This window comes from Primulina tabacum, chromosome 13 (assembly GCF_025594145.1).
Source record: "Primulina tabacum isolate GXHZ01 chromosome 13, ASM2559414v2, whole genome shotgun sequence".
In the NCBI taxonomy this organism is placed as follows: domain Eukaryota; kingdom Viridiplantae; phylum Streptophyta; class Magnoliopsida; order Lamiales; family Gesneriaceae; genus Primulina; species Primulina tabacum.
In genome coordinates this window covers 33,526,727-33,665,050 of record NC_134562.1, presented here as the reverse complement: position 1 = coordinate 33,665,050, position 138,324 = coordinate 33,526,727, and the positions used below count along the sequence as shown (strand labels likewise).

Sequence of the window (138,324 nt, the reverse complement as noted above, 5' to 3'; positions counted from 1 at the left end):
TTTAAATATATATATACACTTGACAGCATCAGTTACGATTTTGGTCAACTCCTCGGATGTCAAATGGATAATAGGCGGGGGACCATTGGGCGGCTGACCACCCACATCAGAGAGACGAGCGTTGTTCTCTTCCTGGATCCGGGAAGTGTCTTGGTTTGCCCTCCTTGTAGGAGCCATATCAACGCCTTATAACTCAGAATTTCCCACAGACGGCGCCAATGACGTGATCCGGGTGAAATGAGTGAGCCAGATCGGGTGCTTCCACCGAATCTACTATCAAAATGTTATGAAAAATAAGAGCTGAACGTCTGGACCAAAAGCTTGCTTACCGGGATAAATATGAAAATATGCAACCAAGAAGACAACCACGTGAATGGGCGCCGGAGGTGTGTCCGGCGTGACCACTCTGATGCTTAAGTCAGTGAATAACTCAAGCAAAGAACCAATGTAACCAAGTGATAGGTTGTGAAATTGGTGTGAGAGGGGAGTAAATGAGAGCATTCAATGTGTGAATAGAGAGTAAATGCAAAGAGTGAACTTGGTATTTATAGTAGGAGATGCAATGATGACCTCATTCTTTGTGTTTGAGCATTAATTATAGTAGGGCGGCTGATTATACTCTATTGTTCTGACATGTCAAATCTCATACTAGTCACAACCAGCCCACTTGATTTTATCAACCACTTGCATTGGTGTCAGAGATAGGTCGGCTGCATGTACCCTACTTTATCGGCGGTATTAAATGCGGCACTCATATCGAAGTGGCCCGGGTAGAGGGCCTCTCGGGCATTTACGTGAGAGCCCGGGTATCTCATAGCCCGGGTAGTTTAAGTCCGGGTATTCCAATGGCCCGGCCTTCCGACTGACCTCTTCACATATATTTCCTATCAAGTCATTCCCAATGTCCCGGGCAGATTGAGAGTCAGATTTCTACAGACTATCTTATTGACCCGGGAATAATCCACCCTCCTGATCCGGGCACTACCCATGGCCCAGCTTCATGGCCCAGGACATATCGGATAATATCCATGACTCGGGACATCCCAGAGTATCATCAGTTCATTTTACAGTGTCATATTAATATTCTTGATAAAAATATTTGAAAGATGGGAGATTAAAATATAATTTTGACAAGACTGACAACAAAAATCACAAAAATAATTGCTTTTTTTAATAAAAATATTACAGTTCCATGTCAAAATTAAGAACCTTTTACGTTGGTTAGGTTTGTTTGACATTTGTATTCCACAACACATGCAATGGATTTTAGCGTAACTGCCCAGTCAAAGTTCAGTAGAAGTTGTACATTGATTGTGCTTGCTGGTTTTCTAGTAAGTAGTAAACAAGTTGTTTTTATTTCAAACAAAAACAAGATATTTTCTTCTTTTAACACACAAATACATATACAAATACACACACCTGACAATAATTTTGTATATTTTCCGTTCTTGATATAAATTTTTTTCATGACGATAAAACCAACAACTGCTATTTTTCAATATATAATAGATAAACCAACGAACTAACACAATAAATGAACAACCACGATGTCCAAATAAACATCACCGGACAAATCTTGTCTCACACGAAAAAAATGTTAAAATGAAGAATCAAACATAACAAATGACCAAACGTTCATCTGTTCGACCAACTCTAACACTCCAGAAGAGCTTGAACAGTACTTTTATATAATGTTTGTATGCATTTCCATGCATTTACATTTTGTAAATATATTAAATTATGACATATGTAGTATAATATGCAGCCACATCATATTTAAACTCTAAGATATTTTTGTCTCTTTATTGTTTCGATAATTTGATTTCCAGAGTAGTGCGTTATGTTTTCGAACTATATATATTTATATAATATATTATATGAGCAACCATTTTTAAACTTTTCAGTTGTTAATGTGTAACCCTTACTTTTAAGTATCTAAATTTAATTAAAAATTAGATTGAATTTTTTGGAATTTTTTTTTGCATTTTGCTAAATTATTTGGGTTTCTATTGTATTTTTTTTCCAATGTTTATTTCTGATGAAATTGAAGGGCGAACCATATATAGCGATTTATATTACAAATTTTAATTATGCAAAGACATTATTATCAAATTTATAGATTAACTGATTTATCGTTTCATTGAATGATTGTTGAATGATAGAATAATTGGGAAATTAGATAACTACAAATATAATACTCTTAAATGTTTATTAGAATGTCAATGTTTTAAAAAATAAACTTAATCATCAGCATATTTCTTATTTATATTTTCAACATATTTTCTCTATTATCATTTCAATTTTTTCAATTTAAAAAATTGATAACTTACAATTGTCTTTTTTTTAAAAAAAAACCACTCCATTCTCCATTTTTTTTACTAACAATACGAATCACATATACCACAATCTGCTAGTATTATAATAATTTATTTCATCAATACGTTTTGGTAAATTGATTGTACATAAAAAAAATATTGATTATACGTAAACTATATCGATAAAACGAAAATAATAATAATGACAACATATGTGTTGTTTTTCGAAACTTTAGATAGTAATGTTTTTTTTTTGGAGCCACGTACAAATGAAGTATAAAAATATAATATGCACATGAATTAGGACAAAAACCAAAGGTTCATGCTTTAATATTTTATTGTTAGAGTAAGTCTGTTATGAGACGGTCTCACGAATATTTAGCTATGCACGGATCAATCCTTGCCGATATTCACAATAAAAAGTAATATTCTTAGCTTAAAAAGTAATACTTTTTCATGGATGACCCAAATAAGAGATCCGTCTCACAAAATACGACCCGTGAGACCGTCTCACACAAGTTTTTGTCTTATTGTTGATCCCCAATTTATATTGCAAAAATCAACTTCGAAAAAGTGGTATAAAGGGTAATATAGAAAGTTTAATATTTTTTTTTTTGACAAAAGAAAGTTAAATATTTCTTACAAAAAAATGTTAGAAAATATTTACATATTTTTTAAATATATATATATTTGATTACGGTAATCTCCTTTTACACGTGTCTACATAACATTATAAAAGCATACTTTTTGATCGGGCATCTCCGCTATAAAAACCCACTTGTGATCACTCAAATTTCACCACCAATTTTAACCTCATCACCGGAAGAAAAATATGGCACCCAAATCTCTCTCGTTGCTTGTCGTTGTTTGCTCGATTCTTCTCGCTTCCGCTTCAACCGAAGCCTCTATGGACGGTTGGCAGACAATCAGTAACCTGAAAGACCCGAAGGTTGTTGAGATCGCGGAGTTTGCAGTGAAACAACACAACATGAAGGTCAAGATCATGTTACGGCTTGTGTCTGTGATAAAAGGAGAGATTCAGATAGTTACCGGTGTGAATTACAAGCTCGTCATCTCCGCCACGGATGCCCTCGCGAAGATGACGGAGAGCAATTACCAGGTGGTTGTTTGGGACAAGCCTTGGATGAAAGAGAGGAACCTCACTTCGTTTGAAAAGATTGCTTAATTTACGAAAAAGTGTGTGCGATCTTATCAAAACTCGTGAAATAAAAATTTTACCTACCGAGGATTTGTGAAATTTGGTGTTAATGTTGAATGTTCATGATTAAAATAAGGAAACTTTAAGAAGATTATGGATCCACTTGAAGATCTTGAAGTTTTGAATCGTTAAAAATGAAGATGCATAAAGGCGTCGCAACAAACAATGTAAACAAACAAGTGATGACAGATAAAGATAATCGATAAGACTTCAATCACTTCTTTACGATTTTGCTCATTTATGTCGTATTTCAGTTTTAATATGTTATTATATTTTTTTATAGTTTTGTTCATTTTAAAGTATCATATTAACATTCTTGATAAAAAAAAAATTTGAAAAATACGAGATTAAAATATAATTTTGGTATGACTGAACAAAAATCACAAAAGAATTGCCTTTTTTAATAAAAATTATACAGTTCCATTTCAAAATTAAGAACATTTTACCTTGGTTCGGTTTGTTAGACATCTGTATTCCACAACACATGCACTGGATTTTAGCGCAACTGCCCAGTCAAAGTTCAGTAGAAATTGTACATTGATTGTGTTTGCTGGGTTTCTAGTAAGTAGTAAACAATCTGTTTTTACTTCAAACAAAAACCAAAACAAAAACAAGATATTTTCTTCTTTTAACACAAAAATATATATACATAAACACACACCTGACAATAATTTTGTATATTTTTCGTTTCCAATTATCTTTGCAATGAACTAAACAATAATTTGCAAACAACGATATCTAAGTAAACAACACCAGATAAACCTTGTCTCGCACAAAAAAGTATTGGTATGAGAAATCAAACATAACAAATGACCAAGCGTTCATCTACTCCACCAACTCAGGGACGGAGCTACATGCTCTTGTACCCGGACTGACTCAATTTTTTTTAAAAAAAATTGTGTGTAAATTTTGTATAATTTTGAAATAATATGATATTAGCACGGGTAGATCAATTTAAAATAATAAAAGATTCTAGAGTTTAAAATTCTAATCTGAGCAGAGCCATATTTCTAGCTCCGCCACTGCACCAACTCTTATACTCCAAAAGTGCTAGAACAGTACTTTTATATAATGTTTGTGTACATTTGCATGCAGACGAAAAGCGCAGTTTCCCTATCCCCGTCCCTCGGATAAATTGATGCGCACAAACGATATATATATACAGGGACGGAGCCACCCCAAAGGCTGGGGTGGGCTCCAGCCCAAGCTTGATTTTTGGGTTTATTTTAAAATATGGATGGAGTTTTTTTTTTTTAAATTTTAGCCCACATTTTAGCCTACAAATTTGAAAAATAAAATAACATTGAATATATCACAAATTTTAGCCCACATTTTAACCCACATTTTAGCCCACAAATTTTTAGCCCATGATCGAAATTTTTTTTGGCTATGTCCCTATATATATATATGTGTGTGTGTTTATCACGAAAAATATTTAATTTCCAAATAATATAATAGTTCAACAAAATAAATAAACGTTTTAATTGCTTCAACAGAAATTCTTACTACTTTTGTCTTATACATTACAAAAATTCTATTTTCCAACAAAAGAAAAAACACTCCCTGATTAGTCAACATCCATATTCAAACAAAAACATATATGTGTAAAAACTTGTGTGAGACGGTCTCACATGTCGTATTTTGTGAGACAGATCTCTTATTTGGGTCATCCATAAAAAAATATTATTTTTTATGCTTTGATATTACTTTTTATTGTGAATATCGGTAGGGTTGACCTGCCTCACGGATAAAGATTCGTAAGAACGTCTCACAAGAGACATACTCTATATATAATATATATAAAATATTTTGATATGTTGTCCATTATATATATATATATATATATCCAATGGTAATAATAATAATATTATTATTATTAATATTAATTAATTAATTGTGCACCTGTGGGATATGCTATGGGGTCACTCTTTATAAATTGTAATCACAGCCAGCTATCTTATTTTGTCAGGATTATTCGAGAATTTGATTATTGGACCAGAATTAATTGTCCTAACACAATGGAGCCAATAATTAAGATATAATTTTCCGTAGTACATGGATCATACATTGGGACATTATTTTATTTCGTTGTCGTCTTATCCAATTATATATTTAAATTAAATATTCGTCCAAATAAATTCTTGGACTAGAGTTGCCGAGTTACTTGCAAATCATGTATCATTTTATTTAATTTTTTGGGAATTTGGAAATTCGACTTAAAAATCTACGAGGTTCGCAAGTTTGATGTTCGACGACAGCTTTTGTTCGGCAACTTGCTTGCACTTTTGTTTTTGAATTTATTTTCCAATAATTGTTGATTTTAATAGAGGAAAAGCTTTATCATGAGACGCATCCCAAATTTATTTATTGATTAAATTTAGGCTTTGAGTGAGTACCTCGTTTTCATAGTTACTAGATATGTCACGCAGGACATTTGAAATACTATACGATTTAAAATATTTGAGTTGCAACATAATTGATATAATTGATAAGATGATAAACGTTTGATTCTACGAATGTAACTAGAATGCATAAAACTTTCCGTAAACATATCATTTTTTATACCTTCAGACTGTCTATTTCTATTTTAAAAATATTTAAATTTTAAATCGGGGGCAGATTACATATAATTGGTATACATGTCGCATGTTCTAGATGACATTTCAAGTCATTGAAGCTCCTACTCCATGTTTCAAGTAGGGAATACACTTAATTATTTCAAGAATTAATGCTTAAAGCTGAATAATTAGGTCAATCTGTGTTGTTGTCACTTCCCATGCCTTACTATTATTACCATTATGTTAAAAAAAAGAGAGAAATAAATATAATTAAGTAGGTTAACAAATAAGCTTGTCACATTTGACAAAAATAAAAGTATGCATTTATTAGCAAATTTTTGAAGGGTTTTTGTATTTACCTTCGCTGTATTTAGTACATTCGATGTTTACCTCTTTATCAAGTGCAAAAATAATAAAAATATAGGAGAAATAAATGACAAATATAGTAAATTCAACATAAATGAATGAAAAAAAACAACTTAAATATATACATATTAAGTTATTTATAAAGTATAAAGTACACTATATGATCGAGCATTTGTCGATTTACCAGAAATTACAGTTGGTGGTAACGGTACAATTCAAATCTTTTAAACTGTTTAACAGCTCAAGCACGATACTCAACAAAGACAATTATTGCACACAATAATCTTTTTCACAATAATTGCATTATTTGCAATTAATGAGAATCGAACACGTAACATCGGCTCTGATATCGATTGTATGACGAACGATTGTCGTTTTACCAAAACCCAAAACTTTTATATCTTACAACGGTTCAAGCATCACGTTTCGATTATTTTATTCAAGAAAAACAATTATTACACTCAATTGTCATTTCCTTCTTGGTTAGTCCAGCTTGTAATGGATGATTTATCTCAATAAAATTACAAGTTTCTATAAAAAAAAATGACTGAAATGATCATTGGTGATTTGATGGATATAAGATGAGAAAATAAAAATAAGAATAATGTTGAAGAAATTGATATATTTATGGATAATAACAATATTAAAAAAAAAAGATAATTTGAGCTTCTATTGTGATAAACTAAATTAAAAAATATAGTATTATTTTTATCGAAGAAGATTAATATGTAATATATGAATCGAATTAGTTTGTTTCCATAGAGTGTGATGATCCAAATATTTATTTGTAAAAATCCGTGACTGAAGTTGATCCCTGTGTAAAGATTACGTTGATATGGACAACAGTACAACTAATATATTATTGGATAGTACTCACTAGGTACAATTATATTGTTCAGTCACGTTATATGGTAATTTATTATGTATATATGAAATAAATAAATTGTTTCGAAATTTACCTGATTCAATATATTGTTGGGAATTTCATCACCATTGTGAAATGTCTCACATTAACATGTCTCTCTTGATCTCGAAAAACTTGTTATATTATTATTAAATATGACAAAAACTTGTCTGAGATGATTTCACTGGTCGTATTTTGTGAGACGGGTCTCTTATTTGGCTCATTCATGAAAAAATATTATTTTTTATGCTAAGAGTATTACTTTTTATTGCGAATATCGGTTGGGTCGACCCGTCTCACAGATAAAGATTCGTGAGACCGTCTGACAAGAGGCCTACTCATAAAATATTTTCACGGTATTTACATCAATATCTTATAGAATTTTAAAAAAACATTCGCGGACTCCTCTTTAAGTTGCAAGTAATTAGACAATGTGAGAAAATTTGTAAAATAACATCGATCAACTATTTAATTAAGAAAATGAACTTTTCAGGTGTATTTGACATATATACGAAGATGTCATTTTCTTAATTAAATAGTTGATTGAGGTTAAAAAAAATAAAATATCTCTTACAACGTCACACGTAACATTGATTGTTCTGAATAATTATATTTTAATTGATTTATATGACACTAAATATGTTGTGTTAATATGTAGTCATTAACTTTTTGTGCATGCTAAACAATTAATACAATAACTTTTAAAATCATGTTAATCGAGTAAAGCATACTAAATAATCCATGTTGGTTCGAAAAAGTGTTGGTCGAAAAATTTGTTTATAAAAATGGATATGAAAACATAAGCAAAGTCGATAATTTTGTTAAAACATAAAATTAAATTACAATGAGTGGACCGTTTTGACCTGCGAATCAAAATGGTATTCTCCAGCTGTGACTTTTGAGAACCCCAAAATTCTTATGCATTATAAACCAAATCCACTCATTTATATATATAATAATCCAAACAGTTCTTCTCTCTCACTGATTCCACCATGGTTTCTGTACAAGATTCCCACTCTCACTCCAACTCCAACATCTCTGCTCGATACCCCCAAACGCGCCCTTACTACTACTACACTCCGCCGCCGTCCTCCGTCAAGTTGAACCGTTCCATGGGCCGTTCTATGCGGACAATCCGTTCTACTATCTTCTTAGATGATGAGCAGAGATCGAGGAATGTGTCGGAGATTCTTACTGACTCGGTTATCGACCTCCGGCTAGGCGAACTTGCTAAGAAATCTACTAATACTTCCAAGAGCCCCTCCTCATCGGATATCGATGAGATTTTGGATGTCTCGCAAGCATTCAGTGATTTTTCTGCTTGTTCCAGCGACATTTCTGGGGAGCTCCAGCGCCTTGCTATCCTTCCCGACCCAGGTCCGGAACCGGACTTGGACTTCAAGCCTGAATCCGAACCTTGTTCTGGGTTCTTACAGAGAGAGACTTTTTCTACGGAGATTATCGATAGTATCTCACCTGAAGACCTGCAGCCCACCGTGAAATTGTGTGTTGATGGTTTGCAATCTTCATCAATTGCTGTGAAGAGATCTGCTGCTGCTAAACTGCGATTGTTAGCTAAAAATCGGGCCGACAACCGGGTCTTGATCGGTGAATCCGGGGCAGTGCCCGCTTTAATCCCGCTCCTCCGCTGTTACGACCCCATGACCCAAGAACACGCCGTCACGGCTCTTCTGAACCTCTCCCTTCACGAATCCAACAAAACATTGATCACAAAATCGGGCGCGGTCAAATCTTTAATCTATGTCTTAAAAACAGGTACCGAGATTTCCAAGCAAAACGCCGCTTGCGCTCTGTTGAGTCTGTCTTTAATAGATGAGAATAAAGTTTCAATTGGAGCTTGCGGTGCGATACCCCCATTGGTTGCACTGCTGATAAATGGTTCAAATCGAGGCAAAAAGGACGCTCTGACCACTCTTTACAAGCTCTGTTCTGTGAAATTGAATAAAGAAAGAACAGTGAGTGCTGGGGCAGTAACCCCGTTGTTGAGTCTTGTGGATGAACAGGGCACTGGGCTAGCGGAGAAGGCCATGGTGGTGCTGAGTAGCTTGGCGGGGATTGAAATGGGTCGTGAAGTCATTGTCGAAGAAGGTGGGATCCCAGCTTTGGTGGAAGCGATTGAGGACAGCAGTGAAAAGGGGAAGGAATTTGCGGTGTTAACTTTGTTGCAGTTGTGTGGCGAGAGTGTTAGAAACAGGGGATTTCTTGTGCGAGAGGGAGGAATACCGCCTCTGGTTGCCTTGTCTCAGATCGGGACGGCGAAAGCTAAACATAAGGTTAAATTTTTTTGTATTTATCTTTTGTTTATATTTTTACTACAAACTTTTCTTTTCTTGGTGCCAATTTATGTGCTCAAATTAGCAAGCAACATGAAGAGGACAATAATTTTTTTTGATTTTTAGACTATTGATTTGGAATCTTAGATTGATTAGTATTCGCCTTTCTTGGATTTCAAATTTAATGAAAACTGGTTTTTATTCATTTAGCATGTGGCTAAGCTAAGTAATTAATGAACGGTAAATGATTGGCCATCATTGAATCAACATCTATCCTTCCTATTTGACTGGCTTCGAAGCGTGAGCGGATGATTAACCTATGAAGTTGGTCCTGCAAAGTTGTCTTAATTATTTGGTAGACTGTTAAATGAACACATCTCTCTCAAGTGGCATCCGTTTCTTTAATGACGAGGATGGAAACTTAAGTTTACGAAATTAAGCATCACAAGTTCACACCAAGTTTCTGATTATGTCATAATCTCGTGGTCCAGATGTGGGGTCTCGTCCTAATCTATTGTTTAATGCTGTTCTTGCTTTCTTTGTTATTAATAATTAGGTAGATGTTTTTGTTCTTCTTGCATTTAGTTTCTTGTTCTGTAAATGAATGGTGCCGTTTTTTTATGCCCAATGTTTTGATTGAATGGGAGTGTGTTCACTTTTTGGCAGGCTGAAACACTTCTTGGGTACTTGAGAGAATCAAGACACGAAGCTTCTTCCTCGAGTCCATAATCGTGGAGGCATCTTAGATGGTTAAATTTCTTAATGCATTATATTGTATTGTATTATATTATATGATATTGTGTCTGAGAAGTTAATAATGTGTTGTTGGGTGTATATAGTTTAGTGTGTTGATGGAATGGAAAGGGTGGTTGAGTGTTTTTGAAGGTTTGCAAGAAAAAGAAAAATCAATGGTGAAAATTGAGAAGCTGGTGACGAGAAGAAGATGACATAACCTTTAGTTTTTGGGGATTTTTAATCGCCATTGTTCTTTACTATTATTTTTTTACTGACTGCTGCAGTTTGTTTTTAGCTTTGGTTGGGGCTGTCATCCTTGGTTTTGTTGGGTGATTCCTGATTCTTTGGAAGGTTTCTCTAATTTTTTGAACCAGTCCTCTGCTTCAAAGTCAAGTATGGCTGAGTATGGTTTGCCATGATAATCTTATTAATTATATTCCCCTCGAACTTGTCATTTTACCTTTTGTTTGTCGTTAATATTGGTGCTTTTGTCCAGGTTCGAACATTGTATATGGAAACATAAATAAAAGTTGCTTAAAGGATATGATGCAACAGGCATATATCACTTTTTTTTTCTTTGTATTACATGGGGAAGGGGAGCATTTTCGCTAACATATGGATCGAACTCGAGACTCTTTCAGGGGGAGGTTTTTGCCAGGTTTACACAGATTTTATAAATACTTGTAAAATATAGGAAACCTGTCAATTGATCAACTAGCATTTTGCATATAATCCAACTCATGTTGGGGGTCCTTTTCTCATGACTCGGATTCCCTTTCCTTTTTGCTTTTTCATGATTGTTGTGTGGCAAAATACAGGTAAGAGCAGAATGAATTCCATTTCCATGATATGTTAGTGGTGCATTAAATGTTTGATGAAATGAAAACTTGGCATGTGAAATTTTGTAAGAATCACCCATTGGTAATTTTTATTCCCATGTGAACGATGGATATTTTTTTGACTGAAAACAAACGAGTCCTTAGCGGTCATGCAATTTCTTTTCAATTGTGATAGTTTTCACCTGAATCGGTCAGCCCTTGGTGTCTCATCAATTGACCCTAACCATTCTTTTATGTACACAATAAAATCAACTATCGAATCTTGAACTCGAGATCTAATATCAAATTAGAAGTTTCGGATGAACTATAAGTTATCGTTGTTTAAGTTTGTTTTTCAAATACATTTTAAATTAGCATCAATTTTCCGAGTTTCAATTTGAGGCTTCACATATTATTAAAAAGTCTTCCGGTTTTATAAAATCAGCGGGATCAAAAACGAGATTTATATAACAAGTCTTTTAAAAAATAAAATTAGGTTGAGGAACTTTGAATGTGTTGAGTAATGGGCCTACCAACATGCATGAACAACTACTCTTCGTGATAAAGCCGGCCACCCCACCCCGATATGTGTACGTCTTTTGATAAAGAAAAAATTTGTGTGAAACGGTTTCACGGATCGTATTTTATGATCTTATTTGGGTCTTCCATGAAAAAATATTATTTTTATGCTAAGATTATTAATTTTTATTGTGAATATGGGTAGGGTTAACTCGTCTCACAGATAATAATTCGTGAGATCGTCTCGCAAGAAACCTACTCTCTTGATAAATATCATATGTCAATCCTTCCTAGTTTTCTTTCTTTATCCATATTATTATTATTGTATATGAGTTGTCATATATATATATATATATATGTATGTATTATTTTTACCAAGGACTCAATGGTGACTGTGGTGGTGTTCGGAGTTATTTTCAGTAATTTTTTTATATTATATTATATATTAAAAAAATATGATTAATATTTAGTATTGGAAATATCAATCATTGTTAGAGTTGAACATATTAGATATTTTAATATTTTTAATTAGTTTAATTGTATTTAAACATAATATATCGGGTTAAATTATAGATATTTGGGGAAAAAACGGATAATGTAACACAATATAGCTTTATTTTTCGAGGTGGAAAATATTTCCCAAAACAATGTTTTTTGTTTTGTTTGTTTGCCTTCTTGCTCTAAAAAAGAAAGTGTCGGCAAACTTACCCGAGTATCTGTTAGTAAAATTAAAGCCCGAAATGTCCTGTATAATCATTTGACACTAGTTCAAGATTTTAGGTTAGACTGAAGATTGACTCGATGCACGTGAAAGAATGGCGGTGGCGAGCGGATTCTCACAATATCAAAAAGCAAATATGAACAGCATAAACACAAATCTATCTGTATCATTGTAAACGACGATGTAGTACTGTAATGCATAAATTCTTTAAATAAATATTCTAATCGAAAATCCTATTTGACCAGAAAAATCACATTCCAAATGAAAACTTGATAAAAATCATCAATCCCAAAAGCTAAGAAACCTAAAAACTATAATTAATCATCCGTGTCCATCAGCACTAACTCATGTATAATAGAAACAACTGAAAACAAAAGGCTGTTGTAAGCTACGACAAGAAATAAAACATACGGTTTCACTTGGAATCATCGGCTTCCTCGGAACCACCGCACAACTTCGGTTTGAATCCCTTCTCCAGCATCTTTTCAACCTGTTCAAACTGCAATCCCTTTGTTTCCGGTACTAGGAAAAAGATGGCCACGAGTCCAATGAATGAAAATCCAGCAAACAACAGAAATGTGCCTGAAGAACCTACTGCTTTGGTTAGAGTTAAGAATGTCTCGCTGACTATCAGGTTCGAAATCCAGTTCGAAACCGCTGCGATTCCTCCGCCAATGCCTCTATATGCTAGTGGATATATCTCCGAGTTCACGATCCATGGCGCAGTTCCCATGCCAGGCGAATAGGATATTATATATAGTCCAAGAAGTAGAACCGCAAAGATCCCGAATTTGCTTGGACAGCCTTCTGTATACCACGTACGACGTTCTCCACCACACATTGATTCTACAGCATTAGTTGCAGCCAAGCATGCTCCCGGGTGATACTAATTATAAGATTTCAAAACAGTATTAGAATATTAAGATGTTAGAGTGATAGGTGTCTATGGTATGACCGATAATCAATACATGTAAAATAAGAATATAAGGATATCTTACTTTGTTCTCTCCATTGGCGCAAAAGCCGCAATGTGAGTCTGCTTTCAGGCACGACATACAGTTCCAGGAAGATGGTTGTCTGGCTTGCAAGAAACTGGAACACGTCGAGTTTACACCAAAATGGGAAGATTCGAAAGTGCTAACTCGTGGTGCGTGTTCAGAGGCTTCGTAAAACAGGACAGATAACGTGACAAGGCAGATTATGATCCCAAACATAGATATGATCATCAATCTACGTCTCCCGAATCTGTCAACAAAAGCCATGCTAACAATTGAGCCAATGGCGTTCAGGCCAGATGTGATGAGGGACAGTGCTAAAGCTGTCTTGTTAGAAGCAAATCCGGCAAGCTGAACAATTGTGGGACTGTAGTACATGACGGTGTTTATGCCGACAAATTGTTGAGCAACTTGAACTGTTATTCCCGCGTATAGGCCTCTTCTTACAACGTCGTTTCGCCAAACGTTTTTAAGTTTCGAAAGTATGCCGCTTCCGATTACCCCTTCCTCGGCTTTTTCAGCTTCAATGGAAGATTGCAGAGCGTTCATTTCATCTTCAACTTCGTGGGGAGGGTAGATTTTCTCCAAAATTGCCCTAGCTTCTTTGACTTTGTCCTGGTCAAGGTTGTCAAATCAAAGATATCCGTGTGAGAAGTTTCACCAAATCTTTGAGAACAAATTTTCCTCCATAACACTGCATATTAATAAAATAGTGCAAGAAAGGGGCTTAGGATGTTTCTACCTGCCTATATAACCATCTAGGTGACTCGGGAAGCGACATCATCAAGATGATTTGAACAACGGCTGGAACTCCTGCTACCCCGAGCATCCAACGCCACGTTCCATGCGTCTGAAAACACATTCATAGTGTGTGTAAAGATAGATGTAAACAACAATTTCAGCATAAACCTTCTGGAAAGTAAAATACCTTTGTGAATGCCAAGTTGATAAGATAAGCCAAGAATTGTCCTCCTGTGATCAACAAACCGTTTGTGCTAACCAAGGCTCCCCTGATCCGAGCAGGGGATGCCTCAGAAATATAAAGTGGTGCGGTCATGGATGCCATTCCTACTCCTAAACCGACTAGTAGTCTTCCTACTATTATCATCCAAGGGCCTACAGCCGCAGCCATGATAATCGCACCCACGAAAAAAAGGCAATCGGCCAAAAGGATTGATTTCTTTCGGCCATACTTGTCGCTAATCATTCCACCGAAAGCAGCACCGAAGATAGCTCCTGCTACTGCCATGCTCACGATTGTTTCCTTGACATCGATGAACAAAAATATTTATTACCACAAACGAAAATGGCATAAATCTTAAAGATTTTAATGTGCCTTGTTCCAGAGAAGGGGGCGAGCCTAGATAATGGTAGGAGAAATGGGGTGTCTACACAGAGTTTTTGCGGGGGAAAACTTGCCGTTTCAGAAAATTTATACATACAACTTTTAAAAGAGGACATGTTGTGGTCGTGGAGTTACCTGCAGCCATGTCTGTCTCTTGACAGATGGGTACTCATCTCGAATGTAGAGCAGGGCACCAGAAATAACACCTAGTGATCGTGCAACAAAAATTTAATCATACAACAAATCATTGACAACAGAAAATCTTGTGCAAATTGGCAGAGAAATCCAATTCAAAAGTAAATAAAGCAGGGTAGCACTTACGTACCGGTATCGTAACCAAACAAAAGCCCTCCTATGCCAGCTGAGAAGGCGAGGCGCATGATGTAAGGAGTCTTCCAACTCGTGCGCCAGCATTCTGTGAATTCTGTTTTATCCGGTTTAGTAACGCCTCCCTCCATATGATTTCGAACTCGAAGTTAACCTCAACACAGTTTTCCAAGATCAAACAAATATTATGCCTGACAGGAAACGACACAGCTGATGAGTTTTATCTGCCAAAAATACATTCAATTCTGTTAACATATCCACGTTTCTCAAACAAATATAAATCAAAATTGACCTTGGATGAACTAAAAAACTGCGCGTTTTAAATTGTCTCAATCTCGTGAAGTTCTTAAATGTTTTTGCCAATAAATTAATCCCATATCAAGTGAAGAAAAATCCCAGAAATATTAATAAATAAATAAAAACAAAGAACTAAACCCGTCATAGATTCAAGCAGTATAATCAAACGGTACTCCTTATATCTGCTTCGTAGATTACTCAAGGACAGATTGAAGAACAGAAAAACAAAGAAACTAAAAAAAGTGTAATCCCAGAAATTATGCTTTGAATATATGGTAGATTGGACTAAAAAGTTTTAAATTTATGATCGGAATACCAACAACACAAATCAAGAAAACTCTGTACTTCACCTTCCTGTCCTTTTTCCTGCATGCAAAATTTCTGTACGAGTTTGTGTTAAAAACAATTGAATATATGGTGGGATATGTGAGCGAGGCGTGTTTATATAGCCTGAACGGATTGGTAGCATACTCGTGTTAGAATTCTGATTCTAATGAACAAATATATATTGTTTTTTTAATAATTATCCTAAATTATTTGAGATAGTTACAGCAATTTGTTTAACACAAATAATAAAAAAATTTGATACGTGAAATCTTCAAGATAAGGGGAAATTTTTGATTTTGCGCGCACCTTCGTTAATGATTGTGTGATTGTATTTATGCCTATTATCCATTCAAGATTAAGATCTTTCTTGAAAATAATGGCTAATCACATTGTAAATTACGAGGAGATTTTGGAGTATTGAATTGACCATATCTATCTCTGTGTACTATCCATTTTAAAGATTTTTTTTTTCAATTGTTCAAATTATATAGTCCGATTTATATATCTATTAATATGTTTTATTTTATTTTTTTACTAGTATAAATACAAATATTAAACTTGTTATTAAAAAAACACGTAATTATTTTTTAACTAATTAAATAAAGATAACATAAGAAGTTTGTTTGAAAACTTTGTTTTTCAATTATTTTTTTAATATATGTTAAAACTGTTAATATATCTTAGACAGATGAAATATATTCGTATTTTATTAATTTTAGATGTTTAAGAAAACTGTTATTATCGTAATTTTTCTAGCAGATAAAACTATCTCAATGTTATCAAAATCTTTCAAAAATTTAAATGAACGTATCATTGATGATCCAAAAAGTGCATGAGTAGGTCTCTTGTGAAACTGTCTCACGAATCTTTATCTGTGAGACGGTTAAATCCAACCGATATTCACAATAAAAAGTAATAATCTTAGCATAAAAAGTAATATTTTTTCATGGATAACCCAAATTAAAGATCTGCCTCACAAAATACGATCTGTGAGACTGTCTCACACAAGTTTTTGTCAAAGTGCAAAACACCATAAACTTCTATATTTTTTAATAAAAAATAACCTATATAGTTTTAAATTTAATACAATTGATTTAAATAAAATCTTTGAAGTATTTACATAAATTCAAATTGATCGTGAAATTCAAATTCTAAATTTGTAAACAAACAAAATTATCAAAATAATGTCATTATTATTTTATATTTGTTACGTTCTGCTATTCCTATAATCTTTTACCAAAAACTCTTTGAATTATGAGAAATATCTGTATGTATTTACTAACTTCGCTGTCCCCAAAACATATTGATTTGGGTACAGCATACAATCTAATAATTAAATTAAAATTAGATTTTCTTTGTGACGATCTCATATATATGACTGATATTTATTTATCAGAGTAGATTTCTTGTGAGACGGTCTCACAAATCTTTATCTGCGAGACGGGTCAACCTACCGATATTCACAATAAAAATTAATATAAAAAAAATATTTTTTCATTGATGACCCAAATAAGATATATATATCACAAAATACGACATATGAGACCATCTCACACAAGTTTTTGTCTCCTTACGAAGACATACATCAATGTATACTAGGTAAACTATCAGGATTAATACAACAGCTTACAAAGCACGCTAACAAGATAAACAATATTGTGCAAATATATGTGACATGTTCATCTGATAAAATGTTTGCAGGAAGAATTGAACTCATGACTCACGACCACCTACTTCAACAAGTGTGTTTGATGATGCTATGTATTTGAGAGATGAATTCACTCAAGTATATATCAATGTCAACTACTAACTATAGTACTATATTTCAAAAATTCATTGGACTGAATAAAGTGATGCTTGAAAAAATAATCAAGAAAATGGATGAAGAAATGGTTATTCATCTTTCATTTTGTTTACTTTTTTTAAAAAAGAATCATTTTTATTCTTTCAAAAACTTTTGTCACGATCGGACTGAAACATAACAACAAGAAAATTCAATATCTCTTTTTATGTCACTTTTCCTAAAGTAGTTTTGGCCAATCACGATAAATTGATACCTTATCTTGAAGGGTGAAGACGGTCTCGGATCCATTTATTTATTTAAAAAATAAGTTTTTTGTGAGACGGTCTCGTGAATATTTATATGTGAGAAGTGTCAACTCTACCAATATTCACAATTAAAAGTAATATACTCTTAGCATAAAAAGTAATGTTTTTCATGGATAACCTAAATAAGAGATCAATCTCACAAAATACGACTTGTAAGACCGTCTCACACAAATTTTTATCTTACTTAAGATATAAAAATATCTAAAACGTAATTTAATATTAAAAAATAAGAAGATCTAAAATTTTAAACCATTCTTTATTGCAAATTTCCGTGAAAATGGGGATATACGGGGAATAAAAAAAGAAAAAGTGCATGCAGCGACTTGACGCCAAAAGATCCAAAACGACTTTAAAAGTAGATCAGTATCCATGTTTGTTGACGGCGGTGGCAATTATATAATATAAAAGTAAAAATATATCTGACACGATTTTATGATTTATATTCTGTGAGATATATATTTTATTTGGATCATTCATAAAAAAATATTACTTTTTAAGCTAAGAATATTAATTTTGATTGTGAATATCGATAATATTGACCTGTTTCACGGATAAAGATTCGTGATACCGTCTTACAAGAGACCTACTCAAATATAAAAATATTGAGTTATGCATAAAATAACGACCATACTTCATAGTACTAATGATATGATTTTTATTATTTAATAAACACTTGCTCTTTTTATATATATATATATATATATATATATATATAAAAGCCGCTAAAGCATGTGTGCAACATAATACACGAATATTACATATAATATTAACATAATATAGTTATATTTTTGAATATATATATATATATATAAAAGCCGCTAAAGCATGTGTGCAACATAATACGCGAATATTACATATGGAATTAACATAATATAGTTATCTTTTTAAAGTATTTTGATATAAATGTTATTTAAAGTTAAGGAGTAAATGTTCCAAAGCGTTACATTTTTGCCACAGATTGTTACGAATCACAAAATCAAATGTTAATTTCATTAATTGGAAAAAAATATGCATTTATACAATTAACCAAATACATTGTATTTATAAGGTATTTTAGACAAGTCTAAAATCAATCCATGACCACAAACAACTATTTTAAGGTGTTGAACTATTATAATATAGTAAAGATTATCCCCTTCATGTACATACATTGTCTGTTTATTTTGAAGAAAAAAACTCCGCTAATCCACTTTGTGGTTGGCCCATGGACCTTGGCAACAACTAGTCCTCTTTATAAATTATAAAAAAAATTCAATTCTGAGAAAATTGAGCCTAAAATAAACCGATTGGAGTCCAAATTAACTAGAAATTGGCACGTGAAAGAGAGAGGGATGGAGCAAAATGGCCAAAATCATGTATACCTTCGTCCAAATTACCTAATCAAAGCACCATTTTACATCTCAAAATAACTATTAGAAAGCATGATATTGGACTATGAATTGGACAAGAATTATAGGTTTGGTGAAGGCATAATTTACCATATTTTTTTTTTTTTACTTTTAAAGTTATTTCCTAGAAATTCTCAAAATTGACATCACAAAATCTTGTGAAATCATGCATTTTCATCGAGAAACAAAACTGGGTCCGGTGGTCCTGTACGTAATAATCAACCATCCAGTAATAGGATGGCAGTATTAGCGTGCGAATTGTACTTGATTGTCACACTCCAACCTGTGTGATGCCTCCATGCCCACTCACTCACCCACCCCATTCAATTTACCATATCCTTCTATGTACTCACATTACATAAGAGTTCTTAACGTGATTTATAGGTTACTGCGATGAGCCTAAAGTTTGGTTCGTAGACTACTGCGATGAGGCTGGAGTTTACCCAGCCCAGCGTACACCAAAGAGTAACAGCTACGAGTTTTGTCGTCATTAGAAATAATATAAACATATTGTAAGATCAAACATTTGTCGTTTTATTAAGTATTATAGCTCATAACATAACTTCAATATTTTATAGCGCTCAACTCTGAAACGTAAAGTGTCAAATGCTTTCTTTAACACGAACAATTATTGCTCCAAGTACGAAAAAAACTTAAAATTTTATGATTATTCGACGATGGTGATATCATGTATCTATAATGGAGCTAGATTGAGATATTTGAATAGGTACGTATGTAATATAATAAATATAAAATATTATAAACCCTCACCCTCATAGGTACGTATATAATATAATAAATATAAAATAATTAAAATTTTATGATTATTTGGCGATGGTGATATTATAACTAGATCGGTGATCACAGATACAATGTTTTATGGTTTAATGTTCTTTGATCTAAAATTTGTTCTATTTAGAACGGAAATGGGTCACCTAATTAATAATATAAAAATTTAGTCCGTGTATGTTTAATAGGTCGGATGAGGGGTCCAATAAGGAGAAGGCCCATTTCGTTGACCCATCCGAGGGACTGTTGCCTTCTCAACTGTAAATCTGGGTTTTCCTCTTCCTCTCGTCAAATCTCCAAACTTAGCCCTGGTCGTTCTCCTGAGCTGTTATTTGAATTTATTTTTAGTTTCTCCCATTTCTACTCTTTTTCGATTTGATGGTTGTGTATTGAGCTGGAGAAAGCTGAGGGGAAGAAGAGTTGCATTCCTTGTTTCAACTAGTGGGTCGGCATGCTTCCTTCTTTTTCTCTCTTTTTCATTTCTTATCCTTCCATTTCTGATATGGATGTGTCTTTCCTGTTGAATGCCGTTTTCGTGTCGCCTACTTTTGTTTTCGTTTTTTGTATGTATAAAGTTCAAGGTGTCTGCTTTTATTTTCTTTTCATTTTTCTGGGAAATTCGGAATTATTCAGAAAACGATTGGATTTTTTTGGATTTAGAATATATATATTTGTTTTGGTTGATAGATACAAATTTTATGGGAATAATAGAATTTACTGCTTAAGTTTTAGATTGATTTGACGTTTAGATTTTGAGTGCCCGCTTTTCCAAATTATTAATGTACTAAAGACTGTTTGAGAGGTACTGGAAAGAATTTAGACCACTCCAAGTTAACTGTTTTTTGCTTTCGAATTACCGTGCGTCAGGAGTTGTCCAAATATCTCCAAATACTTCGTTATCACTTTACAATTTTACGTGGTGCAATGATGTGGAAGAAATGTCAAGATCTTTGTGCTTCGTGCTAGGTTCTGTTCCTTCCAAGAAGGCTTTAACTCTTCAAATATCAAAATTTTCGCAATAATTTTCTGAGGAGATCTTATCACTGATGTGTTATAAAACATAGGCTTATTGGATTGGAAACGACAAATTATTCGAATGAAATATTTCTAACCCAATTCTGAAGCTTCCGTTTCTTGATCTCAAACATATAAAAACGTGCTTTGATATTATGCAGCTAAAGGTTGTTTTTTAAGGAAACCATCGTGCATTTCAATTGACTTTTATTGGAGTTTTCTTTTAAACTCACACGAACTTCGCACTTCTTTGAAATTGGAGACAGATTCGAAGGTCCTTTTTTACAACTTTTATTTATTACCTCGCTTACCAAATTTCAAGCAGGTTCTTTCAGTTTATAAAAGATTACGATAGCTGCAAAAAAAATAGTCTTTTTCTATGTTAAAGGTTGTTATTCAGTTGTAAAGTTGATAGGTTCATATTATTCTGTGGGACATTTATACCTACCAGATTGAATCTATGAATGCTGGCGAACTTTTTCCTCCGAATCTCAGCTCAGCCAAGAAAATGTTTTAACCTTTTGTTCGTCTGTGGTTTGTATGTCTGTGAGAAGTTTACATATTTTACCCATCTCTCATTTGTTTTTATGGGACCTGTGTTCGTAGATTTTCATACCAAATCACACTGAAGCAAGCAGAACATCTCTTATTGACCGGATTGCTCCATAGTTCCTGAGAGTTATATATATATATATATATTGTAGAACTTCTGTTTCTAAGTTATCACTTGTTTTTATCGAAATCATCTTTATTACCGTCATAAGCATAAGGAGGCTATATTGTAGGAAATTTAAATGAGTTTATGCTATTATGTTTTAATTTCAAGAGATAATTTGTGGGGATAATCATATCCTAAAATGCTTTTGAGGTTGCATACGGCTTTTTTTCTTACTGGAATATCTATAATTAACATTTTCTAGAATATCTATGAATAACATTGATGCATCACGACATTCAGACCATGCACGGTGTTTATGTAATGTTACAGCTTTCAATTTACGTGCATATGAAGGATTAAAACAGACAGGAAAGAGTATTGGTGTGAGCAAGTACTTGGAGATTTTTGCATAACTGGTGCAATAAATTATGTGTATTTGAGAAATGCTTAGGCAAGGAATATATATATTGTTACGAACTACGTCAAACAACAAAATTATTCTTCTGTGTGTAATATTGACTGTCAAATATGCACTTTCTTTTACAGAGATATTCTAGATTTGTATTAAATTCTTTGCTCTTAATGCTTGATTGGTATTGCAGGTGCCTTTATATCTTAGTTTTTTGGGAACCAAATTGGAATCTGGAATCGTGTGAGTTTACTTGAAGGCTGGAGCTGTGGCTGCCAGTAAAGCTGCTATTTTGGGGTGGAGTACTGAGCAATTGACTCATCGTGGTCTTATATATGCAACTATTTTGTTATACATTTTTCTTCTCATTTGCATTTTAGTGCTGGACCGCTGCCTATACATGTACTTTACCTACCTGACGAGCTTTATCTGATGGTCTTTACAGTTGCGCATATTGTTCTCCGGCGACATCCACAATCCTACATCTTGAACTGTGTGAAGTCTGATATTGAACGGTGTTAAAATATCTACAGAAATCCTTCTCTTGTTAGCAAATACTCGATATGGTTTCGTAGCTAAGAATTTTAAAGGGTGAAAAGATGGCCTTTTATAATGAGGTAGAACAGACTGAGGATTACCTTTTCAAGATTGTTTTGATTGGTGATTCAGCTGTTGGGAAATCAAACTTGCTTGCTAGATTTGCCAGGGATGAGTTTTACTCTAATTCAAAATCTACCATTGGAGTGGAATTTCAGACTCAGAAGATGATAATCAATGGGAAGGAAGTTAAAGCACAGATTTGGGACACGGCTGGTCAGGAGAGATTTAGGGCCGTTACATCTGCCTATTATAGAGGGGCAGTCGGAGCGCTTCTGGTCTATGACATTAGCAGACGCCAGACCTTCGAAAGCATTGGCAGATGGCTTAATGAACTTCATAGTAAACAATGCGGCCTTTAGGACTTCATTTTTGTTTTTGTTTTGTGCTTTGGTATTGTTAGAGATATACTTTATTGACATGCATACTTATTGGAGTTATAATGTTATATATCTTTTTTTAACAGCCCATTCGGACATGAACGTGGTGACTATATTAGTGGGCAATAAATCTGATCTCAAAGATGCCCGGGAGGTGAAAACTGCTGAAGGCAAGTCCTTGGCTGAGACGCAGGGTCTGTTCTTCATAGAAACTTCAGCTCTAGATTCCTCCAATGTATCTTCTGCCTTTCAGATGGTTGTAAAAGAGATCTATAACATTTTAAGTAGGAAAGTAATTCAATCTCAAGAACTCAAACATAAAGAAATTGGCCGGATAGGAAATGGGAAAAGATTAGTCATACGGGCAGATGGGGATCGAGAAACAGATGGACAAAATAAAAAGAGTTGGTGTTGTTCATCATGATCCATTCTGCAAGGAACACGAGCCATTGTTGTCAGAAGCGAGCTGTCATTTCTCGAAAGCCCTTTTCTCATTATCTTAAGATGCAACTCTACTTGTTTTAATGTTAAAACTGTCACCTGAGTTTACTTTTGTAACTCAAATATCAGGGCCAGAAATAGAAGGGAAAAAACTAATCTGTTTTTCCCTGGAAATTGTAAATGACTTGAAGTGGTTTGAATTTTATTAGTAATGTGAGTGGGTATTCCTTCGATGTATTCTACACTTCCATTTTGTGGTGTTAAATAATACTCCGTGTTTTGCTCTGAGTTTGGAACTTGGGCCACTTTAGGTTCTGCTGTCTGGTCCAATTGTTTTTGGGTCTTTCGGTTTCTTGCAAAAGCATTTGACTCTCGTATTTTTCACTGATAATTGATAATCGAAAATAAAATAAGATACGATTTGGTTCGTGGTACGAAGCAAATAGTATGTAGATAAGTAATATTTTTTAATAATAAAATATATAAAAATGATAGTTAATATAATATTTGATTTGATTGATTAATTTGATTAAATTTGAAAAAATATGATATTATCGTTTTGTTTTTTTTAAATATTAATAAAATAATAAAATTATTATTTATTAAGAAAAATATTGTAATTTTCAATTCAGCAGATAAAATTGGATAAAAAATTTACCTTCTTTGCTCCACAGTGGGTCCCACCGTCTGATTGTTTTCTTCCGTCCATCCAACCCTAAACCTTAGCGGGCCTTCAATGTTCGAAAACCCTCCTCCTGTAAAACCCCCAAACCCCATTTTTCAAAAAATTTCCATTCAAAACATATGCAGAGCATTTCATTAATTCATATATGCTGAAGATATCAAAAATGAAATCACTTCTTACACTCAGCCCATCACTCTTCAAGCCTCCCGGGGCCACTACCTCGCCTTTTCCCCTTTGTTTCCACTCTCAACGATCTATTTTTCATTGCAAGATTCAACCTTTGGAGAATCCCATTTCTCTTCCCGCGCATTTTGTGGTAAATTCTCTTGCAAATTATTCAAAACCCTCAAATTTTAGTCAAAGTCGAGAGTTTTGTTCCGAAGGAAGGGCTCCTGGAGAGATTCACGTGATCGTGGGACCAATGTTTGCCGGAAAAACTACCACTCTTCTTAAAAGAATGAAGTCCGAAAGCAGTAATGGCAGGTTGACAATTTTTTTTAAAATTTTTAATTAGTTTGTTTTGTAGTTGATCGAACTTAGGTAAGGCACGTTTGTTGGGTGTGTTCCGAAATTTACTAATTTTAGGTTGGGATTGATGTCCCAAGTGCACCTTTTAAGTTTGACTTGTCAATATGTATAGTGAGCTAAGTTAAGTCTGCTCATGTGTGGGGTGCTTAGATGAGATTAATGTACTCCTTATTTTGAGATTTAATATAATATTTAATTTAAGAATGATCTTTAAAGTCTTGTACTTGTGGTGTTTTCGTATGCAAAAGGTGTGCTATCTACAACTTGATACCAAAGTTTCTTACCTCTTTATAGGTCCGTGTACAATGCACGACAGGTTGTTGCTTGATTTATATCCAACAGTTCAAAGCTTTTTATCGTCTTTGATTTAGAATTTTTGTGGACATGTTTATCATATTTGTCTATGGTTCTTGTCGGCATATTTTGGGGTATCCTTCAAGAGGTGGGCAATTGAGTTTACATCCCATGATTGCAGGATATATGCGATTGAGTTTTTGTGCAGGATAAGATAATGCGGTTTGAAGAATCTTGTGAACATGTCTTTGCAGAATCGGCATGTCTTGGAAAGTTGAGCATTTACACCCTTGAAATTGCCCCTCCTGTTGGATATGACCTTTTCGACCATGTTGAAGCTATTTCTAATTTGGCTTAGGATTACCGATTGCTCAATCAAGATTTTGGGTTGCAATTTTCATGAAAGAAATAAGTTTGAGACCTCGGGCGAATAATATCAAACCTCGAGATGTTATCAATAAATCATTAAATCTGCTTCTTGATTGCACCTCACTGTTGTTGTGCTAACCCAGTAACTATGCTTTGTCTCAAGCTGCATTATTCTATTACCTTTTCTATGTGTGTATATTATAGGTGTTGGATTCCTCCATAAGAGTAGTGGCCTTCGTGGTGATGCACGTGCACCCCACAAGAGAAATGCATGCTTAACTATTGGAACTAAACTGACTCTGTGTCATAAATTTTGCCTGATTATTGTTGGTGCTTTTATTTGTACTTGTGATGATTTTGCAGAAACGTAGCAATAATAAAATCAAACACGGATACTAGGTATGAGCTAGATTCTATTGTGACACATGATGGAGAAAAGTTGCCATGCTTGCCATTAGCTGTTTTATCGTCATTAAGAGAAAAGCTAGGCGCTGAAGCCTATGAAAAAGTACTTTCTTATTTCTGATTCTTGTGTTTCATTTAGTTATGTGAACCATTTGCGTTAAGTTGAATATGAGTAGCAGTTGAATCATTTAATATTTACACCAAATTTTAGGTAAGTTTTTCATCATATGCTCTAATAGTTTTTCAATGATACATCAGCTGGAGGTGATTGGCATTGATGAAGCTCAATTTTTTGAAGACCTATACGATTTCTGTAGCAAAGCTGCTGATCATGATGGGAAGACGGTAATAGTTGCTGGATTGGATGGCGACTATTTGAGGTACACTTTATTTTTCACGTCCTCACTCCTCACATGATCTTATCCTTTGTTTAACTTCTGATAGTTGTCGAAATTTGTATTTTTTGGGCTTTGGCAGAAGGAGCTTTGGTCAAGTTCTGGATATAATTCCCATTGCCGACTCCGTGACAAAGCTTACTGCCCGATGTGAGGTATGTGGCAATCGTGCTGTGTTTACTCTGAGGAAGACAGACGAGACTAAAACCAAACTTATTGCTGGGGCTGAAGTGTATATGCCTGTGTGTCGCAATCACTACGTGAGTGGACAAGTCGCGAAAGAAGCTACAAGGGCTGTTCTTGACTCCCAAAACGCGCAGTTCACTTCAGTGATCTAGGACCTGCCCCTGATTTTTGTGGTGGAATCTGGGATCGTACATTTATGTCTGAATCGACTATCAAGGCTGATTTTGCCGTAAAGGTGTAATCATTCGTCAAAATCTTGGCCTCATAATGTATGAACGCTTCAAAGTTATCTAAGTATTGATATATTAAAGATACTTGTAACAATAGAAGCTTTACAAGTGAGAATTCTCTAAACAAGAAAACTAAACTTATTATCTCTAGTGTTTTTTTCCTTCTAAAACGAAAAATAAATCATCTCCAAGCAGATGATGTTGACATAGCTCTGTTCTTCCACCCGAGAAACAGAGCACCGTCCGCTTCTGCAACTCTGTAATTTGGGCTATAATTTTTCAACATCTCCTTAACAGCGCCATTAACTGATGAACTCAATGGAATTGGAGAAAATCCGGCCATCATAAGTCTCTGTCTCCACTTACCAAAAAGCTCGTGCCTTTCGACCCGATCAGCACCCTCACAAGCTAGTATATTGACCACGTCCCTTGCCACACAGTTTTCCTCAGCTCTAATCCGCTGACGATCATCCTTTGCTTGTGCTGCATTAATGGACTCAAACATGGCCATATAATAATCTAGGGTTTCACAAAAACGTTGGAAGAATCTTGAAGTGTTTGTGTTGGATTCTTGTTCGACTATGGTGACAACCTTTGGTGACAAGCTCTTCACAAGTCTAAGTAGGCGGTCTCTATGATTAGCTGTGCTCACACTCTCATCTGGCATGTGATGTAGTATGTAAGGGAAATTCACGGCCAAAGCTTCTCCAGGTCGAACGTCAAGATTTTCAAGATGGACTTCACGTCCCGACATAGCTGCGCCATGGAATTCGAATGGTACTCCGCACGAATCCGCCAGTTTTGCTAGCTTCTGGCCAACAAGCTCAAGTCCTCCACCACGAGCATGAGCAGACTGGGAATCATCAACACCTGTGATGCGGATATACGAAGGCCTGCCTGGACAGCGTGAAAGGGCCTGAATCATGGCCATCCACTGACTACCCTGAGCAATCTGAAAGTCGATTATGTGGATTCGGTCCTCATTTTCCAGAGCTTCCTTGATCGTGACATTGGCAGACGTATAAGCGAATTTCCAGTATGGGCATATTTCATAAAGCACGGACATGTAAGACATTAATTCGGAGCTTGTAGGTTCCTCACACTTCAGCTTCTTGTATATTATGCTTCCAGAGGACAATAATCTTGCCCTGGTCCCTTCTAGCATGTATGCACCTAATCTTTGCAAAGGGTCACCCGATACAGAAACCCTTTTTTCCAGTATGTCCATTAGAGCTTCGGCAGCTGATATTGCAACATTTCGATCAGACAATGAGGCTGTATCAGTTTCTGACACTGTTTCAGCACAGGAAATGAGCAATTGTTTCAGGTCCATTTGGGGGGCCATCTCAAGAATTCTGTCGTACCCAGTGAAAAAAGAAAGTTGTGAGGTAACACCATTGAAGGAGCCACTATCCTCGAAATCTGAGTCGGGCCCCAACAGTTCATTCCTCAAAACCCACAGAGCTTGCATCAACTTGTTTTCGTCATCAACACCAGATGACCCACTAAAGGGTGATCCATAAGTATTCTCAGACGAGTAATGAAGATCAGAAAAGTGAGAGTTCGATAATTGGGGAGAAAAAGTGCTCATATTGGAGGAGACACTAACAGCTGAAGGTGAATTGTAGATGGCAGCATAATTGGTTGCTGGTGTAGATTCGAGAGTGAAAAAATTTTCAGCGTCAGCTTGAAATGAAACAACGGTGCCTTGGCTTTTAATATCCCGGGAGGTTTGCATCTCAAGAGACAGAATCAGTACTGTTACCTCAATTAAGCAGATATAGTGAATCTATACTACGACAAATACAGCTCCCGAAAGTTGCCACCTTTATGTTTGAATACGAGGAGCAACAAATCTGCCATGGAGAAAACATATGACCAGAGGCTTTCAAGTTAAGACACCAAGAGGCAGGTTTTAAAAATGACCGACTATATGAAATCACAATCTTCAAAAAAGAAAAGGCAACCATACAACTCTTGTATTCAGATTTTCACATGTACAGGCATACATAGGGCCGGCTATATTTTCTATCGCACCTCCCTCCGTTTGCAAAATAAAATCTTTGACAAGACTGTGTGCCTGACGTCTCTCGAACGAAAAGTCAACCAATGTTCAGCCAACACCTTTGAACAAACATGATCCTCCCATGGATAAATCGGAGTATATTTTTCATTAAATAAATTTATTAATTGCCTTGTACGGAAGGTAAAATCATTAAAAACAAGAATGACACAAATGGGCAAGTTAGAAGAAAATTTAGGTCTTGGATGCCAATTAAGTGACAGTATCCATCAAGAAAAACAACGTATTTAACCAACAAAATCCCATATGCCAAAGATCATAAATGAAACCAAGACGTAACGTAAAAATTGACAAAACAAAGAGATCTTCGAAGTCAAAAAGCTGATACAAAATGTATAATCAAGCATTAATCACGCACCAATAATGAAACTAATTAAATTCAAGAAATCAGGAGACTGGGTCCGCTAATCTTACCTTCGATGGACAAAATCTGCTGAGATTTCGTGAATTTTCTCACACAGAAACCGACATACGAAGGGGGAGACAGGCGGAAGGAGCTTATAAAATTATCGACGAAAGGCAAGTAATTCAAGTAATGAATTTTCTTAGAATAGAAACTTCCGGTGTATACAAATCAGTTAATTACCCTTCATTTATGAGTTTACTACGTAAATGCCACTGCTAAAACCTGCAGACCCCACCCACCCCTTCGCATTCTTTTCTTCGTGTGTTCATCTTCGACGACTATGCGTCGTTTGATGTGAATGGGTTTTCCGCAATTGAAATCACGGTGTCTTTGTTCGTGCTAGTTAACTATGCACACGCTCACGTGTGTACAAATTATTTTTATCATCCATCGATGGACTAAAGTGTAATTTGACAATTTATGGAGTGACTAAATTGATATTTGAATTGTTAAAATAAAAAAAATTGTGTGTTGAAATTAAAAAAAAACAAAATAAAAAAAACAAAAATGTAATATTAATATCATATAAAGGTAAAATTGGAAGAAAAAGTTGGTGTCCTCCTAAATAGTTCCGCTCAACTTTAATAAAATAGAATAGATAATACTAGGACACTTATTTTTTTATAATTTATTTAATTTATATTTAAATGAGAATCAAAAATTAATTATAAAAAATAATAAGGACTGCACTGCAATTTTGATATATAAATAAATAAAAAAAAGAAACAGAAAAAAGCATATCGTAAATAGGAATTGAACCTTGATAATTAAAAAATAAAAACTATATGTGTTGAGAGTTATATATAACTTACATTAAAGTTTTCAGACTCTATTAATATATATAATTATTAAAACAGACTATGAAATCAAAATTTAGTTACTCTAAGTGTTTCAAATTTAATAAAAAAAAATTGTATTCGACTCAAAAGAATTTTGACAACTTATTCATTACATCTCTTGACATAATCTCGAATCTTCTTCATATGTCATTTTTGCATAAGTTTAGCGAACACAAGGTGTTGATGTACAAATTCTTTCGAAAGAAAAATATAATGAAATGCATACCGAAACTCGACGTAGTTTGTTGAGCTAATTCATGTGCCACGACGTCTAACCATTGGATTCATTCTATCGATGTATTGTCAACCGTTGGATTGTGGGATGTCCGACCTATTTTTGTAAGGTTCATACTAATCCAATGATTTTTTTACGGATAAGTTGTTCCAGTGTAGTATGTAAGTGAAAGGTGAATTAATTTAAAATGCAAAATTTCAATCGTCGAATATATTTTTAATTGAGTAGCTCTCTTGTGAGACGGTCTCACGAATCTTTATCTGTGAGACATGTCAACCCTACCGATATTCATAATAAAAAGTAATACTTTTAGCATAAAAAATAATATTTTTTCATGGATGACCCAAATAAGATATTCGTCTCACAAAATACGACTCGTGGTATTGTCTCGCATAAGTTTTTGTCTTTTCAGTAGTGTCATTTTCACCTTTGATCATCTTTTGTTGCCGTCTAATCTTTAGAGTCCGTCCATTTTTAGCCTGCAGATGGAATAAAGATCCAAAAGCAACAGTAGCATCACTTTGTGGGATGTACTCTTTTCATCCACTGACGCTCTTTTACAATTAATTAATCTAAGCCACTGTTGTTTAATTTATACTCGGTATCTCACTCGTACAATGCATAAAGTGTTATTTTATATAATTAGTGATTAAAATTAGTAAATATCATTGTTTAAATAATTAATTAAAATATTGATATAATGTAATGAATTTATTTAAATTTCAAATATTGTTATAAAGCATTATGTAGGACTCATAGCTTGTCACTTTATAAAAAATTACATCTAGTGATAATGATGCAACTCAGATCTTTTAAATCATACAGCAACTCAGACATCATGTTTCGATTGTTTTACCAATCATGGACAATTATTGCATACCTACAATCTCTATCCAATTATTGGACTATTTGCAATCATTGAGATCAAATTCATGACATTGGTTTTGATTCCAATTGTAAGACTGAGTATTTGCCTATTTATCGAAATCTATATGTGATGTTAACTGTGCAACTCAAATATTTTAAATCGTACAACATCTCAAGCGTCACGTTTCAAGTTATCTACTCAGCAGAGACAATTATTATACACCAACATATTATTATATAAAAAAATTTATACAATTTTAGATAATGTTAATATGAATATAACAATCTTCTGTCATAAAATTGACTTATTTATCATTGCATTCTATATATTGGTTGAATGAAACTGTAATTAATAAAACATATATATTAAGAAAAAATCATATACTATTGTCTATAAAATTTAAAGAATAAATAAATATTTTTCAAAAATTCAAAAATGATTAAATTTTGATAACATGTTAAAAAAATTATTGCTAACGTTCTAGTTAAGATATGTTATGATAATATCATGTTAAAAGATAAAATATGGACTTAAATTCAGACTGATTTTTATGGAAAAAAATGTTTATTGAGCCAATACATTGAGTCATTGAGATAGTCAAGTTGAGTTGTGCGTCAATCGATACGAAAACATTCTCTACACAATCAACCAGTTGTCTGTGAATTATTTTCGGGAGTTTTCTCACATATGACAAAATATTTACATGCTTGTATCTCTCCTCAGAGATTTTAATAGTCGTTAATTTCTATTTTGAGCTAGCCGTCAAAAGAATTTATTGTTCAGGTAATGTGATTAGATAGCTGATAAGGACACGTGATATTCTCTGAATAAATATCGGGATATATAAACAGTTGACATACATATTACATTTATTAACGATTTTAATATAGCACAATTGTGCATACCTATTACATGTATTAATTTTTGAATAATCTCCTATAAAGAGACCAGAGCTTCATAATTTTGGACTACTGAGTATTACAATACGCTTATGTATTCAAAAGCATTTGAAATTCTCTACATATAAGCTTTGTCTTCGAATATCGAATTTCCGTAAACAAATTATTGAATTTTTATTATGTGCATTTACTTTTTATTATAGTTTGAGAATATCATTTCACTTTGAAACACAAAAACGTTTCCATAGTTTTAAATACTTTTAGTGGCTTTTAGTACTTCGTACAATTGTTAATCAACTTCGAGATGTTAATCCAGCTTGACTTCAAAAGTTAAGGAAAAATATTTAAAGTGTTTATTCAACCCTACTAAACATATTTTCAATCATATTATATCGATTTACGGTTAGTTAATATACCAAAAATTCACGATGACACTTGAAGGATCGTTTGCTGAACATTTTTCGGATGCTTCAAATAAAATATTCTCCAAGAGCTGCAATAGTTCGTGTTCTAAGAATGTATACACCGATAAATTAGATTGAGTTTGATATAGAACTAAGCGTAAAACACTCGAAATAATACTTCGTTAAGAAACACTGATATATTTGTATATCATGTGTAACTGAATAACCAAAAGAATATATTAGTTTTTGCATTTATTAGTTCAGTCATGATGAGATCTGAACTAACGTATGCTCTAACTGGTTAAATCAGTTTGAAAACAATAATTAAACAGTTAAATACACAAGATATGTTTATGAATGTTCGGAGACTTCAACTGCTCCTACGTCATCCCTTCTACCTCCTCGGGTAGGACACACCAGAAGACTTTGATTTATACAAACACTTGTATAAACCCACTCTGCTAGGACTTACACTACTGCCTAAACTGAACTCCTAGCTATGACTGAAGACAGCACCTTCCAGCCAACACTTCTTTAACGTCTATGTATCAAAGACTACACACACACGTTTAACGTCTTTGTGCAAGACTGTATTTTGGGTGGTGGTGCGTGCGTGTGTGAGAACTGATATCTGAAAACTACCCGAAAGTGTTCTCACACACTGAGGGAAATATGCTTCTAAACTAAGCTGATAAGAAGATGAAGTGTTCCTTCTGGGCTGATTGCTTCTTGTAAGCTGATATGCAATATTTGTGCCCTTTATTTATTTTATCTTTTCACTCGTCAAGTCTCATCATCGTCTTCACTGAGCTTCGGCTTCTATTTATAGGAGTTTGGTTGAACGTACAGTGAGACTCAGTTAATGAATACGTTGCAGTTTGAATTTGTTCCATCAAATAGATATCTGGCCGGGCTTCTGAAGGTCTTATGCTGAATCACCTATCAACTGGATAGTCAGTTGAACTGCTCTTGATATTTCAGTTGTCTTGGTTCAGTTCGATCGATCAGTTGGGCACTTTCAATTTGTGTCTCGATAGCTTCAGTTTAAGCTTGGTAACTGATCAGTTTGATGCCTAGTCAGTTTCAGTTTCTGCGCACTTAGGTAAACTTATTATAAATAGATAAACAAGTTTTGTTAACATCAAAATAAATATTGCGAACATAAAATGTTCTAACAATACTATTCATTAAAAAGTTGAAAAACACAATATTATGTAAAATTCTATATTTTATTTTATATTGTAGAGAGTAGTTATAAGTTAATAGATAAAAGTAACACAAAAATCAAAATCGTAGCCGAAATTAAATGAAATAAATTAAAACTAATTCACAAGAACTACTCTGAGATCGTCTCATGAGTCAATTTTGTGACACATGCTTCATGCACGACCCAACCTATGAGAAATTATTTTATTTTTTATGTCAAAAGTATATTTTTTCACGCAAAATATGAATTCGATCGATTCGTCTCACGGGTATAAATTCATGAGACTGTTTTACGTCATATTTATTAAAATTAATTTAGAAAATATATTTTATATACCCTGAGTAATTTTTTATAAATACGTCGACAAATATTTTAATTATAATATTGATTTATGACATTTTTTTATATCGTAATACATTATCATAAAAAAATTATTAGTATTTATTTTTCACTTTATAAATATATTGTTTCAAATTTCATGATAGTTTATTTCTTTTCAAATTTTTTTATTTATAATATTTATTTATTCAATGAATTACAAAAAAAATGTGTAAATACTAATTAAATTATTTATTATATATTTCATAATTATTGTGTGTACCATTATAAATTTTTCTTTCAGTGAAATTAATTTTTAATCTTATAGATGAATATATTATATTTGATAATATTTCTTTTTATAGTATATTATTTTTAACAAAAACTTATTATTTTCGGAAACAACTCCATCTATATATATAATATTCCCTCCAGTATTCTATGGTCTGACTTTCCGTCAAATTACTTCTTATATTTTTTTAAACAAATTATGTTTGGAGATATTTAAATACGAGTTGAGGGACGACTTCAACGACGAGTCAAGTCATTACATAGCACACGCGGCACATGATTGATGATTTACGTTCTTGACAGTTGAACAACTTGCACCTACCAATGACAAATTATTCTAACTAGTCGATCTCCACCCGCGCTGCGTGTGTATACAGTATTTTTTATCATTATCGATGGACTAAAATGAAATTTGACAAATTATCGAGGGATTAAATTGATATTTGAATTATTGAAATTAAAAAAAAAGTAAAAAAAATGTTTGTTAAATTTAAAAAAAAAAACAAAAATAAAAGTGTAATATCTATACTATATGAGGGCAAAATTGGGAGAAAAATTTGGTGTCCACTTTTGTCTCGGGCATCCTTAATATATAGGTATAGATAATAATAAAATATTAATTAATAATTTTATATTCAAGCTCAATTTTTTGAATATGCCCTAATTTAAGGTGTACTCGTATTAAATCATTTTGATTTAATCCTCCTAGACCATACATGTCTACGTACTACCGTTATAAGAGATAAAAACTTGTGTGAGACGGTCTCACATGTCGTATTTTGTGAGCCGAATCTCTTATTTGGGTAATTCATGAAAAAATATTAATTTTTATGCTAAGAGTATTACTTTTTATTGTGAACATCGTTAGGGTTGACATATCTCACATATACAGATTCGTCAGACCGTCTCACAAGAGACATACTCATTATAAACTTATATACATAATGCGTTAATGATGACAAATGATTATATAAATTAACTTGGTTGTATTAGATACGACAACGAGTCCAAGTCTGATGGGTAACTGAGTGACTCGAACTCGTTTGGGTCGGATACGAGTATCAGTCGGGTAACAAATCTTATATGGCCCTATCCGTGAGAGTTTTGATAATATAATATACATGTATAATTTGTTCAGATAGTGTATCTGTATGCTTTTATACTTACCTGAAAGCGTATAGATAATCTCTGGTATCTTCTTTTATGTTAATTCCTTGTCGATCTCACTTTTACTTTGCCTCGAACGTTTGTTTCAAAGCTTAACTTGGCCCAGGCCCATTTTGTGATGGTACGGTTGATCCCAAGGTTGGCAGCTAAACTTTGGGTTCGGGTCAGGCCTATTTATTCCATAGTTATATGTTTTTTTTAATTAATGGGTATTATATTCATAATAAAATTTTAAGTTTTGTAATATTTATTATTTTACTTTGTTTTAGTTTTTACTTACAAAAATATTCTGTGCGATGAATCTGAAAAATAAACCAAGCTAATATAACTGCTATCCAGTCCAAGTTGATTTTAATTGATTTTTGGGAATAAATAGTTTATTATTAAAATTACAATAAAATAGCTATAAATTAATAATGTTGGAAAGATAAAATTTTATTTCCAATATTATTAATTTAAAGAAATATTAATTAATTCATAACTTATCATTTTTAAAAGTGAATTATCACATCAGTAAACATAACATATATTTAAGTATACTAAAAATCATTATCTTTTACTAATTAATGTATTTATCGTTTTCTTGGATTAACATAAAAGTAAATCAAATAATATTTATTATATTCACTACTCATATAAAATTTATTTAGTGTATAAAAAGACAGTAATAAAATGTCAAACTAGAATTAAAATTCGACACTTGAATTTCAAGTAAAAATATAATTATATTTCAATAAATTTTCATAATTATGCTTGTAATTTTAAAGAATTAATAATTATTAATTTATGACATTAATGAGATCATTGATTTATAATAATATAATTAAAATGTCTTAAAGTCGTAAATAATAATTTTGTATTAGTCGTGTTTTCGGGATAAAGGAAAGCGCATAAAGAAACATGTCGGAACATTTCCCTCACACTAGCAAAATAATGCAGCTTCTTTCTTGAATCTTTTCAGTTCTTACTGGAATTTAGGGTTCACGAGAGATACCCGAAACTTCTTTGTTGAGCTACGCTACGGTACAAACTTAATTCTTGTGCTTTCCTTTGAAATGATTGGCTCCCATGAAGACTCGATGTATTTTTAGATCAATTACGCACGCTTCACAGTTTCGTTTTACGGTGTAAAATTTGTCTGCTCGATCCTTGAAATGGGTCGTTCTCGTGGAAATTTTCATTCTGAAGAAGATCCAAGTCAAAGGTTAGCTTTTTTTTTTGGGGGTATTATCTTGCTGTTGCCTATGCTAATGGGTGCATAATATCTTTGGTGTTTTTATCATCTGCTAAGATTTATGGCATTAACAGTCAGCTTTGATGTTTTGTTGTTTGTTTGAGTTATACGGGGATATAGTTTATTTGATTGAATGGTCCTTTGTGCAATGCCACAAATGACGAAGTTCATTTCTTTGTATTGGGATATGGTTTTGTGACTGTGTTTTTTGAAGTATAAAGTTTGAAGCATTGTCAGGAATATTTTGTTTTGCACAAAAAATGAATGTGTCGTTCTGCTGTCTAACTAATTAATATCGCTCCTGATTTTCTGCATTATGTGATGCGATGAGGTTTATCCTTTTTCCAATATATCAAGTGGAACTGTGTCTTAGTATTTTTCTATCACTATTCCTTTTTCTTTTTATGTACGGTTTAATCAGTATACTTCTCTTCGATTCTTCAAATACTCAGGTGCTTTTTCGCAGATCAAGGAGAAAAAAGAGCGCATCAAGTGGAGAAAACATAGAATCTCTTGCTGCTGGTAGATTCTCTTCTTTATTATCTTTCTCTTCCACTAGTTCACTATGGCTATATTTGAATGTAATGTGTTAAAAGAGAATGGAGTGAAACGGATCTGGTGGCCATTTATTAGTCTTTTGCCTTCCATGTCTAGCATCTTGTCTTGGGTATATCACTCAGTTAATGATTTTGCAATATTAAGTGACACTTAAATTTTTGCAGTTAATCATCTTATAGGAGTCCACAATCTACGTATTTTGGGTCGATGACTAGAAAGCATATTATTGTAGATGACTTTGGAGTTAGGTTTTGTTTTGTGTGATATTTATACAATTTATGTTATAAGACGTGCATATGACGTGCAATACATTAAACTTGTTTATATCCTGCTTTTAATTCTTGAATGCTCAGGTCCGGGTACAAGTGAAGGAAAAAGGGCTTTATACCATTGTAACTATTGTAACAAAGATATTACTGGGAGAATTCGTATAAAATGTGGTGTATGTTCTGATTTTGACCTATGCATTGAGTGTTTCTCAGTAGGAGCCGAGGTTCATCCACACAAAAGTGGTCATCGGTATCGGGTTATGGTCAGTTTCTCATCTGAATTTTTTTTCTATTTTTAACACAAAGCATTCTATATTTTGAAATTGAGGTTACTTACTTTTGTCATAGATGTTTTTATTAACTCTATTCTGTAAGTACATAGTTTGTATTTCAATGTGCTAATGCTGATAACGCAGTGTATATTTTGGTGCATATTTACTGTGTCGTTTAAAGTTTCTGCTGGACAAACTGCTTACAACATAACACGAGAAGAGTGTAATATATCTTAAATCAGTTCTGTTTCTAAATGTTTTTCACTATGAATATGCTTGTGTTTTTCTCTATCCATTGATTCTCTTCCATATGATTTTATTTGTTACTGCTGAGTGATGTAGCTGCTCACATTGCTGATGGTCTTCAAAGTGTAATTTTAACAGGACATATTATCCTTTCCTCTCATATGTCCAGAATGGAATGCCGATGAAGAAATGCTACTTCTGGAGGTGATTTGTTATTTTTTTACTGTTTATCAGACCCTTGATATGTAAAGTATCACCTTTTCTCTTGAAAATCTTAGCTTTGTTTTTTGCCTCATTAAATGTTCCTTAACCAGGGGATTGAAATGTATGGCATGTGTAACTGGGCAGAAGTCGCAGAGCATGTTGGGACAAAGACAAAGGAAGCATGTATAGAACATTATAGGAATGCTTATCTAAACTCGCCTCACTTTCCTATACCGGTATGATTTCTTACATAATTAAGTTGCTTCCAAGAAGTGTTTTTCCTTCAAGCAGTGCTACAAGATATACGTTTGTTTCCTCAGGACATGACACATGTAGTGGGTAAAAATAGAAATGAACTCCTTGCTATGGCTAAAGGGCATCTTGATGACAAAAGAGGTCGGTGTTATGGGTAGTCCTCTACTTTTCTTCGCATTTTCTCCTTGTTGTTCTTTCTAGCATCGATTAGTCAGGTTTGAGTCCGTCATTTGTATATTTAGCTATTAGGGAATTGTGTAACACTGAAATACTATGTAATTTGCTTATGTTCTAGCATATATGTCACGACTCATGGACAGGAACTGTTTTCTTTATAATCATTCATAGAACTTAAGGGATGACTTTTGACTACTTTATTCAGTAAAAAAACAGGCATGCATGAAATTGGCCTCATATTGCTTTCGAAACCTACTTGGTGGATTTGTTTGGACGCAATTCGGTAAAAGCTTGAAAATTTTGTACGACAGTCGAAGGTTAAGTAGGCAGTTGTGTAAATTGCATTATTTGTTTAACTTTTGTATGGAATTTTTAAATGATGGAAAGTATGGTAATTAGCAGTGTAATGTTTTAAGGATGTGTCAAACTTGTGTTAGGAAGTCTATTCACTACTCGTAGGAGAATTCAACAATTTCTTTCATTGCATGTTAGAACCCCTCTAGGTGGCCGTAAGTTAATATTGTCTCCCATGCATCACATCATTCTCAATTGAGATGCTTTTCTAACAATATAGACCAATAATTTACTTGGATTTCTTTGCCAGGGGAACTTCAGCTAAAGGAGGAATCTCTGTTCTCTCCCTCGAGAGTCAAGTATATTCATCATTTTCTAAAAAATGTTTCAATTATCTTTAAGCACTTCTAATCATCTATACGAATTTTAGAGTTGAAGATTCATACAAAAGCGGTCCTTCAGGTCGTTTACCTTCCACCTCCATGGCAGGTAATTAGAATTATGTTTTAACTGGAAACCAAGGGGCAAATTGTCTTCTTCTCATTGCAGAAGATTTTCTGAAACTATTAATATAGAAAATTTTACCGGAGCGAAAGTTAAGGCATCCAACATGGCCCACATCAAGGATCAGGGTGATCTTTTAAAAATGGAGGGTGAGTGACTTGTTTTAGTTTTATTATTAGTTCCAATTTCTGGGAAATTTTGCGTTTCTTTCTAATATTCCTGCAGATCATATGTCAGGGAGGAGTTTTGGTGGGAACAAACCAAAATCAGCAAAGATCGAGGCCCCATCTTTGCCGGATTCAGGTGGTTATAATGCAAAAAGACAAGAGTTTGATCCTGAATATGATAATGACGCGGAACAAATGTTGGCTGATATGGAATTCAAGGAAACTGATACTGAAGAGGAGCGTGAGTTGAAACTGCGAGTGCTTCGTATATATTCAAAGAGGTATTGTTCGTCAGACTCAAAATATCAGAGGTTTTGGCTATCTATACTCCTTTCAAAGCTTTATGAGTGAAATCCACCAATTTGGCTTACCTCATATGGTTAATGTCTCTCTAGTCACAAGAGATTACTTTTCAGTTTCTTTATGCTGCAATGTTGCATATATTCCATTAGTCCATTAGTAATTCTGTTTAATAAATTCATCGATTGCTTACAATAAGCTTACGTATCTAATATTCTCGAGTTCATTACTGAGATTAATCTTTACAGACTTGATGAGCGTAAACGAAGGAAGGATTTCATTCTGGATAGGAACATACTCCATCCTAGTCCATTTCGTAAGGAATTATCTCAAGAAGAGAAGGATTTATGCTGGCGATATGATGTCTTCATGCGTTTCCATTCGAAGGAGGAGCACGAAGAACTTCTAAAAACTGTTGTGTCAGAGTACAGGATTCTAAAACGAATTCAAGAACTTAAGGTATATCCTATATTTTGAAATGTAAGTTGCTAGCTTTGTTAAATAATGCAAAATACGAGGAATTTTATAAATTATGTTCGAACTCATTGTGGTGTGTTCTAAGAATAAGATTTTTGCATGTGACACCCTAGAGACATTTGCTGGACATTGTTTGATGTGCTTCAGAATAGTGGAAGGATAATGATTGGTAATAAAGTTTTTCAATGGTAGACTATCATTAATCACTTGCATAGGTTATTTAGTTGAAATTTTGTAATCTTAATAGATTTTAGATTTAGTGAATATATTACGTATAATTAACTTTTGGAGATGTGTATTCAGGAAGCACGAGCTGCCGGTTGTCGTTCTTCAGCCGAAGCTGACAGATATCTTGAGCAAAAAAGGCGTGAGGCTGAAGATGATGCTAGCCTGAGAGAAAGTTATCAGGCTGGACCAAGCAGCCAGGAAAGTCTGAGTATACCTGTTTCCTCAGATTCATTTGGTGCATATTCGAACACACCATCGGCCGTCCAAGCTAACTCAACTCAGACTGATATGGACATCGTTTCGTTTTCTGCTGCAAATTGTTTATCTGAGTCTGTAAGTCTTACTCTTTGCTGTGATAGAAAAGCAATTTTTCATTGAACTAGCCTGGAGTGTTACGAGTTTTTATTAGACTTTTTGAGATTAAAAGATCGATGAATATCTTGAAGTTGGAAATATTGTTGGGGAGAAATCCTTGTTATCCTTTGTCTGCATACTGGAATTAAACTACAGCATTTTTGGTGTTATACGATTTAAAAGATCGGGGTTGTATTGTGTCATAATCTTCTACATGTTTTGGTACAATGGCCGTTGTTAGATACAGTAGTCGGCGAAAGAGAGAGTCATGTGTTTGATTTTCATAAATTACAACTTTAATAATTACTGGAAGGGGATTGTTGAGAAATAAAAATGGTCTCTATTTTCCTGTATGTATTTATGGGACAAAATGATCATAACTTGGTGTTTGGACTGACGTTGGATTTTAAAAACTGAGTTGCACCACCAACTATAGCTTATACAGTATGGCGATGTGTAGTAGGTTTTACTGAGTTGTTGATACGAGGCTGCAAGTCACAATTGATTAAGAAGACCGAAAAGTTGCACAACAAGAGTCTTGCGGCCAAAGTTGGGAATTAACCTTTTCCAAGTGTATTTGAGTGTAATCAAATGCACTAGAGAGGTTTTTTTTTTTGTTTTTTTTTAAGTTTGACCAATGTTTTTTTGTTAAATCAGACTTGTGGCTTAACCGTGGGCTTATCCATATAATTTTATCCATTGACAGGAGAAACAACTGTGCCACGAGATCAGGTTAGCGCCACCTGATTTTCTTAAACTTCAGGCGGAAATGACCATACAGTTTATGATTGGCAATTTATCCAACAAATCCGATGCGTACTCTTTCTTTCAAGTTGATCGAACCAAAATTGACAGAGTATATGATCTGCTTTTGAAGAAGGGATTGGTTCTGCAATGATATTTCCAGCGACAAGATCGATATATGCTCCAGCTATTGATGTTTTTGCAACATGTGATGATCTATGTCAGGTATCGCCAACGTATTGGGCTAAAAACTTAGGGTTGTATCTGTATTCTTTTACAGGCTGTAGGAGAAGCAGCTTAGCAGAAATTCATCATTGCCGTTTCCGTTGATTATAAGGGATGGAAAGAAGAATATTTATGAAGCTTAATATCCATGAGCTCCTCGCAGACGATCGTGAAGAAGATTGGCAATGTTTAATGTTTTCAAAGGGTGTAGATTGTTTGTACAAATCTTCTATTCTATGAACGGCTCACTTATTTCTCGCTTGGTATATAGAGGTGAATTTCACATGTTACGTTCACTGTACACGTACATGATGTGTAATTTAGTTACGTACGTGAATACTAGAATAGTATTTGAAACGAGAGATTGAGTGAAATTTCAATGGATTTGTATCTCTTGTTAACGGATATCCTGCATCAAGATTAGGTTGTACACTTCATGTTCAATTTCTCCAAGAATCCAACAACTCAATAAATCTGTATATTTCCAAGATCAACATCGAGACTATTACGCAAAGTGAAGAAAATTTTGAGAACCGGAAGAAAACCCCATTAAATTACTCTAGTCATACACTGGAAGCGTTGTGTCTTCATCAATGATAGTTTGTCTTTTGCGCAGGTTGTACATCTCATATTGATTGGGCCACGATATTGAGGTACTAGAATGCGAAGTCCAAAATCGTAGGCCCATTTGTTGCTAGAAGATAAGGCAAGCAAAAAAAGAAAAAGAAAAGAAGTTTAAATCCTCCGCACCAACACGGCAACACCACCCGTTTATCAATCTGCTTTCTTTCCAAACCTCAACTAACCTTAAAAGAAGCAGACGAAGATGAACACTTCGAGGCTTCAACTCCACTTCATGCACTCAAATCTCCACAATCTGACCATAAATTCCCCAAGAATCATCCACAAAAAAGCCAAGTTCAACCCCATTTCGTCTTTACCATCACTTGTAAATCAAAGAACTGGAAGAAAATCAAACCATGATGACAGAACCCTCGTTAATCTTGTTTCTCTCAAGTCCAAAATTCACCCAAGAAATGAACTTTCTGCAGTTATCTCAAAAGGGCATTCAAGAATCGTGTTCTTTGGAGCAATGTCTTTAGGGCTTGCAGTTTTGTTAATGGGTTTTGACGATCATCAAAAGGCATTTGCTTTGGGTCCAGAAGGACCATTGATGGAAGAATTTTGGGACAATATGAGGAGATATGGACTGTTTGTTTTGACAGTAAGTACTGGTGCTATTTACACTCTTTTGCAGCCTATAGTGGAGCTGCTGAAGAATCCCATCTCTGCTATTCTTATACTGGCAATAATCGGTGGAGGCTTTTTCATTGTTTCTCAGGTGTTGTCAGCTATGGTTGGTTTGAGCGATTTTTCATATGATTATAATTATTAGTTGTGAAATTGCAGAGTACACTTAAATGTTTTTTTATTTAATAATTTCTTCCGATGGAGACAATTTCTATTTTTGAGTTTTTAGCAATCAGGATGGATCTAGGTGGTAATCTACATCTCTATCTTTAGATATTAGCAATGCAGACGTATTCAAGAATTAAAAGAGGACTTGAACATGCAAATAACTAATAAAGTCAAGGAATAAGGAGGAAATCTCCCCCGGTGCAAGTAAAGAAATTACAGTAGGAAGATTATGTATTGAACTTTGAAGACTACTAGAACACTATGCCTTTATACACTGCTCTGCCTTCCCCTGGATTAGCTTCTGGCTATCATCTCTTGCCATTTTCCACCAAAACTATCTCCTGTTTTCGCCTAGAAATGGTTGCGTTCTTTGAATATCTAGTCCTTGGCCACGAAACAGTATCATTTCATTTGATCAACCTAAGGGTCGTGATGTGGTGAAGTAAACATGTCTCTATCTTTTCCGTTCCAAATAAACCAACGGACAAGGATAGGAAACACATCATCTGATGTAGTTCTTTTGAACGAAGGAGGAAGAAAGTGTCAATTGTTAAAACCTATACATATAACAGACAAGGATAGGAAACGCATCACTGACACACTTCAACTCTTATCGGCTGTTGGATCGAATAAGCTCACCATACCAACTATTTCGGGATCATGATCGCTTGGGAACCTTAACATACATTTTTCTTGCGAATGAAACGACTTGATGGAAACTTGCCACAAACATATAACAACTATTTCGGGATCATGATCGCTTGAGAACCTTAACATATATTTTATTTATATTTTTTTTATTTCTCTAATGTACAAATAAATCAGATTTTAAAATTATTGGATTAAGTGTGCATTAATGAGAGGAGAGCTGTGATGAGTGACCTTCTGAAAGTTCTGGCACGTCAAGTTGCTGACGTTGTGTCGCTTGATCAGGTTGGCTAGGTGGCAGTAAAAAAATGACATCAGATTTTATCAGGTAATACTGTCTTTTCTAGGACATGATCGGCAATAGGAAAATAGAAGGTTGGGTGGGTTGACAATTTAGTGGCCCGCCAAAATAGCGAGTTGCAAGAGCACTAACAGATTGATACGCACCTCTCAGCGTTAGCATAACAGTCCCACTCATTAGCACCTTAGAATGTGCGTTCTGCGCTAACAGAAGTATAAAAAAATTAAACTATAATTTTTGGTCTAATGATAAGCGCTTGATCCTAACAATAATTATTCAATTAATAAACTATCACAATTAACTTGATAAATAATATTGCAAATTTTAAAAATGTTCTAGTAAATGTTATGTTAGAATATTTATTTTAAAATAAACGTCAATTTTAATCATATGTTTGCATCTAATTTCTCAATTACAACACAATATTTTTCAATACATCAACATATCATGAAATGAATAGGAAAACATGTATTTATCCTAGTCGTTAATTTTCTAAAATTCACTTGCGATTTTTCTATTAAAAATTTGAATTTTTTTATTTGGATTTTAGGACAAAAATCCAATTTTTTTTAAAAATAATCTATAATTAACCTATTGATCATAAACTGCAAGTTTTTGAAGTAATTCTTTCTTTATTATACACACACACACACACACACACACACACACACTTATACACTCGCGTTTATATAACCAATCTTTTTTGAGATGAACTGAATATTATAATTGAAAATTTAATTCTAACTCTAATTCTAATATGAAAAAGATGTAAATATTTTAATTTCCAATAAATTAATCCTCTTTCCTTGCTTCTGTTCGTTCAGGTACGAATGGATCGTGCCATTACCATAATAGTTCTTCCCATGCACTTCCCATTCCTTTATCGTTAGCTCTCTCCTGTTGTGTTTTAGGGTTCCATTTCATTCATCAATACGATATCTGTGTTTGTGGATCCTGTGGGTTCTTTCAAGGCAGTTGACAGTTTCAGATCTTGAAGCTGCTGATCTTGATAATGACAAAGTAGTGAGATAAAGAAAATAATTACATGATTTCGACCGTGGGTGATCCAAAAGTAACTAAAATGACAACTACATTAAAATTTTCAAAGTTTATGTTTAGTCATGGATTGTCCTTCAACTAGATATTTAGAATCTCAGTATGTATCTTCTTCTTGGACATATCCATCATCAAGACTCGAGCATATCTTATAGACTCTCTTTCTTTTTTCATACAGTGCTGCTGAATTTGTTGTGTATAAGCTCAAAGAGATGGGGAAGATTTGCGAGGAAGATATCGCAGTGGTGATGGCCGGGTTTAGAAGTCTTGATATTGATAATTCAGGAATGCTAACAAAAGCTGATCTGTTGAATCCTGAATAGGTTAAATATTTAGAAGGAGAAATGCCTCAGCCTTTTCTCTTCTGCCATAGATTTGTGCTTTGGACATCACTAAGAAAGAAAATACAATTCAGATTTTGAAATTTTGATAATTCTTTTAGTTCATAAAGCTTTTGGCTTGTACGCTAGCAATATCCCGTAGGAAATTTATGCCTCCACAATCCATTCTAGGATGATTTAAAATTGATAACTAATACTGGTTTCAACAGCTCATATACCTTATATTGCATTCAATAACAATACAAAACTTCCCTCTGGTAGCAGATTCAGAATAAATTTAGGGAAATGAGTTTGAGAAACACTTTGTACCATTGTGATGCCTTGTGTCAAAAGATACCGTTGTGATGCCTGTCTAAAGATCCCCGCTGATTTAATGGCAGTATGGCACCAGCTTAAAAGAATTTCATCTAAGCAGCAGCTACCTCGTGGGAACGCCTGGACTCCAACCATAATGTTGCTGCGATCTTTGTCGTCAAAAACCAGCCAGCCTTGTCAGGCGCCTCATGAAATGGAGCATTAAGTTCCTTCAAGTGCGACTCAAAAACACCCGCTAGGCCTTTTTCGGAAAATTTATGTTTCCCATGCCCTGTGTTAATACCGAGCAAAGATGGTAATTCCTCGCCATTTTCGAGAGCTTTGGACAAGTCATTCATCCATATATGGAGTGCCGTCAAAGCTGCCCCTGGAGAAAGGCTTTTCAGATGCAAAGACCATTGTGTTGGAGTTCTAGACATCATATCAGTGTATATTTCAAGTGTAAGCCCAAGGTCTAACAACTCGCAAGCCCTCTCCAACTGGTTTAGATTGACACAAAGATCAATCAAGCAATTGCAATAAGCTTTTTTGACATCATTGCCAATAGAATTAAAGAGCTCGCCAGCATCTTTCTTGAAGATTTCTCCTTTAATATCCTCTCCATTAACGAGGGGTTTGACAACATCACTGAGCTTGGGATTAGCCTTCTCAATGCAACCGGTCAGCTTGCTGAGTTCTTCTTTCGGGGCTTGATTTATGACATTAAGAAGACACCCACAAAACCTCTCATCAGGAGTTATTTCTGACTCTAACAGCCGATCAAATGTGCGCACAACATCATCTATAAGGCCAGCTTTTCCATAACACTGGATAAGTGAAGTTAATACAAAGATGTTAGGCTCAAATCCACCTTCCAACATTTCAGTCAACGTAGCCTCAGCCTCTTTAACTTGCCCACTGCAAGAATATATGGTGATCATGGAGGCAAATGTCCAACTGTCTGGAGTGCATGTCCCTGAACTTTTCATATCCTCGAAAATCTCCAAAGCTTCATCAGTCAATCCTACATCAGCACAAGTTGACAAAAGAATATTATATAAAATAACAGTCAACTCCAATTGCTTTTCCTTCATCTCTCTATAAACTGCAAGTGCATCTTCACCGTATCGAGCTTTGCCATATGCCCGAATTAGTGCAGCATAAGTACCCCAAGTAGGCTCAATCCCTTTACTCAGCATCTCCCGATAGATACTTTTTGCCTGCCACGGCCTCTTGGCTCTCCCCATTGCATCCAACAAAGTGTTATAAACAGTTGCATTAGGTCTAACCCCCAAAGCCTTCATCTCCTCGTACAAATTCAAGCACCCATCAAAATTCCCTGAAGAACCGTAGATCCGAATCAAAGTAGAGAAAGTTATGGCATCAAGACGCCATTTCTCACTCCTTGCCCGATCATACAAACTTAGAGCGACATCCACGTTCCCTGCTCTCCCATAAGCATCTATCATCACCGAGTAAGTGACATAATCAGGCACACACCCAAAAGATGGCATCTTTTCAAACCACTCAACAGCCTCATCAGGTAAATTACAATGTCTAGCACAACTGATTATGGTGGAAAAAGTAACATTGTCCGGCTTGATACCCCTCTCCAGCATCTGACCAAATAATTTTTCAGCTCCATTCAAATCCTTACACTTCCTAAATATTTTCAAAGCCACGTTATACAAAACAACCCGCCCCTTAATTTTAAATTTTTCTTGAAAATAATTAAGAACCAGGGATGCAATTTCGGTATTCGACATATTATTTAACACAATCACGGCATCCTGTTCGACAATCTTGTCTCCTAGAGTACCTAAAACACTCAATATATCCTCTTCAACTGACCCACAAGAATCCAAGGACTGCGCAACTTTCACTAACGAAGCGTACCTGAAATCAGAAGATTTCTTCCTCAATTTCGAAGCTCTGGGGCTCTTCGGGTTGACCCAGACGTTAGGATTCGATGAAGATATGGCCTTTTCATCTGGGCTGTCAGCATCTCTTGATTTGATGGCGACTGTCTGTTCTTGCAAAGAAACTCTTGTGACGCTAAAGAAAGGCTTCGGGGAGTGAAATTTTAGAGTTCTTGATGGTGGTCTGAGTTGAAGCAGACTTGGAGTGGAGATAAAGGGGAACAAGAGATGGATTTCGTGGTACACTGAAGCAGATGTCGGAGCACTGAGAATGTACGCCATTGTTGCTCTGCTCCTCTTTTTCACAGAGTTGGCGGCTTAGTGTGTGTGAGTGCCGAGGTTTTGGATTTTGCTGTTAGCTTATCAAGTCGTGTCGAGAGACCAAAATAGCCCTTCACAAATATCTATATTTCCTACTTATCCCCCGAGTCTGTTATTGATTATGTTAATGTATTTTTTGTAATATATATATATATTTTGAGCAATAACAAACTTTTCATTACTCAATATAACATAATAACATCGTTCAGTAAACGATCCTCTACAAATGATGGTGGCTCATGCCAAACAGATGGATTTAAATGTAAACAACATTTTCTAGCTAGCAGATGAGCTAACTCATTTGCATGTCTTCGAACCAAAGAAATAGAAAATTGACTCTCCTGGCTTATCAGCTTTCTATATCTTCCAATTATATCTCCAAACTCTGAAAAGTCATCTGCATACATTTTAACTGCATCAGCGACACCTTTACAATCAGTTTCGAAAATGACTCTATGTAAGCTCATTTCTGTAACCCAGTTAATAGCTTCTAAAAGCCCCAGAGCTTCCCCTTCTCGGATACTCGGCAAACCTTCTGTGAAGGAAGTTCTAGCGGCCACAAACTACCCTTTTTCATCGCGAATAACCATGCCAAAGCCTATTACTCTCTGCTCCTTAAAGAAGGCTACATCAACATTGCACTTTACAAACGTTGATGGTGGTAATTTCCAGTGAACTTCGTCGTTCTCATTGAGGACACCAGTTTGAGGATGCTGGTTTTGAGCATTAAATTGGGATCGTGCTTTAGCTTCACTCCACTCACACAGAAATGCATAACCAGATGTAGTAGCATGAGTAGCAGGCATGATAGAATCATTCCACAATTTATTATTCCTCTGTTTCCATACACTCCACAATATCATAGCAATCTTACCAACTATGGTTTCATTTGACACAGAGAGTACTTTGAACACAAGATCCGAGAAACTTTCTGAAGTATTAGAGAATGTATCCATCAAGTTTAGAATACCAGCATGTGCCCAACATTCCCGGACATATTTACAGGCTATAAAAATATGCCAAGTATGTTCTATGTCCTGATCACATATAACACATGACAGAGGAACAGAAATACCTCGTGAGTTTAGTTTACTTCGAGTCGAGAGACACTCTCTGCACGCTTGCCATAAAAACATCTTCACCTTTGGAGGAATCTTCAGCTGCCATAATCTGCTCCAACTTCCTGGGACTTTGAGGTTATCATGCTGTATCAATCTCTCCATCAAGATCCTGTATGCAGATCGCACATAATACTTCCCATCTTTGTTAAACTGCCAAACACGCATATCAGGACTTTTATTGAAAGTTAGAGGAATATTATTTATCTCTGTAACATCTCTACTACTAAACAACTCCTCAATGAGCTCATGATCCCATGTCTTTGTGCCTGGAATCAGAAGATCATTTCCTGTTAAATCTTTTAAATCACTATTCATTGGTGTTTCGATGTGCATATTGTTAGAGTCTCGTAGCCAAGCTTCTGACCACACATTTATATGATGTCCATTCCCAATTTTCCACCTAACCCCTCTCAGTAAAATTGCTCGTGAGCTCCAAATACTACGCCACACAAAACTTGGATTATGTCCCAAATTTGCATTTAAAAAATTCCCTCTTAGATAATATTTAGCTTTGAAAACTCTACTAACCATAGTATCTAGATTAGATAAAAATCTCCACCCCTGCTTCTCAAGCATAGCCATATTAAAACCATGTAGGTCTCGAAACCCTACACCACCAAACTCTTTTCTCATGCACATCTTATCCCATGCAAGCCAATTGATACCTCGTGATCCAGCTTGTTTCGCACCACACCAAAAAGAATTTAGCAGTCCTCTGCAATTCATCTAAACTCGACGCAGGGATTAAGAAAATATTCATACAGTAGGCTGGGATAGCTTGGCCAATTGCTTTCACCATAATGTCCCGACCTGCGGCTTTCGCCGCCATCGCTGGACTTTCCTCCAAACTCTATCTTTCAAAAAATTAAACACAGTCTTCTTACTCTTTCCTATCAATGATGGAAGTCCCAGATATCTTCCTGTATTTAACGGCTTTGAAATACCGATGATTTGGGTTAGGTTGTTTTGGTCTCCTCGGGGACATTGGACTAAAAACTTACTGTGAGACGGTCTCACATATCATATTTTGTGAGACAGATCTCTTATTTGGGTCATCCGTAAAAAAATATTACTTTTTATTGCTAAGAGTATTACTTTTATTGTAAATATTGGTAGGGTTGACCCGTCTCACAGATAAAAATTCGTGAGATCGTCTCACAATAGACCTATTCTCAAAATTTAAACAACTTGACACATATTTCTTGAAATTTGAAAGGCCAATTTAAATACATCATTAGACCAATTGTTGCAACATTTCATATCAATTTTGTAATAGCTCATTCATGACTGATAATGACATTAAAATGAGCTGTAACAGCCTTAAAATCATGACTATTCAGCTGGTCTTAGTCCCCGATAAATACCCCAATAATTGAGAAGAAAAATCACACCAACATATCACTCAAACATTAGTATTTTTGAGCGAGAAGAGCAGCAGATTTCGTGCCCCTTTTCTGATCAATTTCGAAGCACTCCAGTAGCTGAAGTTCTGTCCAAGAATCGAGCAAAGAGCCGTTGTCAAAGGCCAAGTAGATACTGCAGCTTTTGAGCATCGAATTCTACACAAGTCCGATAGTTCAAGATCCTTAGTGCTCGACCATTCCAGCCACGTTTAATTCCACAAATGAGTAAGTGGGCATACAATGTCTTGCATGAGTTTATGCTTCGGTAGAAGCACCGAAAGATTGACCGTCCACTTGATTGATTGATTACTTGGATCCACTAATTTCGGATAACATATTTGGTCACACCATCAATGATAGAATTATTTTTTAGATTGATAAAAATTAAATTTAAAATAATTATTTTACTTTGAAATGCGATAGATACTGTGATTTCTGGGAAAAAATAATAATTAATATTTTAATCTAATTTGTTTAATCAATGTGAAGATGGAAGAATATATAAATTGGGGTCGTATATTAATTTACGTTAGCCTCTTGGGCCCAATTATAGTACGTAACCAAATGAAATCCACCAACACGAATGGAAAATTGTAGGATTTCCAACAGAAATTAATGGGGTGGACTCTTTAAGCCCAAATTTTGAATCCGGATGGCTATAAATTCAACAATGAAAATATATGTTTATCCTATAAACTATCTATTCTAGGCTCTCCATGTAACACATTTGATTGCATTTTTTTACCATTGTTATAATTGAGTTCCGAACTCGAAATCATTCGATGAAATTTTTTTATCACCGGTATTCACGTATTATTTCCAAGGGGTCTCTAATTAAATTTCACAGCGACCAATTGATACTTACATTACAAAAATATTCTAACACACTATATGCTAGCTTTATATCAGTTGTTCCCCGTTTCATCATTAAATTGAAAGATTTGAAACTAAAGGTAATAAATTTTCAAACCTAAGATTTAAATTTATTGTCGATGACTTATAATTAATCTGACATCAATGTTTCAAATTTGTAACAAGTTCTAGTGCTAGAGATCCAATTTGTAACAAACTTTTTCACCATTTTAGAAACAAATTTTTTTAAAAAAACTATCACGTGTTTGAATATTCTTAATATCATACATAAAGATTTAACTTGTTATAAATCCATAGCGATGAGCATTGGCAATGATATGAATCTGACTCTAATATTATATTAAGATCGAAACTACATCCTTAGATTTGTAATCTTGGAATTTCTTGGGTTCTCACCAGAAACGTACGTAATCTAAGTTCAAAATCAAAGATGATGCGTACAATTATTGTTGCATCGATCGTTTTCAAACATCCAATTATGACGTGTACCCCCCACAGTTCCACTTTAGAAATTTTCATACATAAAACATAGCTCAGAAAAAATGTGGGGATGGAGCAAGTAGCCGCCACTCACTGTGCTGTCTTTGCTCCATGCGTTTGTCGCTGCCATCCTGACATATTCGATCACGACTTTCATGCAAGTCTACTCTTAGTGGTGAAGGCAGCCAGGTGGGTCTATTTGCTGCCTGCCAACTATATATTTTTGTTGTAAAACTCACTCACTTTATTATGTGGCGAACATGTTCAATTAATTCACAAACTGATATATAGAGCATAGACTGAACACATGTATCGAATGGATAGAACCAAAACTCGGGAAATTCGAGTCGATTAAATCAAAATTGTAGGAAGCTGCATCCAACTTCCAGAAGGTAGAAGTACAATCAGCTCGGTCAGCGTGCACATGTTAGATAAGAGGTGTGCCATGAGAAGTCTTGTCCCACATTGGGAAATGTGTCAAATAAATTCTTCTTTATTAGCTCAAAGTTTGAGCTAAGGGTTTGGGTCCCAAGGAGCACCAAAAGTTTTTGGAAAGGGGAAGACGCGTTTCTTGATCATATTAATTTTTTTAGACAAAATTCATTAAGAAAATAATTTTTTATTTTCGAAATAGTGTCTCTTAGACCAAACAGTATGTCCTTAGCTTGCGTCCCATGTCTATAACTTGAAAGTTCAAACATACTGTTGTTCGCTGCTATCCAGAATCTGTTGTGCTGCGCTTTTTGGATTAAGTCGTTGAGTCTTAGAGACGTTTGCCGCCAACGTAAAGCACTAGCATATGAGCAAGTCGTCTTACGGACAGATGATACATCCTTGCCCTCGACTTATTGTTATTCGTTGCTGCACGTTATTCAGAGTACCAACAGCACCATCATTAGATAAGTTGATGACTGAATCGAATGCATAGGATCACTCTTTAAATCCCCTTTTTTTATATTTTCTATTTCTATTGATTCGGGTCAACTTGAGCACTGTTGCCTGAACTCGCCAAAACTCGAAGTGGTTTGGATTTCTGTCAACAAAAGCTAGCTTAGTGGTATTTTGATATGAAATTAAAGTAGTTGTATATCATATGTAGTGAAGTAGCGTTGACAATTCTCTCAAGTGTAGGATAATCAGCAGCTTTTTTCTGATTGGTACCCACCAACTGAAAAGTTGGGTACACAATGTTTAGCACAATTGGTGGGGGGTCTATTCTGTTGTCGACTAGTCAGATTCCGGACAGATTCTTATCAGACTTTGATCTACTGGTGCACCTCTGGCTCCTCTTCTTTCTCACCCACATGTTATTGAAGTGTTTCTTTCTTGGTGAATTTTAGTATTTGGAATTTGGATTATCAACTCATGATGTAAATTTTTCTATGTTGTAGATGAAACATTATAGACTAACATTCAATAAATTATCTCTCTATTTGGTGAACTTTGTACTGACTTGAGCGTCGGAGTGACTACGTCGAAAACCCTTCCGATGCCCCACTGACATTATCTTGTTGAGGGTGTGCAGATTGTCTGACTCGGACAGACCAGGCCAGAGCACCTGGGCAGATCAGACCAGAGCACTCGGGCAGACCAGGTTAGACCACCCAAGAGATCATACCAGGTCATATTCATCTCATCATGTCAATTTCTTTACAAGGAAAATAGACTTCTCTGTTCCGATAGATTGTCCACCCAGACTCACTTAATCTACCCGAACATCATCAATAAATTTATTCAAAATCTTCGTCTCAATTTCAAAAAGTCGTATAATCAAGAGCATAGACCAAGATTCTTTTGATAGCCAATGTACGAACGGTCAGCCCATTTTTTCTTCTAAAAAAGGGCACTAAGAACAAACTCTGCTGTTTAAATGAAACACACTTGCGGCACGTACTCGTCGTCAGAACTAACGGTCCCGTCTATGTTGTAATAAGTGAGTGAAAGCCATGGTCCCCCGGTGACGGTGTCAAGGGTCCGTCAGTACCCTGATTGAAACCCGATATACGTGTCGGGTCCTACGTGGGTTGGTACGTGCGACTGCGGTCCAAAAGTGTGTCAGGTCCGGACCAATTGTGGCGCACACACGCCCAAAAGCAGAAGGCCAAAAAACACAAACTTTTTGCATTTTGGTCATCTCCCCTATTACTTAGTCCAACGTATTCCACTTTTCTTCCCATGTAATCATGACTTAATTGGCTAATTGCTGCAAAGGAAAATGATAACCAGAACTTATATTATTGTTAAAAGAAATATTCAATATACAAATTATTAAAATATATATCATTTTTATTGTCTATAAATCTCTCAGTCGGATCTAGTATTTAAAAACTTGCCAAGTGTTGGTTTCTTTATTCACAAGATTTGAATCCCAACACTTGTTTAATAGAAATCGATAGGTAAATAACTTTCCAATTTCACTTCGAGTCACAGATAAGATAATCGTGGTGTTGCTAACTTGAGCTGAAGTTGAATTCACAGGACTCCTCCGTTGTACAATTGAAGAATAATTGATGCTCTAAAAGAAAAGCAAGACGAGTGATATAAGTAAGAGATAACAAAGATAAAGCTCGGGAGAATTTTTTAAAGAACTCGAAAAGACGAATCATTGTTGTTTCACTGTTTTCGTGATGTTTTGGATACATTTGAAGACAACACTCGTACAAAGTGTTGATTGAAAAAATGTTTTGTTATTTCGAATTTCGGTCACACATATTTGCATTATCGTGTTCGGTTTATTTTTGTTATTGATATTTTAGGATGCAATTTAATTCTTTACTTGTTAAGAAAAATAATTTTTTTTTATTCACTAGTATTTGTTTTATAAACTCGATATCTTTTTAGTGATTATTTTACCCTGAAACATCACACTAATATGTTCACTTATGTATAATTATCTATGTGTTACTTTTAATTAAATTTATTTATTTATGTATTATATTATTCCACTGCATGTTGTCACAATGTATTGCATTATCCGAAACAATATTTATATATGATACACACATTTCTTACCATTATGTTGAACAAAGTTTTTACAACTTATAGATTTGAAATCAACTTGAATTTTACCATCCAAGCAATATAAAAAATTTGAAATTCATCGTCTCAAATTCATCAATTCAAACACAACCTTAAAATATAATAATAGAGTATAAGATAAAAAAAAACATAATATTTGTCCGAATTAATCCTTCCCTCTTGAGTTCTGTTGGTGATTAGTACGGATTAAACTAAAGGTAGGTTTAGGGGACCAAACAAATAGGTTATGTTTGGTTTGTTATTAAAAGCAAACTCAAATATTATTATTTTATTTTTCATCGTATTTTCCACAATTATTTCACACTAATTATATATATTTCGAAATTGACTACAAGCTAAAAGAAAAGATTTCACCCTAATCTCCCAACAAATGGCATAGTGAATATAGTCTATATGAAAATAAAGGTAAAAACTCGTGTGAGACTGTCTCACGGGTCGTATTTTGTGAAACAAATATCTTATTTGGGTCATCCATGAAAAACTATTACTTTTTATGCTACGAGTATTGCTTTTTATTGTGAATATCGGTAGGATTGACCCGTCTCACAGATAAAGATTCGTGAGACCGTCTCACAAAAGACCTACTCAAAAATAAAAGGTCCCATATCAATCAAGGTGCTAGCTAATGATATAATTATAGCATAAAACAAGTGTGGGAAATATAATTTCATCATCTCATAAGTAAAATGTTGATTAAAAAAATTATAATTAATAATTTACTCAATAAAACTTAACACTTTGTTTTTTATATCCTAATAAAAAGATATATATAACCTTATTTTAAACTAAATAAAAGGCAAATTAATAAAGTGGAGATTAAAGAAATGAAGATAAAGTGGAGTATTAGTACAATTATAAGTTAATTATATAAAGTTGAATCAATTTTCATTTTTGTTATCAAAATTATACAAATCGAATAAACCAATTTTTTAAAAAAAGAATTTGTTAATTATATTCATTTTGAATGATTGTAGTTGATTTAATATGTTTTGATAGAAAGGAAAAAAAATTGATAAAATTTCCCCAATTGTTATAGAATTTTTATTTTTATTTTTATTTTTATTTTAGGGAAATAAACTACAAAACAAAAAAAGTGGCCAAACAAGCCGCTAGCCATCAATAATGGCACTTGCTAGCTAATAGTTATTCTTCTTCTTCTTCTTCCATACTATGTATATATACGTAAGTCACCCACACGAAGCAACAACAAATGTATTATCGTAGAGCAATATATCATTACTTCCAAGTTTAAGCTCTCACAAACAGTAGCTTAATGGTATCCAACTCCGCCACCACCAAATCCGCCGCCAACGGTGAGGAGGCGGCCGAAGATAGATGCTCCGTGGAGGAGGTGGCGCTGGTGGTGCCGGAAACCGACGACCCGACTCTCCCCGTTATGACATTTCGTGCATGGGTCCTTGGGATAGCCTTGTGCACGATCTTGATTTTCTTCAACACATTCTTCATATACAGGACGCAACCCTTGACTATCTCCGCTATTCTCATGCAAATAATGGCGCTGCCCCTCGGCAAGTTCATGGCGGCGACGCTGCCGAAGAGGAATTTCACGGTGTTCGGGAGGTGGAGCTTCAGTCTTAACCCGGGCCCATTTAACATAAAGGAGCACGTGATTATAACGGTAATGGCCAATTGCGGGGTGTCGTATGGCGGCGGCGATGCGTACTCGATTGGTGCCATAACTGTGATGAAGACTTACTATAAGCAGAACTTGAATTTTCTATGCGCTCTTTTAATTGTCTTGACAACTCAGGTACGTACGCAAGTGTGTTGAAATATTTTGCTCGAGAGATTCTTTAAATGTTTTTCTTTACTACTTATGGCTCCAATCTTGTTCTTGGCGTCTCTTTCTTCTCATTATGTAAAATTTTGGAGAAAAATCGAATACCTGCTATAAGAAAATGGGTCTAAATCTCTGTCATTGTGATTAATTGATAAAGCTTTGGACTTTTTTTCTCATTGTGACTTGAATCCAAGATCTGAAGTCCTAGTAAAGCTTTGCAGTTTAGCCTCTAATTCGTTGATCGCAGATGGTGGGATATGGATGGGCTGGAATGTTGAGGAAATACTTGGTGGATCCAGTTGAGATGTGGTGGCCATCTAATCTTGCTCAAGTTTCTCTCTTTAGGTTTGCTTTTGTCTTTAGATCTTTTTGGATAAGTGTTTCATTGTGATCGATGCATGATTTGATGCTGTTATTTGGTTCGATCCCCAATGCATTCCCATAAAATGATTCAGACTTTATATGCAACTTTTCTTGATAAAATAATAAAATTTTTGTGGATCATGCATATGAAATTTTTGTTTTTAGAAAAAACTAGATATAAATTTTAATTAGAGGCCTGATCAAGACCTCATCAAACTGTAAGACGACGCTGAGTATCATCTTTATATATGTTGAACCAAGTTCAGTGGACGATATTCCCTTTGAAAAGTATGATTAATGACTGGAAAATCAGTTCCAAATTCTCCAACTGTTACATTCCAAAAATAATGCTTATAGTGAAGATTACTCATCAACTAGTTCACTTTTACGTAGCAATCAACAAAGAATCAAATACTAGCTAGTTGTGCTGAAAAATTGTGTTGTCACGTAACCTTTTGCAGGGCACTTCACGAAAAGGAACCCAAGTCAACAGACATGACAAGAATGAAATTTTTCCTCATATTCATGGCCGCCAGTTTTGCCTATTACTTATTTCCTGGATACCTGTTTCAAATTTTAACCTTTTTCTCTTGGGTATGTTGGGTGTGGCCTCATAGTATCACAGCCCAGCAAATCGGTTCGGGATACCATGGTCTTGGTGTCGGTGCCTTCACTCTTGACTGGGCTGGCATTTCTGCTTACCATGGCAGCCCTTTGGTGACACCCTTTTATTCGATTCTGAATGTTATGGTCGGATTTGTCATGTTTATATACATCATCGTCCCTGTATGCTACTGGAAGTTCAATACTTTTGATGCTCGGAAATTTCCCATCTTTTCAAACCAGCTGTTTACTTCTAGTGGACAGAAATATGATACTACCAAGATTTTAACCCCACAGTATGAGCTTAATGTTGCTGCTTATGATAACTATAGCAAACTCTACCTTAGCCCGCTTTTCGCCCTCTCCATTGGATCAGGGTTCGCAAGGTTTACAGCAACTCTCACTCATGTGGCCTTGTTTCATGGCAGGTTAGCTACTTCAGAAATTTACTATCAAGTTCAGATACGAAAGGAACTAACTTAAAAACGTAGAAGTAGTTTTATGTTTAAATATGGCAAGTGAAAAAATATATTCTTTATCTTTTTGAGAAAGAAGGTCAGCAAAAACGTAAAAATCATATTGTCTGGTTTTTTTATTTTTGTTTTTCTCAAGTGCTTTCTGAAAATCCCAAAGCACTTTATATCATTTGAAACTCATTCAAAAGCCATTCTTGATGTATATTGTGTAGTGATATATGGAGGCAGAGTAAATCTGCTGTAAAGAACATTAAACTAGATATACATTCGAGATTGATGAAAAGATACAAGCAAGTTCCTCAATGGTGGTACCTGGTTGTATTAGTCGGAAGCATGGCGTTGTCCCTGATGATGTCCTTTGTGTGGAAAGATGACGTGCAGATTCCATGGTGGGGGTTGATACTTGCATTCTGTTTAGCTTGGGTCGTAACTCTTCCGATTGGAGTCATTCAAGCCACCACCAACCAGGTAATAAACGACTCGTTTTTCCCTATAAATCGTAACCTTGTTTTTGGAGGAAGTCGAATTCATACTTTTAGTGAAAAACCATGCAGCAACCTGGGTATGACATAATCGCGCAGTTCATAATTGGCTTCATACTCCCAGGAAAACCAATAGCGAACCTTCTTTTCAAGATTTACGGGAGGATCAGCACAATACACGCTCTGTCTTTCCTAGCCGATCTCAAACTCGGGCACTACATGAAAATCCCACCTCGATGCATGTATACAGCTCAGGTTTACACACCAGAACTCACTTCATTTCTCGAATGTGACATAACTTATTTCTTTCATAACAAAGTTTCCTCTTTTTCCAGCTGGTGGGAACACTAGTTTCTGGTGTAGTGAACCTTGGAGTCGCGTGGTGGATGATGGAAAGCATCGAGAACATCTGCGATGTTGAGGCTTTACATCCTGAGAGCCCCTGGACGTGTCCCAAATTTCGAGTCACATTTGATGCATCCGTCATCTGGGGTCTCATAGGACCGGAAAGACTATTTGGAGCAGGAGGAATGTACCGAAACTTGGTCTGGTTGTTCCTCATAGGAGCTCTGTTGCCACTTCCTATTTGGATACTGAGCAGAATTTTCCCCGAAAAGAAATGGATTCCCTTGATCAACATACCTGTTATATCTTATGGGTTCGCTGGAATGCCACCAGCAACTCCCACGAATATAGCTAGCTGGATTCTGACCGGAACCATATTCAACTACTTTGTGTTCAAGTACAGGAAAGAATGGTGGCAGAAGTATAATTACGTGTTATCTGCTGCATTGGATGCTGGAACAGCTTTCATGGGTGTTCTGTTGTTCTTTGCCCTGCAGAACGAGGGAAAGATTGTGAAATGGTGGGGATCGAGTCCAGACCATTGCCCTTTGGCTACATGTCCCACTGCACCAGGGATCGTAGTTAAAGGGTGCCCAGTTTTTAGATAAAAAAAAATGGCTTTAGATTATAAGTTTTTTACGAAGATGCAACTAAAGTTGTGTGTCTGCGGCCGGCACACATTTGACGTGAAAGATGAAGGAGATACTAAAACTTCTTGTACAAAAGCTCGACTCGGTTTTGAATAATTGTGGTTCAGCATATCTCAAATCTAAAAACTTTTTTTTTTCCAGCAGCTACTTACAATATTCTAGAACTATGATGAGTTACTGATAAGACAAGAAAAGCAAATGCATTATATTTGTGAACAAATATATGTAGCGTTCTATTTGAGATTCATATGGATACATGCACATCAGTAAGAATAGTACATTATTCGATTATGAGTTCTATCACAAGTTCCTGTAATATGGATCTTGAGTACTAGGATGAAACTGCGTTGCGTTGCTTTGCTGTCTCGGACAATGTATTGTTCATTTTGACACTGATTGGTTTGGTTGATTAGATAGGTATAATACATGGTTCAATCAACTATCAACACATACACCAAACACTACATGAGTTATGACGCAATTACACTATAAAAACCTTTTGTATTTAGCATAATAAAAAAAAGTGTGATAACATAGGGATGAATCCATCAAATGCGGCCCAAACTCTCGGTCCATCTCTAAGGCCCACAGGTGAATGGCTCATGACAAGGCCAGGTATTCTCCTATAAATACCAGGTTTGAGCGTATGATTATGCATTCAATATATTGTTTTCAGCAGCATTCTTAGCTGCTCCCCCATATATCCTCAGTCTCTTACTTGAGCGTCGGAGGGACTACGCCAGGATACCCTCCTGGCCCCTTCTAACGGTCTTATTTGTGATTTTAAGGCCCAGGGTAATTTTGAAAATCGCGTTTGAACTAGTGACACTTGCTGAAATCGGACCCTAAATTTCCCGTTAATATCAAAGTGATTGGTTATCATTGTAATATTTTGCACATTTGGATAGAGGGAGAGATTTAAAGATAATGTTGGTGTAATGATAATTTTGATAAAATTAAAATGCCCGATGATATGCAAGAATAAACATAAATTTATACTTATTTTCGAGCTAATAAAATAAAATATATATTTTGTTCACTCAAGTTCCTATTTTAATTAAACACAGTCGATTTTATTGAACATATCATATTGAGTATATATGTCATTGATATCCATTTATATTTCGATTGAGGTCCTGTTATATGATAGTGTGTTATGTCTTTAATATTTTTGGACACCCTCGATTCGGTCCGACTTAGATAGTTGCACGCATCGAGAGTACAATCATATCCCCAAACAAGGTCCACTAGAGCATAGATTAGCTCGAGCATATTATATACGATTGTTGATTGTTGATCATTTAACCCATGATATCTTGTATGTGTTCATGTATTACATTCATGTATAGCATCATTGCATTTTATATGTTATATTTCGTGATTTCTCTACGTCTCACATTGGGGTTCTGACCTCTTAGAGGAGGCTGTCGTATTTTTGTGTGTGAACCTGACAAGTAGTATTTCAGGTGCTCGAGAAGAAGCATCATTAAGTACCAGATCTCTTTGAGTGGCTCAGTTGTATCTATCAGATAGTATAGTATAATATAAATATGTGTGTGTGTGTATATATATATATATATGTTGTAATTGTGTCTGACCAACATATTTTATGTTAATTGTGTTTATTGATGTTGTATGTTGTTTAGTTTGAATATTTGATTTTTTTTGTATGTTCTATTTAGAGAGACGTCGTGTCGAAATTTTATAGTGACAAACAAAAAAGATTAAGTACCATACCAAAATTTTAGGTACCATCTAAAAATATTATTGTTAAAATCAAATGTGCGGATTCGGTCTATACCCTTTTCAAATAGAGAGCCCGCTAGAGAGAACATTCTATTATCTTTTATTATTAAAAATAAAATAAGTAAAGTTACGAGTGGTGAAGCTTTATATGTCTTGGTTTACTATTAGAAGATTGGTCAAACTGGCTAAAAAGCCTAGTAAAAGTAAGACCTTGTCGAGGAAAGGAATAGCGATAGATTTCTATAGAGCATCCCGGAACAAGCAGATTCAAATTTTAACTCATTTTTCTATTTTTTACTAATTAATCATGATTTTATGTTAATAAATCATGTTTAGATTAACGAATCAACATAAAATATGTAAGGGTGGATTTAAAATCCATTCAACATAAATTAATCAAAACAATCAAATAGATTTGAAATCATGAATTTGAGACCACTAACTTAAAATCCCTTGATCTGAATGCTAGATGATTATTTTCCAAAAACTTAAATTGAAAAGGATCGTTTCTCATGATTTCCCCGTATTTGGACCTCGGAGGAAAAAAATATGAGGTTCGCCTATTCTGACGAGTTTTTTTAGGGAAAAAAACGGCTTGTGATGGGTTTATCTGGGCCGTGGCAAGTGCTCGTTATCCATTTTTATAAGGAGCAGGCCCTTATATTCTACCCTCCCCTCCGAAATCGTTCGCCTCATTTGTATTCACCTTGAGACAATATAACAAACAGGTGATGACTCCTTGCTTATCGCATTTCTTACTGCATTTTTTTTCCTTTACAACTTACTCTGTTTGATTCGTTGTTTTACCAGTTCAATTCAATATCCATAGCTTTATTTATCGGCGTGATCGTGTGTGCATTCTCGAAATTTACGCGCGCGCATTCTCTTCTTCTTTATGTGTGTATTGGTGTAGTATACTTGCTTATGAATTAGTACAAGGCTGCGACCTTGTTAGTTCCTCCAATTTTGAGTGTGGAACGAACATATTTGTGGTGTTTTGTAGCTTCATATCGCATGAAAGGGTGGATTTTATGTTAAGAATTACCGTAAGGATGTATTGGGATTATACCGCGGATATGGTTTTCTGTGCGAGAATTTTCTGGCAGCCTTGCACGAGTAGTATGCTTTAGTTGAACTCCTCGATTGATCTTCATGGAAGCATATACTGATGAACATAGGAATGATTTTATGCTACATGAATGCGATGCTCTGGATTTCTTGTCAAGTGAAAGGCTGGGACATAGTTTTCCTGGTATTGAAATTTGTGTGTGTGGAATGGATATTTTCTGTTAGTTGTCCCACATCGGTTGGATAAAATAACCGGAAGTTGTATATATGGTCTTGGACAATCCTCTTCCCTTGAGCTAGATTTTGGCTTTTGAGTTAGTTCCAAGTTCAAATCTTAACATGGTATCAGAGCTCAGGTTCTACCGTTATGTTGTTGGACTGCCCATAGTTGGGTCACCCGTTCTGCCCATAATTGGGTCATTTGTAAACTTCACGCTCCAGATGTTCATTCCTGGACGTGAGGGGGTGTGTTAGTTGTCTCATATCTGTTGGATAAAATAACTGGGAGTTGTATAAATGGTCTTGGACAATCCTGCTCCCTTGAGCTAGCTTTTGAGGTTGAGTTAAGTCCAAGTTCCAATCTTAACATTTTCTTGCATAAATGTTTCTTTTTTTAACATAAAAAAGGTTCATTGGAAGAAATTTTAAAAATTTCGATCGATCCTGGATTATAATCCATTTCTTACCATTTTATGCCATGTTAGCCATTTTCCTCGGAGCTTTCTTTGTTTTTTTTTCTTTTTTTGCTTAAGCCATCCACAAACCTTATTTGCCGTTGTTTAGCATAAATTTTGTTAGCTTCACTGATCTTTTTACAGGTAAAAAATGCAAAATTTGCGTGGGTTGATCCATCCTGGTTTATTCTAGGAGATCATTAGGAAGAAGAAAGCCATGTGCTCATTAATGTTATACTAGCATTATTATATGAGCTTTACTGTATTTTTTTATCCTTTTGTGCCTAGGCTATTCATGAATTTAATGTGCCGTTCTTTCACACAGATTTGAGTATTTAGTTTCACCAATTTTTTTGACAGAATGCTAAATTTGCGTAATGCTATCTTGAATCGTGTGAGAATTGGGGTCTATTCAAATGGGCGTTCGAATAGAGAAGATCTGTATGGCATGTGTAGGCATGTGCAACTGCTCCGTAACCACAGCACTGCCGCAAGCACTGACCAAGATCAGCTGATCAATCGTGTTATTGGGTTGGTAAAGAAATTTGACAAAATTGATGAAGCTAAGGTAATAAGCAACACATTCTTTCTTGTGCTGCTATTATTTTCCTCTAAGGATTAATAATCCAACCAGAAGCACCCTTTGTGACATGCTGAATCTAAAGTGTGTGAGTGCATGTTTCTAATGATAGGAAAATGAGTAACATACTCTTCATATCACACTTCACAGGTCACAGAAACGGCAGATTTTCAAAAGGATTTGAGCCTCGACAGTCTGGATAGAGTTGAACTTGTTATGGCTGTTGAGGAAGAATTCTCTGTTGAAATACCTGATGCAGAAGCAGATAAGCTTAATTGCTGTGCTGATGTTGCGAAATATATTACTTCTTGTCCCAGTGAGAAAGTTTCGGAGACTTCTTAATTGTACTTATGGGGCAAGTGATATAGTTAATTGTACTAATACCCCATTTATGCAAGAATCTTCCAAGCTACGTGTGTTTCTTTGTGTGCTATATTGTCATTGTTGCCGATTCAATGGTTTTTTTTCCTTTTTATTTTGTGTATTTTATTCACAAAATTAAAATGAATTTAATCTTTCTTGTAGTTATAGTATATTTGCACACTGGATTTTTGTGTTTGTTGAGAAGTTCCATAGTGTATCTTATATTCAACCAAACCGGCCACACTGTACATCAGTTCTCTCTCTCTCTCTCTCTCTCTCCATTTCAAGTACACAGCTTTTCATCCTACTTAAAACAACCCTTTGAAGCTTGTAATTCTGTACAACTAAAGTGTCGTCTGCACGAGCTGTGAATATCTCAATAGGCTCCAACTTTGTATCTTGCTTTCGTTATTTCCTCCCTTTCGATGTTTTGAATATCAAGTGTATGTTATGTGTCGTATAAGTACGGATACCTTCACCTACGGATACAAGTTTTATTCCTTTGTGTTTCCCTGTAAAAGCTTGTCTGCAGGAAGAACTCTTTGGGAGATGAATGGCTTTAACAAAGCATACTTTTTCCAAATTCGGAATTGCATGGAGATGAGATGGAAGATTGATTTTGAATTCTCCATATTTATCTGTGCTACCTTTGGTCATTGTTTTCTTTGTTTTCCTCCCGCTTGTACCACAGAAAACAGCCACTGAAGCACCTGCAACAAATATTAACTCAAGGTTTGTTGTTGTTATATTCCTTTGTGTAATCTCATACTTGAGTTACATATCCTCGATCTTGGGTGACATAGCATAAGGTGATGCATTCGAAGCCTGTCCATGAGTTTTTCTTTTTTTAATTTAAGTTGAGGAAGTGATTTGTTACACTTGAGTCACTGAGACTTAGTTTTAAATTTCGATTATTGTACCAGATGATCTATAAGCTATATTTGTGTCAATTGGGTCTCGAACCCGAGCTGTTTTAAAATAAAGGAAAAGAAACTAAAACTTGAAAAGTCGTCACTTATCACAAGGTTGGGTAGCTTAACGCTCCATATAGAAACCATACTTGCACGTTATTCTTTTGATTAACTTGTTGATACTTAATTTAAAATAGTATCAACTTAGTAATTATGAAATACTGGAACTTTAATCACGCCAAATGGTTAGGAAAAGATTAATAATCATCGCAATTTGGCGGGAAATATGACGCAGTATAGTTTCATGGCAAAAACTTGTGTGAGACGGTCTCATGGGTCGTATTCTGTGAGACGGATCTCTAATTTGGGTCATCCATGAAAATGTATTACTTTTTATGCTAAGAGTATTATTTTTTATTGTGAATATCGGTAGGGTTGATCCGTCTCACAGATAAAGATTCGTGAGACCGTCTCATATCTCGTTTGCTTGAAAAACTAAAAGATCTAACAATAATTAAAACAGAAGATTCGAAATACTTCCGATCAATATCATCAATCCTTTCCCACGATCCCTATTCCCTACTCCTAAAATATTAGTTTTTTTTTTTTTTTTGGAAATATCGTTAGTTAATTTCAAAATATTTGTAAGATTAAATGCAAGTCTTTTTGCTGTATTGATTGAAATGCATTTATTTAGGATAAATGATTTAATATAATTAGTGAGCTTTGATACACTTTGCGTGTTGTACAGTCTTTTTCATAATTAATTTAGTTTATATTTAAATGAGGGTCATATCATAATTATGAAAAAAATACTAAGAGACTAAACTTAAATTTTGAAATAATAAATTTTAAAAAAGGAGAAAACAAATAAAATGGAAGTTGTTCAATAAAATGAATCAACTAAAAGTTGAACCTATTGACTAACTTATTAGGAAATCTCACATTCTCACTCTATCCAATTTAGTTGAGCTACATGCATTTTGCATTAAAAACTTGACACTGTATTAATAATACGTTGGTGTAAGAGTAATTTTAGAATATTAAAAAAAAAAACCCACCGAAACTATTCACCATCTCCCTTTATTAATAATATATGACACACGATGCATTACACTAACTAATTTAACAGAAAGGGTTTTTAGTATTGAGGTATTAGCTTCGTAGGATTTGCTTGTCAACTCGGGTGAGGCGTTTTGGAGAAAAGATCAATACAAAATAACACTATACATGCAGAAATAGTTGATATTGAAGAATAAACTAACTAACCCGAGACTGGATTTGGATGGACAGAAGTTGTTCTGGCATTTGCAGCTGTGCTTTCATGGCAAAGAAGTTTGCCACTGATCACAACAGTAGAGAGCTTCTCTTCTCCATAACCAGCCCAGTTAACCAACACTTCATCGACTTCTGTACGCGTTCTTCCGGCTGATATCACCGGAGTTTCGATCAGAATCATGAATAAAACAAATGTTGAGAAAACGATTGCCCACATCTTCATGAATCCGTGGAGAAAAAGAGTGATCATCTCTGTGTGTGTTTTATTTGTAGGGCTTAAATTTGTGTATAAGCAAAGATGAGAATGAAGCGAAAATGAAGTCGAAGCTACTCCGTTTTGGCTTGTATATGTACGCAAGGGACGTCATTCCAAATTACGATCTTGTCCTCGATATATATGTTTCTTGATTGAAGAAACTTAAATTTAACTATGGCTTCTCAGGTTCTTCCATTAGGACCACAAATCTTTAAAATAAAGTAATGGAGACGTGCAGTTGCGGAATTCGGATAACAAGACGACTCAAGTTGTAGTGAAAAAATATGTGTTTTGATATCTAGAAAATAGGTAAGAGATATAACGAGTGTGTTACGGTAAAATTTGAGACAAACATGAGAAGATGTTGGGATGCTTTGCACTAAACGACGCCTAAGTTGGAAGTTGAGAAATGGAAGGCTAACTGCTTAGGTTGGTGGCCTAATACCCTTATCGAATAAGCCTCGTTTTGTTAACTAAGCTAAATTTAAAGAACGCCATTTCCTTGGGTAAACGAGCAAATATTCAAGTATATATGTAAGTCAAGCCTGTCCCAACTATTCTACATCTAATATATATATATAACATTATTTTAAAAAATTTAAATTATTTAAGATTATTTCATATTATCTTAAGAGTGTAATTTATTTAAAATTAAATTTATTATCAATTTGAAATGAAAAAGTACAACAAAAGTACAACGAAGGAAAAAATTCACAGTTTCATATAATTAAAAACAATATATAAATTAAACATTATGAAATATCTAAAATACTAATTCACGGATTTGAGTTATATTACGTCTTTTTATAAATTTTTATAATTTCATATTTTTATTATTTTGTTCTTGATCTACAATAATTTATTGGATTTTTTTGTTATCACGACCTATGAATGCATGATGTATTCGATAATAGTTTTAAATATCACTATTTGTTCAATATAACATTTTACTCAAATTATATAAAAGATTAGAGTTATAAATTATTATTTTTACTTTTGATGTAATCACCAATATTATAAAGATCAATAAAATTGTTGCTTCTCTGAAGTCGTGTTATTTTTACTTTGTGAACTCCTCTCTATGATGCTTAACTTATTAGCACACGCATGTGTATTACCAATTGTATGATTGTTTTTTTTGTTGGTTAGTTAGATTAGTTAGCTGGTTTTATCTTAGAGTTAATTAGTTAGAGTTGGTTAATTACTTCGTTAGATATAAGTCCTCGATTAGCATATATATACTGATTGTACAGACTCAGGAGTTTTGATGAATGAGAATATAGAATCTCATCTTCACGAGAAGTCTTTCTCCCATGATTCAATATGGTATCAGAGCAAAATCTCGCTCCGCTCAATCAATAATTAATCCTTCGATTCAGAGCTTCATCACCAGCACATTCTGGAAATCGGTGTGCAATTTCTCATTGATTCGATTGGATCTCACGGATTGAGGATAAGCTGGATCTCACTTATTGAAATTGACGGTAATAATCTGATCGATATCTTCATCTCCAGTAATGGCACCAGTGACCAATGCATCTGAAGATTCCATGAGTCCCTATTACATACATCACTCCGATAGCCCAGGGCTTGTTCTTGTTTCTCAACTGCTAACCGGCGACAATTTTACGTCTTGGCACCGAGCTATGATTATAGCCCTATCGGTAAAGAACAAACTAGGCTTTGTTGATTGATCAATTCCGAAACCAGATGATCCAATACTATTAAACTCATGGAAACGCAACAATGGAATTGTGACATCGTGGATTCTCAATTCGGTCTCAAAGGAAATATCAGCAAGCATAATTTTCACAGACTCTGCTTTGGACATTTGGCAAGATCTCAAGGAACGATTTCAACAGAGCAATGGTCCAAGGATTTTCCAGTTGAGACGTGAACTGATCAATCACCGACAAGGACAAATGACGGTAAGCACATATTTTACAAAACTTAAAACTATCTGGGAGGAACTCAATAATTTCAGGCCTCAATGTATATGTGGAAACTGTTGCGAAGGAGTTAAGAAACTTGAATCACATCATCAAATGGATTACGTGCTCACATTCTTGATGGGGCTCAATGAGTCATTCTCTCAAGTTAGAAGTCAGATTTTGTTAATTGATCCTTTGCCTTCAATCAATAAAGTGTTTGCCATGATAATTCAAGAAGAAAGACACCGTCAACTTGGTTTGCAATGTGCGACCACTGAATCAGCTGATGGAATGGCATTTACAGTTAAAGGTGAGGCCACCAAGTTTTCACCCGCACTCAGAGGCGAAGTCACCAAGATTTCATCTGGAGGCATGGGATCTGTACTCAGAAATCAGCCAAGTACATCCTCTGGTAGGCCTCGTTTCAATCCAAGGACTTACCCGAAAGAACGTCCTTTTTGTTCTGCTTGCAACATGAATGGGCACACCGTGGATACATGTTACAAGATACATGGGTATCCACCAGGTTTCAAGTTCAAATCTCGCAACCAATTTTCGACTCAATCCAACTCAATCAATCAAGTTTCAAATAAGTCTGATATATCTGATGGTGCGATTGATGATGTTGGAAACAAGGCTGGACAATTTTTTCAAAGTCTAGATAAGAATCAATATAGTCAACTCATGAACATGTTCGCTAATCATATGTCTTCTACCATCTCCAAAGCACACGAAGAATCTGGATCATCACATGCTTCAGGTACATGTTTTTCCATATCTACACCACATCCCTTACTGTCTTCATTGTGTTGGATAATGGACTCAGGAGCATCACATCATATCTGTTCGAATATTAAAGATTTTATTTCCTTGAGACATGTGCAACACTCAGTGGTCACATTGCCAAATCATACACAAGTAAATGTTAAGTCATGTGGGGATGTCAAGATAAACGACAGATTGATCATTCGAGATGTTTTATTTGTCCCGGAATTCAAATTCAATCTATTCTCTGTGGGATCTTTTCTTGCTGATACTGAGATGCTTGTGAGCTTTTCCCAGGACCAATTTACGATCCACGATCCCAAGCTCAGGAGGACGATTGGCAAGGGTAGACGTGTGGATAATCTATACGTCCTCGAAGCTGTCATTCCATCAGAATTTCCAACAAACACTATTTTTGTGCAAGTGTGGCATGACCGTCTCGGACATCCTTCTAACAAGGTTCTGGAATGTATGCAAGATCAACTTCACTGCCAAAAAGTTAATATGGATAACAATAATCCATGTTGTATATGCCCTCTAGCTAAACAGAAACGATTATCTTTTGTCTCGAATCGTAATATGTCTTTACTTCCCTTTGAGTTGATACATTGTGATATATGGGGACCTTTTGCTACCCCCACCGTACATAATCAAAGATTTTTTCTTACCCTTGTGGATGATTGCACGCGTTTTACTTGGGTGTTTCTTATTCAAAACAAATCTGATGCATCACAACTCTTTTCACGGTTCTATGCTATGGTAGAGACACAATTTAATACCAAAATCAAAGCCATAAGGACTGACAATGCCCGTGAGTTAGCATTCACAGATTTAGTTCATGCTAAAGGAATGATACATCAACACTCTTGTGTTCAAAGACCGGAGCAGAATTCTATGGTTGAAAGAAAGCATCAGCATTTGTTGAATGTTGCAAGATCACTGTATTTTCAATCGAGAGTGCCTATTCATTTTTGGGGAGAATGTGTTTTGACAGCGGCATTTTTTATCAATAGAATTCCTTCTACTTGGCTCAAGAACAAAACGCCATTTGAGTTGCTGTACAAGCATTCTTTTGATTATTCAACACTTAAAGTGTTTGGTTGTTTGGAATTTGCTTCCACACTCCCAGCTTCAAGGGATAAGTTCCAACCGCGAGCAAGGATGTGTGTTTTCATGGGATATCCTCCTGGTATGAAGGGCTATAAGATGTATAATCTCAGTAATTCAGAGGTATTTGTGTCAAGAGATGTGATATTTCATGAAAGTATATTTCCCTTTCATTCGGTCAACACATCAGAATCATTTGTGGATGTTTTTCATGATCTTGTGCTGCCCACACCAGTTAGTGATCCCACACCAGCTCCTGGAACCATTTCTTCTTTGAATGATCATGTTCTTAGTCCTATTGCGGTTGAGGAGGTAGACACTCGAGCCACCCAATCTGTATCTCCATCCACACAAGATGTTGTACTAGTTCGAAGATCATCTTCCAGGATTCCTCATCCTCCATCATATCTTCGAGATTATCACTGTAACTTGTTGACAACACACTCCTCTCCTGAAGTTTCAATCACATATCCATTAAGTGAATACTTATCGTATGACATCCTGTCTCCACAACACAGAGCCTTTGTTCTTAACATATCAACGCAATTTGAACCAACATACTATCATGAGGCTATCAAATACTCACATTGGAAAGAGGCTATGAACGATGAACTCTCGGCTCTGGAAGAAAATTGCACGTGGTCCATTGTACCATTGCCTCCAGGCAAGCATACCATTGGATGTCGTTGGGTATATAAAATCAAATATACCTCAGATGGCTCAGTTGATCGTTATAAGGCTCGGCTAGTGGCTAAGGGATACACTCAACAAGAAGGCGTTGATTTTTTTGAAACGTTTTCCCTGGTTGCAAAACTTGCTACGGTTAAGATTCTCTTGGCCCTTGCTGCTGTCAACAATTGGTGTTTAGTTTAGCTAGACGTTAATAATGCCTTTCTCAATGGAGACTTACTCGAAGAAGTCTACATGGACTTGCCTCTCGGATATTCAACAGCAGTGTCGAAGTCTATGGTTTGTAAGCTTCATAAGTCCTTATATGGACTCAAACAATCATCCCGACAATGGTACTCTAAGTTTTCTCATTCCCTCCTTGAATTTGGCTTTGTCCAATCAAAGTCCGATTACACATTGTTCACTAAAGGATTCGGCTCATCTTTTATTGCATTACTGGTATATGTCGATGACATAATCATTGTAGGCCCGTCTCAGACAACAATTGATTCCATTAAGGTCTTTCTCAAGACTCAATTCAAGCTAAAAGATTTGGGACACTTGAAGTACTTTCTAGGCCTGGAAATTGCTCGGTCTAAGGCCGGAATTTCCCTTTGTCAGCGTCAATATGCGTTGCAGCTCTTAGAAGACACGGGCTTCCTTGCTGGAAAGCCAACCACTACTCCTATGGATCCAACACATAAGTTAGCAGCTGATGATGGAGTTCCTCTTGAGGATGCTTCTGTCTATAGGCGTCTTATTGGTCGTCTATTGTATCTCACCATTTCACGACCCGATATTACTTATGCTGTCCATAAGTTGAGTCAATTCGTTGCTCACCCTCGCTCCTCACACCTGACAGCTGCTCATCATCTCCTTCGATACCTCAAATCATCACCGGGACAAGGAATTTATTTTTCAGCTCAGTCCTCATTACAGATCAAGGCATTCGCAGATGCTGATTGGGCGTCATGCCCTGATACTTGACGCTCTGTCACGGGCTTTTGCATCTTTCTAGGTGATTCCCTTATCTCCTGGAAGGCCAAGAAACAAACCATCACATCTCGCTCCTCTGCTGAAGCAGAGTACAGAGCTCTTGCCGGAACCACCAGTGAGTTGGTTTGGATTTTACAGCTGTTGAAAGACTTGCAAGTCCACATATCTACTCCAGCAATCATATTTTGTGACAATCAAGCAGCCATCCATATTGCCAATAACCCGACATTTCACGAACGAACCAAACATATTGAAATCGATTGTCATTTTGTACGAGAAAAGATCGTTGCTGGCCTCATCAAACTTCTTCCTATACGTTCGCATTTACAGCTTGCTGACATGTTCACAAAACCACTCCCTTCTTCCTCCTTGTCCGTGCTCATGTCCAAGATGGCCATCAAAAACATTTTCTGTCCATCTTGAAGGGGGCGTATTAGCACACGCATGTGTATTACCAATTGTATGGTTGTTTTTTTTGTTGGTTAGTTAGATTAGTTAGCTGGTTTTATCTTAGAGTTAATTAGTTAGAGTTGGTTAATTACTTCGTTAGATATAAGTCCTCGATTAGCATATATATACTGATTGTACAGACTCAGGAGTTTTGATGAATGAGAATATAGAATCTCATCTTCACGGGAAGTCTTTCTCCCATGATTCAATATAACTAACTAAAATATCATAAACGCATGGAGTTGATAAATGTTATCAATGAATAAAAGGCCACAACAGCCTCGCAGAAAAAGTTAATCCGTCGACTCTGTAAGAATTTATAAGAGGTCGAGACAATAAAATTAAGCACACGGATACCTCACCACCCAAGAGGTGGGTTTAAGACTTCCATTTGATAAAAAAAAATCTTGGGAACCTGATCAACTTCCAAGTACCACATATTAAGCATCATGCTATTGCTCATGAACCAGTAATAAACAAAAATCATAATAAGAAGTCCTAGCGTCGATAAAAAAAAATTAGCAAGTCATAGCAAAAAGTCATATCGACTGTAAAAAAAAAAATAAAAAAAAACAAGTAGACCAATTAAGAATATTATTTCTTCAACAAAATAATTGATCGACCTAAAGCAAAGTCTTAACAATTTCCAAACTATCAATTTATTAGCCTACTCAATCGATATCATGACTAATTATTTCCAAGACGTGTATTCTCCATCAATGCTAGTTCACTGGAGTCGCTCGAGAGTAGGGGTCCTGCGATGGGTTGGAAGCCCAATTTTATCAATTATCAAGTTAAGCCCAATTTTATTCTTAGCATTAAAGCCCAAGATATTAGAGCACAACCACGACGCACTCCTATAATAAATTTATAAATAGATTAATATCCTCAATATTCAAGATAGGCTATGTCTCATTTTTTAATTTGTACTCTACAACTTTTAAATGAAATCAATGAACTGTCTATTTACTTGAGCGTCGGGGTGTCTACGTCGGACAACTCTCGACACCCATGACATATCTTCGTGATGTAAGGGATACCCACATATGACTATCTGAATCCGTTTATGAGACATCGTCTACGAATACTTGGATCTGTTTATGAGCCAGACGTCTACGCCTACATAAACATGTTTACAAGCTAGTCGTCTACGACTGTTTGAATCCGTTCACAAGCCAGTCGTCTAAAACAATCTAGATTCGTTCGCGAGCCAATTGGCTACCACTACCTAGACCTATTTACGAGGCCATTTACAAGTCATTCATTTTGGATTATTATATAATCTCTCACAGTCGGATAATTGATTGCTGTTTATTAAATAATGAATTCGACCTTGGACAACTTCGTTTGGTCCGAGATTCTCGTAGCTATGCGAATATTCCCTTTACAGTGAAATTTGATTTTAAGGAAAATAATATATATATTTGCCAAATCGGCAAAGTACCTTACTTTATAGAAACTTGCTTTTTTTATCTTATTTTATTTTATTTAAAAAAAGTCCACCTGTATACAAATGTTGAAAATTTTCAATTTGGACACAGTTATCCTTAGGGTCCTCAAGTAGTTCACAATGATTCTATATCATATATAATCTAAACCAAAAATTAAAACCGACCACTTGTAATCTATCTTGTATCCAGTTTTCACTTTTAAGACGAGATTTTTTTTTAAGACGAGATTTCCGAATTCATAATTTTGAAAAGAAAAGAAGAACAAAGAGACCTTATAGTACTTATCAATGACACCGTGTCAATAAACAACAAAAAAAGAGAGAGACACCTTATCTCTACAAGTACAAATGAAATGTTTCTCATTAATAATAGGGGAATCAATGCTGTCATGACCAAGTTTTTTAATTGATGGAAAAAACTCTCCGAACCACTTTTTTTAGTTGTTCAAACACACTTTCTCAATTTTATGAATTGAGATCCAATTATAACAATAAAAATAGAAGATTGTCTCCAAAAGAATAGTTTGGATGTTAGGAGGATATGATGAACCTCTAACAAGAGGTCAGAGTTTCAATCTCACTCTGCTTCTGTCATCTCAATTTTTATTATGTCACACTAAATAAAATGTGGTTTTACCTAGTCAGCATGGTTTGTAGCTATTTCGTTGATCATTTGAATTTATTTAGGGCACACTAAAGATTACGGCTACGAATTCCAAGATTAAAAAAAAATAAAAAGATACTTTTTTTATTTAGAGACAAGATTACATCACTCATGACGGTGAAAAATGAATTCATGTCTTTTTGCTTAGGATATCTCCAACTCTATTGTGTTTCACGCCATTTTGGAGCAGAGTTTCTTTCTCCAACGAAAATACGTTATTTTGCACAATAGCGCAGCTCCATTTCCTCGCCCAGAGCTCTTTATTTTTTTTAATTTTTTTTATTTATCATGAATATTTATATTAAAGATTATAAATGTTATTTAAATAATAATATAATATTATTATATTATTTTAATAATTAAATATTTAAACATAAAAAATAAAATAAATCAAATAGATGGGTTGAAGAATGTCCACCTTCGATTCAAAAAATAAAATAAATTTAAATAAATCAAATTAAAAAAAATTAGAATAAGATTTGAAGTAAATGAGTTAAGAATAATATTGTATTTAATATAGAAATTGTACTACTTTAAAATAAAATTGTTTTAAAATAAAGTTTTGGCAAGAGATTATAATAAGGTGTAATAGTGGTTCGGAAAAGTCAAGGTGGGGAGGAGAAAATCCAAATCATATTCACCATTTTTCCAGCTTTTCAACGATGTTCTTTCTCCCACTGTTCACAACTTGAAAAAGAACCCCCTCAAAGTACACTCCATCAGATCGACGTAGATTCTGTATATATATATTTTTTTCTGAAAATCATAAAATGAAGTCGAACCTTACGATAGGCGGCAGTGGAAATTCAGGCGTGTCTGATGATGGGTCGAGAGCCCACTACGACGATCGCTTGGAGAATTTCAGCGGAGGTGGAGTTAGCGAGATTGAAGAGGACTTTTCGATTGATATTAGCAGCAACAGACAGATGAATAATCTTGTCACCATTAAGGAAGAAACCGAGGCAAGCTTGTTTTCCTTCGATTTTCATGGGGACGGCGATGATTCTGTGTATGTGGCGGTGTGGAAACAGAACGAAGAAGCCAGCATGGATGCGTTGACTTGGGCGATGAAGAATACTGTCATCACCTCTTCTACTGTTGTTTTCCTCATTCATGTCTTCCCCGAGACCAAGTTCATTCCTTCTCCATGTAAGAATCTACGGAACACGTAAGGTATATATATAAATAAATCCCAATTGTGATTTTCTTTTTTTATTTTAACGATCGTTTGTTGGTAGTGGGGAAGCTTTCAGTGAGTCAAGTGAACCCAGAACAGAAGGAGAATTACATGGCTCAAGAAAGAGGCAAAAGAAGAGAATTCCTTCAAAAGTTTCTTAATGTCTGTCCAACCTCGCAGTCTCAGGTACGGATGAATGAATTTGATTTGGTCAAGGATTTAGTTACGTGGGTATTGAACCAGTTCTTAAAATATACATCGTCTTTTTTTTAAAATTTTTTTGAATCTCTGTTAGAATATCACAAGTTTCTTGAATTGTATGCTTAACAAGTGCGTCAATATTGGAAAATACGTAGGTTAAAGTGGACACCATACTTATTGAAAGTGACATGGAGGCAAAAGCAATACTGGATCTTATTCCCATTCTTTACATTAAAAAGCTTGTGCTAGGCGCCACCAAATCCAATGTAAGGTAAAAAAGGCATGCCACAGGATTCAACCACTAATTAATTTGCATTTATACTAAACAAGTTTTTGTTCTTTGGCTACCATTTTATTATTTTTTTTGGTTTTCGGACGTTTTCTAAAATCTTGTACAACTTGTGGGAATTTTAGGAAGATCAAGTCTGGGAGAGGTAATGGAGTGATTGATCAAATACTGCACAACACACCCGAATTTTGCGATGTCAAGATCATATGTGAGGGGAAGGAAATGGCTGAGTTGATGGAGTCGTCTCCTTTATCTCCATCTCCTTCACCCCGATCGATTGATGCGACTGCCAAACCTGTGCAAGATCAACGGAAAACGGAAAATGATTTGTTTGGTTGTGGATGCTTTAAGGTTCGAGAATAAATCTCAATTACACTTCTGTTGCATTACCTTTTTCGAAGCTTTATACCAAATAACAATGTTCACTCCCTTTTGCCCCACTGTACATGTAGCATTTACATATTGTTTTCATCTTTTCTGAAAAATCATTCTGTTTTTATGCAACATTCTGGCTAAATATATATTTTTTCAATAATTAAAATCCCGATATTAAAATTAAATGATTCACATTTTGATGACATTAAAGTTTTTCATCAAAAAAACATAATTGAGAAGCATACTAATTGTTGCCCCTTTCAATATTAAACTACTACTCAAGAAAACCAAGTTCCGAAAATATAGGACAAAAACCTGAGTTTTGGCGATGATATTTTCCAGTGAGCAACAAAACGAGAAACCACAATGGAATCACACTACCAATGTCTGGCTCACTTGTTTAAATGTCACCAACAAAAAAAAAACATACAGAGACTACAAATAAAATTTGCTCCTACCAAGTCTTCAATTCAACAACTTGCTCAAGAAATAAAGGAAAAATTTATACATAAAGAGTGGCCTTGCCACATGTTCTCCACCCCATGCTTCTCAAGCTACAAATGCCACACAAGTTTTCAACATCGAGCCCATTTCGAAGATCACCTTGCAGCCACAATGTCGAATAGAAGGCCTCAAAGGAGTAAGAACACTCCTCGAATGATACTTTTTTATTGTCTCCGTTGTGCAATCTTTCCGCCGAATTCCCCACTTGATCGCCACTTTCCATGATAATAAAAAATAATGGCTCCCCACAGTTTTAACTTCCGGCGATACAGATGTCAACTAGAAGAAATCAAATTCAAGATACTTGTCACTTTTCTGATTCTTATCGGCAGCAGTATGATCTGCCTTTTCGGTGGTTGATGCTCCTGGAAGACGCAGTCTGTCAAAGTCAACAGGCTTTGGTATTTCAGGAGGGGTGGCACAACGTATCAAAGCCCAGTTAACTCCTTCAAAGAAAGGGTGCTGCTTTATCTCTGTTGCTCCTCGTTTATATGCCAACCGCTGCTGAGGCTCTTTCACGAGTAACCCTCGAATCAGATCCCTAGCAGCGAAACTGACAACAGGAGACTCTGGGAATCGAAGAGGGTGTCCGACGACGTTGAACAATGTTGCTCGATTACCTGATCCTTTAAATGGGGTTTTACCGAACAAAAGCTCATAAATAAAGATCCCAAAAGTCCACCAATCCACAGCACTACCATGGCCTTCGCCTTTGATGATCTCTGGTGCAAGATACTCATGAGTTCCGACAAACGACATTGATCGAGCATTGGTTGGTTCAGCAATCAGCTCGGGTAATGGGCTAACTTGGTTCCCGATTTCATTTCTGGGTTTTCTATCTTTCTTGGATTTGCTTGAAAAGAGTCGAGGACCAAAGCATGTTGTTGGGACGACACATGATGGCTGGATGCAGGATGGTTCGATGCATGCTGGTTGGGCACAGTACACAGGATTTTTCCGCTGGGGATCTGAGTCAGAGGACGTCTTAACCAAAGTAGGGCTAACAGCACATCGAAGAGAGAGATCAAAATCTGAAAGCATTATATGTCCATCGTCCCTGACAAGGACATTTTCGGGCTTAAGGTCACGATAGACAATCCCAAGCATGTGTAGATACTCTAGTGAGAGCAAGATTTCTGCTACATAAAATCTGCCAGAAAGAGAATGACGAAAAAAAATAAATTGTTAGGCACACTCGCTTTTATATAAAATAACCTCAATCAACATCTAAGACTCGAGTTCTGCTCTAGTTTCAAGGGAACAGCTTGTGAAACTAAACAATCCAGAAAAAGATAACTTGTATAACAGAACACAACTGTCTTCACAAACACCACACAGGACATCACTATAGACTGCTAAAAAAGCTTATTAGTCGCAACACTAGAATGTTTGATACTAGCTGCACTGCATAAAAAAGAGCTTCAACTAAAATTAAACATAGTATAATCAATAACATAGCAGTCTTCAAAAGGTGGTGGGGAGGAAAGAGTGGCAGAGGGGGCCAAACTAAAAGCCCAAAATTTGGAGGAACAAAACCCCACTCAAGAAAATTTAAGATAGAGGGGTCCCTATTAGCCCTTCTCTGACTCAACTATTGTCCCTCCCCTGTAATCTATATAGTTGATATAATTTGCATAGAGGTTTAACCCGAAAAGTATTCTGAATTTGTCCAATCCAGTACTCAGATATTTTGCCAACAAATCTTTGCCAAATTTTAACAAAGACATAGGGAAGTTGGAAATAACAACAGATTAGGAAGAGCAATGTGGAGACAAGGAGTTGCTACTCATGCAAGAAGGTGATATAAATGTATAAGGCCCCATGCAAAACGCTTTATATGGTAGACATTCCATAAATAAGTAAAGAATACTCAAAGCATTTGATATTTTTTACTTCATTCTTAAATACTGTCCACAGCTGTCTTACTTCACTGCTTGCTCGGAGAAATATTTTCCGGGTTGTCTCTGTCTGAGAGTGGTGCAGGTCTCCTCCAGGGCAGAATTCCATAACCAAACAAGAAAATTTATCGGTCTCGAAATGATTATATAAAGTCGGAAGGAAGGGATGGTCCAGGCACTGCAGTATCTCTCTTTCCGTCTGAGCTCGAAGAAGTTTCTTACGACCAGCAAGAGATGTTTTATCCATAACTTTCATTGCAAAGTAACTTTTGGTCCCGCTCAACTCTGCCAAGTAAACACTTCCAATATCTCCACAACCTAACCTTTTCAGGAGCCGGAAATGGCTCAAGCCTAACACGCTGTCTCTGGCACGAACTGCTTGGATGGCTTCCCATTGTAAATCATTTGCTTTATGTGGCTTACTGATACTATTACTAAAGCTGCTACATGTGCTCTCATCGCTCACATCACTACCCATGCTTCCTCGGCAAATGCTACTCATTCCACTCTCAACCATATCGGCCTGATCACTTATTTTGCCACTTCCGCTGGTTTTTTTCCCAAACACTGAACTGTTCTTTACACTTCCCCGTTCGGATTTCTTCTCTTGATTAACAGAAGTTTCGAACGAGCTTTGTATCTCATTAGCCTCCAGATCTACAATTGTTGACACTTGCTCCGACAAATGCAAAGATCCATTGAAATCGATAGGCAATGTCTTTGATTTGCCAGTTTGTATTGGGACTGGCTTAATTACGACACCTGAATCTGCTGATTGTTCAGGATTAAAAGGCTTGGAGTTGCTTGATTTATTTGATTCACTTGCATGATGGATAGCAATAATTTTTTTTTGGAGTTCCATGGGAGCTCTAGCATCATGTTTTGAGGCCATGTCACAATCACAATTTTTCTAAAAGTAGATTCAACAAAGATTTTCCACAGTTGCGTCAATAGCTATAATCCCCTTGACTAAACACCGAAAAACTTTGCCTCCACCAACTCCGGAAAACCACAAGCCTGTCAAAGATTGATTCAATAGTTTAAAAAACATCATAAAACAGCTTTATTCATGCTTCTAACATAGACAAATATGTGCGTTCAAGTACTAGTAGAACAATGAGAAAGAATAAAGATTTCCCAAGGCCAAAAAAACAACAAATTTGCAGAGCTCAAATTCTAGATCTTACCGAAAAACAGAATAAAATGCACAATCAAAACTTATAGATCAGATTACTCACGTTCACTGAGTTGCCACAATTTATCAAATTTAAAACATATCAGAAAACAAAAAATCATTAGAGCCAAATTCTAACCTCAGGGACCACATCCTCACATCCATAGGACCACATCCTCACATCCATACTTCCCAGACAAACTCAAAAGCTCCAAAACAAAGCAGTTCACAGCTTTATCACACATCAAATGAAGAGAAAACTAGAAAAACAACAATAATAAAAGCTTGCAAAAAAATAGAGAGTGAAGGCGCAAGTAGACATACTAGTCAATCACACAACTCCACAGTCAATAAAGACACTCTCTTTTTTTCCCAGGAAAGAGGCTTTTGCAAATTTTTAAATCAAGCCCACTTCCAGAAAACCTGAAAAGATGGAACCGGACCACCACAAAAAGTAAAGAGGCACTGAATCAAGGTCAGCTCCTGAAAAATGCAGAATGCAATTAATAACAACAATAACAGTAGCACTTACCATATAAATCAGATCCCGGTCGTAAAATCGGAATTGAAAGGAAAATCCCAACTCACATCCAGAATCACAGAGATATTTTCATAAAAAAATACACAGATTCTTGGAGAAAAAAGGGCCAAACCCCATAAAGTATAGAACTTGGAAAAAGAAAAAGCACCTAAATTTGCAATGATCGGAAGCTGAAGGCTCTAAAGCTTTGGCACTGAAAAGGATGTTGTAGAGGGAAAAGAAACCGCCCCCATTGCACTGTATCTAATTGTTGGTTTTGTACCTGTGACAATTAAGAGTTCAAAAAGGGGAAATTTGATCGATTTAGTTAATTATTAACATGCTCCAGAATAATTAAACTATTTATGAGGCTCTCCAATCTTTACAAATTCAATCCCATTTGACAAAGAATACGCAATTGTCTCTATAAATATTAAGAATAAATGGACGGTCTTACGAATTTTTATCTGTGACACGTATTCACAATAAAAGTAATATTTTTCATGGATGACCCAAATAAGAGATCTGTCTCACAAAATACTACCCGTGAAACCATCTCACGCAAATTTTTATCAAATATTAAACCATCCATTTCAATTTTTTTTCTCAAATATATATTTCAATTTCTACAATATTCTTGTTTTCTACTAATATTATCATATTAACTTAAGTTTTGGAAAATGTGAAACCATTTTAAATGAATTAAGTAAGAACAAAACAAGAAATTTGTTTTTATTTTCTTAATCTTTCTGAAAAAGTAAATAATTTTATATATTTTGTAGGGATGGTAGATTCAATATTTAAAAAAAAATTTATTTGTCGAGTGCAATATCGAATTTTTCGGTTTTTATATTTGCATTTTGTAAAAATAATTTTCAATTGGGATTTTAAAAAAGTTATAAGTTAAAAAAAAAATTAAAAAAATTGGTTGTTTGGAGAATATAGTCCATTTTTTAAAAAAAGGTTTTATAAATCGAACCTTTGTTGTATCGTGTATTTACTTATCTGCCTATTTTTCTTGTTTAAATTAATAATATCATTTTCCTGCGAAAATATTTTTCGGAAATAATTTTTTAGAAGATTTTTAAATTTTAAAAGTGTTTGTAAGACGGTCTCACGAATAAAGACGGATTAACCATTTTTATATTTACAGTAAAAAATAATATTTTAGTATAAAAAGTAATTTTTTTGCATGGTGGTCTAAATAAAATATTTGTCTTGCAAAATTTAATCGTGAGACCGTGTCACAATAATTTTTGTGTTAATATTGATACCTTTTATTTTACTTGAATTAAAATTAAAGTTAAAAGGTAATAACTGTTTGATCAGATCAGCAAACTACTTTCAATTATGAATAAAATAATGGTTTTAACTTTTAAATAAGATTTTAATCATTGTTCATTTAGAATATGACAAGACAAATTTATTTATTTCTATAGTTGTTTTTCTCGGATTAATTATATATATTTCCCATAATATTTGTAATAATAATAAGAATTTCAAAAATATTCATCAAACTTTGAAAAGAATATGTATATTCACTAACGTTTGTATATATTTTAAATTTGCACACGCTAACTTTTAAAATTACAAAAATTAACCATCGATGTGTATCCATCTTACAATTATCCCCTTAATATGAGAAGATATTTATAAAATAAATAAAAAATAATAATTATATATGTACGATACATTTATAAATAATTCTTACAATATAAAAAATTCAATATTATCGTTTGTTTTTATATTTTAAACTTTATAGTATGTATATGTGAATTTTAAAATCAGTTGGAACTTTTGTAATCTTATTATTATTATAATTATAATTATTAAAGTATACCAACCAACTTCTAAATATAACTTTATTGATGGAATTTGTTTCCTAAAACAATATTTAAATATTTCGATCATATTTTCATCTATATTTTTAAATTCAATCATATGTTTATCAATATTTTTAAATTTTTAGATGATGACATTAATCCTAATAAATAATTTGAAACTATAAATCTGAGAAAAAAATTGTTTAGATAATTATTCCAACTGTATAAACATGTAACGCGTGCAAAATGCCACGCGGGCTCGAACTTGACTCGCTTATGTGATACGTGAGCTCGAGCTCAAGATCGACTTGTTTACTATTTGCATCATGTTAATTTAACATTATTTTATATAGTTACATTATTGACTTGAGCTCGATTTAATCTTTAACGAGCTCGAATCAAGTTCAAACTCGAGCTGTATTGTAAGATTAATTAGTTCAAAAACAAGGCCTCTTCACAAACCGAGTTCGAGTCAAACTTGTTTAACATAATAAACGAGTCTAGTTTGAGTTATTCATGAACTTAATAATTTAAAAATGAGCAAAGCTCAAATCTCATGATAAAACTCGAATCGAGCTTAAATTTATATAAATTTTAAATAAACCGATCTCGAACCTCGTATGTTCAACTCTAACTTGATTCGTTTACTAACATACAAAATTCAAAATTGTACTAGTTTTTATATTATTATATTATAAAATAGAAATGGATATACATGATTCTCTCCAGTCAATTTCCCACAGACCGTAGAAGTTGGAACACACGTCACTTCAAGCCCTACATGTCGGGCGAACCCAGAAAACGTTGAATATGAACATTACAATAAATTAGGACATTTCTAGTAAACATAATACAGCAATAGCTTATCTATATACATAAAAAAATTGAATGAAATCCATATTTTTTATGCCTATTATTCTAATTATTATTAAAATACAAATACAGAATAACCCAAATATGCCACAATAATCAACCGCGGCCATGCAAATGAAATAGATGGGCTGCTGTTACTGTGCCCGTGGCCGTTGGATACCGCGCCTCCGGCAACACCACCTCCTACAACTCCCCTTGCTCCACCACCTCCACCCCTTCTCCCGCGAGCGGTCTTGGATGTGAGGAGTAGACAGATGATTGTGAACACAAGCATGGATTTCACTGTTTTCTGCATATTCTTGATTTCAGAACGTACAGTTTCAAGATCGATTCGTTGGGTTTATTGTCTGATGAATTTTTTGGAATGCAAAATCAGAAGTTGGCGAGCTGTATTTATAGAATGGTGGAACGGTCCTAATTCTTACCCAGAAACATCTTCGAATGTGTGTCTATTAAAAAATAAAGACCAAGTGTTGAAAAAAATAATAATAAAAAAAGAAAGAAATAGACGTGTGATTTTTTCAATACGTGTGGTCTGTGATATTTCTCTGTCAATAATTGGACGTCAAAATTGCACAGAATGGGAAAACGACAATAATAAAAATTTGTACGAGACGATCTCACATATCGTATATGTTTTGTGAGACGGATCTCTTATTTGGGTCATCCATGAAAAAATATTACTTTTTATGCTAATATTATTACTTTTTATTGTGAATATCGGTAGGATTGACCCGTCTCACAGATAAAAATTCGTGAGATCATCTCACGAGATACACAATTAAGTGTTTTGTAAAATATAGACGCGATCTTGAAATTATGGAATTATCTGACGTCATGTCACTAACCGGACAAAAATAACCATAAGTTAAACGTTAATTCACCAAGATCAAATTAAGTTTGAGTAGTTAGTTTACTTAAACAAAAAAATGGGGGCAGGTTAAAAAATTTATTTTCTCAAAAATTAAATATATTTTGTTGCTAAGTTTTGTATAATTATAGTTTTGATTATGTACTACAAACCGTAAAATTTGATAAATGTTAAAATTCAACAAACCTCGTAGTTCAATCCGTTATAATTTTCAGAAAACCTCTCGCCCACCTTATGAAGATTTCATCTAGTCAAAACATGTCAAATGATATATATTATCTTCCCTGAAAATGTATTTTAAGACCGTGTGAGTCCATTAAAAATCAACCATTAGAAACAAATCATGCTTTCTATTATTATAAACACTTTAAATAAAGGCAAAACTTGTGTGATACGGTCTCACATGTCATATTTTGTTAGACGGATCTCATATTTGGGTAATCCATGAAAAAATATTACTTTTTATGCTAAAGATATTACATTTTTATTGAGAATATCGGTAAAGTTGATCTATTTCACAAAGAGACCTACTCTTAAATAAAATATGAAAAATTTGATGGCAGAAAAATGTTTTTTAGAGATTTCAGATATAACTGAAAATGTTTTTTTAGAGATTTCAGACTTAACTGACATCTTTCAAATATAATATAATATTAACTCATGTTGGGAGCTTGTTGAAATGTTGATTCTATGGTTTTATATTAATTTGCGAAGCATTTTGAAAAATAAATTATTATTAAAATGTATTTCCACTCATGAATTCTTTTTTTAAAAAATTATTATAAAAAGAACTTTTAAATTAATGTTGATATTGATTTTTTTTTTTGTGCTCTTTTAAAAGCGTTAAACTTCTGCAACTCGTGAATTGCAATTAATCTATAGAACAAGTGTATTTTTTGTATTAAAATTTTTTGTTTTGTATCTAGTATGTTTTTGGTTTTTTGTAATGTCATCGGTCAATTTTCGATTTAATCCACTAGCTTGTATTTTTTTATTATCTAATTTTAATATATTTTTTTACCAAAGTGTAGACATGACATCGAGCATGTAAGAAGATAACTACTTGGGAATAATTATGTAGATTTCTACTAAATCAAACAATTTAGTTTATATATTATTTAACGTTAAAATAACAAATAAATCGAACTTATTCAATATAAAAACTTTACTGAATCAAAAGTCAAAGTCAAAGTCAAGCACACGGATTGAGGTGATAATGTCTAAGTTCATGTTGCAAATAAATTACTTGGGAAATACAACAAAAGCTTGAAATCAAGAAAAAAGAGAAGCCCTAATTCAAATTTCTCCATCTCTATTCTCAAATTCTTGGAGTTGCAATTTCAATACAATCTTTCATCTATGTAAATTTTTTTTGGTGGCTTTTTATTGCACAAAATTAAAATTTATTCTTATGATAATCTTTTGGCTTGTTTAAATATTATATATTTATATATAAAATATGCTCGTTTGTGACTCAAAAGGATAATAATATTTCACAAATCGGATGAAATCAATAATTCTTGAACCCTAATAAATTAGCAAAACGACTAATCTAATTATTAAAATAAAGTGTAACCCAAATATGCCACAATTAAGTATGGCCATGCAAATGAAATAGACGGGCTGCTGTTACCGCCGCCGCCGCCGCCGCCGCCGCCGCCCTCCTCCAGCCACACCACCAGCGCGGCCACCTCTACTACTTGAGCCGCCACTGCTGATACTGCCACTGCCTTTGCTTCCGCTAGATCCCCCGCTTGTGTCACCCTTTGCTGCACCTCCTCCCCCGCCGCTGCCGCCACCTCCACTTCCGCCGCTAGGAGGAGCGACTACGGATGTGAGGAGGAGACAGATGATCGTTAACACATATATAAACTTTACGACGCTACGCATGTTCTTGATCTCAGAACGTCCTCCTCCACCTTCAAGATCGATTTGTTGGCTCTTTGATTCGATGATCTTTGATTACAAAAATAGAATAAGCCGAGCGTATTAATTTATAGAATGAATGATCCCAAATCATACATCTCGAGAAATATGAAAAACGAAGCGTGTCTAATTTAATTCCTGTATTTAAAAATCAAGTCAGCTTGGGCAAAAATAAACGTTTATATAGTCAAAAGAGAAGATCATGCATTTTGATTCAGGGAAAGAGTCACTATCGCACACGTCATAGATATGATTCTGTCCGGACTATAATTTTAAAATCTATAATATTTTAATATTTTAAATTGATTTACTCGATCTAATATCATATTATTCCAAAATTATACAAAATTTATATATAAATTTTTTTAAAAACAATTGGGCTATCCGGTTTAAAGCCCGGGTACATAAGAGTGTAGCTCCACCTTCACACAGTTTCCTAATCAACGCGGATATCTGACTTTGTCAATAGCTGGCGTGACAAAATTAGTGTTTTTTCTCGATCAACAATTCATGATGTGTTTATTCAATTTCCTTTTAATTACGATCTATTAAATTGATAAATTTTTTGAAGACTTCTCAGTTGGAAAATATTTATATGCAAAAGTTCGTCGCAGCTGGAAAGGAAAGTTGCTCAGTCGAAATTAATTATTATTCTAAAAAAATAATAAGTTTTGATAGCGATGTGTCCAAATTACTGTGCTTAATTCGGCAAGTGTTGCGTGTGGTTCTAAAGAAACAAAAAATAATAGGAAAATATTGTTCCCGTGAAAATCATGTTAACAAATTGACAATTTCCGAACACTCGTTTTTAAGTCTCTGTCTTATAATTAAATTTTAATTACCATGGATTATCTACATTTTCGACCATATAAATATTAATATAATATATATGTATGTAATATTGAGGGGAATTTTATAATGTGATATATCTAAACCATTTAATAAAGGAAAAAACTTGTGTGAGGTTTCACGGGTCGTATTTTGTGAGACAGATATCTTATTTGAGTTATCTATTAAAAATAATACTTTTAAAATATTACTTTTTATGTTAAAAGTATTATTTTTTATTGTGAATATCGGTATGATTAGTCCGTCTCACAGATAAAGATTCGTAAAACCGTCTCATAAGATACCTACTTTTTAATAAAACTCTGCCCCTACCATATTATTATTATTATTATTATTATTATTGTTATTATTATTATTATTTTCAGTTTTTCTTTTGGTATCTTATCTTATCTTATCCACCAAAAAGGAAAAACAGCTTGAGAAGCTATCTTATATTGTATAATTACTAAATTTTATAATGTGACAAAATATTATTGTCCGGAAAATTTTATATCATGACAATAACTAAATTAACTAAACTGAAATATGCGTAAAACTTCGGGTAAATGTATTAAATTTAGGATCTAATTTATTAGAAAAATACATTGTCAAATTAAATTTACGTAAACATGATACTTGGGGAATAATTTTGGCTAAATTTTATTTTATAAAAAATTTATATTTGAATGTTTTCAAATATATATAAAAATATTGTTTTTTTTAAAAAAATATTTAATCAAAATTATTTTGATAATGACAAATAAGGTAACAGTCGATTATGCAACCTAGAAATTGCATGGAAATGGCAGATCGTTTACTTAAGTCAATGCTCCAAAGAAAGTACGCCGAGTAGAGGGGCTTCGAAAAGTCCAACGCTCTTTGCTCTACTTTCCCAATTAACCACGAATCTAAACGCCATTTACCATGAAGTTTGAAGATTAAATTCTGTTGTATTCTCTCCTCAAGAATCCAGACTTTGACTTTACCTGTTCTTCAATCGCAAGCGACCCAACTGCTCCACAATACAGCGCAGTTTCTCTCGAGTTCTTACGGTTCTTTTCCGAGTGATCGGCTCTGTTTTCGTTGTCCTAAGATTTCAACGTTGTGGTTTATTTGTAAATTCTGTATGTGATTTATTGTACCCAAATTCTTGATCTTTTGAAGCATATTGAGTTCATCTGTCCCTTTCAAAGTTTATTGCAAACACGACAACGCGTTTCCATTCTTGATCACCACATTTGTACCCAATAGAAATTCAAGTAAGCTCCACTAATTTATCAAGACTGGAATTTGTTTTTCTGGTGATGGAATAAATAAAGGCTCGATCTCGATATGGATTTAGCATAATGTTTTTCCCTCTAAATGGGCATTGTTGATTATGTACTTTCGGATAACTGATGATGAAATTTCGGATTTTGAGTTAAGGATCCTAAAATAGTTGTTCAAGTTAGGTTATGTTTGGTTGATAATTAATAGGTCAATGGAGAGATTGATATGTTGAGTGATAGATTAGTTTACTTTCCAGATTTTATTTATTTATGATGGAGGATGGAGTGCCTGTTCATAAATTAAAATATCCGATGCTTAGCAGAAGTCCCGATTTAGTTCATCAGCTGATAATTGACAAGTGCTCAATTCTTGTAAATAGGTGAAATTCTTCTCACTGTGTGTTTGTCGAATAACAACTCGTTATTGGATGTGCCACAATTCGGTGTTTCTGTAAACTTAAACTCGCCAGGAAAGTCTGTAGATTCTCTAGGCTCGCCAAGGAAGTCTTCTCCTCTTAGACCATCTTCCCCTATGAGGTTAGAAGAATCTGTCTCGTCTAGAGAGGAAAAATTATATCAAACAACATTAGCTGGCCGAATTGCTCAAATGTTTAATAAAAATGTGGACTCAATGCCAGTCGCTACTGCTGATGCAACTGATGCAACAGAGTTAACCCACGGTGTGAATTCTGTGGTGTTGGAGACAAGTCGCTCCAAGAAAAATCCTCATCAGTTGATTTTGAAGAATTGATGAAAGATATGGAGATGAAGGACCGAGGAGGCGAAGTTCCGAGTAGCTTATATGGAGGGATAGTTGTGGACCAACTGTAGGGAATAAGGCCACAAGAGCTGAACTGAATACTCTTTTCACCTGATTCGAACTTTTTGAAGTCTTCGTCGGACGTACAAGGTTCTACAGATTTGGTAATAGGACCCTGGAAATTTGAGAACGAAGGTGAAAGCCTCAAAAAAGTGGTTTCCTATACTAAAGCTCAGAGTAAATTGATTAAAGCTTTGAAAACTATAGAAGAGCAAACATATTTGAAAGCTGACTCAAAGGCATTTGCTGTTTTAGCCTGTGTGAGCACTCCAGATGCTCCATATGGGAAAACTTTTAGGGTAGAAGTGCTTTACTGCTTGCTCCGGGGCCAGAGCAACCATCCGGGTAACAATCATCTCGGCTGGTAATTTCTTGGCTGGTTAACTTTTTGTAAAGCACAGTGATGAAAGGTATGATTGAAGGCGGAGCGAGACAAGGCATAAAGGACAGCTTTGAGCAATATCAGAAGTTGCTTTCCCAGAATGTAAACCCACTTGACATTAAAGCTATCGGGTCCGAGAAAGATCAACTTTTGGCTACTCTTCAGGTTGAGAGCCAGTCCGACTGGAAATTGACGGTTCAGTATTTTGCGAATTTCAGTCTTCTCGACTATTTTCGCAGGGTTATATGTTCTTGTGCATATATGGCTGGACATGTATATGTGCAAGTGGGGCGATTGGTTGCTCACAGTTGCCTTAATTGAAGGAAGCAGTTTTGCAGCTGTTGACGCGAGCCGGTTCTCGGATCCTTATGTGATATTCACTTGCAATGGGAAAATGAGAACCAGCTCTATCAAGTTCCAGAAATCTGACCCTCTTTGGAACGGGAAATTTTGGATCCTTCTGTTTCATTGGTTGCTAATTGTGTGGTATGTTTCTTTCCAAGCTTGAGATGTATTTTGCTCTTATTTTGTGGTGTCTTGCGCATAAATTTTTGAACTTGATGCGATGGATGAGCCTCCATCTGTGTTGGAAGTGGAAGTTTTCGATTCTGATAGTATTTCAGATTTATCTGATGTATGGATTACTCTTCAAGGAGAGTTAGCTCAAGCGCGCCAGTCAAAGCTACATTTAAGAATTTTCTTGAACGATTCAAGAGGTAGCAATGTCGTGAAAGATTATATAACTAAGATGGAAAAGGAGGTCGGAAAAAAGGTAAAATTCTTTCCATCTTATGGATTCACTTCACGGTGAAATTACATATTTATTTTTCTCGTTAATTGGTGCATGAATTATTTGCAGATAAGAGTTCGTTCTCCTCAAACAAAATCAGCATTCCAAAAGCTGTTTAGACTTCCCTCCGAGGAGTTTCTCATCAATGACTTTGCTTGCCATTTGAAACGGAAAATGCCTCTCTAGGTATTTTTTTCCGGCAGCTGTTGGAAATAAAAAAATAAATCGTGGAATTAGATTTAATGTTATTAAATTAGGACACATATTTTGTATATCCTGCATTATTTTGTAAATGTAGGCCTTTATGATTGAAATAAAGGCGAGCTTTGAACTTTTTGCACCACCATTTATTTATGTTTTTGTTTAGATCAGATCGACTTTCTCTGCTACAAGAATTTGATACTCCATGCAGTTCATACTTGCTTCGCTTGTGTGTTTTGAGATGTTAAAAGTTTTCATTTATCACTTCCATACTAGTTTCTTTAGGGAGTTGTTCAGAGGGGGTGAAATTGAATTGCGTCAATTACTCTCACAACCTCTTGGAATCTGAAAATTCTGATGATTATCAGAGAGAACTTGTTAAGATTGGAATTTGGACCCGTTTGAGCGAGGATTGTCCAAGACCATATATACAACTCTCATGTATTTTATCCAACCGATGTAGGACAACTAACACACCCCCTCACGCCCAGGAATGAACATCTGGAACGTGAAGTTTACAAATGACCCAATTATGGGCAGAACAAGTGACCAACTATGGGCAGTCCAATACATAACGGTGGAACTTGAGCTCTGATATCATGTCAAGATTGGAACTTGGACCTAACTCAACTCCAAAAGCTAGCTCAAGGGTGGAGGATTGTCCAAGACCATATATACAACTCTCAGGTATTTTATTCAACCGATGTAGGACAACTAACAGAACTAAATTGCAAACATAATATAATTTACTCGAGCTCGAAAAAATATAAAAAATTACTGTTGATTATTTGTAATTCATCTGATATCAAAATCTCAAATTTAACTTCAATAAACAATATAAATAAATTTATGGCCAAGTCCGCCCGAAACAAAAGGATTTTTTTAATCATATGGGTTTGTATGGCAAGCATTATTTGAGAGAATTTGCTTGGTTCTAAATTTCTAATGATCGATTATGAGCTTAAATTTGAGATATTTTGTAAAATTATCATTATACAATTTTCTCTTAAGTTGTGTTTGGACTGTAGTACTTGGATTTGAAGGAAGTAATTTGTTGTGGGATAAAAGTTTGATATATTAATTTCAAACTACAATTATATTAGATATATTTGAAATCCACGGTGATTAGTATTGAAATTATATAAATGTGGATTTTAGATTCAGTTGAATTTTTTCCATCAAATAAGTTGAAACCCATCAGTCCAAACTGCAACTTTAATTTTTTAAATACAACATTTCAATTTCTAATTTCTTTTTTTTTTTAAAAAAAATTGAGTTGGAATATTTCTGGAACTCAAATATTATTTTGTCCGACTCCCGACCACTAACGGCCCTGAGTATTTTGGATCGATAATTGATTGTACGAGAAAGATTCGGTTTGGTGAGGGCCGACATGGGTATCTCAGGCCCACACCACCAATTTTCTCCATTAAAATTCCTCATTGGACATATGGCGCCAACCAACTACCCAATTTCATTTTTCTAAATAATATTCCCTTTCATTATTTAAAATATTCTTTCTGAATAAAAATCTATAAAATAAAATTTAAATTATTTTAAGACAATGAAATTCATATATAATAAGATGTATGCATAAATTATTTTCTTAAAAAAATTCAGACTTTATGTCTGATGAGAGGGTCCCACGAATCTATATACTTAGACGGAGTCGATCTATCTGATAACATAAAAACGATCGCATTTGGTTGATAAGTGGTGACCCAAAAATTAACAAAATGAAGTTATTACCAAGAATTTACTTGTTAAACTTGACGCACACAATGATAGGCATATCATTGGGTTCATACTCATCAAATTGCTTTGCTCTAACATGCACGTTCTGTAGTCATAATCCATCCACAAGTAACTTTTCTATCTGTAATACGTTTCAAACTGTTACAAAACGATGATTTCTCGGGTCAAAATCTTAAACCACTTCTTGAAATTAAGATGAAACCATATTTTATTTAGAAAAAAGCAAAGGGGGACAAGTGACATCCTAAATTTGAGCACAAGTCGAGACATGACAGACGGAATTAAGCCACGCCCACGCGTGTAAGCGCACTAAGAAGAAGAGTGGGAAAATTGGGTGGGCGATGCTTTGGCCTCCAAAACCACCAACATGTACACACAAGCAAATCACCAGATCTCAACTCAGACCAGTCCTTTCAAGATTCTCTGTATTCAACACAAATCAAACGGTACAGGACAAGACAAGTGGGGAGATCGATTGCACCCAGCACCATGACCATCCATCATCCTTCCTAGTGGAGGAAACTACGATCAGAATAGTGCCACTCCGGGATCTTCCTATTCTAATGGTGGTGGGAGCAGATAAAGTGATCCCATAAACATAAATCTAAAAACTTCCATGTTAATTTTTCAGAAATAAATAAACTGAAATGAGAAAAAAGTTTAATCTTTTGCGTAATTTGTTCACTTTCAGAGTGTATATATGTATGTTAAGTTATGATATTGAAATCTCAATGGCCCACTTCTTGGAACAATACACTTTCCAAGAAATGGTGGGGTTTGCCCACTTGCAATGCATGCTGGTGTGGGTGAATAAGAATCTTAGGAATAAAAAAAGGTTGATAAATATGTATTATTTATGTATACATAGTTAAAAAGTAGGTTTCATAGTTATATTTCAATGGAGAAAGGCAACTGCCCGTCTGGTTCGATCCAATATTCTTGAAAGATACTGATCTTTTCTTCGTCTTTTTCTACATTCAAGTATGTTATCATTATCTTTCACTTTGATGCATTACAATGTTGACTAAGCCCACAATTAATAAGTATCCACTCATTTGTCATTTGTGTCGTATGTTTTCAGTGGTAGGCCTTTTCTTGATCTCAAACAAGATGACCACATAAATAATTAGCCACGCCTTCCTCATTTCCTCCTCCTCCTCCTCCTCCTTTTCGAATCTGTTTACGGTATTGTTACATGCTTGAAGGTTGGATTATTTGCTTTATTGTTTCGATGCTTATAATTCTGATGATCACTCCTCTTCCATAATGAACTGTGAAAGCTGAAGCCACTTTATATGTATTTTTATGTTATGTTTTTTGTTTACTTGAAAGAAAACAATGGTCATGAAGATACTTTGTGAATTTAATAACACGATTCCAAGAGTATGGGCAAAGGGAAATTCTCAACTCTGTATTGGAAATTTGTCGAGTATGCTTACCAATGTCCAAAATATAGTACCAAATTTGGCTAAAATCCCATGTGTACTGAAACATGGTGCTTTACTTTGCTTCACAGTTTTCTGGTCCAAACGTGAGGTTTTCACAGTGCTTAGCTTCTTTGCATAGTTTTTATTTTTTATTCTGTTCCCTTCATATGTGGAAAAGTAATGCATCAAAACTGATGGTGCACTATGAGCCATAATTCTATGGTCTTTATGTAAAGATTCCAAGTACCCACAAACTAAAGGCGAAAAATTTGCATGCAGTCAATAGATTGTGTTATGAATATGTCTAGGCACGTAGTGTGTTTTCAGGATTAAGATCTTCGTAGAAAATTGCTTTTCCTACCCAGTCCACGTGCAAATATGCGCCGAATTATTCTGTGCGAGTTTGATCCTATAGAATTTAGAATTCTTGGAAAAAGTATGCTTTTCCTTTCTGACTTTTTCTTGTGATGCAGATCAGAGGGAGTACCTGTTCTATTTAACTTCTTCCTCGATACCTAATCAGTGGTGAAAATGTGGTTTTATTTTCTTTGTTTTTTTTCGTAATGTACAAAGTCACAAAGAAAAATCATAAAAGGGCTGGCTTCGATATGTTTCTTAGAGTTCACTTTCTGCCTGTGCACCAATTCATTTTACGAGTCATGATTTTCTTGAAGGGATAGGTACAAGTTCTATGAATTTTGGACTGAAACTTTCACCGCAATCGTGTAATAACTGTTGCGAAAATGAAGTTTATGAAACTGGGGAACCGGTCAGACACCTTCATCACAGAGGAGGCGACAAGGTAAGCAAGATTTGTCTGATGCAGTTGTTTACTGATCATGATAACAAGATGGCACTTGACTGGGGATCGCCATTTTCAGGACCGTTATATCTGATGTACCAAGCGACCTCACCATTCAAATAAACAATATCAGCTATCTTCTCCACAAGGTAAATTTTGTTGGTGGTAAAAATGTAGATCATTCAAAACCAACAAAGATCACCTGTATAATACTTGTTTCTGGCGTGCCTAGCTACAGTATCCTCTTCTTCCAAAGTGTGGGCTACTGCAACGACTCATCTCAGATTCTGAAGATTCGAGCAATGCAACGTTGAACCTACACGATATTCCCGGAGGAGAGGAGGCTTTTGAGCTGTGTGCCAAGTATTGCTATGGGATCACAATTAACCTCAGTGCCCGCAATTTTGCATCAGCCTTTTGTGCTGCCAAGTACCTTGGAATGACCCAGAAAGTCGAAACTGGGAACTTTGTCATGAAATTGGAGGCTTTTCTCTCATCTTGCATTCTTGAGGGGTGGAAGGACTCGGTTGTGACTCTTCAGAATACTAGAGGGATATACGAGTGGTCAGAAAGTCTCGGTCTCGTTCGAAAATGCATTGAATCCATTGTTGACAAGATACTAACACCTACGCACAAGGTAAGAATCTATACTTAGTATCTGGTGTGAGTGTGACTACGCATAAAAATTTGATATGGATGAAGCCCTCTTCAGGTTTCATGGTCTTATACATATACCAGACCAGGATACGAAAAAAACCGACGAGAGTCTGTGCCGAAAGATTGGTGGACAGAGGACATATCACTCCTTGATGTAGACATTTTCAGATGCATAGTTACGGCTATAAAATCAACAAATATGCTGCAGCCACAGCTAATTGGTGAGTCTTTACATGTCTATGCGTGTCGGTGGCTGCCAGAAATCACTAATACAGGACTGAACGAAGGGTCCACGTCTCAAGTAGAAGATCAGGATTCTCCGGACAGGAAGCAGAGAATTCTTGAGACCATTGTCAGCCTGATTCCAGCAGATAAAGGGTCTGTCTCGGTTAAGTTCTTGCTAAGACTTGTTAGCATCTCGAATTTTCTTGGAGTGTCTCCAGTGACAAAAACAGAACTTTTGAGGCTTTCAGGTTTGCAACTCGAGGATGCAGCGTTGGATGACTTGCTGCTCCCTAATCGAGTCTCAACTGATCAAACTTCGTATGACGTCGAATTGGTTCAGACCGTGTTAGAGAGTTTTTTGAGGCAATGGAAAAGACGAACGCCTACAGATGAAAGCTTGTCACAAAAATCGATTAATAATGTTGGCAAGCTCATTGATTCGTACCTGCAAGTGGTTTCAAAGGATGCCAACCTGTCAGTTCAGAAAATGACGTCATTAGCTGAAACACTGCCAGGAATTGCGCGTACAGATCACGATAATCTGTACAAGGCGATCAACATTTATCTCAAGGTACTGTTCTAATGGTGTGATGCATAGATTTCAATCAATAATTTTCTCGCAAAAGTGCATATTTATCTAGGCCAAAGGCTATAAGGTCTACAAAGTTAAAACTCAAATATTTTTTTACTATAGAACAAATCAAAATATCACTCTGCGACATTGTATCATCTACAGATGAAGATGATATAGGTAATTGTAGATACCCAATATCCGTCTTAACCATTATTCCAACCTGCAATTCATGATAATCGAGCACATGGTCTCAATAAGCATTTCCTAATCTACTGCATTCTGATTTCAAGTGTTCATTCGATAAATTCTTGCTTATAAACTTGACAACAGGAGCATCCTGATCTGAGCAAAATGGATAAGAAGCACCTCTGCCGGATTCTTGACTGCCAAAACTTGTCACCAGAAGTACGTTCACATGCAGTGAAAAACGAAAGATTGCCTTTGAGAACTGTGGTGCAACTTCTCTTCTTCGAACAAGAGAAAGGCAACACTACATCAAATATTAAACACAGATCATCAGATCAAACCTCAGTTGTCAGAGATGACATGAACAAATTAAAATTAAGTATACATGATCATCAATTGAGTAAAGGAAAGGATCGTAGAAATTATGATGACAAGTTCCAACTAAGACAAGAGCTAAGCTTTAAAATAAGGGAAAGTGTGCTACAAGAAATGAGAACGGGAAGGGAAATCAGAGATGAAGGGATATCTGAAATTCAGCATTCAAATTTGAATCCTCGTGAGAAAGCTCGAGAAAGAAGAGTCTCGGGGAAATCTCACAGCAGCAAAGGCAGAGAACGATAGCACACAAGAATCAGTGTAGAGAAGTCCAGTCAAAAAAGCTCGAGTAAGAAGAATCTCAGCAAACTTAGAGCAAAGGCAGAGAAACATAAACACACCAAGAATCTATATACTTCATGTTGATAATTTTGTTGCTTAACAGGCAGAAGGGATCATTCTGAGTTCTGCGTCTGAAATTGTTAAAAAAAAACACCACATGTTACCCCATTTAAGTACAAAACTATTCATAATTCATGTTAATCGTCCACCGTGATTTTCTTGACTTTTCTAGAGAATTTGAATTTAAGATTGAAGCAAAAGAACGGCAATTATCACACAGCTATGAATAAGAATAACCACATCTTCTTTCACAACCGCCATGACTGCAATACAATTTCTTCAGTCTTACCTAGTATAAAGCAATGATTAGCAATAATAGAGATACAAGCTTAACATGAATCCTTGAATAGTATACCATGATGGTACATAATCTAAAGTAAGTTCTAAATTCAAATTCATCTATCTGTGCAGTATTCTCTTTTCTTTTGCAATGTGTCGGTTTTATAAGAAGGAACCCTCAGAACCCCACTCCCGAAGACTCTGATCACACCAGAAGTATGTAAAATCCCAAAAATATAATAAGCAATAATATCAGCCTTCCATTGCTGAAACTGAAGTCTGCCTCACCATCAGCAACCCCAACAAGAAATTTGCAACCACCAACCGAAGGGTTCAAGAATGTGACCATCCCAAGCCCGTCAAATTCGCAGCTCTGTGCATTCTGTTTTTGAAACTGGTAGTAGCTGTTGAACGCATATGATATGTTTCCCTTCTCACCGATATTATTGCAAGATCCCCCATAGTTGAGTGTTGTGCAATCGGCATAACTACAAGCAAGTTTGAAGTGGTTTGCCACGGTAGAAAGATCCCGGGTAGGATTCGCCACACACCATCTAGAAGGAAGATACTGAACATTTTTTGCATTTTTCAATAATCCATACCCAAGGCTCAAAGCATATTTTGCCTGCCCATCGAAAGAGAATATGCCCCAGTGTCTCTCAAAGTTTCCGGGGAGTATACTTTTTGCCCCTTCATCAAGCAGACTGAAAAGATAAATATCCATAGGAGGCACACCTGGTCTTAAAGGCGTTCCTTTGTTGCTTAGAACATGATTCACAAGACCCTGGTTGAAGGCCCTCGCAGCACTGTAATTAGCACTAACAGCTCCATCTGTTGGCCAACCCACCTCTCCTATAACGATGGGCATTTGGGCATATCCAAGCTTGCTGAGAGCTGCGACTAAAGTGTCAAAATTACCATCAAATGCATTATAGTACACATTTGATCCGTCCATCACAGAATGAGTTGTACCCTCAAAAAATGCATAGTCTTGAGGAAAATCTGAGTTTCCATAGAGACTTAAAAATGGGTAAATATTCACTACAAATGGCGAACCATTTGAATTCAGGAAAGAGACGAGCTGCATCATAATTTGGGTAAGCTCAGGCCTGAAGGTTCCTTGTGATGGTAGATTAGATTCATAGGCATCAGCATTGCACGGTACAACCAGCTTTACCATGCCCACAAGATTTGCTTTTGCCAAAGACTGTTGTACATTCATAAGAGCAGGTAAAACATAAGATTGAAATTGACCAGAATAACTAGTCAGAAAAGGCTCGTTTCCTACCGCGATGTACCTGCAATAACACTGTAAGTATCAGCAGCATGAAGTAAATTTAAACTGTAAACAACAATGTTGATTCAAGCTTTACACTACTTAAAAATAAAAAAATTATTACCAAACCCAGCAGACTGCATTTCACCAAACGCGGGTAAAAAATTTATCTAAATTTATTGAGAAACTACATGTCCATTTGTCCAAGTAAGATGATTCACTTTCAGCCTGTATGCCGAACATCTAGATTTCTGCAAATAAATTTCCCAAGGCAAACCGAGGCAAAGACTTATAGAGTTAATGAAGAATTGGAAGTGCACATTCCTCGACATATTTCCCAAGGATTTTGAAAACTGCAAGAGCTAAAGCTGATCGTGGAAAATGATTTTTCTATCCAGGTAAATTGCGCACTGTCTAGTCTTACTGAATCAACACAATTAGTTTCAACGAATCCATCTAGAGACATCTTCAAATCATGCTCAAATTATTGCAGCATTTATAATTTAGGACATAAGATAATGAGTTTTCAGAAGGAAAAAAAAACCCTCTTGCCTTCGCCAGAATCAGCGACGCCAATTAGGAGAGAAGCAGTCAACAAAAGAACGCACACAAGGAGAAAAATCCAAACTTGAAGACATCAAAGTGGCAAAAATCTAAAATCAACTAAAAATACGGGAATAAAAATATACTTGATATTGACACCCCCTTTAACCATGTAACTGGAAACATTCTGAGAAACCCATAAATCAGAAGCAGAAGTAGAAGCACTCAGTAAAGCAAGCATTTCATTTGGGATCCCAACCATAACTTCAATCCCACTTCCCATTAATGCCCGCATCGAAGTTGGGTCGGCATCAAACAGCTTCACTTTGGATATCTTGTTGTCTTTCAATAGATCCACCACCGTCTCCGGCGACATACGGTGGAGTGCCAATGTTCCCCAGTTCACTCCTATGCCCGATTCCACCACCGCCGCCACTGCAAACATACAAAATAACAGCAGCAAAATTTCTCCGTAGAAATGGGTTGTTGCCATTTTCAAACGCCGGTCTAAGAATCTTAGAGAGTTCACAGTTCATTAAACGTTAAACCATATCGTTTAACGACGGCCGGAAAAGCGATTAGCGTTTAAGGTCGTAAAAGAACATATACTTAAAATTTCAAGATATTAAATATATATTCATTAAAAATCATATGAACGACAGGATTTAATTAAAGAAGGAAGATAGAATAGAACTTGGTTAATCGATTTTTCTGGGGCCATAGTGCCGGGACAATGGAACTGCCAACTGTATCTTACTGTTCGAAAAGGTTGGTTTTTTGATAGATACGATTTGCCATAATGTGCAACGTGATAATGATTTTTAATCAATCCCTTCAATATTAGTCTTTCTTCTTCTTTTTCTGAGACGAGCTTGAATTCGACCGATTCTCCGGATTAAAATATATTGATTAAATTCCATTTTTAGTATTTCAAATTTGTTCGAGCTAACGTTGAACTCAAAATTTACAATCCCATCAACCTAAACTTGAGCACACTTGAGCTCAAATATTCAATTTTACAAGACTGTGATATATTAAAGTAAAAAACTTGTGTGAGACGGTCTCACGGGTCATATTTTGTAAGAAAAATCTTTATTTGGCTCATCCATGAAAAAATATTACTTTTTATGCTAAGAATATTGCTTTTCATTGTGAATCTCGGTAGAGTTGACCCGTCTCACAGATTAAGATCTGTGAGACGGTCTCACATGAAACTCACTCTATATTAAATATATCAAATCCACTGAATTAAGTTATTGAAAGTTTTATAGATGAACTTAACAATGATATCTTTTTGAACTAATTTTTGATGTTAAATTAAATTAAATTTTCAATCTTAACATAATGCTACTAAAAATTTAGTTTGATGATAAGCAATTGTTGACATTTGCATGTAATTATAACATTATATAACTATGTCCACTCTAAATCATAATCAAGATATCAGTAATGTTTTTTACTCCTTCTATCAATATTTTATCGATTAAATTTATCGCATGGTTTAGTGCGATTTAACTAGCTAGAAAAGTTTGATTACTGTTATGTTAGTCATGATGTTTACCTAATAGAAATCGAAAAATTTAGTTCATCCTTATAAAAAACAAATACCATTAATTTTTTTTTTTTTTTTGGGTGAGATAAGATTAGGAGTGGATGCTTATTTTATTTTTTATTTTTGTTAGTTGGGACTTCATTTAGAAGCAGCCATGTTGTTGTGGGTGCTGGAGTGTATCCGAGACTAAAAGTTGAAATTGGACATGTATCCATCATATTAATCTTTTTTTTTTAATGATTTGCTTTGTCCTATTAAAATTTATTTTTTGAAAATTACAAATGCATTTATACATAAAATGGAGTAGATGTGATATAAAATAATATGAATACTGTTATTCGAGAAAAATATTTTATTTTTCCTTAAAAATTGGTCCACGCTGCATAATATCTTAATAATAATAAAAAAAAAAAAAAAAACAATTTGGTTCGATTTTAGTAGGATGAGAGTTTTTCATGTGGGTTCAAGGATATATTTTCGAATATGTGTTTGGGTTCGAGGATTTTCAAATCTCAACTTCAAATTAAGGATGAGTACAAGAATACTATCCCCACCTCCAAACATGCCCCAACAATAATAATAATAATAATTTTTCTAAAGAAAAAACTCATATATCTAACGCTCAAATTTCGCCCACGATTCAAACCATCACCCATTCTGCATTTCTCCTTCCAATTTATCGGGTCGAAAGAGCATCCGACCTCGACCTAATGTAGCCCAGGTTCGATGTGAACATTTAATCTTCCCGAGTCTGTAATAAGGAATTCCCAAGTAAATCGACGGAGATGATGACTTAGTCCTTGTGTGTGGACGAGGAATCCGATTAAGAAAAACGGATATTGAGGTGAGAATGAGAACGAGTTTAGGATTCGAAAGCGCTTTGCCCCACCCATTACCACTCTAGAATTTAGCCATTTTATGATGCAATTTAATTTTATAAAAATTTTGTATTTTTTTTTTTTAAAAAAAAAGAGAGAGAAAAAAAAAAACATACCCAATGTTTGATTGGGCCCTGGGTGCAAATACTTACGGGGGTGATGACATCAAGATTTATTGGATCGGGCTTTAGTTATATGGGCTAGACTGATCATCACTCTTCCTACTTCCAAGTCCATCTAACGAATGCCCATCGGGTGGATAAACAAATATTTTTTAGACATTTTTGTCGTTTTGAGTACCTTCTCATTTGATAAGAAAATAAATAACATTTTGAAATTATAACCTATATTTGGAAATTGGAATTTTATAAATTTTTTGATTTTTTCATCGGTAATCTAGTATCAATTTATTCAACAAAATATGGATGTATGGGTTCGAATAATATTCTTAAATTTTACGAATAAAATCAGTGTCAGCTACTCTGTCTATCTCAAATATTTTGTGTTACAAAAAAATTAGCAGGTATTTTGTGAGACGGTTTCACGAATCTTTATTCGTGAGACGAGTTAAATTTGACCATATTTACAATAATAAGTAATAATTTTTGGCATAAAAATTAATACTTTTTTCCATATGTGACCCAAATAGAAGATCTGTCTCACAAAATTAACTCGTGAGACCGTCTCACAATTTTTTTTGAAATAAAATAAAATAGGGGAGTCATACTTTCCACCAAAGAAAAGCATACGCTAATCCCAAAGAACTAATTGCCCATGTTAATCATGTGTATCATATAAGTTTTTTTACTCGTGACATAGTAATGTAGGAAGAGTATCGACGTCGAAAAGAAATATATGGTGGCTTAGAAGTATCAAAATAAACAAAGTAAAAATATTCGAAGACCGACTTTTGAGTAAATTAATAAAAAAAAAATCAAAATTCAAATTCGTTCAACTTTGTTACCGAACTAAAATTACAATTTCCCCCTATTTGATTTCTTAAACTATACATTTTATCTTTAAAAAAAAAAAATTAAAAGTAGAGGGAAGCATGCACTTACATTGTTCTTGAAATAAACGATGACCCTCATGTAAAGCAATAAAACGTAGAATTGTGACGAAGAATGTCCTGCTTGACTCCCTTGATGCCAAGTAAGAAACCATCAACTGCTGAATCTTGACAACTTTCTCAGTTGGCATTCAGGGAGCCAGGCAGATCATATTTCTTAACCCGTCCTAATTAGAGATGCCGATAGCGCACAAATTTGATCGTCGATCTTCCTCGGCCGGGGAAAAACCACCTGCGATATAATTATATATATAACAAAAGTACATATTGAAATAAACATCTGAATAATTTTTATCTTGCAAAAAGCCAAATGAGTGGAGTCGGGCCGGATTGATTTGAAGGGAAGGATCGATGTAATTCAGGATGGCGCCGCAGGATTCGTGCATAGAGTTCATGAAAGATTATATTGAGGGTTTACAAAGTTGAAGTTTTCTCTGCGTATATTTATAGCTTAACTTTAGGGTGTGTGGAAGAACTAAAAGCTAAGACAAGTGGAGAAGGCGGCATTGCATGGATCCTTGAAATAGTTCCAACGCCTCAGGCCAAAGCTGCCTAATTCACCTCAAACAAATCAGCCAACTCAAGTTAGAATATTCTAAAAACTTCCTTTATATATGGATTTAATTTATAGGATTTTTTTTTTTAAATAATATATATGTTCGAGGTGCGGGTACAGCAGAAGATGAGGGCATGCAGCATCGATGAACATGAAAATTATGATTTTAATTTTCTTTTTTTATATGCAAAATTGGAGTATTCAAATTTATAAGCGAGGCGCCGAGAGCAATCAATTAAATTCCACAGTAGCGTCTGAAACATAGGACAGTCCTTCGATATGACCAAAATACATATATACTGCGGATCGATACGAACAAAAACTTGAGAGCCCATTCGACGGCGATACCAAATGGGTTGATGGATATTAACATACACACAGATATATATAATTCAAAGACGGTCATCGTCTTGAAATTTAGGTGAAGGACGAAACGAGGCAGAGAACTTTCGAAGAAAATTTTAAGGGGTTTTGAAAAAAATTTTCAAGACTCTTATTTTACACAAATTATCTTAATTTCAAATAAATTTTACTTGTTACATTATGATAAAGTGTCTACAGTTACACAAAAACTGTCGTAAGACGGTCTCATGAGTCAATATTATGAGACAGATATTTTATTCTGGTTACCCATAAAAATATTACTTTTTATATCAAAATATTATTTTTTATTGTAAATATGTTAATGGTTGATATGTCTCACAAGAGACATACTCAGTAAAGTTAATGTATACTAGTATTCAGGTGCACACGTTGCATGTTTGTACAATTCGTTTTTGTAAAAAAAAAAAAGGAAAAATAAATGTTAAAATAAAAAATAAAATAAAAAAGTGATGTAGAAAATTACTTCCAAATGACTCAAAATAAATCCATAAAAGGAATATAAATTAATAAATATGTAATTAGAAAATAAATAAACTTTAGGCTCACGAGGTATTCCAACACTATTTATCAAGTCATTGTAGAAAATTACTTCCAAAAATATATGTAAGTTTGGGTTTATTTTCGGTGGTCTGAACGTTTGTTTCAGATTATGTTTTTAAATGCATCCTATCATATCACGTCAATTTTTTTTTACTGATAATTAACTTTTAATATTCTATATAATTACATTTGTATAAGATATTGCATCACATGATAATTATTAATTAATACTAGTGAACGACGATGCCTGTTTAAAATAAATTACTATTATATATCTAAATAATTATTATTATCATTAATAGATAGCATTGATTTATAAAATTTTGTTATGGTTTTTAATTATTATTTTGATAACGATAATACAATTATATTAAATATGTAATTTGTATGAAAAATATTAACTTATCTAAATGAATATGATATTTTCATAAAAACTAATTGGTGTCACAAAATCGGACCACTAAGAGTCTCAACTTTTATAAATAGTATATAGTGAGGGAAATATTTTTTTGGTCTAGTAAATTATCAATTTTTTGGTTTTGGTTCACTATATTTTGAATTTTTGGTTTTGGTATAATAACTTTTTAATTTCGGCTATTTTGATCTATTTATCATCGGAATGTTTAATTTTCGCCAAAAAACGCTGATGGTAAAGCACATTTTGGTGTCACAATCGTTGATCTTTTCTAGTAGAATGCATATAAATTATAAAATTTGTTTGATTTTCCACCCATTTACGTGGGTGGATTGCATAGGGAGACTACTCCGGTCTCTTTCTCCTAACATTTTTTTATGTTAAGCTGCTTCTAAATAAATTGATTTTTCTTCAAAATCAAGAAATCTCCAAATTTTTTGCTACGTCACCTTTAGCCATCATCTAACCAGCGTTTTCTGAGAAAAAATGAATTTTCCAGTGATACATTGGCCAAATTAGCCGAAATCTAAAAAGTTTTTGTTTTTTGGGAGTCATAAAATCATAGGTTTTTAGATTATAAATAAGAGATAAAAGCAAGGGTAATTTGAGAAATATATAATTACCAATCTTATAACTGAATTTGTTAGTAATAAAATTTTAGATACGAGATAAAATAATTATTTATTATGCACAAAAACTCCAGAAGGTCTCGAGTCAATTTTATGAAATGAATATTCTCTATTTGGGTCATCAATGAAAAAATATTACTTTTGTATCAAAAATAAAAATATTATTTTTTTATGGTAAATATAAACATGATTGACTCGTCTCATAAATAAATATCCATGAGATCGTCTCTTAAGAAATCTACTTTTTATTATATGGTTTTTGGACTAGAGTTATTTGTTTCCAAAGAATATGAATATTTTGATAATGTAAAAGTGATAAAAATGTTACTTTATAGAATTTGTAGAGTAAATCTAGATTTTGATTTTTTGCAAATATTTAAAGTCCGTTCAATTTTATTGCAATTTCACGACGCAAGAACCGTACATAATTACATTCTTACTCCCTATGGCCTATCATACTCTTCATTTCGCCAACTTACGAACACCAAGAAAATGGATATATGGTCAATCGACCATGTCGTATATCGACAAATTATTAATTGATTAAAACCCATTTTTTCCCATATTTGAAAAAGCACACAAATTTTACTAGCAGTAATAGACAAATTTTACTAGCAGTAATATTATTTTTGGAAAATTGTAATTTTATACAAGTGTCTCTTTAAAAATTTTGTTATATATATATGGTCAAATTCAATATTAATAATGTATCTTTGAGTTTTTGGGCAATTGTCTTTGATAGTGTTATGTGGTACTTCATAAATCTGCGTCTAGGTAAGTAAATTTTAAATTTTTAATAATAAAAAGAACAAAGACAAATATGCCGAAACAAAATATATATGACTGAAATTACAATTTTTTCCTAAGCTCTTCCAAATCCTAACAAACCGATAATTTAGAAATATTATTCTTATAGTTATTATAACTATATTGCACAAAAATTTTAGAGTAGGTCTATTGTGAGACGATATCATGAATCTTTATCTGTGAGACAGTTTAATCCTACCGATATTCACAATAAAAAGTAATACTCTTAGCATAAAAAATAATGGCAAAAACTTGTGTGAGACGGTCTCACGGGTCGTATTTTGTGAGACTATATCTTATTTGGGTCATCCATGTAACATTATTACTTTTTATGCTAAGAGTATTATTTTTTATTGTGAATATCAGTAGGATTGACCCGTCTCACAGATAAATATTCATGAGACCGTCTCACAAGAGACCTACTCAAAAGTAATTCTTTTTCATGAATGACCCAAATAAAAGATATGTCTCATAAAATACGACCTATGAAACCGTCTCACACAAGTTTTTTTCAAAATTTTATGTCTCCTGAATTTTTTAATGATAAAATAAAAGCAAGTTGCATATTTTTATTTACATTTTTAATAAAAAGTGAATAAGTTTTTTTAAATATTTTAAAAAATAATTTACACAAAATCAATTAAGTTTTCCTTTTTGAAATCAATCAATCAAAAATATAAAATACACAATTTAAACGAACTCTGAAATCTACGCTTTGTACTTCAGTTTGAGATATTTAGAAGACGACGGCAGTTGCGTTAGTAACATGCAAGAATGGCAATATACACACTGTTCCCCCTTTTTTACTTTAATAATTGGCAAAAAGAGAATTAAGGAAACATTTGTGAATAATTATAATGTTCATATAATTTCAAATGAATCAGTTCTCAGTAATAATTCAAGATTCATTCTCTTTTCTTTTTGTGGGTATCTTTGATGCACAAGTACATGAATTTAGTTTAGCTTGTAACCTCCGGAGGGGAATTGTACGTTCATGAATCAACGTTTTACTAAGATCAGAAGCAACTCATTCAAGAAAAGGTTCATGCATTGGCGCAATATGTATCGGTTAAAATTCCCTAATTTTAGGTCGGAGATAACCATGAACCCTAATCCCTACAAATTCTGAGGCCATTTAAAGATGGCCCATTTCAAGAAAATCGGGTAAACATGAGTTTCTGTTGAGCCATTCGCCAAATCTGTTCTGTTTAGATATTATTGCGTTGGATTATCTATCGTTCTATCTATATCTACAAAGATAAAAGATTTTCGTTACTCTTGAAATTCTTGATTTTTGAATATAAAAACAAAGGTGTTTTGGAAGCATTTCAGATTGATTTAATTCGATTATAATGTTGTGTGCTGCGTCTTCTCTTTCCAAAAAATATATTGCAGCTGTGCTTGGTAATTGAACAGACACAATAATATAAAGCAGTATCACTACCACAGGCTTTTTACAGTGACAAAAGCACAATGTTATCTGCCAAGTTTTCGTATTTTCTTGCACTGTTAATTCTTTTTGCTGTGTTTCAAGAACCAGCTTTAGCCATCAAAAAGGTGTGCATTGTCCTGCTCTGTAATTGATTATATTCAGTGTTTTTTTCATAATGTAAAATCATTGTCTTCTTCTCAATAATCGAAACTTGCATGTTTATTTAATCGAATATGTATATAAATATTATATAATATTTTTTGTGTGTGAAGCAGTCTTATATAGTGTACTTGGGTGAACACTCCCATGGTTCGGATGCAACAACGGCTGATCTGCACCGGGTAGTCGGCTCTCACCATGAGCTGCTTGCCTCATTCTTGGGAAGGTATTGATTTTGCCATGGTGAAAACTGCTTAAATTATCACATGATATGTTAAAATTTCGTGTCCTTTCCTTCAGTAAGGACAAGCAGAGGATGCCATATTTTACTCATACAAGCGACACATAAATGGATTTGCCGCAGTTCTTGAAGAGGATGAGGCAGCAGAGATTGCAAGTAAGGAGCATACACGCCTTCATGCATTTGATTTTCTCGCTTTTGTATGCATTTTTTTTATTATTGGCTTCTATATGCTAAAAGGCTCGTTTTTGTGTTCAATACAGAACATCCGGACGTGGTATCTGTTTTCCTGAATCATGGTAGAAAACTTCACACAACACATTCATGGGATTTTCTTATGCTGGAAAGAAATGGTGTGATTCATCCATCTTCATTATGGAGGAAAGCGAGATTCGGTGAAGATACCATCATCGCAAATCTTGATACTGGTAAAGCACAGGTTTAATATTTCTTTCATGTCATCTTTTTTGATTGAAAACCTCTTTTTCAAATCCTGCATTGTGCTTTTGGTTTAAAGTTGAGCACAAAATGAATGATTTTTCATGGCTTTACTAGGTGTTTGGCCCGAATCGATGAGCTTTAGTGACAAAGGGATTCATGGCCCCATTCCATCAAAGTGGAAAGGAATCTGTCAGTTTGATGGCAATGATAAATCCCTTTGCAATAGGTACTCTCTCTCTTTATTCATTTAGTTTCTCTAATGAAGATGACGATAATAGCTAGCTAGTACTGCACCATGTGAACATGCTTCTTTATATCAAATTTCTCAACATATCAATGCATTTTATTGTGCAAAAGTGCTCTTTAATTTCTTTTACTTTCCAATTGCACCAGGATGTGTCAGCAAATGACTTTTGTTCTATGTTTTGTGTCATGTATCTTTCTTCGATCAATATACACCTGACTTTATTATCTTTTTTTTTTGGGTAGATATTATGTGACATTATCGAATTCGAGGTACATGACACAGCCATGAGTCACAGAACATACTCCTCCCTAATAATCATTCATCCCAAGCTTTTCTTGATAGTAATTTTTTTATGAAAAGAACTGTTACTATTTGTCTATGATCCAATCTGACAAGTCAATTTTAATGAATAGCATACTTGGAGAATATTTTTAGATAAAGCGAACTCTAGTGACTATATTATTCTGCTGGTATATTTTCGTAATTAAAAACTTACCAAATACAATTTTAACAATGTGCCCACCATGAGAAGCAGATATATTACTATCATCAAATGTAACCCATTCTTGAATAAGTGGCAAGAAACTATTTTCATTAACAAATAAATCCTCGGTATCACAGGAAACTAATTGGATCGAGATATTTCAACAAAGGGTATGCTGCCTATGTTGGGAAACTCAACTCTACTTACTATTCGGCACGCGATAATGATGGCCATGGCAGCCATACACTGTCCACTGCTGCCGGAAACTTTGTCCCAGGGGCTAGTGTATTCGGTGTAGGCAATGGAACAGCAAAAGGGGGTTCCCCAAGAGCCCGGGTGGCGGCTTACAAAGTGTGTTGGCCTCCAGTCAATGGAAGTGAATGCTTCGATGCTGATATCATGAAAGCCTTTGACATGGCGATACACGATGGTGTAAATGTACTTTCAGTGTCTCTAGGTGGACAGCCTGTCGACTACTTCAATGACGGTCTCGCCATAGCATCTTTCCATGCTGTGAAGAACGGACTTGTAGTTATAGCATCAGCTGGAAACTCGGGACCCGAGCCTGGATCTGTGTCGAACGTGGCACCATGGATGATAACTGTAGGAGCCAGCACTCTTGATAGACAGTTCCAGGCTAATGTTAAACTGCAAAATGGCTTGATTCTTGAGGTTAGTTGTCTTGCACAATTTACCTGATTCTCAAGATTTTTTCTCACTTATACGTGAAATCAGGGAATGAGCCTTTCAACACCATTACCACATGACAAGTTTTATCCACTGATTAGCGCTTCAAAGGCTAAAGCAGCACATGCTTCAGCTGAAGATGCGTAAGAATCTCTTTCTGATGAATTTTGTCCGAGTTAACAAAAGTTAGCCGCTCAAAAACAAACATCGTTTGGTTGTTTTTTTTATCCAGGATCCTATGCAAGCCAGGAACTTTGGATTCTAAGAAGGTGAAAGATAAAATACTCGTGTGTCTAAGGGGAGAAAATGCGAGGGTGGACAAGGGCGAGCAGGCCCTTCTTGCTGGTGCCGCTGGAATGATTCTCTGTAATGACAAGGCGAGTGGCAATGAGATTATATCAGATCCACACGTTCTTCCAGCAACTCATATAAATTACACTGATGGTGTAGCCGTATTTTCCTATGTCAACGCTGGCCAGTACGGACGTCTCCCTCTGGAAATCAACCTATATTCTCACTTAAAAAAAGTTGCTGCTTTCTTCAATGTTTTTCGTGTTCTTATTATATTTTTTGAACTTAACAGCAATCCGATGGGACTTATTACTCCTCCGAAGGCAGAACTAAACAAAAAACCGGCTCCATTTATGGCTGCTTTCTCCTCCAGGGGGCCAAATACTGTGACCCCCGAAATTCTCAAGGTTTGCTTATCAAGTTTTTGCTTGCCTTGGTGTAAACTATTTCCCCATTGTTCAAATTTTTAGTTTGTTTAATTATGAAATATTCCGTTTCCAGCCCGATATTACAGCTCCAGGAGTAAACATCATAGCCGCATTCAGCGAAGGAGTTAGCCCCACGGGCCTTATGTTCGATAAACGCACAACTCCGTATAATACTGAATCGGGCACCTCAATGTCCTGTCCTCATGTTTCTGGGGTCGTTGGCCTGCTCAAGACCCTCCATCCCGAGTGGAGCCCTGCTGCTATTCGATCAGCAATCATGACAACAGGTACTGATTCAAAATCTTGTTCTCCAAACTCCATTTCTTGCAACAATGTCCTCAAATTAACTCCATTTTCTCTGCAAAAAAATAATAATACCGCAACAGCAAGAACCAGAGACAACACCATTAATCCAATGATGGATGCGGATTACAGCAAAGCAACTCCATTTGCATACGGGTCTGGTCATATCCGTCCCAACCGCGCCATGGACCCTGGATTGGTCTACGACTTAACCGTGAACGACTATCTGGATTTCCTTTGCGGAAGTGGCTATAATCAAACCATCATGCGATCTTTCTCGGGTGGAAATTACAACTGTCCACACAGATACAGTCTCACAAACTTCAACTATCCCTCCATTTCAATAACAAATCTAGTGTCGGGATCGATCAAAGTGACACGAAAACTGAAAAACGTGGGCAGGCCAGGGACTTATGCTGCCAGGGTGCGTCAGCCACATGGATTTTCGGTTACAGTTGAACCCAGGATTCTGAAATTTGAGGCGTTTGGAGAAGAGAAGAGTTTTAAGATGCATATACAAGCAAGAAAACCCACAAATGATTACGAGTTCGGAGAGTTGTTGTGGTCAGATGGAAGGCATTATGTGAGGAGTCCAATTGTTGTGACCAGCTCTGGTGATCAGTGAATATAGAATTACCTGAAGTAAATAAATGTTTAGTTCGGTTGTCTTGTTTATTATTCTTCATTGGGAGGTTGGTTATATTGGATTAATTTAGTTTCTAATGAAAAATATATGTTCCTATTCATCTCATTACTTATCCAAAATCACACGTTAACGTAATATCTCTAAAATAATATTTTTTTTCTTGCTCAGATTTGAGTCAATTTGCTAAATTAATAAGATAATGATTCTTATATAAATCCAAACCCATTTCTTTGGACGATTCATGGTACAACAACAAAAAAAACAGTGGATTTCTGGGATCTTATGGCTCAAATAAGTAGTGATCTGTAAAGAGAATGACTTTTTCGAGTTCGAGAAATATTTGCATCCTATTCAAGTCTATATGAAAAATCCCACATGTTTGCGAGCGGAATTCACATGTTACACCAGCTGGCAAGAAGTTTGAGGATGGCAATCTAAGGTCGCCTTTGGGATAATAACTAGAAGGTGCTATGATGCTTGGCTCGAAAATGTTCGAGAATTCTCTTTGTTACCGTCCATATTTTGTTTACAAAAATCGAATGGATATTTTGATTCTGGTGTGAGTAAATTTGTTCGTTCTTAAGTTTTTGTGATTCACCAAATCATTCTTCTCACAGGAAAATCGAGAGAGACATTTCTTGCAAGAAAATATCCTCGGAGATCACAAGCAAAAGCAATGCAAGCACTTCTCCGTATAAGGTGTCTTTTTTTTTTGGGTCATTTTTAATGTTATACTTTTTCTTGATGCATCTATTTCAACTTATGGTTAATTCTTATGTTGCTGGAGAATCTTGATTTTGTCTGTCGTGATTATTGTCTTCTTTGATTTTGTTTTCTTAGTTTTGTGCATCTAATCCCCATGGCCCTTTTCAATTCTTGCGGAACTTTGCTCAATATGCCTTGATCCCACAAGTTACAACTCAGGTAGCGGGTCAGGCCGGGAAATATTTACAGTCCAATGCTCCCATGCCTTCCATTTTCCTTGCATCTCGTCAAATGTTCGCTATGGTAGTGTCACTTGCCCCATCTGCCGATGGAAGCAGCTACTTTGCGACCTCGATACGGTTGGTCCCTCGGGGACAATAAGACTGATCCCATTTAACAGATTCTTGATGAATATATTGACAATTCTGGGGATCATAGGCGGTCCTTTCTTCATTCTGCTCATCATGACCATGTTTATCCAGTCTACCCCTGACCACACAACTGATCAACCCAAACCTGATGTTACCTCTACCCCATCCTAACCTCGATTCTTGCTCGGACCAAACTCTTGAATCGTCTTCATGCCTCTATTACGGGATACCATCTAACTATTTATCTAGCACAACATCAACGACAGAATTTCCAAAACATTCCCCAAGAAACCAAGCTTATCTTTGGGTAAGATAAGCCCATCAACCTGCACAGCTGATTTGGTTTTGGTGACAAGCCCAACTGGAGTGGTTGCATCCTTATTGCGTCCCATCGAACATTTGGCCATTGAGACTTGCGCTAACCCCACATCTCCAGTCTTTTCCCTTCATCATATGTCTTCATATTGGAAGCGGGCTGCATTACATGTCAATGATAGCCTATTCTATATTCCGCAAGTTCATCCAATGGAAGGGCTAAAGAAAGGATGAAGATATTTGAATCCACAAGAACCCACGAGTCAATCGATCATCCATCCTACTACCAGTTTGATATGAAAATACCCGTTCATCTTTTCCACGCGGGCTTTGGATTTGGAGCTTCAAATAGGTCTATTATGCATGAACTTGAAGAATTTCTGGCGACACTATTCGAAGGTGCTATCCAAGTAGTTAGTTGAGGATTAGGGAAAGCTCAAGAATTGTTAGGGTATGAGAACTTGGAGGGTGTGAAGGTGAAGAAGATGAATGTATCAGAACTGGTGAAATTTTATGACTCATGGCGAGTGCCACAGAAGGAAGGATTAGCGGTGTGGAGAGTTGGGATTACCGTGATACTTTCATGGCTAGAAGATCGTCCAAGCATTTGCATGTCTAGAGGCTATAGATTATTTTGCATAACATTTTCTGACTTCATTATTACAGTGTTAATGTCGCTTTTACAATCATGTACCTTGAGTATGATTCTTATAGTTGCATACCTTTGACCAAATATAGCTTACAGACAGCAATTATGGTACGAACTACATGCTGGTACCTGAGTTGCTGGTACCTGAGACTTTTTATATCTGATTCTCTTTACCAGCAGATAATCCTGAAGAATGATCGATCTGCTCGTTAGTCAAGAACAGTGAATGTGGCGGCTGCTGGTAAGAAGAGCTGAAGTTTGACTTTAGTACCGAATGGGAAAGAATGGTTCCTGGCTCAGAAAATGCTAAAGCAGTGCTCATCCGTTGCTTTTTTCCTGATCTTTCACTTGGGCTCTCAACTGGAGAAGTCACAGGACAAGTGGAATCTGGGGTTAGAGGCTCATGATAGGACAAGGATTCATCGACAGAGAGGCTCTTAGCTGGAGAACGTTCTTTGACAGGCTTGTTCAGAAGCGGTGACTCAGATATTGAAGCAGGAGTCGGTGGGTCAGTTAAAATTTTATTATCAGAATCTGGGCAATTGTTGCTAGTTCCAGAAGCAGCAACAAAAGAGTCTGGCAATTCAGTAAAAACTCCACTGAGACGTTGTTCCTCGATTATCTTCTCTAAGTACTTTCCTTGGGCTTCTATCCGTAGCTGTAACTGTCTTTGCACCTGCACAAGTCATTAACACTCTGATATGATGCACTACTTTCACTTGTCAGTGGATGCAAAAAAAAAAACAATTCTGGGAGCTTCACAAATGCCATCATCTTCCCTTAAAAAAATAGGTAGAACTCAAGCATCTGGGAGGATGCAAAGAGGAAAACTAAAAACCAAAAGAATCAACTCTGGATTGTGGAAGAAGATCAGAGAGACAAAAATCTTATATTTCAGTGTGTGGCTAATACGTTGACATTTTAGTCTAAACAAGTGCTTAAAAGTTTAAAGAATTTCAAATATATCTTTGCTCGGAGATAACTATGGCATTACAAATCAAAATGATGAAGCGGAAAAGAAAATTTGGTCCTCTTAAATTATCTCTGAAGAATAATTTCCTCTCAGATAACTAAAGCAAATGAAGGATAGATTTAACCTTACCACGTAGAATTTAAGGATATCCTGTTGATGTATCTGCTAAGACAAAGGAAAACAAAATAGGAAATACCTCCAGCTGCTCGTGCAGTCGCTTTTGTACCTCCATCTGCAGCTTCAGTGCTTCGTTTATTTGTATTCCACTACAAGAAAAACATTATCTATGGATCAAATGGCGACTGTAGATAATAGTATGGGAAACTGGAGTTATCACATCATCAAGGAAAGAGAATGAGAAACAGTGAGTTACAACTGAAAGTCAGAATTAAAAAGGAAATAGCTAGCAATGATTGGTAAATGACCAAGGTAAAGAAACTATAAAACAGTCATCCACAAGATAATCTGAAAAAGAGTAACAAAAATGAGGAGGATCTGCTCACGATGAACCATCCAAGCTGGACAGAGTATCTCCAGGTTCTTTCTTCTCGACTTTTTTCCCTTCTAACATAAATCAATACAAAATACATAAGTAAGAAAACGGACAAGTGAGGGTACAATCACAATACTAAAAAATCAGTATAATTTATATACAGTACAATAAGAATGTGATAACCTACCATCAGATGAAATATCTGGAAGGTATTTGGCAAGCCGGTATTTCTGTTTAAAGAATATATTCAGTGCAAGGTGCCATACAGACAAACTTAAACAGATAACACTAGTGAAATGAATTCTGAGGCACCTGTAAGTGGCTTTTTACGTGGTAAATTGTCAACCCCTGAACTCCCATTACTCTGAGAACACCTTTAGGAGTAGCTCCTGAAATACGGTAATAAAATATCTGAAAATTTCTTTAGTTTATGTAGCGTGGGTGAAGTACGGCACTCTCAAAAAGCCATTCCCCATGAGAATATCTCAGAATATTTTATTAAGGCATTTACATCTGCGCAATTATTCAACCTAAACACTGGTGTCATCTATTTGAATAGTTAGAGGAAGAAATGAGGGCAACAAAGAGAGTTATTTGCTTCACCACTTCAAGCACAATTCATAAGGCGATGAAGATTCCATACTAAAGTGAGAGAATTATAACAAATAATAACAAACCTTTCTTAAAGGAACTTGCACATAAATGCGTGATTATCTAGCATTTCAATGGTCAGCTGTTTGTGTGGATACAACTGACTATCTTCAATTTGTGTTTTCCTAAATTATTGAGAGTGGTAATACCGTTAAACTATAATAAGCTAGAAAAGATCAGTGGAAGGTACTAAAGAGGAAATGCATTCTCCACACAAAACCGTCAAAGCTAACTCGTCAAAGTTTTTATGTTTTTCTTTGTGTTTATTCTCTTTAAATTTATTCCATCCTCAGGGTGTTTGAGTATTTTTTACTTGCCCAATTTTGGGGGAGGGGGAGGGTATAACACTTTTGCTTTCTGAATGGGGAAGAAAGCAACTCACTATCTGGCCCGCCAAGTTGTGCTACAGCATCAACAAATTGCTCGTGAAGTTCATGCGTCCAACGAAGCCGCTGCTTAGCTGCCAGAGTTGAATTGTTGTTCATGTTGTTCTCTCCACTGACATTATCCATTGCACTTGCACCACAATTTGATGGATTACCAAAACCAACTGGATTATTATGAACTAAGCTTGAGCGGACACCATCGGGTAGGTGTATGGTTCATTAATCTACGCAGAAGATAAAATCGCCTAAGTCAAAATTTAAATATTTACGAGACCATGAATAGATATGTTATCAACATATATTGAGGTAAGACATATATTCTACCATTTTCCTTCTCATGGACGTGGTGTAGAGTTGGGGAGAGTGTCACAGAGGGAACTAAATGCCCTCAGATGTTTAAGTTCGAAGTAGTCATCATTCAGAAGTTTATCCTATCGTCATTTTAAGGAAATCAATGTTAAATGATTGTGATGATTTTCTGAAGATTCTTCATCCTAAAATTAATATCTGTGATAATTGCACTTAAAACAACGCATTGATGATGAAAAGGCAGCATAAGATATAATCAACTTGACACTCTTCTCTTGGTCATTTATATTTATGTGGGACTAAGACCGACCTGCAACCTCACTTCCCCAAATCTGAGATTCCTTTATTAAAAGGAATGGAAGCCTCGTCTATTTATCAACAGAAAACAGGCTTGGTATTCTCTCCTTTCGGGGAAGTAAGCAAGCAACTGGATTCTAGTTATCTTACAAAAAACGATATCAGCGTAAACTATAAGCTTTAACAAAATGTAGGCGATGGAAAAACGCATGCAAAATTTTTATTGGGTTATACACAAGATGAGCTGGATAATTCGAGAACCAAGACTTCACGGCCGTGCAAGGAGGCGTCGTCCACTTAGTACACAATGCTTCGTATAACATGCAGAAGTGGACAAAAACTTGGCAAAATGCAACGCTGTCATCATCAAAGAAGAATCAAAATGGTGAGAAATCGCTCTTAAATTACTAACTGGAGTATAAATCCATTCCAGCAACATAAAACACCACGTATAACCATCATCAGAAATCAATTACTGCACAATATCAGTTACGAACAAAAGTCAAAACTTTCCCAACTTTGTCGTAAGCTTCAGCCGACCACCAGTTACACGCATGGAAAGGATCTTCCAAAGCTCAAAATTCAAAACATTTACACTGGAGATTTGGTAAAACTAGAAAAGAAGAATAATCCTCACGATGAAATGCAAAATTAAGCACCCTGAAAATCACATATAGATATAAACCTGATAATTTATTCTTATGACAAAAATTTCGGAGGAATTGAAAAAAAAAAAGACAAGAAATATACATTGTGAATTTAGATAACAAAATACAAAAGGTAATTGAAATTACCGGATCTACATAATTCGAATTCGCCGTCCTGTAAATCTTTGAGGCCTTTCGAGAAACTACGGATTAACTCAAAGCATACTAAAACAAACTGCGACCTACAATAATCAGAAACATATAATCCAATCGATGTGAATTAAGCTGAATTTATGGAAGTGGTGAATAAGAACAGAGATGGAGCTGACAGGACGGGGGCAGGGGGGTGTCCAGCGCAAGGTCAAATTTGGAATTTCAGAAATCCGCCCCTTAAATATAAGGACAAAATTGTTTTTTGATTTCTTTTTTATGTCCTGCATCTTGAGTAACTATGTTGTTTTATCTTATGGATCAATCAAATCGATATTCACAATAAAAAATAATATTTTTAGCATAAAAAGTAATATTATTTCATGGATGATCCAAATAAAATATATGTCTCACAAAATACGATCCGTGATACCGTTTCACACAAGTTTTTGCTTTACATTTTTGTAATTTTAATTTTTTATATTGTCCCTATACGAACTAGTAGAACAACATATGAATAGCTTTGCAATCTCTATTTTATGGCACTTAGAATACATTTGAGAGATGGCCTGCTCAATATTTTTTTTAAAAAAAATAACATACCAAATGTATTTGATATATACCACAGAAAATTATTTTTTAAAAATAATGATTGATAGTGTTAGATAACAAAATACCATAATATTTGTAGTCTAAATTTGTGTATACAAATTACCAAGATCTCTATGAAACTGGGATCATTAGTTCATATCTTCAGTTGAATCGGCACTAGACAATGTCTTGTAAAATATAGGTTGTAGATCCCATTATATTTTTTAGTAAAGCTTTTATCACGCTCTTGGTTGTATCATAATTTTTTGGCTTGATTGGACTCTTAAGCAAACATTATTTTTAATTCAAAATTTTATCATCTTAAGCATGGTTGGCTCATTGATTGATGGTAAAAAACTATATAATATAAAAATAATAGACAAAAACTTGTGTGAGACGGTTTCACGTGTCATATTTTATGAGACGGATCTCTTATTTGGGTCATCCATGAAAAGTATTATCTTTTATGCTAAGAATATTACTTTTTATTGTGAATATCGGTAAGGTTGACCCGTCTCACAGATAAAATTTTGTGAGATTGTCTCACAAAAGACCTACTCAAAATGACATATCAATATATCTAGATAAGATAATAATATATGATATTAATCATTTGTAAAATTATTTGTGTCAAACCAAACAAAACAAGAGTTGGTAATTAATCAATATTTTATCATCCATTAGAAACAATGTCTTACAAAATTATTATTATTATTATTTCGGGAGCTCATCGGAGTTTACGCTATTACTTGATTTGCTTAGAATATATTTGTCTATATGAGTATGAAATAGAATTTAACCTTCTTATTGGTCTTTTCTGAAGTAGCAAACGCGGGTACAAAGCGGACACGTTTGTTGCAGAAAAATGCATCAAATACTAAAAAAGTTAGAATTAAATAGTGGTGGACCATGAATATGAAGGGACATACTCATTCTTGATGTTAAACCATCTTTGATTACATATTGAGATAAATTAGCTCTCATTTGTTTCTCTTAAACTACTAGAATATAGATGACCCAAAAGCTTGATTCAGATCACTCATGGAAACCAAACACGACTACGGTAAAGACATTTTTATACACCACACCCAGTGATCCCATGAGAATCAACATGTTGCACAATATGCAAATCAGGGGTATAGCCATCCGATTCACCCCAAATAAATGATGCGTCTGTCGTGTCCTTACTCGGCATTCCTCGCTTCCCCCCTGATGAAGACCTTTCTATCCGCATTCCCACAGGACTCCCATGAGATGTAAGGCAGCTTTCTGTAGAACAATCAGCATGTGGTGGATGAAATTTGGGAGACACTTCTGCTGGGACATGAACTTGAAAGGCATCCGCAGATTGTAATGGATATGGTTCAAGTGGATTTATGGGAGCCGGGTTTACTCCTTCTCCATGGAAACCATCTCCATCATCATTTGTTCCTGCAGATCCAAGAATTTGATCTGCGAGCATTTTGCAGGCTCTTTCTAGCATAGCCATGTACCTTTTCTCCGCGTCTTGACGAATTTGCAGATGTTTTTCCGCCTGTGCAAAATTTGGGAAGGGTTTGAGTTTTGAATTTCAAATCTGAAATGGTACGAAATGAATTTTCGGGAAATAAGTTGAAATCGAGGTGAAAGCAATTTGATGTAATTTTCCAAAAATTAATTAATTTTGCAAGACACAAAAAAAAAAAAAAAAAAAACCCGTGCCTAATATCTTTTGTAAGTGCAGTTGCCAATGTATTATGAGGCAGATTGAGATATGAACTTACTTCTACTTGCAAGTGTAGTTTGCTTTGAACTTCCATTTGTGCCCTTAACGCCTCCTTGACTTCATAACCCCTATAACAAATCCAATCTTTGACCGAATTATTAATTGAAGTAAAATGCGCATTTTACAAGCTGCCCAAGCAAGAACACAAACTCTTACTCATTCATATCAGATGCTTGTATGTTTTGGGGAGAATCAGTGGCACGAGGGCTATCCAGATGATATGAACCTGAGACCCCCACCATTTGATAGATCAGAAGTCAGTTCACTATTTTGATATCGAAATAGAATAACTCTTACTTAAAATGTCAATAATACAATCTCTTTAGATACAAATATCAAAATGACTTGTTCGTTTTTGACTCAATACAGATGTGTTCGAAATTTTCCATTTTTCATCTCCAGTTTGCTCGGGTACTGATGTGTTCGAAATTTTCCATTTTTCATCTCCAGTTTGCTCGGGTACTTGGGAGTCGAACAGGGACAGAATGAGTTGAGTCTATATGATTTGTCCGTTTTCGCCGAACAAATTGAGTCTATTTATTCAGGGATCAACTAAAGAGAATGGAACGATACTATTTATTCTATACATCCAATTGATTTTATAATTTAACTTTAAAGGCTGTTCCAAAGAATAGAGAACAAGCTGGTCCTACCATCTTTAGAAGCCTCACCAAATTCTTTCCCTGATTGCTTCCCTAATCGATATTTCTGCGATGATGTATGGATATCTGTTAAAAAACCTCTAAAACGCATCACAAACATGCAACTTCCATGGGGAGAAAAGGCAAACTCCATCCGTGGGATAGAAAGATACATAATTAATTAGAAAGAAAGTAAAACCTGGAGATGGCTTTTTAAATGAAACAGCGTCAATCCCTTGACACCCATAGCACGCATTATAGCCTTCGGAGTAGCCTCTGAAAAACAGTCAATTTCTAGCAATCACTGGACTGGAATCCATATCGAGAAAAAACTTATATATGAAAATTGAAATCCACGTACTCACAGAGACCGGATAAAACAGAAAGCAGAAAATATTGGGCATGGCATTTAAGTCCCTCCGAACAGGTATCATGGATCATTTAAGTTCCAATGGACCAGGTTGATTTTTTTTTATTTTTTATCATCGACTTTTGACAAATGTTTCATTGTTAAAAAACAGAATGAAAGGAGAGATCACTGCCAAACTGCTATTGCTTATTTTCATTTCCTGAGTGGCACGTTAATAAACAGAACAAAAAGTAAGTTATCTCAGCAACAAGCTGAAGTCTTAGCTTGCAATAGAACCAAGCCCGCTAATGGATAGTTTAATAGTATATTCTCAATCCAATAGAGAAACCGAACTAAAACCAACAATAATCGAATCACTCCATTTCATCTGCTGCGTGCATCAAGCTTCATGAAGAAGCAGTAATACATAAAGCAACTGATTTTTCAAATGGCATACTGCACTAACTGAACTTACAAACATATGATGACCAAGATTACATGAATAAGTTCAAGTCTAAAAGAAATTTGTTAGACTAATCAAATAACATGCAGATGATCCTTGTCATCCACTAAAACAAGTATACGACTATAAAGTATAAACGCACCCGTAAGCACTAAAGTCGGCACTCATTACAAGCACACAATCTAATCTATCAATCAGATAATTCAAAAAAATGGGTGTCCATTAACTTGGGAGAAAAAAAGAATGAAGAGGGGAAAAGGGCGCTTACTGCCGGGGCCACCGAGTTGAGTAACGGCGTCGACGAAGCGCTCGTGGAGGTCAGTAGTCCATCGAAGGCGTGGTTTGGGGTCGGATGTAAGGACCAGACACGGGTCCGCACTGACCCGTTGACCATAACATAAATTGCTCGACACCTGAAGGTTGTCTTGATTCAAAATAGCTTCACGAGATTGAATCAGACTCGGAAACATGGAGGATAATCGCAAGTAAGCCTCGTGAAGCTGAGAGATCTTGGGAGATGGAAGAAGGCGGTGAGTAAAGAACAGGATAGAGCACAAAACTAATATCGCATGTCAACATATTCACGACTTTGCGCTCTGTCAAGTGTGAACAACTGTAAGGTAAAGGACGGATCACGAGAAAGAGAACGGTCAGCGGGAGTGAAAAAGTGAAAGAGGGAACACTGTAAAAAGAAAGAACCGTACCAGAATCTCCTGAACACCTGGGAAAGTAGAACTCATTTTATCCATTCGTTCGTCTGTCAAAAGTTTGTCTTTACCCTATGGAGATTTTCTATTGAATTGGCGATAAGATATCACTTGATAGCTAACCTTGGACTCATGATAACATAAAGATCAAAGTCTTATTCACAAGTGTATATTTGTTATGCCCAACTGAGAGAGGAACATATATATATATTATGCACACATCTTAGTTTACTTGAGAGACGAAAAAGGAAAAAGATATTTTTTATACACCCACAATTTTTATTTGTACAAATTCTTTAAAAACATAACAAGCATATCAAAGAATAGGAAATGAGCCTTACATGACCAACTAGTATCAAATCAGGTGTCCAGGACTAAATTAACAATTTACTAGTTACATATGATCGATTTATTTGGTATATAAAATTTTCAAAAAATTGACTCCACAACAAACACCAAATCAACCCCCGTTAAAATTACTCTCTTGACACTGATGGAACAAAATTCAAGTTCGAGCGATCAAAGTATGGATGGAATAATGTTTCCACTATGCGTAGCACAATAATTGACGACAACACCGTTGTCACTAGGCACAAAACTGATACATATCAGGGTTGCACTTAGCACAGGTTATATAACGGAAAAAGCTAATGCACATTCACAACTCGGGGGATATAGGCAGATTTTTATTTTAAACCAAGAAGTGGAACTTCTGCCTCTAGTCATTAGCTGGCTTGATTATGGGATGGTACTAAAAATTTCCCAAGACCGCGTGCTAGCCACCTTAGCAAAAGTTGGACGATTCCTCTCTGACCGGGTGGAAGCCTGCTTGCATCTAAGCCGAACTGCGAGTGGGTGAGTCAAAAGTTAAGGGTTTTGGTTTCATGTGAATGAGTGGTGGTCGAGTTAAGTGTTCGGCTTCACAATGCCCAGAAGCTTCCACCCACCAAATCCAGCCAGCGAAAATGCCTGGGTATGAAAAGGAAGAGTTAGCTGGGGAGTAAATACATGAGATATCATAAGAAACGGAGCATGCCATCAATTGCCACCAAAAACAGGATTCCTCGAGCCAAAAACAACTAATACCATACAGCCATATACCAACATGGTCATCAATCTTGTTTTACAACTAAAATCTTCAATCTTCTTTGCGGGCTCCATTATTTTGTGGCATTATTTTGTGAATCAACAAATAGAGAAAGGCTTCGGCAGTGTTTGCAAATGGTCAAAAAAAGTGATTATAGACTTTTCCTTTACAAATTTGCAATATGTAATCATTTTTTTTGTGCATTTGAAAACACCATCTTCGTTTCATAAGCTAATACATGACAAATTATGTGTTACTCTAAAGAATCCATACACCTGGCTCCTCCAACTAATGTGGATATCAACTTGAACAATAATGTCATTTAACATTAATCGCTAGTCCTAGCTCTAGAATGTAAAATACGTAGACCATTATGAAGCTTATGGAAACTTTCTGAAAACTCTTGACCACTTTCTTAAGAGCGTGGAGACACATAACGATGCGACCGCATGAAGGTGTAAAGACGACACCATTGATCCATGACCACACAAACAGTATTGTAAATCAATTAAGCTACTGAATGATTTTAGGGTTTCAAATGGTGCATCCACAAATCTATTACTAGTGAGACGTAAAAGTTTCCAATCAAATGTAGCAAACCACGAAGAAGCTTTTCTTCTTTGAAAACACGATGCCATTTGTGATATAGGATTCACTATGCCAACTTAATATACTTGAAGAGGTAAAGAAACAGAACTTTATAAGGATGGGATCCATGAACAATTAAGAAGTAGGCATAACCTCTTCCCATGATTTTCCAGTTGCTTCCAGCAACGCAGCATTGCAACTCTTAAGATTTATGGAGGAACCCGAAAACATAGAGGCAGCTTCTTCCCAACCCTTATTATGCCCCATACACCTGAACAATATATTTGAATCAAATGCAAAACAAACTTTTCAATAAACTATACTTTTCTTCCACGCAATCACCATAAGTTTCAGTTTCATTTTACTGAAATGTGGTGCACTAGCAAGAACATCAATAAAAGACAAAGTTCATATAAACATCGATAGCATCCTGGTTTACCAACACAGTGCCAGAAAAGTTACCATCAGCAGAGCTCACATTATTGTAAGGATCTCATCTCCCGAGTATCTACAAATAGCCTGCTGCAGATGCTCGGCTGTTTGCCCATCCATTGCAGCAATTGAGTAAAAGCTTGAAATAAAGTGTACTTTAGCTTCCAAGAAGCCTTGCACCTGCTCCTGCATAATTTTCAATGTCTCCCGAGTCCTCTGTGCATCACTGCATGAATCAAAAAAATTGAATGAAGTTCAATTTGTTCATTTCAATAGTTAAAATAAGGAGGCAACCCCAACCTGGACAATATAAGTTCAGGAACCCAGCCCATTTCTTTAAGTTTCTGGGAGAGTTTGACGGCATCAGCTCGTCCGGATTTACTCAAAGGGCGATCATGATCTATATAACGAGTAATAAAAATTTATACAATTGACTTATCGTATAATTTTCTAAGCAACACACTTAGAATTTGTAATTACAATTTTATGATTATCACAAATAAAAGATGCAAAAGTACGAAACTCTGAAAAAATGGAGAACAAGACATGCTTCTCTTGAACATTTTGCGTCCTCTTCCAGGAAACCATGATCAAGATGGATTACAGAAATAAAAAAAAGAGTACATTTCATAAAAATGAAAGTTTTGAAGCCGAAATAAATAGAACCTCCCCTGATGATTATGTTTTTGCGTCTACCCAAGGTTCTAGGAAATTCAAGTCAAGGTAATCGAGGTACTTTCAAATTTTACACAAATAGCTTTTAGCCCGTGCCGCCGTGCATTATCCACAACTCAAATGCATAATGTAGAACTGCTAAGCACCGGCTTGATTTACTGATTCCGTCATTTCTGTTACGTAAGTACCTCGGAGCGAACGATTCTTCCAGGAACTCTTAGCGTGGCGGAGCAGTATCAGACGGCGAGCGACAGCATCCGGCGGAGCCTCCGTCGAGATTTGCCCTTCCGTCGTACCGACTGCGACTGAATTCCGTACAAAAACAGTTGATTTTCCTCCGCCTTTGAACAAATGCAATGCGCTGGTGCTACTGAGCGGCATCAGCACAGCGGCGGCACTCATGGCGGACAAAATTAGCAAATGTTTTGGCCAACCAGATATTTCTGCCGACGGTCTCACGATCTCACAATTCCCGTCCCAAAAGCGATTTTACTAGAAAATGCGTTTCAATTACAAGACTCGCACGATTTTTAAACAAAATATAATCTATGTCCATAAAAATAATAATTTTTCGTGATATCTATAAAAAAAAAAAGAAACGTTTTTATCTCATTATTTTTTTATTTTAATGTCTTAATTTGCTTTACAGACTAAAAATTTGAATTAATTAATGTTAATTAATGCATATAAATAACACCATTTTTTGGAAATAGATTAAGAAGAAAAAGATCGTTAAAATTACTAGTAAAACATTGAGAGTGAAGTTAAAGTCTGAGATTGTATATATCATTGTTATATTTAAGAGCAAATTTAGGAATCGAGGGACATCGAAGTCGAAGTATGTAAAAAATGACAACATGATAAATTGTGAGGCTAAATTTTGAATTTTTCAAATATAATATATAATTTTTTTTAAAAAAATGATACTCGTTCTATTGGTCAATTTTTTTAAAAATATATATATAATTAAAAAGAAGAATCATTTATATATGAACAGATAAAAGATGGACAAAAACATGGTATATTCTCAAACATATATGAACACAAGCAATTTAATTTGACTTTTACATTAACTTTTAATGTATGCCATTTAATTTTTATAAAAATAAATTCCAAACAAAACAACTCAAACAGTCATCATTTTACAAAATCTCATTTCTTTAAATAATCCAATCATTTTTAATTTTAATAATATTTTAAAGAATAAGAACAATAACTAAAAATAAAATGACGTAGTTAGGAAGTTTGTTTATTGTCACAATAATCACACCATCGTTATCTTAAATTCAGGTGAATTTCAAGTTCATTATATTAAGTCAACAAAAAAATTAATTATAATATATTTGATGTTATTTGAAATATATTTTTCAAATCTTTTTCTAAATCAAATCATTCGTCCGAATCAAATCTTTCCGTCGACTTTACTTTAGAACGAGAGCAACATGGAACAGGAATCCATGCACCTTCTTTATCTAATTAAAGCGAGATATGGTTATGGCTGATTGGCTTTGAAATAATGACTAAGAAATGATATTAAAAGAGACGTGACGTGTAGGAATTGACGACGGCCAAGAAGCCTACTATTTTTGACGAACAACACATGAGACCTCAATTTTTGAAAAATTGAGACGTGCACGCATCTCTTTTCTGAGAATCAAGCTCCCACAATAAACTCGTTGATGATATGAGATGCCAATAAATAGCAGCGATTGAGGTCCCTAAGCACACACCTCAAATAAGAAAAATATACAACATTTATAGAGAGAGTGCAGTGCTTAGAAGGCTTCAATCGAAGGAAAAGCAGAGAAATCAAAAATTTTCAATGACCGGAGGTAATTCTCGATCCGCCTCCGCATATTATATATCATATTTATATATACGTGAAAACATGATTTTCGAGAAAAATTCTGGCAAGAAGTCACTGAATCTTCGGTTTTATTTATATATTAGCATGGGGTACAAAATCATTAATTTTATACTTCTGCTTAAAAAATTGAATACAATTTACACAAATTTATGGGGGGGTAAAGGTAACCAAAAGAATTTCTTGATGAATTTTTTGAATCAAGAGTACATTCACAAGTCACAACTTCCAGACCTCGTGGCAGTCTAGGCCATGATTTATGTATTATTGAGCTTCAGCATTCACCGATGGGTTGATATGATGGAGTTGTATTAAAGTTCCCCTCAAGCTGCACTCTTCCACCTGCATAAATAAATGTCGGTCGTATTTAGAGTTTACTAGCCTTAGAAGCTTGTGCTTCTTCAACTACGAAGCAAGTAACGAACCCTTCTTACAGTCAAGCCGATGAGGTATTTAGTTTAATTTATTTTGGAAAAAAGGCATTTTAGAGAAGTAGGAAAAAAATTCCATGTTAAGAAGGCGTGAATTTCATAGCCTATATATAAGTATATAACCTTTTGAGGAGCCTACTACTTTTTTAAGAATAGACAAACCTGTGATTTATGTGTTTTGGCTAGCAGATAGCAGCACTCTTCGATATGAACTCTTTCTCCACCAACCATCCTGGCTAATTCTGAAATTGAGCCATCCATTTCTTCAGCCTGCGGTGAGAAAAAATGGCTTTGATTTCGAAATCTCATCATAACACACAACATATTGTTCTTTTTAAAAACACATTTAGTTTTTTGCTATTTACTTCTCCATCAAACAAATATCCTGGCCACTTAAGTTCCTGCTGTATGCTCATTGAACATCATGTTATGAGCTTGCTCCATGGACCATGATTAACCAGGAGGATTCTCCTACTTCAACAGGAACTACTCTTTGTACTCGATTTAGATTCAATTTGATCCCTCAGATCTTGATCTAATGGTTAGATTCCACCCCATTGCTAAACCAGAACCATCGGATCACATCATCACATCACTTGATCAGATTTGATCTGGTGTGTCCATTTTGAATTGGACGATTCAGATCTTATCTCCTCTTCAAGATGATCACATCCTTTGGAACTGCTTGTCTTGATCTGACGGTCCAGATTTAATCATTGTGGTATAGATCAATCTAGCCCATCCGATCATAATCCAATGTCCTGATTGCACCAACTCTTGGATCATCACAACCCTTCATCGTGACTACAGATTGCGATCCAGTGGTTAGTAAACCGTCGCCAACTCACACGTCCGAGTGGCTCCTAGTAGCTCGCCACAAGTGGATAATCTAATAGCCTCAGTTAAATTACTTAAAGGATGCATAGATCTTACTTTTTCCGTAAATCTCTGAATACGAGAACCTATCGACTCAACAACTTTATAAGCTGAACTCATAGCATTCTCTATCTCCTCAATATCAGCCTGAAAAAGATCACTTCATAGCTTAGTCCTTCGCATAAAAGCACCAAATACAAGAAACAAAGATAATTAGTGAAGTGAAAACACTGAAACTAAATCTCACCCGCACTTCGCCACTGATTGGAAGTCTGGCAGATGAACTGAGCAATGCATTTGTTATGCCTGACAGAGAAGTGGTATAATCCTCTTTCGTTGTAGACCATTCATCAAGATATGGCATCTAAATCAGAATTACAGTACATGTAAATATTTTACATGAAGTTAAAAATGAATCAAGCAGCTAGAAGATTAGTGGCTTTTTGTATTTGCTGGACGTAAGAAAGCCAATCATGATCACCAATAAACATTGTTTTTTAGCCAGAAGCAAATAAGACAAGGGCCAAAAGACACAAGAAATATGTTGAGCTGATGACATGAAATGATTTTTTTGGCAGATATTTATCAGTGGGAGTAATCTTTCCTTCTAGCTCTTAGAAAAGTGATGAGTAGTAAATACAAAATGCATGTTATTCTTAATTGGATGAAATAGATTGTGGTATAAGCGGTTTGTGAGTTGGAAAGTTGAGAAATAAAGGTTTTCTAAATGTAACTTGGATACAAGATTAGTGAAAAGAAGTTTTGTTAAATAATGCTGACATAATATCTTTCATAGTATGAAATGTTCAATTAGATGACATAATAAAAATGTTGATTTTGTTCTTACTTGAGCCTCAACAATCGAAGTCAGAGTTTGTATTCCTCTCAATGCTTCAAGTTCCTTGCATTTGCTTTGCACATCTTCACGTATATTTGATATCTCACACCCAAGTGAATAAAGTTTTTTCTGAAAAGAAAGAAAAAGAAGACAACTGATCAGCAAAAATAACATTTGAATTGGGAATTGTCAATTATTGCCATGCTGTGAAAGGAATTATGATTCTCAAAATAAGGGGTCAATCTGTTTACAGGATGGAATAAAAATGGTATATAAACAAACTCAAATTGATCGAACAGAAAATCTGATTTAGTAGCTAGTACCTAGAATAGAAGGAACCAAGTTCAAATTGGGAACTAAATATGCACGAGCATACCCCACAAGAACATGAACTGGAACCAAACCTCTGTTTCAATCAAAGCAGGGGCAAGAATGGCAGTCAAATTTTTCATCACGACTAATTTTTTGAACTGATTTAGTTTTGCCTATTAAGAAACCCTAAGCCATAGTTTTTCAAATGCTTTTGTCGCTCTTGCCCCAACCATGTTCTAAATGATAGTTCTAAAAAAATCTAGGGGCGAGGTTTCGCATAGTGCAACAAACCTCAGCTTCCTGTTGTTGAGCATGAATGGCGGCCTCTGCTTTTGCATTTGCCAATCGCCATTGCAGATGATGGTTACTTAAGATCTTGAGAGAATGCACATCTTCTAAATGATTGGATATCTTTTTTCCTTTCCTGACATCAAGCCCCGACTTAATGCTAAAAGAAGGATGAGGAGGCAATGAAGTACCTACCCCCACCACCTTCAAAGAAGATGAAAAGTTCAAGGAACGTGTGCAATCACTCGGAATTTTGCCAGCATTACTAGGATTCCTCTCTGCAGTCCATTTATCCACATCTGGCATAGAAGATCGTGTATCAGGACCACTCCGCAGCTTACTCATTGGCACACAGAGGGGTGAGTTTGGACACTGAAGAACTGCTCTGATCTGAAAAAGTAACCCTACATGAATCTGAATCATCCCTCGATGTCGAGATCTTAGAAAGCTTCTTCTCCATATCCGAAGTCGCCTCTTGCAACAACCTAGCTGCCGCTGAAACCGGTGTGTATCCTCCACTGCTGCTACCATTTGACAAATTTGAACGATTGACACTGTTAAAAACTTGCCTATATCGAGACTGAACAATTCTATCGGTGCCGCTGGCGATTGGCGTGTCAGGTCTCGATGAAACCCTAAAACTCGGAAGCTGGTGGTGATCCTCGCCGTTTTCCTTAGACTGCTGCTTCACTCGCTGCGGCTGTTGTTTTCTCTGAACAGTGGAAACACCGAAACCCAAAGATTTATCCAAGCTACGATTAGTCTCTGGGATGTGGTTCTCGTCTGTTCGCCGCCTCTGAACGGATTTCGACCGGGGGTGGTCACGATTTTTCGGGGATGAATTGGGCTGGACGAGGGGAGACATGAAGCGAGAACTAACTTCCCTCACTCTCGGCCGCCGTTGGGTGAGAGGCGGAGCTGGCGGCTCTCCAATCGAACCCGTCGCTGCTGCGTCCGTACGGCCCGCCATTTTCTTCGATCCTCCCCAAATTCAGAAGCAAAAGAATCCCAATCCGACAATGTTCGATTATTAAAAGTTCAAATCCTCCTCCAATAACGAAAATGGTATGGAACAAAATCACAAAACCATAATTGGGAACTTTGTCACAAACAAAAGAGAGCACGATTGAAAAACTAGCCGTTGCAAAATGTTCACCGTGTCTCGACAGATAACGGGTCTATTCCTAGTATTCTATTTCAAAATGTTCGGCCCGTCGACCCGAACCAGGTAATAATCTAAGATATATATATTTTGCCTTATTATCGTTAAATATTAAATCAATCCATATGATAGGTTTTAATCACGCAATTCACAAACACAACTAAGTCACTGACGCCGTGTTACCTATAATAAAACATATGGATCAATTTACTATATCGAGAATGTGATAAACAATTGCTTACCTTAATCAATCTTAATATAAATCTGACATATCGAAGTTGGTAGCTGATATTTCTGGTTCAAAACGACGTTATAAAAGACACTGTTCACATATCACAATACAAAATGACATTTTACCAAAAATAGCAAGGGCCACAGTTGGATATAGAATGTCATCACTTGCCCAATTTTCTGTTGATTTTTGTTTAGGGATTTGTTTTATTTGTAAATGCATAAACGTAAGAACAAAATCAAGACCTTACATAGCTAATAAGCAAATGCTATAGTCCTATTTGTGAAAATTGCCTTCGGAGCACAAACGCCGAATTTGACCATGGCAGGAATGGAATACAAGTAGATGTAATAGTCCTCGAGAAAGATAATTCAAGAAATTATCAATCAAGACTAACAAAAGATAAAACTTCTATGCTATACAAAATTGAATTGAAAATGGACATCTGTAACCACCATAATCATCTCAACACCTGATCCAACGTGAAGCTCAATACACAATGATACAGAAATTATGTTTCGTAGAGACCTCGAGTGCAGCTCAGCGCTCCTAGGACTAACTTTTCTGTACTAAAATTAACTAATCAATAATTTCATGGAAGTATACTTTTAACAGTAAGAAGGTTGTGGAAACCCGACATTGTCGCTCTAAGTCTCTAACTTGAGACGTCATGTGCAACTATGTACTCAAGTTATTTCTATCTCGCAGAATGAATGAGATCAGGATTAGAAGCAAGGTCACCACATGCAACCTCGTAATGAGTCATTCTATCTTGCAAAATGAGTGAAATCAGGATTAGTCGAGTCAACGAAATGCTCCTCTGCTAGAATCACCCAAAAAATCATCTGTGCAACATTTGAAAATAACAGGTCAAGGTAAAAGGAAAAGGCAAAAAAATAATGTGATGAAGAGTAAACAAACTCGTGTCCACTTCATCTAAATGGGCATACTACTGGATGCCGTGCACAATCTCATTTAATCGACTTAATTGAATCACTTATACTAGTGTACCTAAACATGCAACATTTGATTGATATTTAAAATCTGGCTCCAAGACTGTAAAGTACAACCCATGAATGCATCAATGGAGAGAAAAATGATAAGCAGATAGGATCAATGTCGGTGGCTGCTAAGTGATAATAGAAACCAGTAGCAGAGGCAGCCATTCAACAAGAAGATCTCGAGACTCATACAAGTTATCAGTACCTAAATTGCAAAATACAAGAAAGGTGAAGATAATCCAGAATGTATCTTACCATGCTCATCTTCATCACCGCTTTGAGTTGTAAAGAAAGGAGTGAGATAGTTCCGGTCTATCGCAGTAAAAGAAGTAGTGCTGCAAGAATGAAACAAGAATTTGACATTACAACAAATTGAAGAAAATAATATAGGCAAAGTTGGAAATCCCTGTAGCTACCTTTTGTGAAACTCCTTGAGTTTCATCTTGAACCTATTTCCAGATGAGGATTCCCCCTCGTAAGAAGGGGCTCGGTAACTACTGTTCGTCTCAAAGCTCTGAAAATAAAGAGTATAATTTATGGAGGATAATAATTTTGTCTAAATTTTTTAAAATGGTTCGATCAAACAAAAACAAATTTGAAATCATGTGAAAAACTTGGAACAACAGCAAGGAATGAATTCAACAGATGTGCTTCTAGTTTTCCACCATATGGTATTATGATGGTTTCAGCAATTCACCACATGCCATTCCACTTTGTTAAAAAGAATGTACAAGTTCTAGCAGACTACTCTCAATGGATTCAACAGGAGGGGCCACTCTTCCCTAAAATCAACATATTGCACACCTCGGTTTCCTGAAGTCACGGCTTTGTAGTAAAGGAAATGAAAACAACAGTGAAACTGATGGGCAGAAAGATGATGGTACATTCAGCCGAACCAAATCTACTTGAGTGTGTACAATTTTCATTGAAACAAATTCACCAATTTTTCACCTCAAAAGATGGACGAGGGACAGCTAAATTGACATTTTTCACTTACTTCTCCCAATGGGCCATCATGACCCTCACCCACAACTTCTAAAGCTTCCAGCATGGTCCCTGTAGATCCTCCTATCAGCAAGACCTGAAAATTGCAACCACCCATGAATATTAAGACATAGAACGATTCTTTATATTTATGTGCAAAACTGAGTGCTGGGCCCCATCTACAAGCTAAATTAATTCTACCCAAGAACATTAAGAAATAAAATTTCTGTGTATATCTATGAGCAAAACTGAGAGTTTTTCAGGGAACATCCGCTAGCTAAATCAATTGAATTTATTAACATACAAACATTCCATTTGCAGAGAAATTTATGAAAACAGAATTACCTGCGAGTTTAGTTAAACAAGGGAAGCTCTGATCTAATCAAGTAAGACCTTGGGTAACAGTTGGAAGACAAACAAGACAATTACTTTCATGTTAAACTTCTAAAACCAATTAGGCAGATTACTTTTGAGGAAACTACGCATAAAAAGTTGGATTATCATACAAAAAACATGCTACCATTAAGCTTCATGAAAGCAGCCAAGGTCCACCATAAACTAGTAATATTTAGAACAGAACACTGCACTCACAGTCAAAACAACTATTGCAGTTGTGGCAGTAAAGATTGTCTGACCATGGCCATCTGGAAGATCATGAACCGATTGAAGAGCCAAGGCAAAAGCCATAGCCCCTCGGAGCCCTGTGATAAAAGAAAAATCACGAGTCAGAGCAGCCAGAGGATATCCACATGATCGAATAATTGTTAAACTGGGAGTTACTTAAAAAAGGTGTGTTAGCAAAGTGTTGGATATGCAAGAGAAATCCGTTTGCACACCACCAATGGTTTTTCAGCCACTCACCACTATACCAAAGTGCTTTCTGATGCTTCATTGGTATTTTCCGATGTGCAGGTCTAACCAAGTTCACCAAATAAGCGCACGAGAACACATTTGTAGCTCTTCACAGAACAAGTATAAGAAGGTTTAGCAGGAGTCATATCATTCCAACAGTATATTATCCATATATTATAATAAAAACTGCACAGGAGAATATTGGCTGCCAATATGAACATAATGGTGAAGTTGATAGCAGCAATAAACTCGTTTAAATTTAGAAGGCAAAGCAAATATACCTTGCAATTCCAATGAATAGCTGATGTAAGTTAGAGCAAGTTAAGGAAAATAATAGTGATATCAGATAGTAAACACCAAATTAGCCGCTTAGAACTAATACAACTGTGGATACGATTGAGAAAAAGATAAATCCAACATGTGACCAGCTATGTTTTTCCATCACAATATCAAATCCCATGTATATAAATCTGCAAGACAGACCAAAAAAGCAGGCCCAACAGTAGAAACAAGCAAACATCAAACGAATTCAAAGAAACATTAAATGAACTCACAGATTGCTTACATAAAAGTCTCTGCCAATGACGATATTAGATGGAAAAAAGCAGACACGAATTTCTGCGAACTGTCAGACAAGTTTGAGAAACTGTAGTGCTTCATGACCTAAAACATAAAACGTCCATGAGCTAAGGTCATCTACCAAAACAAATAAACAAGCACAAATTAAAGACCAATAAGGCATAACTACTTCGTTTGACTTACTATTCCCGTGAACAATATGGATACAATTCCCGAGAGGCCAAGTCCTTCAGCTAGCATGTACCTAGAAAATCAAACACGACAAAACACGAGTGAGTCCTAAAGACTCCTAAAAACACTGATTTTGTGAAACTATATGGAAGAATGCGAAAGTGACTTACGAGAAATACGGAAAAAGGACAAATAAACAGCACTCCAAGTTCTGAAGACTGAAAATATTATGATTGCAGTAAGTACCTGGTTTAATTAGATCTGAAACTTGAACTTGATGCTATTTAAAAAATGTACTTACTTGTCAATATCCAAACCAGCATACTTGAAAAGGTTCTGGGGAGTTAAGGATTCACAAAATAGGCTATGAAGAAAAGATCGATGCAAGAAAGTGGCGACCCAACAGAAAAGAATTGAAAAAGGATATCAAAGCAGAAGTGAATCCAACACCAACCCCTGTGGATATAGAAACAAATTACAGTTAGCAGCAATGGGTACGAATCTTCAACACAGTGTATAGGAGCATAAATTTTCCAGTTAGAGATACACTGGAAAATTCCCCAAACACAACTATTCATTGTACAAAAAAGTCGTTAACACCAAATATGCCAAGATGATGGGAATAGAACATGAAGATTAATTGAGCAGGAGGATAAGTGAAACATGCAGCCCTCACAGATGCGCATGGGATAGAGGTTTGAAGAGTTACTTGAGTAACTTGAGCGGTTTCACAAATTTCAATTCAAATCTATTAATTAAAGTATAAATAGAATTATCAGGTCACATTCCATAAGCTCGCGCTTCTGTAAGACGTAGTTTCAAGATGATATCAAGATTGAGGTTAAATGGTCAAAACCACAGTTGCGTGAAATTTCATAACTTTTCTTTGGTATTCCTTGTTTGCCCAAGGCCCAATCAACTTGCATGTATTCAACTTGGATATCTTGGATACTCAGTTGTAGCCAACCAACACGCACTTGTCTCCTTGGATATTAAAATGGGTCATATACTCTCTAGACTTCGACTTATAGGGCATGTTATAATATATATACCATTCTTCAGCCAACTCCCATGAACTCAAGTTTTGAGAAAGATGGTTTCAACAAAAGCAATAAGTTGTTCGGCCACTGTAGTCATAGGGGGGTTAAACAAATAGGTATCACAAAACGGAATCAGTGCTAGTCAGAGTACAATAATTCCTGAAACAACACATAAACACATTCATTGGAACTCTTCCTTGGACTTTTAACGCTTAACTAATGTTTCAGTAAAACAAAAGCCATTTTCCAGATTGAGAATTAGAAAATGCCAAGGAGTTCAAAGAATTGACTTGCCTTGTCCATCATGACGTTGATATCATTCTCACTGACATATTGCTACCAACGTAATTACTCATAATAATGAAGTATGAGATAACCAACAGTCCAGAAACATTTGTCACGGCAGCAAAGAAAAAGGGCATTTAAGATAGAATAATGAAGGATGAGATTTTGTTATGTATACAAATGAATTAATGAAAAAATCCTCGTGATTTCCTGCCGTTTAATGAATATTTTAACCACAACATATGAATAATATAAAAACAATTTCAATTATGACAAGGGTCAAACAAATACGAACCTGCTGACATTGAACCAACAAAGGTCTCAAGAAATCTGACCACGACAATGAAAAAATTCTGTCCTGATGAATCATGGCTTCTTACCAAAGACATTGTCCTGGATGTGTAGAGCCATGTCAATATCATATGCAAGATTATTACACGATGTGATGGAATAATGCAATTTAACCGACCTGTACAGAGAAATTGCCATCTTCAAAAGGTTAAATATGCAAGTTCCGGCAAAACAAATCAGTGAATAGATAAATCGCCCAATGAAAAATATCTTATTTCCACAAAAGCATCCTCAACATGAATCAAACAAATTATAAATAAGTAAACTTACAGCATCATTTAGCACAGATTCGCCAAAGACCAAAGCATATAGATTCACATCTGTACCAAGCTCCTAAAAATGTCATATCAAGTAGATCTCAATTACAATTGTATCGTACTGAGATACATTTTGATTTGAATTTGAAGAAGCAAAAGGTACGTCTTCCATCTCTAAAATTAGTCAATGACAAAAAAAGAACTGATCATTTGTTTAACAGAGATAAAGATGAGACCAAATTAATGATTATCATCACAGAGATGAGCAGGTTACAATCGACATCAATACTTACAATCACTTGTAAGTATTGACAGTTCTTTTGCATTCTTAAACAAACAATTTCACCTAAGCCAGTAAATTTACAAACATGTTTACAATAATCTAATGCAAAACTTATCAAGTGCTAAAATTTGGATAATTTAATTCAATATGCATGAGAGATACTGCAGCCTATTACTAAAATGTCGTCTTATGATCAACCTTAAGTAAGTTAATCTCATTGACATTCACAAAATTCGCAACTATTTTATGAGATGTCTTTAATGGTGAAGTGACAAGCAAACAGCAAAAAAAATTTGGATGCTATGTGCCTAAAACACCGGGTCACCTGAAATATAGACAAAACAGTTACGGGATCAGTAGCCGAGATGAGAGCACCAAACATCAGACACTCCACAAATGGAAGTTTGTACATTAGAAATGTCACTCCACCAAGATATCTGTAATATAACAGGTTATAGCAAACAATAAGGGCCGTTAGTCCAATAAGCCATATCTCCAATAACTTCTCTCTCTCTCTCTCTCTCTCTCTCTATATATATATATATATATATATATATATATATATATATATATATATCATGAGGCAATAGATATCAATTATACTCACACTAAAATGCCCGTGACAACAGAAGCTATAAAAGTTCCAAATATAGCAAATGTGACAATTGCACCAAAGTTAGAAAAGAACGGTTTCTGCAAATAAAATTCAGAATGCATGTCATATACATATAAATTTCTCTTCTTCAGTTTCATGATTACTTTCTAAAGAAAAGGAAAAGATAAATTTAAAACCGAAGGCTCACCGGTTGTAGACTGAACCCCGACTGAGTAATCACAAATAAATTAAGGAAATTACTTTAGCTAACCAACAAATGAAGGTAACGTAATAAAATGGCACTCATTTTGTATAGTTTTACACCGGAAAAGAAAAGGTTCATTTAACAAGGATATAATATGATCGGGGGCAGCAGAAACAAGAAGAAAAACTCTTCGTGGAAGTTGAACCATGCCCTGCAAAACCAAGATAAACGAAGAGATAAAAAAAATCATTTTCGCCTCCTGAAATTCGAACTAGGGTTTTACAAAAGGGGTCAAGAACAAGAAACTGATGATCGCAATAAGACCTGATGCTATTTTCCGTATCGGAAACATTAGCCAGCCCACCGACAATTAAACCTGTGTTCCCAAATCATAAATTCGTCAGACCACGCAACACTCAAAATCATAATCAGATTGTACAGTGGTTTTGAAGCGGTTAAGTGGACATGAACGATAACGTAACCGATTAAAAGTGAGGCACTAGCTTCTGGAAGATAATAGAACCGGTGACGTCGAAGGACATGGCCAAGAACAAATGAAAGAACGAGCATCATGATTTGCAGAAGAATCCCAACCCCAGCCGCCTGCTGGTCTTTCCCCGGACTTCCTCGCGGATCGGCCGGAGATATCTGCAGCTCATCCATGCCGATCCCTGATGATGATCAAAGTACACCAGAATCGAATCAAGGAAAAGCGTTGTCGACGAGTATATGCTTTAGGGGGTTTACCTAGACTTTTCTTGATCGGAAGAGGAATTCGATCGTTTCCAACTTCCTGCAATTTCACGCCCAGTGTCCTTTGAATTTCCAATATTTTAGTTCGACGTCGCTACAATAATAAATCATACTGCATTCGACAAATTTATGTGGGTTTGTTTGAAAAGTACAAAATTTTTTGAGAAACATACGAGAACGATGTTATTTCCCTAATCACATCTCATTATTATCATTTAGTCTTTTAATCTACAAGTTGCCAAAAATACCCCTGAATGATTTTGTGAGAAGTGTGTCTCATAATATTTTTGTCTTTGATCATTTTATACTAGATGGTGTGGATGTTGTTTGGTTGATCGACAGCTAGTAAAAGAAGTTGGTGTAACCGACAGGTATGAAACAGAACAATTATGGTACATAAGGTTACACGATTCAATTTTGTTGTTGTTGACAATTATAAATCGTCGTGCATCAGAAATTGAGGTGAAAAAAATGTGCTTCATAGAC

At 35.2% G+C, this 138,324-nt stretch overlaps 21 protein-coding genes and 2 pseudogenes across 54 annotated transcripts; 12 read left to right on the top strand and 11 right to left on the bottom strand.

Moving 5' to 3' along the window:
- The first annotated feature begins 3,147 nt into the window (after positions 1-3,147).
- LOC142522038 (cysteine proteinase inhibitor 5-like) lies at positions 3,148-3,501 on the top strand. The gene has a single exon (XM_075625208.1). The coding sequence runs from the start codon at positions 3,148-3,150 to the stop codon at positions 3,499-3,501; it is 354 nt and encodes a 117-aa protein (XP_075481323.1).
- A 4,812-nt stretch (positions 3,502-8,313) lies between these two features.
- On the top strand, positions 8,314-10,797 carry LOC142522365 (uncharacterized). The gene is made up of 2 exons (XM_075625695.1): positions 8,314-9,656; positions 10,323-10,797. The coding sequence occupies exons 1-2, from the start codon at positions 8,355-8,357 to the stop codon at positions 10,383-10,385; spliced, it is 1,365 nt and encodes a 454-aa protein (XP_075481810.1). The 5' UTR covers positions 8,314-8,354; the 3' UTR covers positions 10,386-10,797.
- Positions 10,798-12,611: 1,814 nt separating this feature from the next.
- On the bottom strand, positions 12,612-15,369 carry LOC142521716 (inositol transporter 4-like). The gene is made up of 6 exons (XM_075624861.1): positions 15,115-15,369; positions 14,925-14,995; positions 14,373-14,708; positions 14,187-14,294; positions 13,448-14,059; positions 12,612-13,335 (listed from the first exon to the last, which is right to left on the bottom strand). The coding sequence occupies exons 1-6, from the start codon at positions 15,245-15,247 to the stop codon at positions 12,865-12,867; spliced, it is 1,731 nt and encodes a 576-aa protein (XP_075480976.1). The 5' UTR covers positions 15,248-15,369; the 3' UTR covers positions 12,612-12,864.
- A 4,865-nt stretch (positions 15,370-20,234) lies between these two features.
- Positions 20,235-23,752, top strand: LOC142521720 (ras-related protein RABA5a-like). Of its 3 annotated transcripts, XM_075624868.1 has the most exons (4): positions 20,235-20,475; positions 22,301-22,433; positions 22,553-23,046; positions 23,171-23,752. In XM_075624868.1, exons 3-4 carry the CDS (start codon positions 22,707-22,709, stop codon positions 23,506-23,508), a joined length of 678 nt encoding a protein of 225 aa, XP_075480983.1. In that variant the 5' UTR covers positions 20,235-20,475; positions 22,301-22,433; positions 22,553-22,706; the 3' UTR covers positions 23,509-23,752. The 3 variants fall into 3 exon arrangements, with proteins under 3 accessions (XP_075480983.1, XP_075480982.1, XP_075480981.1); XM_075624867.1 differs by having other exon boundaries at positions 20,235-20,471; positions 22,301-23,046; XM_075624866.1 differs by having other exon boundaries at positions 22,301-23,046.
- Positions 23,753-24,203: 451 nt separating this feature from the next.
- On the top strand, positions 24,204-26,549 carry LOC142521718 (thymidine kinase-like). Of its 2 annotated transcripts, XM_075624865.1 has the most exons (5): positions 24,718-25,180; positions 25,241-25,305; positions 25,765-25,909; positions 26,065-26,186; positions 26,284-26,549. In XM_075624865.1, the coding sequence occupies exons 1-5, from the start codon at positions 25,142-25,144 to the stop codon at positions 26,537-26,539; spliced, it is 627 nt and encodes a 208-aa protein (XP_075480980.1). In that variant the 5' UTR covers positions 24,718-25,141; the 3' UTR covers positions 26,540-26,549. The 2 variants fall into 2 exon arrangements, with proteins under 2 accessions (XP_075480979.1, XP_075480980.1); XM_075624864.1 differs by lacking the exons at positions 24,718-25,180; positions 25,241-25,305 and adding an exon at positions 24,204-24,693.
- A 124-nt stretch (positions 26,550-26,673) lies between these two features.
- Positions 26,674-29,239, bottom strand: LOC142521717 (scarecrow-like protein 13). 2 transcript variants are annotated; one of them, XM_075624862.1, is made up of 2 exons: positions 29,115-29,239; positions 26,674-28,473 (listed from the first exon to the last, which is right to left on the bottom strand). In XM_075624862.1, the coding sequence occupies exon 2, from the start codon at positions 28,353-28,355 to the stop codon at positions 26,799-26,801; it is 1,557 nt and encodes a 518-aa protein (XP_075480977.1). In that variant the 5' UTR covers positions 28,356-28,473; positions 29,115-29,239; the 3' UTR covers positions 26,674-26,798. The 2 variants fall into 2 exon arrangements, with proteins under 2 accessions (XP_075480977.1, XP_075480978.1); XM_075624863.1 differs by lacking the exon at positions 29,115-29,239 and adding an exon at positions 28,655-29,093.
- Positions 29,240-36,244: 7,005 nt separating this feature from the next.
- LOC142523253 (transcriptional adapter ADA2b) lies at positions 36,245-42,260 on the top strand. Of its 4 annotated transcripts, none has more exons than XM_075626983.1 (13): positions 36,246-36,538; positions 37,035-37,090; positions 37,480-37,658; positions 38,052-38,117; positions 38,228-38,353; positions 38,438-38,513; positions 39,154-39,202; positions 39,274-39,332; positions 39,419-39,496; positions 39,585-39,795; positions 40,063-40,273; positions 40,595-40,852; positions 41,580-42,260. In XM_075626983.1, exons 1-13 carry the CDS (start codon positions 36,489-36,491, stop codon positions 41,769-41,771), a joined length of 1,611 nt encoding a protein of 536 aa, XP_075483098.1. In that variant the 5' UTR covers positions 36,246-36,488; the 3' UTR covers positions 41,772-42,260. The 4 variants fall into 4 exon arrangements, with proteins under 4 accessions (XP_075483096.1, XP_075483095.1, XP_075483098.1 ...); XM_075626982.1 differs by having other exon boundaries at positions 39,573-39,795; XM_075626981.1 differs by having other exon boundaries at positions 36,245-36,538; positions 37,035-37,658.
- Positions 42,261-42,517: 257 nt separating this feature from the next.
- Positions 42,518-43,301, top strand: LOC142523254 (uncharacterized). Its single transcript, XM_075626984.1, has one exon. The coding sequence runs from the start codon at positions 42,669-42,671 to the stop codon at positions 43,236-43,238; it is 570 nt and encodes a 189-aa protein (XP_075483099.1). The 5' UTR covers positions 42,518-42,668; the 3' UTR covers positions 43,239-43,301.
- Positions 43,302-45,659: 2,358 nt separating this feature from the next.
- On the bottom strand, positions 45,660-48,188 carry LOC142522213 (pentatricopeptide repeat-containing protein At4g16390, chloroplastic). Its single transcript, XM_075625400.1, has one exon. It carries the CDS (start codon positions 48,100-48,102, stop codon positions 46,015-46,017), a length of 2,088 nt encoding a protein of 695 aa, XP_075481515.1. The 5' UTR covers positions 48,103-48,188; the 3' UTR covers positions 45,660-46,014.
- An 8,057-nt stretch (positions 48,189-56,245) lies between these two features.
- LOC142522404 (oligopeptide transporter 3) lies at positions 56,246-60,169 on the top strand. The gene is made up of 6 exons (XM_075625777.1): positions 56,246-56,828; positions 57,106-57,203; positions 57,683-58,252; positions 58,513-58,768; positions 58,855-59,037; positions 59,118-60,169. The coding sequence occupies exons 1-6, from the start codon at positions 56,331-56,333 to the stop codon at positions 59,733-59,735; spliced, it is 2,223 nt and encodes a 740-aa protein (XP_075481892.1). The 5' UTR covers positions 56,246-56,330; the 3' UTR covers positions 59,736-60,169.
- Positions 60,170-62,099: 1,930 nt separating this feature from the next.
- Positions 62,100-64,320, top strand: LOC142523245 (acyl carrier protein 3, mitochondrial). The gene is made up of 3 exons (XM_075626972.1): positions 62,100-62,251; positions 63,626-63,833; positions 63,996-64,320. Exons 2-3 carry the CDS (start codon positions 63,627-63,629, stop codon positions 64,185-64,187), a joined length of 399 nt encoding a protein of 132 aa, XP_075483087.1. The 5' UTR covers positions 62,100-62,251; position 63,626; the 3' UTR covers positions 64,188-64,320.
- On the bottom strand, positions 64,053-66,751 carry LOC142523246 (uncharacterized). The gene is made up of 2 exons (XM_075626973.1): positions 66,389-66,751; positions 64,053-64,918 (listed from the first exon to the last, which is right to left on the bottom strand). The coding sequence occupies exons 1-2, from the start codon at positions 66,645-66,647 to the stop codon at positions 64,617-64,619; spliced, it is 561 nt and encodes a 186-aa protein (XP_075483088.1). The 5' UTR covers positions 66,648-66,751; the 3' UTR covers positions 64,053-64,616.
- An 8,524-nt stretch (positions 66,752-75,275) lies between these two features.
- On the top strand, positions 75,276-76,840 carry LOC142522637 (U-box domain-containing protein 33-like). 2 transcript variants are annotated; one of them, XM_075626156.1, is made up of 4 exons: positions 75,276-75,834; positions 75,924-76,048; positions 76,219-76,329; positions 76,478-76,612. In XM_075626156.1, the coding sequence occupies exons 1-4, from the start codon at positions 75,456-75,458 to the stop codon at positions 76,499-76,501; spliced, it is 639 nt and encodes a 212-aa protein (XP_075482271.1). In that variant the 5' UTR covers positions 75,276-75,455; the 3' UTR covers positions 76,502-76,612. The 2 variants fall into 2 exon arrangements, with proteins under 2 accessions (XP_075482271.1, XP_075482270.1); XM_075626155.1 differs by having other exon boundaries at positions 75,277-75,834; positions 76,219-76,334; positions 76,478-76,840.
- A 133-nt stretch (positions 76,841-76,973) lies between these two features.
- LOC142521827 (serine/threonine-protein kinase D6PK-like) lies at positions 76,974-81,163 on the bottom strand (annotated as a pseudogene).
- Positions 81,164-88,624: 7,461 nt separating this feature from the next.
- LOC142522036 (C2 and GRAM domain-containing protein At1g03370-like) lies at positions 88,625-90,646 on the top strand (annotated as a pseudogene).
- Positions 90,647-93,181: 2,535 nt separating this feature from the next.
- LOC142521655 (BTB/POZ domain-containing protein At5g47800-like) lies at positions 93,182-96,947 on the top strand. Of its 9 annotated transcripts, XM_075624777.1 has the most exons (8): positions 93,182-93,341; positions 93,442-93,565; positions 94,261-94,312; positions 94,462-94,589; positions 94,669-94,738; positions 94,822-95,226; positions 95,302-96,042; positions 96,376-96,947. In XM_075624777.1, the coding sequence occupies exons 4-8, from the start codon at positions 94,531-94,533 to the stop codon at positions 96,850-96,852; spliced, it is 1,752 nt and encodes a 583-aa protein (XP_075480892.1). In that variant the 5' UTR covers positions 93,182-93,341; positions 93,442-93,565; positions 94,261-94,312; positions 94,462-94,530; the 3' UTR covers positions 96,853-96,947. The 9 variants fall into 9 exon arrangements, with proteins under 9 accessions (XP_075480892.1, XP_075480894.1, XP_075480893.1 ...); XM_075624779.1 differs by lacking the exon at positions 94,261-94,312 and having other exon boundaries at positions 93,442-93,545; XM_075624778.1 differs by lacking the exon at positions 94,261-94,312 and having other exon boundaries at positions 94,468-94,589.
- Positions 96,948-97,171: 224 nt separating this feature from the next.
- LOC142521657 (glucan endo-1,3-beta-glucosidase 5-like) lies at positions 97,172-99,858 on the bottom strand. The gene is made up of 2 exons (XM_075624782.1): positions 99,193-99,858; positions 97,172-98,525 (listed from the first exon to the last, which is right to left on the bottom strand). Exons 1-2 carry the CDS (start codon positions 99,537-99,539, stop codon positions 97,433-97,435), a joined length of 1,440 nt encoding a protein of 479 aa, XP_075480897.1. The 5' UTR covers positions 99,540-99,858; the 3' UTR covers positions 97,172-97,432.
- A 7,807-nt stretch (positions 99,859-107,665) lies between these two features.
- Positions 107,666-111,333, top strand: LOC142522035 (subtilisin-like protease SBT5.4). Its single transcript, XM_075625207.1, has 10 exons — positions 107,666-107,693; positions 107,772-107,864; positions 107,972-108,136; positions 108,264-108,375; positions 109,018-109,552; positions 109,616-109,710; positions 109,800-110,045; positions 110,151-110,265; positions 110,360-110,573; positions 110,673-111,333. The coding sequence occupies exons 1-10, from the start codon at positions 107,666-107,668 to the stop codon at positions 111,212-111,214; spliced, it is 2,145 nt and encodes a 714-aa protein (XP_075481322.1). The 3' UTR covers positions 111,215-111,333.
- Positions 111,334-112,053: 720 nt separating this feature from the next.
- On the bottom strand, positions 112,054-117,398 carry LOC142522281 (myb family transcription factor PHL7-like). Of its 17 annotated transcripts, none has more exons than XM_075625560.1 (10): positions 117,179-117,398; positions 116,894-117,044; positions 116,103-116,741; positions 115,775-116,002; positions 115,054-115,130; positions 114,929-114,971; positions 114,752-114,812; positions 114,445-114,514; positions 113,547-113,951; positions 112,054-113,461 (listed from the first exon to the last, which is right to left on the bottom strand). In XM_075625560.1, exons 4-10 carry the CDS (start codon positions 115,902-115,904, stop codon positions 113,366-113,368), a joined length of 882 nt encoding a protein of 293 aa, XP_075481675.1. In that variant the 5' UTR covers positions 115,905-116,002; positions 116,103-116,741; positions 116,894-117,044; positions 117,179-117,398; the 3' UTR covers positions 112,054-113,365. The 17 variants fall into 17 exon arrangements, with proteins under 17 accessions (XP_075481675.1, XP_075481657.1, XP_075481663.1 ...); XM_075625542.1 differs by having other exon boundaries at positions 112,054-113,951; positions 116,103-116,209; positions 116,398-116,741; positions 117,179-117,397; XM_075625548.1 differs by having other exon boundaries at positions 112,054-113,951; positions 116,103-116,209; positions 116,619-116,741; positions 117,179-117,397.
- Positions 117,399-118,688: 1,290 nt separating this feature from the next.
- LOC142522220 (protein PHR1-LIKE 3-like) lies at positions 118,689-121,996 on the bottom strand. Of its 2 annotated transcripts, XM_075625417.1 has the most exons (7): positions 121,695-121,996; positions 121,259-121,603; positions 120,378-120,454; positions 120,191-120,245; positions 119,694-119,763; positions 119,536-119,605; positions 118,689-119,306 (listed from the first exon to the last, which is right to left on the bottom strand). In XM_075625417.1, the coding sequence occupies exons 2-7, from the start codon at positions 121,458-121,460 to the stop codon at positions 118,848-118,850; spliced, it is 933 nt and encodes a 310-aa protein (XP_075481532.1). In that variant the 5' UTR covers positions 121,461-121,603; positions 121,695-121,996; the 3' UTR covers positions 118,689-118,847. The 2 variants fall into 2 exon arrangements, with proteins under 2 accessions (XP_075481532.1, XP_075481531.1); XM_075625416.1 differs by having other exon boundaries at positions 121,259-121,996.
- A 152-nt stretch (positions 121,997-122,148) lies between these two features.
- LOC142522221 (uncharacterized protein At3g52155, chloroplastic-like) lies at positions 122,149-124,972 on the bottom strand. Its single transcript, XM_075625418.1, has 5 exons — positions 124,668-124,972; positions 124,105-124,204; positions 123,851-124,030; positions 123,526-123,643; positions 122,149-122,666 (listed from the first exon to the last, which is right to left on the bottom strand). Exons 1-5 carry the CDS (start codon positions 124,879-124,881, stop codon positions 122,604-122,606), a joined length of 675 nt encoding a protein of 224 aa, XP_075481533.1. The 5' UTR covers positions 124,882-124,972; the 3' UTR covers positions 122,149-122,603.
- Positions 124,973-126,420: 1,448 nt separating this feature from the next.
- LOC142521635 (protein ENDOSPERM DEFECTIVE 1-like) lies at positions 126,421-130,385 on the bottom strand. Its single transcript, XM_075624747.1, is given in 7 exon segments — positions 126,421-126,685; positions 126,937-127,044; positions 127,708-127,797; positions 127,898-128,014; positions 128,498-128,617; positions 129,092-129,461; positions 129,463-130,385. Coding segments are annotated over 7 exon segments (1,479 nt in total). The 5' UTR covers positions 130,059-130,385; the 3' UTR covers positions 126,421-126,607.
- Positions 130,386-130,879: 494 nt separating this feature from the next.
- LOC142521634 (sodium/hydrogen exchanger 6-like) lies at positions 130,880-137,818 on the bottom strand. Its single transcript, XM_075624746.1, has 22 exons — positions 137,568-137,818; positions 137,410-137,461; positions 137,237-137,296; positions 137,089-137,113; positions 136,893-136,978; positions 136,611-136,722; positions 136,016-136,078; positions 135,864-135,883; positions 135,690-135,787; positions 134,497-134,525; positions 134,371-134,402; positions 134,240-134,287; positions 134,082-134,142; positions 133,885-133,982; positions 133,714-133,789; positions 133,601-133,620; positions 133,329-133,426; positions 133,059-133,168; positions 132,481-132,564; positions 131,900-131,997; positions 131,739-131,818; positions 130,880-131,327 (listed from the first exon to the last, which is right to left on the bottom strand). Exons 1-22 carry the CDS (start codon positions 137,746-137,748, stop codon positions 131,287-131,289), a joined length of 1,572 nt encoding a protein of 523 aa, XP_075480861.1. The 5' UTR covers positions 137,749-137,818; the 3' UTR covers positions 130,880-131,286.
- Between the last annotated feature and the right edge of the window lie 506 nt (positions 137,819-138,324).

Excerpts from the sequence above, each read along its gene's own strand:
- LOC142523245 (XM_075626972.1), top strand. The coding sequence starts at position 63,627 with ATGCTAAATTTGCGTAATGCTATCTTGAATCGTGTGAGAATTGGGGTC. Across the intron at positions 63,834-63,995 it reads ACAAAATTGATGAAGCTAAG|GTCACAGAAACGGCAGATTT; the intron begins GTAATAAGCAAC and ends CACACTTCACAG.
- LOC142523254 (XM_075626984.1), top strand. The coding sequence starts at position 42,669 with ATGAACACTTCGAGGCTTCAACTCCACTTCATGCACTCAAATCTCCAC.
- LOC142523246 (XM_075626973.1), bottom strand. The coding sequence starts at position 66,647 with ATGATCACTCTTTTTCTCCACGGATTCATGAAGATGTGGGCAATCGTT. Across the intron at positions 64,919-66,388 it reads CCATCCAAATCCAGTCTCGG|GTGCTTCAGTGGCTGTTTTC; the intron begins GTTAGTTAGTTT and ends TATTTGTTGCAG.
- LOC142521716 (XM_075624861.1), bottom strand. The coding sequence starts at position 15,247 with ATGGAGGGAGGCGTTACTAAACCGGATAAAACAGAATTCACAGAATGC. Across the intron at positions 14,996-15,114 it reads TTTGTTTGGTTACGATACCG|GTGTTATTTCTGGTGCCCTG; the intron begins GTACGTAAGTGC and ends CACGATCACTAG. Across the intron at positions 14,709-14,924 it reads AGAGACAGACATGGCTGCAG|GAAACAATCGTGAGCATGGC; the intron begins GTAACTCCACGA and ends ATCGATGTCAAG.
- LOC142522365 (XM_075625695.1), top strand. The coding sequence starts at position 8,355 with ATGGTTTCTGTACAAGATTCCCACTCTCACTCCAACTCCAACATCTCT. Across the intron at positions 9,657-10,322 it reads CGGCGAAAGCTAAACATAAG|GCTGAAACACTTCTTGGGTA; the intron begins GTTAAATTTTTT and ends ACTTTTTGGCAG.
- LOC142522221 (XM_075625418.1), bottom strand. The coding sequence starts at position 124,881 with ATGAGTGCCGCCGCTGTGCTGATGCCGCTCAGTAGCACCAGCGCATTG. Across the intron at positions 124,031-124,104 it reads CCTGAACTTATATTGTCCAG|TGATGCACAGAGGACTCGGG; the intron begins GTTGGGGTTGCC and ends TGATTCATGCAG. Across the intron at positions 122,667-123,525 it reads CTGGAAAATCATGGGAAGAG|GCATTTTCGCTGGCTGGATT; the intron begins GTTATGCCTACT and ends TTTCATACCCAG.
- LOC142522637 (XM_075626155.1), top strand. The coding sequence starts at position 75,456 with ATGAAGTCGAACCTTACGATAGGCGGCAGTGGAAATTCAGGCGTGTCT. Across the intron at positions 76,049-76,218 it reads GTCCAACCTCGCAGTCTCAG|GTTAAAGTGGACACCATACT; the intron begins GTACGGATGAAT and ends GAAAATACGTAG. Across the intron at positions 76,335-76,477 it reads GCCACCAAATCCAATGTAAG|GAAGATCAAGTCTGGGAGAG; the intron begins GTAAAAAAGGCA and ends TGGGAATTTTAG.
- LOC142521655 (XM_075624779.1), top strand. The coding sequence starts at position 94,531 with ATGAAGTTTATGAAACTGGGGAACCGGTCAGACACCTTCATCACAGAG. Across the intron at positions 95,227-95,301 it reads TACTAACACCTACGCACAAG|GTTTCATGGTCTTATACATA; the intron begins GTAAGAATCTAT and ends AGCCCTCTTCAG. Across the intron at positions 96,043-96,375 it reads CGATCAACATTTATCTCAAG|GAGCATCCTGATCTGAGCAA; the intron begins GTACTGTTCTAA and ends ACTTGACAACAG.
- LOC142523253 (XM_075626980.1), top strand. The coding sequence starts at position 37,359 with ATGACTTTGGAGTTAGGTTTTGTTTTGTGTGATATTTATACAATTTAT. Across the intron at positions 39,203-39,273 it reads TTCTCTCCCTCGAGAGTCAA|AGTTGAAGATTCATACAAAA; the intron begins GTATATTCATCA and ends TACGAATTTTAG. Across the intron at positions 39,333-39,418 it reads ACCTTCCACCTCCATGGCAG|AAAATTTTACCGGAGCGAAA; the intron begins GTAATTAGAATT and ends CTATTAATATAG.
- LOC142522213 (XM_075625400.1), bottom strand. The coding sequence starts at position 48,102 with ATGGCGTACATTCTCAGTGCTCCGACATCTGCTTCAGTGTACCACGAA.
- LOC142522404 (XM_075625777.1), top strand. The coding sequence starts at position 56,331 with ATGGTATCCAACTCCGCCACCACCAAATCCGCCGCCAACGGTGAGGAG. Across the intron at positions 58,253-58,512 it reads GTGGCCTTGTTTCATGGCAG|TGATATATGGAGGCAGAGTA; the intron begins GTTAGCTACTTC and ends TATATTGTGTAG. Across the intron at positions 59,038-59,117 it reads GATGCATGTATACAGCTCAG|CTGGTGGGAACACTAGTTTC; the intron begins GTTTACACACCA and ends CTCTTTTTCCAG.
- LOC142521634 (XM_075624746.1), bottom strand. The coding sequence starts at position 137,748 with ATGGATGAGCTGCAGATATCTCCGGCCGATCCGCGAGGAAGTCCGGGG. Across the intron at positions 136,079-136,610 it reads CTGTTTTGTCTATATTTCAG|GAGCTTGGTACAGATGTGAA; the intron begins GTGACCCGGTGT and ends TGACATTTTTAG. Across the intron at positions 131,328-131,738 it reads CGGTGATGAAGATGAGCATG|ATGATTTTTTGGGTGATTCT; the intron begins GTAAGATACATT and ends AATGTTGCACAG.
- LOC142521718 (XM_075624864.1), top strand. The coding sequence starts at position 24,356 with ATGCTGAAGATATCAAAAATGAAATCACTTCTTACACTCAGCCCATCA. Across the intron at positions 24,694-25,764 it reads TCCGAAAGCAGTAATGGCAG|AAACGTAGCAATAATAAAAT; the intron begins GTTGACAATTTT and ends ATGATTTTGCAG. Across the intron at positions 26,187-26,283 it reads TTGGATGGCGACTATTTGAG|AAGGAGCTTTGGTCAAGTTC; the intron begins GTACACTTTATT and ends GGGCTTTGGCAG.
- LOC142521720 (XM_075624867.1), top strand. The coding sequence starts at position 22,707 with ATGGCCTTTTATAATGAGGTAGAACAGACTGAGGATTACCTTTTCAAG. Across the intron at positions 23,047-23,170 it reads ATGGCTTAATGAACTTCATA|CCCATTCGGACATGAACGTG; the intron begins GTAAACAATGCG and ends TTTTTTTAACAG.
- LOC142522038 (XM_075625208.1), top strand. The coding sequence starts at position 3,148 with ATGGCACCCAAATCTCTCTCGTTGCTTGTCGTTGTTTGCTCGATTCTT.
- LOC142521657 (XM_075624782.1), bottom strand. The coding sequence starts at position 99,539 with ATGGCAACAACCCATTTCTACGGAGAAATTTTGCTGCTGTTATTTTGT. Across the intron at positions 98,526-99,192 it reads AAAGGGGGTGTCAATATCAA|GTACATCGCGGTAGGAAACG; the intron begins GTATATTTTTAT and ends GTGTTATTGCAG.
- LOC142522281 (XM_075625542.1), bottom strand. The coding sequence starts at position 115,904 with ATGGATAATGTCAGTGGAGAGAACAACATGAACAACAATTCAACTCTG. Across the intron at positions 115,131-115,774 it reads ACAACTTGGCGGGCCAGATA|GAGCTACTCCTAAAGGTGTT; the intron begins GTGAGTTGCTTT and ends ACCGTATTTCAG. Across the intron at positions 114,813-114,928 it reads TCCAGATATTTCATCTGATG|AAGGGAAAAAAGTCGAGAAG; the intron begins GTAGGTTATCAC and ends GATTTATGTTAG.
- LOC142522035 (XM_075625207.1), top strand. The coding sequence starts at position 107,666 with ATGAGCTGCTTGCCTCATTCTTGGGAAG. Across the intron at positions 109,553-109,615 it reads AAAATGGCTTGATTCTTGAG|GGAATGAGCCTTTCAACACC; the intron begins GTTAGTTGTCTT and ends ACGTGAAATCAG. Across the intron at positions 109,711-109,799 it reads CATGCTTCAGCTGAAGATGC|GATCCTATGCAAGCCAGGAA; the intron begins GTAAGAATCTCT and ends TTTTTTATCCAG.
- LOC142522220 (XM_075625416.1), bottom strand. The coding sequence starts at position 121,460 with ATGTTTCCGAGTCTGATTCAATCTCGTGAAGCTATTTTGAATCAAGAC. Across the intron at positions 119,606-119,693 it reads CAAGCATCTGATATGAATGA|GGGTTATGAAGTCAAGGAGG; the intron begins GTAAGAGTTTGT and ends GATTTGTTATAG. Across the intron at positions 119,307-119,535 it reads AACTACACTTGCAAGTAGAA|GCGGAAAAACATCTGCAAAT; the intron begins GTAAGTTCATAT and ends AATTTTGCACAG.
- LOC142521717 (XM_075624862.1), bottom strand. The coding sequence starts at position 28,355 with ATGCAAACCTCCCGGGATATTAAAAGCCAAGGCACCGTTGTTTCATTT.